This window comes from Oncorhynchus masou, chromosome 5, assembly GCF_036934945.1.
Source record: "Oncorhynchus masou masou isolate Uvic2021 chromosome 5, UVic_Omas_1.1, whole genome shotgun sequence".
Classification (NCBI taxonomy): Eukaryota; Metazoa; Chordata; class Actinopteri; order Salmoniformes; family Salmonidae; genus Oncorhynchus; species Oncorhynchus masou.
The window spans coordinates 11,912,551-12,036,507 of record NC_088216.1 but is presented as its reverse complement, the minus strand read 5'-3'; the positions used below and the strand labels follow the sequence as shown (position 1 = coordinate 12,036,507).

At 42.4% G+C, this 123,957-nt stretch overlaps 6 protein-coding genes across 7 annotated transcripts in view; 1 reads left to right on the top strand and 5 right to left on the bottom strand.

Moving 5' to 3' along the window:
* Positions 1-18,179: 18,179 nt before the first annotated feature.
* LOC135533199 (myosin heavy chain, fast skeletal muscle-like) lies at positions 18,180-37,005 on the bottom strand. The gene is made up of 39 exons (XM_064960627.1): positions 36,790-37,005; positions 36,244-36,390; positions 35,838-35,994; positions 35,088-35,115; positions 34,715-34,823; positions 34,477-34,569; positions 34,051-34,111; positions 33,789-33,887; positions 33,347-33,450; positions 32,820-32,958; positions 32,439-32,557; positions 32,136-32,285; positions 31,871-32,041; positions 30,102-30,417; positions 29,699-29,763; positions 29,518-29,605; positions 29,284-29,401; positions 29,051-29,174; positions 28,473-28,609; positions 27,742-27,997; positions 27,305-27,547; positions 26,782-26,958; positions 26,541-26,686; positions 26,271-26,361; positions 24,959-25,348; positions 24,711-24,837; positions 24,405-24,523; positions 23,423-23,619; positions 23,104-23,287; positions 22,802-22,967; positions 22,510-22,634; positions 22,021-22,329; positions 21,594-21,797; positions 21,312-21,437; positions 21,013-21,183; positions 19,410-19,514; positions 19,212-19,307; positions 18,690-18,821; positions 18,180-18,306 (listed from the first exon to the last, which is right to left on the bottom strand). Exons 1-39 carry the CDS (start codon positions 37,003-37,005, stop codon positions 18,286-18,288), a joined length of 5,826 nt encoding a protein of 1,941 aa, XP_064816699.1. The 3' UTR covers positions 18,180-18,285.
* Positions 37,006-39,597: 2,592 nt separating this feature from the next.
* Positions 39,598-39,927, top strand: LOC135525991 (sericin-1-like). The gene has a single exon (XM_064953993.1). It carries the CDS (start codon positions 39,598-39,600, stop codon positions 39,925-39,927), a length of 330 nt encoding a protein of 109 aa, XP_064810065.1.
* A 14,820-nt stretch (positions 39,928-54,747) lies between these two features.
* On the bottom strand, positions 54,748-63,805 carry LOC135533133 (zinc finger protein 664-like). Of its 2 annotated transcripts, none has more exons than XM_064960545.1 (3): positions 63,723-63,805; positions 57,827-58,264; positions 54,748-55,909 (listed from the first exon to the last, which is right to left on the bottom strand). In XM_064960545.1, the coding sequence occupies exons 2-3, from the start codon at positions 58,239-58,241 to the stop codon at positions 55,095-55,097; spliced, it is 1,230 nt and encodes a 409-aa protein (XP_064816617.1). In that variant the 5' UTR covers positions 58,242-58,264; positions 63,723-63,805; the 3' UTR covers positions 54,748-55,094. The 2 variants fall into 2 exon arrangements, with proteins under 2 accessions (XP_064816617.1, XP_064816625.1); XM_064960553.1 differs by lacking the exon at positions 63,723-63,805 and adding an exon at positions 60,790-61,494.
* A 17,215-nt stretch (positions 63,806-81,020) lies between these two features.
* Positions 81,021-83,513, bottom strand: LOC135533106 (zinc finger protein 436-like). The gene is made up of 2 exons (XM_064960518.1): positions 82,874-83,513; positions 81,021-82,714 (listed from the first exon to the last, which is right to left on the bottom strand). Exons 1-2 carry the CDS (start codon positions 83,511-83,513, stop codon positions 81,564-81,566), a joined length of 1,791 nt encoding a protein of 596 aa, XP_064816590.1. The 3' UTR covers positions 81,021-81,563.
* A 3,465-nt stretch (positions 83,514-86,978) lies between these two features.
* On the bottom strand, positions 86,979-105,942 carry LOC135533174 (myosin heavy chain, fast skeletal muscle-like). The gene is made up of 39 exons (XM_064960580.1): positions 105,719-105,942; positions 104,168-104,314; positions 103,030-103,186; positions 102,704-102,731; positions 102,329-102,443; positions 102,130-102,222; positions 101,714-101,774; positions 101,471-101,569; positions 100,337-100,440; positions 100,023-100,161; positions 99,106-99,224; positions 98,794-98,943; positions 98,529-98,699; positions 98,006-98,309; positions 97,622-97,686; positions 97,441-97,528; positions 97,207-97,324; positions 96,968-97,091; positions 96,415-96,551; positions 95,640-95,895; positions 95,217-95,459; positions 94,513-94,689; positions 94,271-94,416; positions 94,001-94,091; positions 93,206-93,595; positions 92,958-93,084; positions 92,638-92,756; positions 92,150-92,346; positions 91,831-92,014; positions 91,529-91,694; positions 91,244-91,368; positions 90,775-91,083; positions 90,212-90,415; positions 89,930-90,055; positions 89,631-89,801; positions 88,156-88,260; positions 87,958-88,053; positions 87,413-87,544; positions 86,979-87,111 (listed from the first exon to the last, which is right to left on the bottom strand). Exons 1-39 carry the CDS (start codon positions 105,932-105,934, stop codon positions 87,091-87,093), a joined length of 5,820 nt encoding a protein of 1,939 aa, XP_064816652.1. The 5' UTR covers positions 105,935-105,942; the 3' UTR covers positions 86,979-87,090.
* Positions 105,943-112,729: 6,787 nt separating this feature from the next.
* Positions 112,730-123,957, bottom strand: part of LOC135525986 (zinc finger protein 883-like) — a 20,550-nt gene continuing 9,322 nt past the window's right edge. The window contains exon 4 of the mRNA XM_064953982.1: positions 112,730-112,795. Coding sequence (XP_064810054.1) covers positions 112,730-112,795 — 66 coding nt within the window. The remainder of the gene's footprint in view (positions 112,796-123,957) is intronic.

Sequence of the window (123,957 nt, the reverse complement as noted above, 5' to 3'; positions counted from 1 at the left end):
CTCGTTCCTGTGTAGAATCATTGTGTGTGTGTTACAGGTCTCGTTCCTGTGTAGAATCATTGTGTGTGTGTTACGGGTCTCGTTCCTGTGTAGAATCATTGTGTGTGTGTTACAGGTCTCGTTCCTGTGTAGAATCATTGTGTGTGTGTTACAGGTCTCGTTCCTGTGTAGAATCATTGTGTGTGTGTTACGGGTCTCGTCCCGTGTGGTATTATTGTGTGTGTTACGGGTCTCATCTCGTGTAGAATCGTTGTGTGTGTGTACGGGTCTCGTCCCATGTAGAATCATTGTGTGTGTGTTAGCCAAGTCTTTCTTTGAATGAACAATATTTCTAACATTTTAATCTTGGCATTTAATGTATACTGGCAGTATACTCTATACAATACTGTATACCCCCCATGGCTTGACCTAGGAAGTAAGAAAATAGTTTTGAAATATAGCTCTCCCTTTCTTCTTTTCAACAAACATAATTCATGGATTCTCTCATAGTTCGAACATTTACCAAAAAAACATAAATTCCCCTCACATCAATGTTTTGTCATGCTCGCATGAATTGACCAGGGCCTCGTTTCCCAGTTGTGATGTAACTTAAGCATTTCGATGATCGCACCAAATGCATCGTTATTTTACGAGCCAAACACAAGCCAAGTGTTTCCCAAACAAGCACGTAGAGAAAACGTTGCATCGTTTGACCATTTGAGTTTTTAAGAGACGCGTTACTAACAAAGGCTCTGGGAAACACCTCGGCTACGAAAGAGACATCGTAAGAAGGTTCTAAAGATTATCTTAATGCTACGAAAGAGACATCGTAAGAAGGTTCTAAAGATTATCTTAATGCTACGAAAGAGACATCGTAAGAAGGTTCTAAAGATTATCTTAATGCTACGAAAGAGACATCGTAAGAAGGTTCTAAAGATTATCTTAATGCTACGAAAGCTCAGAGAATTCACACATTCAAACCTTAAATATATTCCAGCCCCATTTAGATTGGGAATAATTAGCACTCTGACAAACAACCAACCCCAGTCTCCCCGGGACGAGACACAAGAAGCCCCAAAGGGGGAGAGCTACTGGATACACTAGCTGAGCAGGGAGCTGACTATCTGGAAGGATCCCATCTAGGGCTTTTCATTTCTTGGACTGTGCTCTCATCTTCATTGCAGCCAAGATGTATTGTTTGATATATCTGCCAAAGCAGCCTTATTCTGGCACTGATGCCACTGTTATTAGACAAGATATTTACTTGACGTGTTTGTGGTATAGAGAACATTAGCACCATGCAAACTAAATGTTTATGAGATTAAGTTATTTTAATATGCAAAGATCTTGCATGATATATGACCTGTAGTGTACACCCGGCATGAGCTCCAAACTTGCTCTGACCAGAAGTTACCCTCAGGGAAATAAAACCCATTTGAACTTTGATTGAAAGTGCAGTGATAGACATTTGGGTGACATTAAACCATAAACCAGATATCATTTTTTAATTGGAATTTGGTTATGCTTTAAGCATAATGATCACACATTGGAAATTCAACTATCTTTTGGATGACTTTTTGAGTAGGTGAATATAGGTTGTAATCTCATTGATTAACATCTCAACCAAATGTTACCCAATTATGCATGTTTTAAATGATGTGGTGTGCCAAGTGGGATGACCCTTCACAACAAGTTGATTTAGCTGAACCCGCTGAGTTAGTGCTTTGGGTGGATCAAGACCCTGCAAACCATGTGGATGGGCTGTCCAGAACAAGAGCCTGCAAACCATGTGGATGGGCTGTCCAGGACAAGAATTGCTGGCCTCTGGTATTAACTGCCAGATATCATTAAGCAGTTGAGTAAACTGTCATTATAAAACTGTTTGTACATATTGGCCCATGGGGGAATCAAATAGTTACTGTTGATCCAATACATTTTAAGGGTGCTTTAAACGATCAGTCTATGCTTGCAAGGTTGTTTTATCACCACAGACAGGAGCTTGGCTGAGACACCGCAGAGCCTTGGCTCAAGTCAGCATGTCTTTCTACATGAATCAATCCATTAAAATGTCACAGACAGTAAAAATCTAAATCTGGACATGAAAGGTCAGATGCTTGTGGCATGTATCCACAAAACCACCAGTCTTGGCTCGGTTAATTGAGATCTTATCTTCCAGGTCACATATCTCACTATAAATCTATGACGGTGTCAGCAATGTGAGAACCTTCTGGTCGACTAATAAGGTCAACATAATGTGCTGGCCGGTATCAGATCTCTCTGTGGTCCACAGTAAAGGTATGAGGTCTTCACCTTTCAGCATGCAGTGTAAAGTCAATGGAGGGATAAATGTAATATGAACCTAAAACATTTACAAGGAGAAACACTTGGATCAAATGGGGAGCTGTTGTGTTTTCAGCAAGTTGTACAGATCTTTACATAGATCTTTAGTCCAAATTCTTCAAATTATTGCCCCCTCTCAGTGACCTCCAACCATGGCCATGATATGAAACTGTGTGTCAGAAATACATGCAGCCTGAAGTCAATTGGGATTGCTTTATGACCCTCTGGCATTGCTTCATGATACCTGCTGAGCTGTTCTTGAAACTCCCATACAGGTCGATGGCAAAGTTACAAAAAAAATGTACCAAAGCAACAGATCATTTACAATCCCAATATGGCCATGTTCAGAAATACATCCAGCTTCCACAGCAATATATCTAAGGTCATATATATCTGCCATTTGAGCTGTGCACCAGAGGATATGACCATATATGAAACAGACATATAACTGATATGGCCATTAAACAGACCAGTCAAATACCTGCTTCTTTTTGGACAGCTATATTTTAGAGTTTAAAATGTAAACACAACAGAGATCGTAGGAATAACCAGTCAAGGACAATATAAGTAAAGTCCATAACAGAGAACATCAATAAACTGGGAATCCCACACCCTCCCTTCAGCTGCAGCTGCTGGAACACAAGTGTCTCTGGGAGAGCAGGGGACTCGTCCTTGCCAAGCCTTTTGGAAGAGTCAGGACAAGTGACAGTCTAATCCACTAGGTGACCCCACCAAGGATCACTGTTTAGAAGTTAAACCCTTCACATCCAGTCGCACAATTGGAAGACTGATTTAAATCATGGGGGAAATGGGTAGTGTTCTTGTCTGCCTGTGAATGAGTTGAATAGAAGGTGTTGAATGGGAAGTTGTCTAGTTTAACTGCTGACTTGGTAATATCTTTGACCTCTATGGCAGCTGTTATATCTGGGATGACTGAAGACCTGATGATAGGAGCCTCTGCTTCATAGTCCTGCAATTTATGAACCAAAAAGTCATAACATGTCAAACAGTCATAATAACAGTCAACTATAGTATCGCAATTATATAAATAATGTTGTACTCAACTTGTTGGATCAGAATCAGGGTTGTGTTCATTAGGTACAGTGTAACAAAACATTAAGAAGCTAGTGGCCACCGGTTCAATTGATCAATGTTAAATAAAACATCTTCATACCATCACATCTAAGCCAATATGTCAACAATTTCAATGAAACTCAGCAAATTAACTTGTATGGCGGTGCACAACACACTCACCTCCTCTCGTCATGTTCTGTTCAGCCGTTAACGAGAACCACACCTGATTTATAAACAGGGTCGTTAAAGGTCACAAATGTTCCAACTTAAATGGTTTATATCTCAATTGTGCTTTAAGATATAAATGTCAAATATATGTCAACAATCCTTCCTCCAAAGGACCCGTCTATGGATTAAATGTGAAAATTGTTCTAGTTTACACTAATGTGGCAAACAGACTGTGATTTTCTAGCTAACCTTCCTTTCTCCAGTAGTTAATGTTTCCTCTTTCAGAACCTATTCATAATCCACTTCATTTTTACATGTTGAACACTAAATATGTTCAAAATCACATTGAGGTGACATTAGTGTGGGACCAATGGGTCTGATCAACTTCCCCTCACACTCCATGGTCCTGGACCTTTCTCTTTGGTTTTGTCTAGATGGTATCCGGCTCTATGTCAGAATTGAATTTTTAGACTTTACACAGCAGGTTAGGAGAATTAGGTTAAGGTTAGGAAAAGGGTTAGGGTTAGCTATTAGGGTTAGCTAAAATGCAAAATGTTTAAACTTAAAGCTGTATCCCATCTAGCCTGCAACTAATGTAATCTGACAGAGTGGGTAACTGCTCACTGCTCCAAAACCTGCCTTCTGACCCCATGTATCTAGTCTGTGTTGGCTGACTGTTGGGCCTTCATTCCAACCTCTCCCGCCACTGCGGATTCTATTTATAGCCTTCTCATAAAACTGTGAAGCCTATGTGTTTGGTAGACCTATGCTGACAAAGATATCTGGCATCTAACTCATTGCAATTTGAACCCTCTGGTAAATGTGGATAAGTGTAACATTACCGAATACATGAAATGCTTTTTTCCTAAATGGGTATGGACTTGCTACTGCTTGTCTAATAATATATTATTGAATTATTGCAAGCACCACGACCCAACAACCAACCCACCCTCTGTGAGAAATTCCTGCTGCTGCCACTGCGTCACATGCTCTCTGCTCCTTTTAATACACCAATGGTTCGCATAATGGGTTGTTTACATAGCTAGCTAGTCTGGTGGTGCCTGCAGAGTGTTAGCAAAGATACTTACGTTGCCCTGTTCATATGGGGGAAATGGTGTAGTCGACACAGATTTATTAATTTAAACACTGAATAATGTTATGCATAGAATGAAATATACATTTTCTTTTTGAATTGCATGCTGGTGCAAGTTCCTGAAATATGTGGGATGAGTTGGACTGCAGAGTGAAGGAAAAGCAGTCATTTTTTCTGGACTGTTGGAAAAGCATACATTGGGTATTTTGTTATTTTCAAGTGTTTTTTGTTGCGGGTGTGTACGGGAGGCGTGCAGGGGAGCAGAGTGTGGTAACAGGCACACTTTTTATTCCGGTCCAAATCTAAAGCACATACAGTGCCTTGCGAAAGTATTCGGCCCCCTTGAACTTTGCGACCTTTTGCCACATTTCAGGCTTCAAACATAAAGATATAAAACTGTATTTTTTTTTGAAGAATCAACAACAAGTGGGACACAATCATGAAGTGGAACGACATTTATTGAATATTTCAAACTTTTTTAACAAATCAAAAACTGAAAAATTGGGCGTGCAAAATTATTCAGCCCCCTTAAGTTAATACTTTGTAGCGCTTTTGCTGCGATTACAGCTTGGGGTCCAACACATCGAGAGACTGAAATTTCTTAAGTACATAAACGTGCCCAAAACATGGAACATGAACAAAAGTCTGATGGGCAAGGCGCAGGGTGATCCGGCCCGCGACGCTGAAACTCCCACAGCAGTTTGGGGTCCACCACATCCGCAACCGGGACCCAGCACCTCTCCTCCGGACCATACCCCTCCCACTCCACAAGGTACTACTGAAGGTCCCCTGACCGATGCCTCGAATCTAGGATGGAACGAACGGAGTACGCCGGGGCCCCCTCGATGCCCAGAGGGGGAAGAGGAACCTCCCGCACCTCAGTTTCCTGGAGCGGACCAGCCATCACCGGCCTGAGGAGAGACACATGGAACGAGGGGTTAATAGGGTAATCAGAGGAAGCTGTAATCTGTAACACACCTCGTTCACCCTCCTCAGGACTTTGAATGACCCCACAAATCACAGACCCAGCTTCAGGCAGGGCAGGCGGAGTTGCCGGTTTCGGGTCGAGAGCCAGACCCAGTCCCCCGGTGCGATCACCGGGGTCTCACTGCGGTGACGGTCCGCGCTGGTCTTTTGGCGAAGCGCGGCTTGCTGACGGTGAACATGGGCGGCCTCCCATGTCTTCTCCACGCGCCTGAACCAGTCGTCCATCGCAGGAGCCTCGGTCTGACCCTGATGCCACGTCGCCAGAACCGGCTGGTACCCCAATACGCACTGAAAGGGAGAGAGGTTAGTGGAGGAGTGGCAAAGCGAGTTTTGCGCCATCTCGGCCCAGGGCACGAACGCCGCCCACTCTCTCGGGCGGTCCTGGCAATAGAACTGCAGAAACCTGCCCACATCCTGGTTGACTCTCTCTACCTGCCCGGTACTCTCTGGGGTGAAAATCTGAGGTGAGGCTGACCGAAACCCCCAGACGTTCCATGAACGCCTTCCAGACTCACGACGTGAACTGGGGACCCCGATCAGACACTATATCCTCAGGCACCCCGTAGTGCCGGAAGACGTGAGTAAACAGGGCTTCCGCAGTCTGTAGGGCCGTAGGAAGACCGGGCAGAGGGAGGAGATGACAGGACTTAGAGAAACTATCCACAACGACCAGGATCGTGCGTCTGCCTTCATATTCTGGGAACCTGGTCTGTAGGACACAAAATAGCTAAAGAACATGGCCCACCTTGCCGAGACGAGGATTCAGTCTCCTCGCTGCCCGGATGTACTCCAGGTTGCGGTGGTCAGGCCAGATGAGGAAAGGGTGTTTAGCTCCCTCAAGGCAATGTCTCCACGCCTTCAACGCATTAACCACAGCCAACAGCTCCCGGTCCCCCACATCATAGTTAAGCTCCGCCGGGCTAAGCCCTCTTGAGAAGAAAGCACAGGTCGGAGTTTCGGTGGCGTACCAGAGCGCCCTGAGAGCACGGCTCCTATCCCAGCCTCGGATGCGTCCACCTCCACTATGAACGCTAATGGTTGACTATCCAGAGCGGGAACCGGGAAGGTCTAACTACAGGAATAACGGGGATCCCTAAACTAAGGGCTAACGCTCTGTCGATAAAATTCCCAGCTGCACCTGAATCGACGAGCGCCTAATGCTGGGAATGCGGGGGAAAACTCAGGGAAACAAACAGATACAAACAGGTGGTCAACAGAGGACTCTGGATGAGTGTGGTGCAGACTCACCTGGGGTGACGCCAGAGTGCCCTGCCTGTTGCCTCGACTCCCAGAGGAACCGACATGGCACCGACTGGCAATGTGCCCTCTGCGGCCACAGATGGTGTACATGATGGCCTCTCCTACAGCCTCCCTATGTGCAGCACCTCCCAACTCCATGGGCACCGGAGCGGGGGTGCTGGAAGATGGCACGTAGGGAGGGGAGGACATAATTTGAAGCTTGAGAGGAATGGGAGATGCAGTACAGGGATGCAGTGCTGAGGCAGAGGGATCATACTGAGGATGACTGGCTATTACACTGAATCTGAACTGTGTGTGGAGAACTTTCTGGCGCCCAGAGCTGCTGAAGAATCACCCAAGTGGGTGCTACACATTGTGAAGGAGGAGAAGTCCAGGGGCTGCATGACTCAGGGTGGTTCCCAGACTAGCCCTCTACAAAATCGTCACTACACTTTTCATCAACCACCTCTCTGATCACATTCCTCTAATCAAGCCATTATCTGTCTTTGGAGGATGCATACACTCAATGACTTGGCCTCTATTTGTTGACCTAGCTCGATATAGCTAGTCTACTCACTGCTCATGGTAAATAAGATATAAACTGTGTCCTGTGTGATCTTAGGTATGCCCCCTCTAATTCTCCTCTCACTCTCTCCCCTCCTGGAGGACCTGAGCCCTGGGACCATGCCTCAGGACTACGGCAGTCACTGTTCCCAGTCCACCTGGTCGTGCTGCTGATCCAGTTTCTACTGTTCTGCCTGCTATGGAACGCTGACCGGTTCACTGTAAGTGTTACCTTGTCCGGGGCCTGCTGTTTCCTCCCTCTCTCTCTCACCCCCTTCTCCCTCTCTACCTACTGCACCTGCTGTTTTGACCTCTGAAAACCCAGCTACATATTCGTCGCCAAACCCACTGGCTCCAGGTCATCTATAAGTCTTTGCTAGGTAAAGCTCCGCCTTATCACAGCTCACTGGTCACCATAGCACACGCTCCAGCAGGTATATTTCACTGGTCATCCGCAAAGCCAAAACCACTTGTGGCCGCCTTTCCTTCCAGTTCTCTGCTGCCAATGACTGGAACGAATTGCAAAAAGCACTGAAGTTGGAGACTTATATCTCCCTCACTAACTTTAAGCATCAGCTGTCAGAGCAGCTTACTGATCGCTGCAGCTGTACACAGCCCATCTGTAAATAGCCCATCCAACCATTTACCTACCTCATCCCCATATTTGTTTTTGTTGTTTTTTCTGCTCTTTTGCACACCAGTATTTCTACTATCCTCATCTGCACATATATCACTCCAGTGTAAATTGATAAATTGTAATTAGTTAGCCACTATTGGCCTATTTATTGCCTTACCTCCTTACTTCATTTGCACACACTGTATACAGATTTTTCTATTGTGTTATTGACTGTACGTTTGTTCATCCAATTCCTGACATTTAATCCTAGAAAAATTCCTCGTAAAAAAACTCCCGTACGGGCTCGTGAGAGACGAAGGTTGAAAGTCATGCGTCCTCTGATACATAACCCAACCAAGCCAAGCCACACTGCTTCTTAACACAGTGCGCATCCAACCCGAAGCCAGCTGCACCAATGTGTCGAAGGAAACACCGTGCACCTGGCAACCCTGGCTAGCGCGCACTGTGCGGCCCGCCACAGGAGTCGCTGGTGCGCGATGAGACAATGACATCCCTACCGACCAATCCCTCCCTAACCCGGACGACGCTAGGCCAATTGTGTGTCGCTCCACGGACCTCCCGGTCGCTGCCTGTTACAACAGAGCCTGAGCGCGAACCCAGAGACTCTGATGACACAGCTGGCGCTGCAGTACAGCGCCCTTAACCACTGCGCCATCCGGGAGGCCCCTGACTGATGTCTTGAGATGTTGCTTCAATATATCCACATCATTTTCCATCCTCAGGATTTAATCTATTTTGTGAAGTGCACCAGTCCCTCCTTCAGCAAAACACCCCCAACATGATGCTGCCACCTGAGACGGACGGAGATTTGTCTTCCAACGGTTGGGGTGGGTTTTTATCCAGGTGTTAGAATGCAAGCTCCCAATCCTTTTAACTCCAAACAGCTGTTTAACGAGGGCCATTATTTATTTATTTTTATTTTTTGTTTTACCTTTATTTTACTAGGCAATAAAAGTCAGTTAAGAACAAATTCTTATTTTCAAAGACGGCCTAGGAACAGTGGGTTAACTGCCTGTTCAGGGGCAGAACACCCCCCAACATGATTTGCACCTTGTCAGCTCGGGGATTCGAACTTGCAACCTTTCGGTTACTAGTCCAACGCTCTAACCACTAGGCTACCCTGCCAAACAGTTCTATTTTTGTTTCATCAGACCAGAGGACATTTCTCGAAAAAGTATAATCTTTGTCCCCATGTGCAGTTGCAAACCGTAGACTGGCTTTTTGAAGGCGGTTTTGGAGCAGTGGCTTCTTCCTTGCTGAGCGGCCTTTCAGGTTATGTTTATGTAGGACTAGTTTTACTGTGGAGATACTTTTGTACCTGTTTCCTCCAGCATCTTCACAAGGTCCTTTGCTGTTGTTCTGGGATTGATTTGCACTTTCCAAAGTAAATTCATCACTAGGAGACAGAACACGTCTCCTTCCTGAGCAGTATGACGGCTGCGTGGTCTCATGGTGTTCATTCTTGCTTACTATTGTTTGTACAGATGGATGTGGTACCTTCAGGTGTTTGGAAATTGCTCCCAAGTATGAACCAGACTTGTGGAGGTCTACAATTGTTTTTATGAGATTTCTTTTGATTTTCCCATGATGTCAAGCAAAGAGGCACTGAGTTTGAAGGTAGGCCTTGAAATACATCCACAGGGACATCTCCAATGGACTCAAATGATGTCAATTAGCCTGTCAGAAGCTTCAAAGGCCATGACATAATTGTGGCATTGGATACAAAACAAACACTGGCATATTATAAAGGAGAATGTCCAATTTAATTATATGCATGCATATCAAACAGATAATGCAGTGCATTCAGAAAGTATTCAGACCCCTTCACTTTTTCACATTTTGTAACATTACAGCCTTATTACAAATGTATTAAATCATATTTTTCTTCATCAATCTACACACAATACCCCATAATGACAAAGCAAAAACAGGATTTTAGATAAGTTTTTCACATTTAAAAAAACAACAACTGAAATATAACATTTACATAAGTATTCAGACCCTATACTCAGTACTTTGTTGAAGCACCTTTGGCAGCGATTACAGCCTTGAGTCTTCTTGGGTATGATGCTACAAGCTTGGTACACCTGTATTTGTGGAGTTTCTCACATTCTTCTCTGCAGACCCTCTCAAGCTCTGTCAGGTTTTTGGGGAACGTTGCTGCACAGATATTTTCACGTCTCTCCAGAGATGTTTGATCGCGTTCAAGTCCGGGCTCTGGCTGGGCTACTCAAAGACGTTCAGAGACTTGTCCCGAAGCCACTCCTGCATTGTCTTGGCTGTGTGCTTAGGGTCATTGTCCTGTTGGAAGGTGAACCTTCACCCCAGTCTGAGGTCCTGAGTGCTCTGGAGCAGGTTTTCATCGAGAATCTGTACTTTGCTACGTTCATTTTCCCTCAATCCTGACTAGTCTCCCAGTCTCTGCCACTGAGAAACATCCCCACAGCATGATGCTACCACCACCATGCTTCACCATAGAAATGGTATTGGCCAGGTGATGAGCGCTGCCTGGTTTTCTCCAGAAGTGATGGTTGGCATTCAGGCCAGAGAATCTTGTTTCTCATGACCTGAGAGTCCTTTAGGTGCCTTTTGGCAAACTCCAAGCGGATTGTCATGTGCCTTTTACTGAGGAGTGGCTTCTGACTGGCCACTCTACCATAAAGGTCTGATTGGTGGAGTGCTGCAAAGATGGTTGTCCTTCTAGAAGGTTCTCCCATCAGAGGAACGCAGAGGAACTCTGGAGGGTGGAGAAATGATCCTCACTGCACATTTCAGTGTTGGTTCAAGTTGCTGAGAACCACACCTACCTTTGGTAATTTACAATGCTTCAGGAAACAGTTTTGCATATTCATAGGCTTGATCAAGTTGTCACTGATTTACTTTAAATTGAGAATTTCATTATTTATATGTAATGTTGAAACCGAGGGGAGGGGAAAGTGACAAGAAGAAACATTAGGTAAACATACACTGCATGCATGTGTTGACTGATCATGTAAGAATGCACAAATAACTTGGCTGGCTAGTAAGGCGAGATTAAACACAACACAACTAGCTGCATTTCCTATGTTTTTAAATCAGATGTTAAAATGTCTTACCTCCAAACCAATCGGGCACGACTATTTTGTCCTGCTACGCCAATGTCATTGAGTTTGTGGGTGTCAGTTGTTGATGTGTGCAGAGGGTCCCTGGTTCAAACCCAGGTTGGGGAGAATAGAGGGACGGAAGCTATACTGTTACACTGCCATGCGTGCTTTGTTTTCCAGCTCTCCCATGTACGCTTAAAGAACTTCCGGTAAGCTTAGTACATACTTGCCTTTTCGCGTTCCTATGTTTGGAATAGCACTTGAAAAGTGACAGTTGACTTCCGTACCCCCTTTGTATGCATTTTAGAACACAACCCTCCCACAGGTGGTGAGGGTAGGCAACAACACATTCACCACACTGACCCTCAACACGTGGGCCCCTCAGAGGTACGTCCTTAGTCCCATCCTGTACTCCCTGTTCACCCACAACTGCTTGGCGGTGCACGACTCCAACACCCTCACGCTTGCCCACAACACGACAGTGTTAGGCCTGATCACCGATGACAGTCAGATAGCCTACAAAGAGAAGGTCAGAGACCTGGCAGTGTGGTGCCAGGACAACAACCTCCCCCTTAAAGTCAGTGACACCAAGGAGCTGATCGCGGACTACAGGAAACGGGGGCCAAGCACGCCCCCATTCAAAACGGCGTGGCTGTAATGGAGTGGGTCGAGAGCGTCACGTTCCTCTGTGTCCATCTGACTAAGGACCTATCATGGTTTGAACACACCAACACAGGTGGCTGAAAAGATTTGGCATGGGCCCTCAGATTCTCTCAAAGTTCAACAGCTGCACCATTGAGAGCATCTTGACTGGCTTCATCACCGCTTGCCATCCAAAATCTCAATCACAGGCGGTGTCAAAGACTTTTCACACATACTGCTGCTACTGTGTTTATTATCTATCCTGATTGCCTAGTCACTTTTACCCCTACCTACATGTACATAGCACCTCAATTACCTCAACTGCCTCAATGACTCTGTACCGTTACTCCTTGTATATAGCCTTTTTACTATTTTATTGTGTTACTATTTCTTTTTTAAAATGAGTATTTATTTATTTTCTCATCTTTTCTTACTTTTTAACTGCATTGTTGGGAAAGGGCTCGTGAGTAAGCATTTCATGGTAAAGTCGACACCTGTTGTATTCGGTGCATGTGACATTTTTATTTTATTGATTTGAGTTTTTCCTCGCCACTGTGCTTCTACATCTGCATGGCTTGGTCTTTGGGGCTTTAGGCTGGTAAAGTGTTGCACTTTGAGACAACAGCTGATGTAAAAAAAAATGGATTTAGAATATACACTTCATTGAAATGTCATGTAAACATATTTAAAGATTTTTCATTTTGTGTCCTTTTACACACACACACACACTGGTGATCCACTGTCTGTTTCCTCAAGAGCACACACACCACAGTAGTCCATAAATACTGCCAGCCAACCCAGGGGAAGCCCTTCTTGAGTACTGCCTTGATCCTCTGTTTTCTGAAGAGCACACACACCACAGTAGTCCATAAATACTGCCAGCCAACCCAGGGGAAGCCCTTCTTGAGTACTGCCTTGATCCCCTGTTTCCTAAAACACTTGCACATGTTGTCTATAAATAGGCCAACCAACTGTCAGGGGAAGCCCTACATGCTGAATCAAAGACAGACAGACAGGGTGGAAAGGATAATTGTGGTTATTTAACCTTTTGTTTTGGCAATGTTTTAGGCTCCTCCAATTTCCCTATGCTTTCTGCTCCTTCGATTCCCATCTAGGATCTCTTTCAGGCACCTCCAATAAACTTTGTTGTGGCAGGCAAAAAAAAGCCCTTTGCATTGCCTCTTCTAGCCTTGGCGTTTAGTGCCCTCTATTGAAGAATAGTTAAACTACATCAATCAAATCAAACAATGTATTTATAAAGCCCTTTTTACATCATCAGATGTCACAAAGTGCTTATACAGAAACCCAGCCTGAAACCCCAAACAGCAAGCAATGCAAAAGTAGAAGCAAGGTGTCTAGGAAAACTCCCTTGACAGGCAGGAACCTAGAAAGAAACCTAGAGAGGAACCAGGCTCTGAGGGAGACCATTCCTCTTCTGGCTGTGCCGGCTGGAGATAGCACATGGCCATTAATGTCACATTATTCTTCAAGATGTTCAAATGTCCGTAGATGACCAGCAGGGTCAAATAATAATCACAGTTGTTGTAGAGGGTGCAACAGGTCAGAACCTCAGGAGTAAATACCAGTTGGCTTTTCATAGCCAAGCATTCAGAGGTCGAGACAGCAGCTAAAGTAGAGAGAGAGAGACAGGGAGTGTTGAAAAGAGCAGGTCCGGGACATTCTGGTTGGAGCCAGTTTGCTCTGTTCTGTGAAGGGAGTAGTACACAGCGATGTACGAGATCTTTATTTTCTTGGCAATTTCTTGCATGGAATAGCCTTTCTTCTTCAAAGCAGCCACCCTTTGCCTTGATGACAGTTATGCACGCTCCCAGAATGATGCAGAAAAGCTCATCCATGCTTTTGTCACTTCTAGATTAGACTACTGCAGTGCTCTACTCTCTGGCTACCCTGATAAAGCACTAAATTAGACCGTTAGTCTTAAATACGGCTGCAAGAATCTTAGAACCCAAAAGATGTATCATATTACTCCAGCGCTGGCCTCTCTACACTGGTTTCTTGTTAAGGCTAGGGGTGATTAAGGTTTTACTGCTAACCTACAAAGCAGTACATGGACTTGCTAACTATCTCTCAGATTTGGTCCTGCCGTGCATACCTACACGTACGCTACGGTCACAAGACGCAGGCCTCTCGATTGTCCCTAGATCTTCTAAGCAAACAGCTGGAGGCAGTGCTTTCTCCTATAGAGCTCAATTATTATGGAATGGTCTGCTTATCCATGTGAGAGACTTAGACTCGGTCTTGACCTTTTAAGGCTTTACTGAAAACTCATCTCATCTCTTCAGATGAGTCCTAAGATTTGAGTGTAGGCTGGCCCAGGGCTGCGAAGGTGAACGGCAAGGCACTCGAATGACAAACCGCCCTTGCTGTCTTGCCTGGCTGGCTCCCCTTTCTCCACTGTGATTCTCTGCCTCTGACCCTATTACTGGGGCTGAGTCACTAGCTTACTAGTGCTCTTCCTGCTGTCCCTAGAAGGGGTGCGTCACGTTGTGCCAGTCTATTTTCCTCTATACTCGACTTGACTGGGTTAAGTCACTGACGTGATCTTCCTGTCTGGTCTTGCGCCTCCTCGTGCTCGTGCAGTGGAGATCTTTGTGGACTATACTCAGCCTTGTCTCAGGGTAGTAAGTTGGTGGTATGTTGAAATCTCTCTAGTGGTGTGGAGGTGGTGTTTTGGCAAAGTTGGTGGGGTTATATCCTGCCTGGTATGCCCTGTCCCTCGTCTCAGCCTCCAGTATCTATGCTGTAATAGTCTATGTGCCGGGGGGCTGGGGTCAGTCTGTTATAACTGGTATCATTCTCCTGTCTTACCTGGTGTCCTGCGTGAATTCTAATTCTCTCTTTCTCTCCCTCCTGGAGGACCTGAGCCTGAGGAAGTTTACATACACTTAGGTTGGTGTCATTAAACCTTGTTTTTCAATCACTCCACAAATGTCTTGTTAACAAACTATAGTTTTGGCAAGTTGGGTAGGACATCTACTTTGTGCATGACACAAGTCATTTTTCCAACAATTGTTTACAGACAGATTATTTCAGTTATAATTCACTGTATCACAATTCCAGTGGGTCAGAAGTTTACATACACAAAGTTGACTGTGCCTTTAAACAGCTTGGAAAATTCCAGAGAATTATGTCTTGGTTTTAGAAGCTTCTGATAGGCTAATTGACATCATTTGAGTCAATTGGAGTGTACCTGTGGATGTATTTCAAGGCCTACCTTCAAACTCAGTGCCTCTTTGCTTGACATCATGGGGAAATCAAAAAGAAATCATCCAAGACCTCATAAAAACAATTGTAGACCTCCACAAGTCTGGTTCATTCTTGGGAGCAATTTCCAAATGCCTGAAGGCACCATGTTCATCTGCACAAACAATAGTATGCAAGTATGAACACCATGGGACCACGCAGCCATCATACCGCTCAGGGAGGAGACGTGTTCTGTCTCCTAGAGACAAATGTACTTTGGTGCTAAAAGTGCAAATCAATCCCAGAACAACAGCAAAGGACCTTGTGAAGATGCTGGATGAAACAGGTGCAAAAGTATCTATATACACAGTAAAGCTAGTCCTATATCGATATAACCTGAAAGGCACCTCAGCAAGGAAGAAGTCACTGCTCCAAAACCACCATAAAAAAGCCAGACTACGGTTTGCAACTACAGTCGTGGCCAAAAGTTTTGAGAATGACACAAATATTAATTTCCACAAAGTTTGCTGCTTCAGTGACTTTAGATATTTTTGTCAGATGTTACTATGGAATACTGAAGTATAATTACAAGCATTTCATAAGTGTCAAAGGCTTTTTTGACAATGACATGAAGTTAATATTTGCAGTGTTGACCCTTCTTTATCAAGACCTCTGCAATCTGCCCTGGCATGCTGTCAATTAAATTCTGGGCCACATCCTGACGGATGGCAGCCCATTCTTGCATAATCAATGATTAGAGTTTGTCAGAATTTGTGGGTTTTTGTTTGTCCACATGCCTCTTGAGGATTGATGGGATTAAAGTCTGGGGAGTTCCCTGGCCATGGACCCAAAATGTCGATGTTTTGTTCCCCGAGCCACTGAGTTATCACTTTTGTCTTATGGCAGGGTGCTCCATCATGCTGGAAAAGGCATTGTTCATCACCAAACTGTTCCTGGATGGTTGAGAGAAGTTGCTCTCAGAGGATGTGTTGGTACCATTCTTTATTCATGGCTGTGTTCGTAGGCAAAATTGTTAGTGAGCCCACTCCCTTGGCTGAGAAGCAACCCCACACATGAATGGTCTCAGGATACTTTACTGTTGGCATGACACAGGACTGATGGTAGCTCTCACCTTGTCTTCTCCGGACAAGTTTTTTTCCGGATGCCCCAAACAATCGCAAAGGGGATTCATCAGAGCAAATTATTTTACCCCAGTTCTCAGCAGTCCAATCCCTGTACCTTTTGCAGAATATCAGTCTGTCCCTAATTTTTTTCCTGGAGAGAAGTGGCTTCTTTGCTGCCCTTCTTGACACCATGCCAGCCTCCAAAAGTCTTCACCTCACTGTGCGTGCAGATGCTCTCACACCTGCCTGCTACTATTCCTGAGCAAGCTCTGTACTGGTGGTGCCCCAATCCCGCAGCTGAATCAACTTTAGGAGACGGTCCTGGCGCTTGCTGGACTTTCTTGGGAGCCCTGAAGCCTTCTTCACAACAATTGAACCGCTCTCCTTGAAGTTCTTGATGATCTGATAAATGGTTGATTTAGGTGCAATCTTACTGGCAGCAATATCCTTGCCTGTGAAGCCCTTTTTTGTGCAAAGCAATGATGACGGCACGTGTTTCCTTGCAAGAAACCATGGTTGACAGAGGAAGAACAACGATTCCAAGCACCACCCTCCTTTTGAAGCTTCCAGTCTGTTATTTAAACTCAATCAGCATGACAGAGTGATCTCCAGCCTTGTCCTTGTCAACACTCACACCTGTGTTAATGAGAGAATCACTGACATGATGTCAGATGGTCCTTTTGTGGCAGGGCTGAAATGCAGTGGAAATGTTTTTTGGGGATTCAGTTCATTTGCTTGACAAAGAGGGACTTTGCAATTAATTGCAATTCATCTGAACACTCTTCATAACATTATGGAGTATATGCAAATTGCGATCATACAAACTGAGGCAGCAGACTTTGTGAAAATTAATATTTGTGTCATTCTCAAAACCTTTGGCCACGACTGTACACAAGGGGACAAAGATCATACTTTTTGGAGAAATGTCCTCTGGTCTGATGAAACAAAAATGGAACTGTTTGGCCATAATGACCATCGTTATGTTTGGAGGGGAAAGGGGAGGCTTGCAAGCCGAAGAATGTGAGAAACTCCATAAAGACAGGTGTGTCAAGCCAGTAGCATCATCCCCAAGAAGACTCAAGGCTGTAATCGCTGCCAAAGGTGCTTCAACAAAGTACTGAGTAAAGGGTCTGAATACTTATGTAAATGTGATATTTCTGTTCTTTTTTTATGACATGAAAAAAAATATGTAAAAATATTTTTGCTTTGCCATTATGGGGTATTGCGTGTAGATTGATGAGGGGGAAAAACAATATAATACATATTGGAATAAGGCTGTAACGTAACAAAATGTGGGAAAAGTCAAGGGGTCTGAATACTTTCCTACGGCACGGTATGTGTGTTGTGGTGCCCTATGACAGTGTTATGACCATAGAAATAGAATGACTAGAATGGTCCTGGAACCTCTGACCTTAGCAGTTTGACTGGTGATCTCATGGCTGCACGTTCAATGGCAAAGCTGTAATTGTGATGTAAAATGTCCATGTGGTCATTTAGAAAGTTTATACTAGGACTATTTGCTTCCTGTCTTATTTGGATGAACAAATACTGATTACATAAATGATCTTCTCACTGACTTTTCTGTCAAGATATCAGTTAACTCTGTCTCTGTCAGCCATTGAATAGCCTTGTGTTGTCAGACATCGCACCGTAAACGGCTGGGGGGAAAGGCTAGAAATTGACATGCATATTTAGTCAGTGTCTGATTTTTACACACTAGTCATTCTCTCCAATGGCAATCTACTGACATTACCTTGAAAAAAAGCAGCAGCTTAAATGCAGAGGATGGCAGAACTACATTGAATTCAATAAAAGTAAGGCTAAGCAACAACAACCTTGCAACCAAACCCCAGTCTGAGAATTTGGGTGGCTTCATTTCTTCAGCCTCATCTCTCAGCTGTTTACAAAAAAAACTAACTGCTTTGTCGGGGTGACCACTATGGTCGTTCAAATCCCAGATTGCTCCATTAATTAAAGTACAATATATTATGGTATTAAAAAGCTGTTGCTGAGTAATAAGTCCACAGTCACAAAGGAAGTGTATGTAGATCCACATGTTTTTAATCAATGCTCAACATTTCACCATGAAAATCATATTTTATGCATCACAGGAAAATGGTAAGACTTTGATCTTCAATACTTTGGTCTTGTTTATTCAGCAACTTCTTTTCCCTGTAAGAAGAAATAAATAATATAATGCATCAGTAATAATAATGAACATGATAAATATATGGATAGAATATAATGGATCAGTAATAATAATGAACATGATAAATATATGGATAGAATTTAATGGATCAGTAATAATAATGAACATGATAAATATACGGATAGAATATAATGGATCAAGCGTTTAATGCTCAGTGCTCAGGTTGGAATTTCAATTTTGAACTACCAACTTGAATTTTTTGTGTGTTTTTTTTTTGCCCTGAAATGTGCTTATTGAGTGAGTGTAAAAGGTCTGTATTGACCTCTGAGGAGACTGAATCATAGGTGGTGATGATGTGGTCATATCTGAACATGAGTCAGGTACAGGTTTAGCTGCAGTTCTGTACCTTTCCAGAGTCACGGGTCTTGGCTCTGAGCTTGTTGACCTGAGTCTCAGCGATGTCAGCACGCTCCTCAGCCTCCTCCAGCTCATGCTGAACCTTCCTGAACTTAGACATGTGCTGGTTTGCTGCTTCCTCCTGGGTGAGGAAAAGAGAGGGAGAGCAGAACATCAGCATTTAAAGTTTGAAGCTTCAGGTAGCAAATAAAAATATTGGCAGATTTAGGATAGCAATGTATACAGGAAGATAGATGGTAAGGCAGCAGAAGGGAGAGGGAACAAACCGATGCCTCCAGCACTACAACTCGACCAGCAAATTAATATTTAACCCCCTCTCCTTTAAGTTGGTAACACATTGGCATAGGGGACACTCACAAATGAGTATAATTTCTTCAGCATGTACTTGCGCTATTAATTGTCATTGTTGACAGGTCTGCTGTAGCAACACTTCAACTAAACAATATGCACATTACGTTTTGTAGAGAAAAACTACATTTTCGAATGTATGCTCTCAGAGTCTGTGACTCACCGATTCCTCAGAATGCCTCTTGTAGGCCTTCACTTTCATCTGCAGCTTATCTACCAGGTCCTGAAGTCTGTTAACGTTCTTCTTATCCTCCTCAGTCTGTGAGAGAAGAGCAAAGAATCAATGTCACAAGAGTTTTATACACATACTTGTCTGTGTTAGTGTCAAGTGTGTGAAGAAGGCACTTTCTCTATCTCTTACCTGGTAAGTGAGCTCCTTGACTCTGCGCTCATACTTGCGGACTCCCTTGACTGCATCTACACCTCTTCTCTGCTCGGCCTCCACCTCAGTCTCCAGCTCACGCACCTTTGTGGAAGAAATAAACGTAGGAGTTTGTTGGAGGTCGTGAAATCAGACTTAATTACCAAATATTTTTTTAAAGTGAGGTATAGTCTTCTACCCAGTCAAGGGGCACAATTGTAATCTGTTCCTATATACTCTTTTAAAACATTTATTGAAGGGGTCTGTAATAATAACAACAACTTTTGATTATCTAGGTCAGTGGTTCTCAAAGGGGAATTTACATTTCAATTTGTTTATGAATATTTATTGCAAGAACAGATTAAACAGCCAGGGATCTTTGGAAAACGTTTAGAGGGTGCAATACAGTACAATGTAATATTATTCATCCACAATTTATGTTATTAACTCTTAGATTAAATAACGGGTCTGGGAGGCTCACAACTCAATTATTCTTGTATTTGAAATATGACTTTCAACCATTTTGTCATGAGTTTTGTGGTGTATGGTGCAGTACAAGTATGGCGACGAGGGGCCACCACTCGCATGTTTTAATGTTGTGACATTGCTTCTATTATGGAGCTCGCGCTCTGGCAGTTGAGAGTAGTTCGCCACTTGAGTCAACAGCAAGACAGAAGCACCGACATAAATACATTTTAAAATCTGTATTTTGAAAGTAAGCGAGTGTAAAATCACCATATTCAAGACGGTAATGTTTCTGGAGCATGTACATATATTTGTTAAGATGTTATGTTGTGTTTTTAGGTTTTATGAACTTATTCATGTCCGCTAGCCTACAAGCTAATTCAGCCATTAGCCTGCTAGCTGGTAGCCCCGCATAGCAACGCTAGCTTCCCTAGCAACGGCCAGTGAATGAGAGGTAACGATAGAGATAGAAATTATTACTATGACAATAATTCGATGAATGTATATTATATTGTGTGTTGATATTTATTGTGAATTATTATTATGAATGAAATGGCAGATTAGAAGAAGTCTGCTGTGACAACAGTTTAAACCTGAACGAAGCAACGAGATTAATACATTTGAATTTATTTAAAGGTCTTGGATCCACTCCACTAAATAAGTGTAAAATTAATATAATTTGTTTTGTTATGATCATAAATTCACTGTAATTGAAGCTTTAAAACTGCAACATTTTTTCTTTGTCCAAAAGCAAAATGTGTAGAATGACAGTAAATGACCTTCAAAACTGCAACATTTTCTCTCTGATGCAAAGAGTGGGGAAAAATGTTATTTCCCAGGGCCCAAGTCTTGGTTAGTCCAGTCATGCACTGAAGAAGTCATACGAAATCTGCATGGATGTTATTTTTATCACACTTTAAAGTAGGAGTTGTGTTCTGTTATTATTAGGGAGGTCCCTGATGAATTCACTACCACAAAAGGGGTGGTCCCCGATGCAAAGAAATTTGGGAATCCCTGATCGAGGTGAGTTTTTGCGACAACAAGTCATTAAACAATGTCCTGTGTATTTTATATGATCAAATACATTTCCAGCAATCAGTCTTTCAATCCACCCTAATCCACCCTGCTGGTAACTCACCCTGGACTCCAGTTTCTGGAGCTGCTTCTTGCCTCCCTTCATGGCCAGATTCTCAGCCTCATCCAGGCGGTGCTGCAGGTCCTTGACTGTGACCTCCAGGTTCTTCTTCATCCTCTCCAGGTGAGAACTGGTGTCCTGCTCCTTCTTCAGCTCCTCAGCCATCATGGCCGCCTGGAATAATAGTTTGTTTAATTTATGCACCAATGATAATGTCCCTCTCAGATCTTTGTTGTTCTTAACCAGCCCAGCTACCATTGTCACATGGGGACAAATCAAGTTGATGTAATTCAAGGACTCACATCAGTGATTGCCTTCTTGGCCTTCTCCTCTGCATTCCTGGCCTCCTGGACGATGTCGTCTACCTCTCCCTGCACCTGCACGAGGTCAGTCTCCAACTTCTTCTTGGTGTTCAGAAGGCTGGTGTTCTGAAGGAGTAAGCAAGATGATTTGTTTGACTCTCAAGGGAACTTGCAAGTCTCAAGACTGAAATTATGAAAATCTAAGGCAAGCACTGTCAAATTCCAGGTGTGTTTAAATTGTATGCTTGTTTGAGTTTCATTAGAAATGGCTTTGACCCATACCTGGGAGTGCAGTAGTCCAACACGCTCGCTGGCGTCTACCAGCTCAGTCTCAGCCACTTTGCGGCCTCTCTCTGTCTGCTCCAGAGCAACTCTCAGCTCCTCGATTTCAGCCACCATCAGACCGTTTCTGCGCTCCACCATGGCTGCCTGCTCCTTCATGTCTTCTGCGACACGGACGGCGTCATCAAGGTGCAATTGGGCATCCTGGGGTTCACAATGACATACGTTCATTAGACTTGTGGAAGTAGAGGTGATAGGATCGATGAGGATCGATAGGATCGATCAGTGGTAAGAATTTCCCCAGAATCGCTACCTTTAGTACATAAACCACTCTATTCAAATCCTCTATTCTATTATTTTCTACAGATTCACAAACAAATCCCTCTCCATGTTCAGGTGTTTGAACCTGATGTCCCAGTCCCTTTACCTTGAGCTGTCCCTGGACATTCCTCAGCTGTTTCTGGGCCTCAGCGGCCTGCCTGTTGGAGTGGCTCAGCTGAATCTCCATCTCGTTCAGGTCTCCCTCCATCTTCTTCTTCACCCTCAGGGCATCATTCCTGCTCCTGACCTCAGAGTCCAGGGTGCTCTGCATGGAGTCAACCACCCTCTGGCTGTTCCTCTTGATCTGCTCCATCTCCTCGTCCTTCTCTGCGATCTTCCTGTCCACCTCACCCTTGATCTGGTTCAGCTCCAGCTGCACACGCAGAATCTTGGATTCCTCGTGCTCCAGTGTTCCCTGGACAAACAGAAGCAGTCATGTGAATTGTGTTAAATACATTTGTATGTATATAACACAAGGATGTAAATATATATATATATATAGACTACAATAAACTCCAATACAGGGATCATTGGACTGAAGCTGGTGTTGGCAAGTGTAACACTGCTTTCCCCATCAAACAGCTGTAGTTTGTACCTCAGCCTCCTCCAAAGCGGTCTGGATCTCAGACTTCTCTGTCTCCACGGTCTTCTTGGCCTTCTCCAGCTCATGGATGCTCTTGCCAGTCTCTCCAATCTGCTCAGTCAGGTCAGAGATCTCCTCTGCACACACACACGCACACAAGAGCAGTTTAGACTTGGGAGATTTTCAGTGGATATCGCCAATGCACTGAAGTTGACATTGAATCATATTAACAGTGAATTTATTAACAGCAATTAAATATTGCTAATGAAACATGAGCCAAATAGATTTGCTGTCAAATGCTCACGTTGCAGGTTCTTGTTCTCTCTCTTCAGAGTCTCCAGATGATCCAGAGCCTCCTCATAGGAGTTCTTCATCTTGAAGAGTTCAGTGCTCATAGAGCGAGCCTCCTTCTGAGCTCCTTCCAGCTCAGCCTGGCCCTCCTCGTACTTCTGCTTCCACTCTGCCAGAACCTAGGGGAATCAATGGGATTTTCATTAGAAGTCATAGATGAAGAGTTTTGAATTATAAATATGCTACAATTATACTACAATTGATCATATAGCAGACAGTAAATATCAGCCTATGGTGAGGTTTATTCATTTTCACCTTGTCAAAGTTCCTCTGCTTCTTGTCGAGGTTGGCGGCCAATGCGTTGGCTCTCTCAACATCAATCATGAGGTCCTCCACCTCTCCCTGCAGCCTCTGCTTGGTCTTCTCCAGGGAGGCGCACTTGGAGTTTGTCGCTTCAATGGTCTCCTCAGCATCCTGCAGACGCTGGGCCAGCTTCTTCCTGTTGGACAACAGAGGTCGGTTTTATGGTGTGAAAGATATGTTACAATACATATTGATGTAACATTTTCTCAGAGCCCCCTACCACCCTCACCATCCACACCATATTTGAGTTTTTCTGTTGCATGCGACTCACTTGGCCTCCTCCAGCTCCTCTGTGCGCTGGATAGCATCAGTTTCATACTTAGTCCTCCACTGAGCCACCTCACTGTTCGCCTTGGACATGCCACGTTGCAGCTCTGCCTTGGCCTCCTGCTCCTCCTCAAACTGCTCCCTCAGGAGGTCACAGTCATGGCGGGCAGACTGGACACCGTGGGCCAGTGCATTTTTAGCCTGTGAAAGAGAAATACAAGGAGAGATGTTATTGTTATCCACGTCAGCACCAACGATGTTAGGATGAAACAATCAGAGGTCACCAAGCGCAACATAGCTAAAATCAGTAAATCAGCTAGAAAGATGTATCGGCATCGAGTAATTGTCTCTGGCCCCCTCCCTGTTAGGGGGTGTGATGAGCTCTACAGCAGAGTCTCACAACTCAATCGCTGGTTGAAAACTGTTTTCTGCCCCTCCCAAAAGATAGAATTTGTAGATAATTGGCCCTCTTTCTGGGACTCACCCACAAGCAGGATCATCCTAGCTGGAGGGGTGCTCTCATCTTATCTATGTAAGTAGACAGGGCTCTAGCTCCACAATCAGATAGGGTGCAGGCCAGGCAGCAGGCTGTTAGCCAGCCTGTCAGCTTAGTAGAGTCTGCCACGAGCACAGTCAGTGTAGTCAGATCAGCTATCCCCATTGAGACCATGTCTGTGCCTCAATCTAGTTTGGGCAAAACTAAACATGGCGGTGGAGAGACAGTAGAAGTCTCTGAGGGTGGAGAGACAGTAGGAGTCTCTGAGGGTGGAGAGACAGTAGGAGTCTCTGAGGGTGGAGAGACAGTAGGAGTCTCTGAGGGTGGAGAGACAGTAGGAGTCTCTGAGGGTGGAGAGACAGTAGGAGTCTCTGAGGGTGGAGAGACAGTAGAAGTCTCTGAAGGTGGAGAGACACTAGGTGTCTGAGGGTGGTGTAGTCACCGTCTATGTAAAGATATGGCTCTAAACTCTCCATCTTGGGTCCCTTACCTTGACCTCCTCTTCAATCGCCCTCTTCAGCTCCTCCACCTGCTGGGTGAAGGCCTGTTTTCCTCTGGTCAGCTGAGACACCAGGGCTTCCTTCTCCTCCAGCTGGCGGCCAAACTCACCTGCAGGGACAGAGGGACATCTTGTTAATAGGGTCTCTGTTCTCTAAGATTGAAAATGGATTCTGAGGTATCATAGGGCAATGTTAGGTGGTGAATAGTACAGTAGAAACTCTGTGGATATAGCCAATAATACATGTTGTGTTCTACTGAAGGAAAGCATTGGCTTGTTGTTCATTGTTGAAGGTACCATTTTCTGTCAGGAGTCTGGCTCTCTGTCCGCTGATGTCGTTGACCTGGCGAACATTCTCATCATTCTTAGTCTTGAGCTCACTCAGCTGGTCCTCAAGAGTACGGCACATCTTCTCCAGATTGCCCTGTTAGTGAAACATGTTCCATCATTACTTTATATATGTGACTCCTGTCAACTTCATGTCACTTGAATGGTGATGTAGTTAACCCTCCTCAACACTGCTTGACCAAAACATCACTGCTCACCTTAGCCTTGGCGACGGCCTCCATGTTGCTGGAGAGGTCATCAATCTCCATCTTGTACTCGCTCTTCTCCTTCTCCAGCTTCTGCTTGACGCGCTGCAGGTTGTCGATCTGCTCCCCGAGCTCAGCCACACTGTCGGCCTGCTTCTTGCGCAGAGCGGCGGCTGTGGCCTCATGCTGCAGAGTGGACTCTTCGAGATCACGACGCAGCTTCTGGAACTCAGCCTCACGCTTCTTGTTCATCTCAATCTGAGCAGCAGTGGCGCCTCCGGCCTCCTCCAGCCTCTCGCTGATCTCCTCAAGTTCCCTGGAGAGATCAGCCCTCTGCTTCTCAACCTTAGCCCTGGCAGCACGCTCAGCCTCAATTTCCTCCTCCAGCTCCTCAATACGGGCCTAGAACAGGGGTAGGAGCAGGGGGATGAACACTACAATACAGTTGAAACAATTGAAACTCACAAACTAAAAATAGTATGTATATTTTGCAAAAATATGTTTAATAAAAAGCCAGTTACAATAATATATTCAGTAGACAGTGTCCCATGCAGGAGCCAAACCCTCAAAGGTAAGAAGTTAGACAGAGGACTCTAGATGGATATAAGCCATTTTATAAATGTATTTATTATTATTTATTAAATTTTACCCCGTTTTCTCCCCAATTGCGTAGTATCCAATTGTTTAGTATCTTATCTCACAGCTACAACTCCCGTACGGGCTTGGGAGAGACGAAGGTTGAAAGTCATGCGTCCTACGATACACAACCCAACCAAGACGCACTGCTTCCTAACACATCCAACCCGGAAGCCAGCCGCACCAATGTGTCGGAGGAAACACTGTGCACCTGGCAACCTTGGTTAGCGCGCACTGCGCCCTTAACACATCCACAGGAGCCAGCATCAATGTGTCGGAGGAAACATGCACCTGGCAAAAAGGATATCCCACAGGACCGGATATCACTACCGGCCAACCCCTCCCTAACCCGGGCAACGCTAGGCCAATTGTGCATCGCCCCACGGACTTCCCGGTCAGTTACGACAGAGCCTGGGCACGAACCCAGAGTCTCTGATGGCACAGCTGGCGCCCTTAACCACTGCGCCACCTGGGAGGCCCAGATATAAGCCATTTTAACATGTATGTTGTCATTGAGGGCTGAGTGGGCATGGTAAGAAGCACCAACAAGAAACACCATCTTCCAACCTACTGAGCCATCAGAAGCCACCTGGAAAACTGTCTGCTGCCAGAAAAGGTATAATTATTTTTAAAGGAAATGATTCAAGTCTGTGCTCTTCTGTACTGGAGCTTATGTTCTGTACTATACCTGAAGTTCCTTGATCTTCTTCTGCAGCTGAGCTCCCAGAGACTGCTCATCCTCAACCTTGCTGAGGAGCTGGGTGGTCTCAAACTCCTTCCTAAGAAACACAAACACGTTGATTGCAGAGTTAGTTTTTGTTTGATAGTGTAAAGGGAGAGTATCATACCATTCACTTTGCTTTTAAGAATCACATATAAATGCTAATTCATAATTACAATTATTAGTCAAGAACAACCATAATAGCAACTAATACTGTAGTCATTTGTTTGTGTTTACTTCTTGATTTTCTCATCAGCTTGCTGCTTGTCATTCTCCAGGTCCATTATGGACTCCTGGGCCAGTTTCAGATCTCCCTCCAGCTTTCTCTTGGATCTCTCAAGGTCCATACGGAGCTTCTTCTCTTGCTCCAGAGAACCCTCAAGCTATAAGATAAAAACACATATATTGTTAAAATCTAAACAACTGAAGATAATATAATCTTACATTTATCATGGCCAAAATGTCAAACTCCACTCACGTCGTCCACTTGCTGTTCCAGCTTGGTCTTGGCCTTGGTCAGAGTGTTGACTTTGTCCTCCTCTGCCTGCAGGTCATCCAGTGTCTGCTGGTGTGCCTCTTGGAGGGCTTTCTTCTCCTTGGTCAGCTTGGCAACACTCTCATCCATAGACGCCATCTCCTCTGTCAGGTTTTTAACCTGAAAACAGCCACATCAAAATTAGTCTTTTGTCACTTCACCATAAAGGGGAGTTTTAGTTTGTTAAATATTGCATTCATTTCATTTAGATTAGAACTGCATTAACAATTACTGTACTATATATTCAACACTAGATGTCAGTGTTCACCATGCCAGTGTCCTGAATGGATGTCATAAATGCAGGGGATCAGAACATGCAATGAATGTTGGAAGTACCCCATAACTGAAATTCCTCCGTTGTCTTCATTTTTCCTGCACCCACAATACAACTTGAATTCCAATTCTGTAAAGCTATGTTTTAAGTTGATTATTGTTTGGTTAGACTGTCTATGGTAAGACCCAAGACCTTGTTTTCAGTTGCGTGCTTCTCCTTCTCCACTTTGGCCAGGGTGAGCTCCAGGTCATCAATGTCCTTCTTCAGCTCAGAGCACTCATCCTCCAGCTTCCTCTTCTTGGCAGTCAACTCAGCATTGATCTCCTCCTCATCCTCCAGCCTCTCGGTCGTCTCTTTGAGTTTGGCCTCCAGCTGGATCTTGCTCTTGATGAGCCCCTCACACCTTTCCTCAGCATCGTTCAGACTCTCTCCTTCCTGGTTTCAGAACAGGAGTAAACAAATCAGAGGCCTAACTTTGTGTATTAAAATATACATTTTACTCAGAGGTCAGAGCAAATCAATAGAAATTCATGAGATATATAACATTGGCAATACAAATGTGTGTTCATATGGATTTGTATTCATGTGTATGTAAATTTGCCTGTGGTGATTGTTGTTTTTTCACTCACAGATGCGACTTGGAGCGCCAGGTCGTTCTTCTCCTGTGTCAGGGCCACCAGCTTCTCCTCCATTTGCTTCTTCGTGGACAGAGCCTTGGCCAGGTCTGTCGTCATCTTCTCATAGTTCTCCTTCATGTTGGCCAGCTCCTTCTCAGTCTCAGCGCTCTGCAGCAGGGGCTTGATCTTGAAGTACAACTTCATCCATGGCCAGGTTTTCACATTCATGAATGAGCGGATGTTGTACTGGATGGCGTAAACTGATTCTCTGGTCGACAGAAAGGATGGAGTGGCATGGTGAGTGACATACTTAAAGCTACATTCTGGGATTAGATGAACAACAAAACAGAATCAACTGCCACTGTTTGTTTACAGCTGAGGAATGGGGCTAGGGAAATGTAACCCCTCTTAAATTCATAGACAGTTCTCTAGATGCAAGATCTGACAGGTCGCGCATGCTAAGCTCATGAGACATTTTATATTCTTCCAAGTATGAATGGGTAAATACCATACATTTAAATGCCAATTGAACAGACAAGTCTCAAACTGCATCTATAAAGCTAGAATCCTTAGTTGCTACATCCATTTCTGGACTAAATGAATTAACTCAAAAGCTTTAGTAGAGAATTATAAGATATACTTTCTCATTCTGAACAACTCACAGCATATACAGTATGTAATCATAATGCATTAGATACAGGTTGTTGACAGAAAGCTTTGCCAAGATGTCTACTATTCCTCACCTCCTCTCCATCATCTTGGTGAACTCTCTCCTCATGAGGAATCCACGGCTGAGAGCCTGGACCATGCCGACCAGAGTGGCCAGCTTCTCATCTCTCATCTCCTCCAGGACACCCAGCAGACCGGCTTTGAAGAACACCTGAGACACAGGTTAACATTGTCAATAGAACCACAGATGGTGACAGATAGAAATGGTTGAATCAAAAGGGGGGAACAACACCACTAGATTAATTTAAACAACATTAACTTTGCTATGGTTACAAACAAACCATGGGATAGGTTGTTTCTAAGTTGTTAGTTATTGTACCTTTGTAGATTAATAATGTACACAGATACAGATAACTGCAGCCATACCACTCTAACACAATGCACATGATAATGACTTTAGTCTCTCTTCTATACCTGTGATGAAGGACTGAAGAAAAAAAAACAATGTTTTTCCACCTTTTCCATTAGTTAAATTAAGAAGAAAGAACAAAAGGATGGATAGATCACCTGGAGAGATTCTATATGGTACGGGTTTAAATTAATTTTCCAGTTGTGTTTTGTTGTCAGCTTTTACTGGGGGTTTTTGACTGACCTTGGTGTGTCCAAACTTGTAATCCTCGTGATTCACATCAATGGACCCAAGCAGCTTCTCAGAAGCCTTCTTGTTGTCCATGAACTGGCCCTCAGGGATGACACTGGCATTCAGTACTTTGTACCTGAATGAGAGGACACATTTTAAAAGGTAAGCCTATTCTGATGCTGGGAAAACCCTTGGGAGCAGATATTTTATGTGGTGTGTGTGCGTGTGTGTTTGTGTACGTGTACCTCTGTTTGAAGTCAGCATAGATGATTCTGCTGGGGAATCCCTTTCTGCAGATCCTGATACCCTCCAGTACACCATTACACCTGAGCTGGTGGATAACCAGGAAGTTCTCCATCAGACCTGGTAAAACAAACCAAGTCTCTTTTAATACTAATAAACAGGTTCTAGATTGGGATCGTTAAGGTTACTGATAGTGTACTGATAAGATGACATATTTAACTCAATATTTCTTGTACCTGGAGTCTTTGACTCGTTGGGGATCAGGCAGCGCACAAAGTGAGGATGAGTGCTCCTCAAGTTGGTCATCAGCTTATGTAAGTTCTCCTGTAAGAGGGTTACAAACCATTTTCTCAGACACCATTTATGATAATCAATGCACCTTTTAAAGGACTGAATCTACACATTTCAAAAGCTCACCCTGAACTGGGAGGACACAGTCTGCATGGAACCACCCTTCTTCTTGCCTCCTTTCTTGGCTTTATCTGTTAAAATGGAGGAAAGTTAAAGATTACCAGAAAAGTACATTTCCTAGAGCGGGTGGAATAAATAGAATAATAAAAAAAGTATGTAAGAAATCTAGAGTGGTCTTGTCTTCAGCAAGCACACTAATTATAAACCAGAGAATCTCTTCACACTTATCTAGAGGCAAATGCTGCCAATGAGATTGTTTAAAATAACACCTATTGTTTTATTAAATTAACCAAGTGTATTAGTAAATCAACCAGGTGATAAACCCTAAGAAATTGTCATACATTGAAAGACTTTAAAGAACATTTGGTTCTGAGTTATAACTAGTATTTAGTTAAATATTGTGACGTGATGCCAGTCTTACCCTCAGGAGGGGGAGGGGGATACAGGGCAGCCAGAATTTTGACAGAGGACTTCTGGTACAGTTGACAAACTGAGTCGTTCAGGGGATCCTTGTTCTTCTCCAGCCACCCAGTGATGTTGTAGTCCACAGTACCGGCGTAGTGCACCAGGGAGAAGTGGGCCTCTGCCTTGCCTTTGGCAGGCTTGGGCTTCTCAAATGCATTTGTTTTGCCAAGATGCTGGGCGTACAGCTTGTCCTTGAAGGTGGTGTCTGAAGACTTGGGGAACATGCACTCCTCTTCAAGGATGGAGAAGATGCCCAATGGCTTTACGAAAAGAGATTTCAAATTAGTGATATTTACATTTAGTAAATATGCTATTATAGGATTATATTCATTTAGGGACACATAATAGGAAACAAATTGAGTTCTCAACAGTTAGTGGCATATATTAATGGGTGCCAAGGGAAGTGAGGCTTCCCCCAAAAAATGGACATAATATAATGTATCTTTTGTCTCGCTTAGCAAGAGGCTGAATGTATCACTCCAGGTAAAGCATCCGAGTGAGCAAAACTGCGCCCCTCTGTCTCTGTATGTGTAGCCCTTCTATCTGATGCTGTCTGGACAAAAAGAGTATGATATTGTATCATTGAATGCAAGAGAAACCAGCGATCATTTTGCCTCCCTTGATATTTTTTTGTGTACAGTTACAGCGAATCAGAGTTGAGCTAAACTGAGTGAGCTAATCTCTGATTGGTCCTGGTGCACCGAAAACCGTGTCAAGTGAAGTCAGTTTGGATTTGGCTTCACACCAAATCCAGCCCAACGTCATTGGCAGAAAGAAAAACTTCAATTGTTGCATCTCTGTTTTCCTCTGGAGGATATCTAGCTAGCTAAAATGGTCCCTTTTCTAAATTCGCCATGGATGGAGATAGGGACTTGTACTCATAATTGTATTGATGTATTGATGTATTTTCACCATGTATTTTCTACTTACTCACACAAACACATAAATTAGTACCATGGACAGCCATATGATATTTAGTTTAGGTTGATTGGACTAAAATAGTTTTTGGAATCTTTTAGTTTTCACTGTATTAGACTCAGCATAGGTGATTTGATGATGTTGAAATGGCGCTGGAATATTGGAGGGAGGCAACCCTCTCAACAAAACATGTTTTCTTCGCAATTTGCGGTAACTCTCCGTGTTTCTAAATCAATAGATGTTTAGTGGTCCGAAAATGGCAGAAAAATGTACTTGATTGACCATGTTGAAGGTCATGTAACTGTTTGTTACTTGCATTATGGACAGATGTTGCTCTCCGGTTTTGTGATGAAACAAAAGTGTTGTTGAATTTATTCTGCGACTGTGTCTTATTGTCTTGGCCTTAGGCCTGTATATTTTTTTCTTCTACCCTTTTTTTATCTAGGCAATCAGTTAAGAACAAATTCTTATTTTCAATGACGGCCTAGGAACAGTGGGTTAACTGCCTTGTTCAGGGGCAGAACGACAGTTTTTAACCTAGTCAGCTCGGGGATTTGATCTTACAACCTTTCGGTTACTAGTCCAACGCTCTAACCACTAGGCTACCTGCTGCCTGGTTATAGAGCAAACAACGTAATTATCACAACACAGTTTGTATTATGGATTTTTTTGACTCGATTGGCAGCCCCAGTGATTTAAATACTGTATATGTTCTACCACTGTGATAATATATCACACAGCGCTCCATATGAGCTTTGCTGTTACGGTCCATTATAATCCTCACAGACATCTTACCTTCTCAATAAGCTCAATGCAGGCAGCCAAGTCCATGCCGAAGTCAATGAAGGCCCAGATGATTCCCTCCTTCTTGTACTCCTCTTGCTCCAGGACGAACATGGTGTGGTTGAAAAACTGTTGCAGTTTCTCATTGGTGAAGTTGATGCACAGCTGCTCCATGCTGTTGTACTATTGAAGGAATTTTAAAAGGGATCATTTCATCATACAAGACTGTAATCCATCTCAATCACAACTAATTGTCTTGTTCTGGTCTCATACTCACATCAAAGATCTCAAACCCGGCAATGTCAAGCACACCGATATAGAACTGCCTTGGATTCTTGGTGTCCAACATCTCATTGATACGGATGACCATCCACAAGAACATCCTCTCATAGATGGACTTAGCCAGAGCACTGACTGAGTTATTAACCTGCAATGATAATACCTCAAATTAATACATGAGATATTGACCATGTCTGGTGATAAGGTGAAACATGCTTTGGAAAAACAAAAGCAATGCACTCGTCCCCAAAAATAATTCCAGTGCTCAGAAAATGGTAGGTTCTGTGTTTGGCCACCTTACCTGAGGCACAGTCTGTCCCTTGGTCACATACTCGTTGCCGACCTTCACTCTGGGGTAGCACAGAGCCTTCAACATCTCAGCTGAGTTCAGGCCCAACAGGTAGGCGATTTTATCAGCCACTGGAGAGAGAATCAACAACAACAGACTAAGGGACACAAGATCACTTGTTTCTGATTTCACACTGACAAAATAGTTTGGTTAACTTCTTTGTGGGTTAGGTTTTGATTCACCCACATTTTGGAGGTTGTAATTTGTTCTCCAAAAATGATCTCCTGCCTGACGTTCATGTGGCACTGTCTGTCTTAGGTGTTCTATTTCTATGTTGGGGACTGGGAATAGGACTAATGCTCTACATATTGTATATCTATGAGTGGGACTCACCCTCTGTGCCGTCTGGCTCGGCCTGCTCCTCACGCTGCTTCTGCTTGAATTTCAAGTTTCCATGGTGCAATACAGCTCCTGTCAGCTTGTAGATGCCAACCTTCTCATCATTAGTGAAGCCCAGGATTGTAATGGCATCCTGGCATTAAAGATGAAGTACAACAGAGATGAACTGAACGGTTGTTTGGTCAATTACACTACAGTTCTGTGCTGCTCACTGCAGAACAAATGGGATGGATAGATTTGACTGGCTTCTCTGTTCCACATGATTACGCTTGGAAAACACATTAGTAGATGGCAGCACAAAATTAGTTTTACACAGTTCCACAGAGCACTTAGTGGTGCTCTATAGTGGAAGGCATGAAGAGTTCCTTGAGGCACATGCCTAACTAACACAAGGCATTTAGAATCAAACAAAAACTAAATTCCCAGCTGCCACCAAGTTGGAATTTCACAGTACATTCAGTGTGTATGGTGGTCCTATCCATTCCATATCTAGAGTTTGGTTAACCCTTTCTTTGACTCACATCTGTGGCATCCAACTCTTCATTGTCATTAATGCTGGCCACAGTAATCTGACCCTGGCTGCACATGGGGAAGTCGTAGGGGTTGGTGGTGATGAGCGCCATTTCTGTGGACAATGGAGAACAGCTTGTCAGGTAAATCTCTTAGAATTCTCCTCTCCTACCTTTACAGTATCTCCCCCTCCTTTACTCAATAGATGGACTCAATAATACATGTAGTATATAATAAATAGCATCAAAAGAGGAGACGGAGACTTGTGGACTAGTGCATCACAGTGTACTTCCTTGATAGATATTTCCCAAAGACCTGTCCCATGTCTAGATGCCTTGTTACCTTGGATGTAATCATTGTAATAGTATTATTAGTGTGTACTATGAATATTTTTTATATATTCCATAGATGGGGGGTGGGAATAATTTCCCATGAACCTCTACTTTCTCGTACCAACTAGCTCAGGTTTGTGGCCTGTCATCATCTGGAAGAAGATGTGGTAGCCTCTCTCATCGGGCAGCTGGAAGGAGACTCTGGACTTCTCCAGCAGGTCTGAGAGCGAGAGAGAGTGAACGACACAAAGAGAGAGAGAAAAAGGAGAGTGAGATCGAGAGAACAAGAGAGAGAGCATGAGATACATTTAAATTGAATGATCTCCCCAAAAAATGATGTGTGCATTTAGGAAAGTATTGAGAAACAATCAAAATTAACTCACAGGTTTCAATGTCAGCTTTAGCCAGTTTACCAGCTTGGAAGTGAATCCTGATGAATTTACCCTGTAGTAGAGCATGGGGGTTAGAAATAGGCCAACAAATTAATCTAACATATTACTTTGATAGACCCCTTTAAACGTTACAGTTTGTTGGACAGATGTTGGATCTTTTGATACAGATATAGGATCTTGATATAGGATCCAGTTTGCTACGGCAGGAAAATAATCCTGCAGCAACAGGAAATGTGAATTATGATGACATTTTAAAGATGGAAATTACAATTTTAGAACCTCGAATACATTACAAGTTTGAATTTTCAGCAACAAATCAGTAATCAAAATAAAATTGTAAATCTGAATAACGAATGGGGACTACTGAATTACATTTTTCAATATAAGGTAACTTCCACAGTCGCCCTTCATACTTACAAAGCGAGACGAGTTGTCGTTCCTCACTGTCTTGGCATTACCGTAAGACTCCAGCAGAGGGTTAGCTGCAATGATCTGATCCTCAAGAGACCCCTGATTGAGACAAACACAAGTTGCTCAAAAGCTGGTAATGTTCGTTTTTCTCAATTGCTTGAAACAGGATTCACCACAGAAAAAACTGTTTACACAGCCAACCAAACTGAAATGTGTTAAAAAGGCAAACATAAGAATAACCTACCTGCATTTTGCCTGGTTCTGCTTCCTTCTTGGCCCCAGACACTGCAATGGTGGCAAAGTACTGGATGACACGCTTGGTGTTGACAGTCTTTCCTGCACCGGATTCTCCGCTGGTTTATATGACAGAGAAAGAGGGGTTTTAGTTACATGTTTGAGTGTCAGATTGGCTTTCACTAAGAAATAGCATAGAAAAATACACTGTTAACCTGTGTTCTGACATAAATCTTTAACAAATAATCCTTCTCATCGACTCGTTATTACACATAACCTTATGCTCTAATCCATTCATAATGTCATGTATTTCATCACACCAACTGACCCAACTTATTACAATAGAAACACTTTCTCAAGTGACATTTTAGTAAACAACTTACGTAATCAGGACGGACTGGTTCTCCTTATCTGGAACCAAAAAACACATTACTTATCATACTCAAAACACATTACTTATCATACTCAAGCAACATTCAGGGGACATTATTTAATTCATAGCATCACCACAAATTTCTATTTGGAACATTTTCCATTCAAGGGTAGTGAAATCAGATATTCCCAGCAAACTGTTATTACCTAGACTAGAAAATAGTAGATACCTCTATTCCATTGATGCATCCATCCATCTATCCATCATCACTTAATGGACTTTGAGAGACATACGCACTTAATGGACAGCCATCCAACCACCCAACCATCTCTCTCTCTGTCTCTCTCTCTCTGTCTCTCTACCGCACCTGCTGTCTCGACCTCTGAATGCTCGGCTATGAAAAGCCAACTGACATTTACTCCTGAGGTGCTGACCTGTTGCACCCTCTACAGCCACTGTGATAATTATTTGACCCTGCTGGTCATCTACGAATGTTTGAACATCTTGTAGAACGATCTGGCCTTAATGGCCATATACTCTTATAATCTCCACTAGGCACAGCCAGAAGAGGACTGGCCACCCCTCAGAGCCTGGTTCCCCTCTAGCTTTTCCTTCTACATCTGCATTGCTTGCTGTTTGGGGTTTTAGGCTGCGTTTCTGTATAAGCACTTTCTGATATCTGCTTATGTAGAAAGGGATTTATAAATAAATGTGATTGATTGATCCAATCATCCATCCATCCATCCATGAGATTTCGTACCAATCATCATGAACTGAAAGGCGTTGTCAGAGACGGAGAAGATATGGGGTGGAGCCTCCATCCTCTTCTTCCCTCTGTAGGCGTTGACAACCTCTGCGTCGTACACAGGGAGCCACTTGTAGGGGTTCACCGTGGCACAGAAGAGCCCAGAGTAGGTCTGGATGAAAGAATAAATAAATGAGGGGATTAGTAAAGTCAGATTGACATTTACCTGGATTTATGTGAGGATGTGGGTGTACTTTGGTTTACTGATGTGGGTCTACTGTATTGATATGTTTTGGTTTCTACCGTTCACTTATGTGTAGTACTGTATGTGTGTATTTATTATCTTCATGTGTGTGTAGTACTGTATGTGTGTATGTATTATGTTCATGTATGTGTGTGTTTGTATGTGCAGGTTTCTTACATAGATCATCCATGCTGCATAACGCTCTTTGAGGTTATACAACACAGAGGCTTCATTCAGGTAGGTCATCATGGCCATGTCCTCAATCTTGTCATACTTAGGGGGGTTCATCTCATAGATGTCTGCCTCTTTGAACTCTTTTCCTTCCTGAAACAGTCAGAAATCTAGGTTACACACAGATCAAACTGGACATGACTGAATGCTTTTAAAAGTTTAGTCTTTAAAAAATTGTACATACACATTTAATCCAACTACTTTGTTATCACCCAATGACACATATCTGGTGATTCTTGACTTGTAAATATCAAACATTCCATGCCAATTTTAAATAGCAGCTTTAAACATGATGTGTTTGAAGGTTATATTCTGTTTACAAAAACAAATACATGTTTAATCTATCTGTTATTGCTGTTTTTTTTAAATGCTTCATAATATACATTTTGTTAAATATTTTATATTGAAATGTTTTTGATCATTTTGATGATTTTTCATGAAACAGAGTAATTACACAAACTTCAACTTGACTACTTTTCAGATCAGACTTACCTCCTTAGTGCCGTCAGGTTTAGTGACTGTTACAGTACACTTCCCGTCGGCCCTGGCAGTGACCAGACCCTTAAGGTACAGCTCCACCTTGTCTGTCACATAGCAGGAGTTCTTTGAATCAAAGGGTGCGGTTTGTGCCTCAATCCTTTCCCTCTCAGGCTTACGGAGGTATATGGCAGCCTTGCCGTAGATTTGCATCTCCGCGTCCGTACTCATGGTGACGGATAACTAGGAAAGAGATGAAACATGAAACGTGATTGACTCTGTGGTGCTTCCTCCCCAGTCAACAGAGTTAGGTGAGTGGTATCTCTCTCAGAATATTTTCATCACTTTTTATGTGAAGAGTCAAACCGTGTCTCACCTTATTTTCCCCCTCCTACAGATGAATGTGTACTTCTTAGACGACCCTGTGAAACATAAGGTGTTGTAAAAATGCACAAGTCTAAAGCAGTGGAGGCTGCTGAGGGGAGGAGGGCTCACAATAATGACTGGAGTGTAGCAAATTGAATGTTGTGAAAAAGCACAAGTCTAAATCCTTATCATTTTAACCCTTGAATGTATAAAACACATTTAACTAAATAATTAAAGCCATGTAAATTTAAACTACAGGTGCAACTGCTAACTTTCATTTCCCTAATGGCATCTCACTTTACTACTGAATTAATTACCCCTGATAACCCAGTTGCATTCTAGATTCCTCCCTTAATTTACAAACAGGTAGAGGAGCACCACTTTAGTCCATAAAAGGAAGTTACAGATTTTAAGTAATGCACATTTAAAGAAAACCAATGGCACTTGATTGCATATTGTCAAATCTTACAAGAGACATGCATAAGTCAATTCAAACAGTGCAGTTAGCTACTGCCTCAGTTGCTGAGTGCAAAGATGAGACAAATGTACAAATCTAAGGAGGTGGAGAGGTCTTACCACAGAGGAAGAAGTTATCTGACTTATGGATGCTGGGGCCTCAGCCTCCTTATATCTGGTTGGAAGTGCCAACCAAGCAAAAGTTAATTATGGACCACTCTGGGAAAGGACATGAATTGGATGAGAGACCTCTGTGTGTCTGTGTCTCACTAGCACCTCCCACTTCCAGGAGCACCACACTCCCATGACATGACTTTTTAATGTCATATTTGTCTCTGAATTGAATTTCACTGATTTTACGTAAATGAGAGATGCCATTATTAATAATTATGACAATATCAAAAGTTTGATTCATCCCAATGTTACTTCCACTGAACTTCATATACTGTAATGGACTGAGTCCATGTTACTTCTACTGAACCTCATATACTGTAATGGACTGAGTCCATGTTGCCCCACTACAACTAAAATAGTTTTCATTAAGGCTAATCTGACCTGATTTAGTTCCATTTTAGTGGCATTAATCGTCATCAACAACTTTATATATATGTTCACCTATTATTTATATTGTTTAGCTTGTAAACACATCTGAACTGTCTCCTCACCTCATGCTTGTGACGGAGTTGGCCTTTACCTCGTGCTTTGCTTAATTTAACAGCTTATAAAACTGTTAAATCTAATGTGTTATTTATCTACAGTATGATCTATTAAAAAGATTCTCAAGGCGCTTTTATTTGTCTCACATGTCAGTTGGCTAAAACGGTCCAGTAGGATTCTTATGACACATAACACCATACCAGTATTTCAATCATCTTATCCACTCATATTGCTGACAGCGTTGTAACTGCCTCAAACTGTTATTACTCTCTGAAGTTAACCGCTTAGCAGCTGGACTGGCTTCAGTAAAACTGTCAGAAAATGAAGAGGGAATAGTTACAATAAAGTAACAGATTCCTTTACATTTACATTACATTTTCACCACCTGAATACACCCTGTGTGTTTGGGGTGCTGTGTCCACCCAGCACATTAGTAGGGGGACTGGGGTTGGTTGTCACTTTTTACTCTGGTGTGTATTTCTCATCACCAGTATATCTGTCACGGACCCCTCCGGAACTGTCATTACGCACACCTGGTTCCTATTCCCAGTGATTAGTAATTGTATAAGTGTGCCTTTAGTTTACCAGTGTCCTGTCGATTATTGTCACATTGTCCGTTGGTGCGTGTGAGTACCTGTGCTATGTTGTGTTTGCTTTCGTGCCATTGTGGATTGTGCAGATGATTATGGTTTTCGTGCCGTGTGTAATCATTGTGTGCGTGTGTGTTATGGGTCTCATCCCGGTGTATTTATTCGATGTACTCCTCGCTCTTTTGTTAGGGTCTGTCACGGTCGTCCTCCTCTTCATCTGAAGAGGCGAGGCGAGAAGGATCGGAAGACCAATATGCGGCGTGATATGTGTTCATGTTGAATGTTTAATAAAAGAAAGAACTGAACACAGAAACACTATACAAAACAGTAAACAAAATAACAACCGTGAAGCTAATGCGAGCTGCGCTGAAACAAGCCATCAACATAGACAATCACCCACAAACAAACAGTGCAACCCAGGCTACCTAAGTATGATTCTCAATCAGAGACAACTAATGACACCTGCCTCTGATTGAGAACCATACTAGGCCGAAACATAGAAATCCCAAATCATAGAAAATCAAACATAGACTGCCCACCCAACTCACGCCCTGACCATACTAAATAAATACAAAACAAAGGAAATAAAGGTCAGAACGTGACAGTACCCCCCCCCAAAGGTGCGGACTCCGGCCGCAAAACCTTAACCTATAGGGGAGGGTCTGGGTGGGCGTCTGTCCATGGTGGCGGCTCTGGCGCGGGACGCGGACCCCACTCCACCATTATCTTAGTCCGCCTCCGTGGCTTCCTAACCATGGCAACTCTTCTCAATGGACAGAGGGGCGGGAGCTCGGGACAGAGGGGCGGGAGCTCGGGACAGAGGGGCGGGAGCTCGGGACAGAGAGGGGCTCTGGGCTGGGGAGGGGTTCTGGTGCCTCTGGGGACAGAGCGGGCAGGGGAGACTCCGGCAGCAGTGCCGGACAGGCGGGAGCTCCGGCAGCAGCGCCGGACAGGGGAGACTCCGGCAGCAGCGCGGACCGGAGACTCCGGCAGCAGCGCCGGACAGGGGAGACTCCCAGCAGCGCCGGACAGCGGGGACTCCGGCAGCAGCGGGAGGAGGAAGGCTCTGCCAGATTCTGGCTGACTGGCGGATCTGGAAGACTCTGGCTGACTGGCAGATCTGGAAGAGTCTGGCTGACTGGCAGATCCTGGCAGACTGACGGCTCTGGCTGCTCCATGGTGACTGGCAGCTCTGGCTGCTTCATGCTGACTGGCAGCTCTGGCTGCTCCATGCTGACTGGCAGCTCTGGCTGCTCCATGCAGATTGGCAGCTCTGGCGGCTTCTTGCAGACTGGCAGCTCTGGCTGCTCCATGCAGACTGGCAGCTCCTTGCAGACTGGCAGCTCCTTGCAGACTGGCAGCTCCATGCAGACTGGCAGCTCTGGCTGTTCCATGAAGACTGACAGCTCTGGCTGCTCCATGAAGACTGACAGCTCTGGCTGCTCCAAACGGGCAGGAGACTCCGGTAACGCTGTAGAGGCGGTAGGCTCTGGCAGCGCTAAACAGGCGGGAGACTCCAACAGCGCAGGAGAGGAGGAAGGCTCTAGCTGCGCTGAACAGGCGGGAGACTCCGGCAGCGCAGGAGAGGAGGAAGGCTCCAGCAGCGCTGGAGAGGCGAGGCGCACTGTAGGCCTGATGCGTGGTGCTGGCACTGGTGGTACTGGGTCGAGGACACGCACAGGAAGCCTGGTGTGGGGAGCTGCCACCGGAGGGCTGGGGTGTGGAGGTGGTACTGGGTAGACCGGACCGTGCAGGCGCACTGGAGCTCTTGAGCACCGAACCTGCCCAACCTTACCCGGTTGAATACTCCCGGTTGCTCTGCCAGTGCGGCAAGGTGGAATAGCCCGCACTGGGCTATGCAGGCGAACCGGGGACACCGTGCTCAAGGCTGGTGCCATGTAAGCCGGCCCAAGGAGACGCACTGGGGACCAGATGCGTAGAGCCGGCTTCATGGCATTTGGCTCGACGCTCAATCTAGCCCGGCCGATACGCGGAGCTGGAATATACCGCACCGGCCTATGCACCCGCACTGGAGACACCGTGCGCACCACAGCATAACACGGTGCCTGCCCGGTCTCTCCAGCCCTCCGGTAACCACAGGAAGTTGGCGTAGGTCTCCTACCTAGCGTCGCCATACTCCCTGTGAGCCCCCCCCAAGACATTTTTGGGGCTGACTCACAGGCTTCCATCCGCGTCGCCGTGCTTGCTTCTCCAACTCCATTCTTCTATAACCTTCCGCACACTGCTCCATCGAATCCCAGGCGGGCTCCGGCACTCTCCCTGGGTCGACCGCCCACCTGTCTATCTCCTCCCAAGTTGTGTAGTCCAGACCTCGCTGTTGCCTCTGTTCCTTCTCCTGCTGCTGCTTTTGCTGTTGCCCGTTACCACGCCGCTTGGTCCTGTTGTGGTGGGTGATTCTGTCACGGTCGTCCTCCTCTTCATCTGAAGAGGCGAGGCGAGAAGGATCGGAAGACCAATATGCGGCGTGATATGTGTTCATGTTGAATGTTTAATAAAAGAAAGAACTGAACACAGAAACACTATACAAAACAGTAAACAAAATAACAACCGTGAAGCTAAAGCGAGCTGCGCTGAAACAAGCCATCAACATAGACAATCACCCACAAACAAACAGTGCAACCCAGGCTACCTAAGTATGATTCTCAATCAGAGACAACTAATGACACCTGCCTCTGATTGAGAACCATACTAGGCCGAAACATAGAAATCCCAAATCATAGAAAATCAAACATAGACTGCCCACCCAACTCACGCCCTGACCATACTAAATAAATACAAAACAAAGGAAATAAAGGTCAGAACGTGACAGGGTCTCACCCCTGTGTTTTGTATACGTGTTTGTTTGGTCTTTGTCCCTGTGCCTTAAATATGGCACGCTGTCATTTGGGAAATTTTAAAAAACTATTACGCATTCCTGTGCCTGTCTCCCGATCCTTCATACCAACGTGACAATATCTTATGAGGAAACCAATGTCTTAGGTTGAAATGGGGACCCTTTTTATCCTCATATCTCATTCCAACATGGAGTTATGAGTCATCAAACACACTCTGTCCACTTGTGACAAACAGCCCCATCACAGGGGCAGTATTATTACACGATACTGATGATGTCATACAATATGGGGTTATTCTTTTGATAAGAGGAAGTGATGCAATAGAGCAAACAGAATCTTTGCAATAGCCAAGTATTTCTTTGATTGAACAATATTCCTAACAAAATGCTAAATTTTATGCTTTAAGAAAAGCTTATGACATTTTAATCTTGGCACTTAATGTATACTGGCAGTATACTCTATACAATACTGTATACCCCCCATGGCTTGACCTAGGAAGTCAGAAAATAGGTTTGAAATACAGCTCTCCCTTTCTTCTTTTCAACAAAATAATTCATGGATTCTCTCATAGTTCGAACATTTACCAAAAAAACATAAATTCCCCTCACATCAATGTTTTGACATGCTGACATGAATTGGCCAGGGCCTCGTTTCCCAGTTGCGATGTAACTTAAGCACTGCGATGATCGTTATTATACGAGCACATTTTTTAAGTGTTTCCCAAACAAGCACGTAGAGAAAGTGGTTGCTAAATGCATCGTTTGCCCATGTGTCGATACTGATAGGATGGAAAGAAAAGCATCTCTTCTCTGGGATCAGCTTTCTCCATTCAAATCTTACCTTAACATTAGAATTATTCCACAATAGAGAGATATTATGACCTAAGGCTGCAAATAGGCAAATGAGGCAGCTTATTATGCTTTACCAATACTAATGCACCAAATTACAGATTGGGAACATAATTTGCCCACATGCTGTTGCACATCATGAAACACCAAGGCAAAAATTACAGATAGTAGCCTGGACGCAAAATAGGCTTCAGTTGATTGAACATTACATTTATTTCAATATGATTGAAAAGCCTATTATTGTTTATAACAATTGAAAATTCCTTGGCAACTTTGTATTTGTAGTCAACTTTGTTCTGAAGTTATCGGCAGTAACAGTCAGACAGATAACCAAAACTTCTTGATTCCATGTTTAGCGGAGATCTGTGAATAACGATGCACTTTGGCTGCTCTACGAGTGGATGTGAAAAGGTTTTTAAGAGACACATTACTAACAAAGGCTCTGGGAAATGCCTTGACTACGAAAGAGACATTGTAAGAAGGTTCTAAAGATTATCTTAATGCTACGAAAGAGACATCGTAAGAAGGTTCTAAAGATTATCTTAATGCTACGAAAGCTCAGAGAATTCACACATTCGAACCGTAAAAATATTACACAGCGCCATTTAGATTGGGAATAATTTGCACTCTGACAACCAACCCGTGAGACAACCAGCCCCAGTCTCCCCTACAAGAAGCCCCAAAGGGGGGGAGCAACTGGATACACTAGTTGAGCAGGGAGCGGACCAGCAAGGCCTTTTCATTTCTTGGACTGTGCTCTCGTCTTCACTGCAGCCAAGGTTTATTGTTTGATATATCTGCCAACGCAGCCTAATTCTGGCACTGATGCCACTGTTATTAGACAAGATATTTACTTGACGTGTTTGTGGGTGGAGAGAACATTAGCACCATGCAAACTAAATGTTTATGAGATAAAGTTATTTTAATGTGCAAAGATCTTGCATGATATATGACCTGTCGTGTACACCCGGCATGAGCTCCAAACTTGCTCTGGGCAGAATTTCCTCCGGGAAATAAACAAAATGTGGACTTTGATTGAAAGTGCAGTGATAGACATTTGGGTGACATTAAACCTGACATTAGACATTTAACCTTCTTTGGAATTTGGTTATGTTTTAAGATGTTTGAAAGCATAATGATCACACATTGGAAATTCAACTATCTTTTGGCAGTCTTTTTGAGTGGGTGAATATAGGTTGTAATCTCATTGATTAACATCTCAACCAAATATTACCCAATTATCCACGTTTAAATGATGTGGTTTGCCCAGTGGGATGAGACTTCACAACTTATTGATTTAGCTGAACCCGCTGAGTTTGTGCTTTGGGTGGAACAAGAGCCTGCAAACCATGTGGATGGGCTGTCCAGAACAAGAGTTGCTGGCCTCTGGTATTAACTGCCAGATATCATTAAGCAGTTGAGTAAACTGTCATTATAAAACTGTTTGTACATATTGGCCCATGGGGGAATCAAATAGTTACCGTTGATCCAATACATTTTAAGGGTGCTTTAAATGATCAGTCTGTGCTTGCAAAGTAGTTTTATCACGACATACAGGAGCTTGGCTGAGACACCCCAGAGCCTTGGCTCAAGTCAGCATTTCTTTCTACATGAATCAATCCATTAAAATGTCACAGACAGTAAAAATCTAAATCTGGACATGAAAGGTCAGATGCTTGTGGCATGTATCCACAAAACCACCAGTCTTGGCTCGGTTAATTGAGATCTTATTTTCCAGGTCACATATCTCGCTGTAAATCTATTACGGTGTCAGCAATGTGAGGACCTCGTGGTTGACTAATAAGGTCAAAATAATGTGCTGGCCTGTATCGGATCTCTCTGTGGTCCACAGTAAAGGTATGAGGTCTTCACCTTTCAGCATGCAGTGTGAAGTCAATGGAGAGATAAATGTAATATGAATCTAATACATTTACAAGGAGAAACACTTGGATCAAATGGGGAGCTGTTGGGTTTTTCAGCAAGTTGTACAAATCTTTAGTCCAAATTATTCAAATTATTACCCCCTCTCAGTGACCTCCAACCATGGCCATGATATGAAACTGTGTGTCAGAAATACATGCAGCCTGAAGTCAATTGGGATTGCTTTATGACCCTCTGGCATTGCTTCATGATATCTGCTGAGCTGTTCTTGAAACTAACATTTGATCCAATATAGTACATGGCAAAGTTACAAGAAGTGTACCAAAGCAACAGATCATTTACAATCCCAACATGGCCATGTTCAGAAATGGGTGTATCAGAAATACATCCAGCTTCCACAGCAATATATCTCAGGTAATTTGGCATTGGTTTATTGGTAGATCTGATGCCATGTGAGCTGTGCACCAGAGGATTCGACCCTATATGAAACAGACTTATACCTGATATGGCCATTAAACGGACCAAGCAAATACCTGCTTCTTTTGGACAGCTTTATTTTTAGACTTTCAAATGTAAAAACAGAGATTTCAGGAAGACACAGTCAAGGACAAGAAAAGTAAAGTCCATAACAGAGAACATCAATAAAACTGGAATCCCACAGCCTCCCTTCAGCTGCTGGAACACAAGTGTCTCTGGGAGAGCAGGGGACTTGTCCTTGCCAAGCCTTTTGGAAGAGTCAGGACAAGTGACAGCCAAATCCACTAGGTGACCTCACCAAGGATCAACGTGTGTCACATCCAGTCTAAATTGCAAGACTGATTTAAATCATCCAGTCTGTCACGGTGATGGAGTTGCAAGACTGATTTAAATGAATAGAAGGGGAAAAATGGGAAGAATAGAAGGAGTTCCTGTTCTGGTGTTGAATAGAAGGAGTTGGAAGTTGAATGAAAGTTGAATAGAAGGAGTTGAATAGAAGGAGTTGAATAGAAGGAGTTGAATAGAAGGTGTTGAATAGAAGGTGTTGAATAGAAGGAGCTGAATAGGTGTTGAATAGAAGGAGTTGAACAGAAGGTGTTGAATAGAAGGTGTTGAATAGAAGGAGCTGAATAGGTGTTGAATAGAAGGTGTTGAATGGAAAGTTGTCCAGTTTAACTGCTGCTTTCGTAATATCCTTGACCTCTATGGCAGCTGTTATATCTGGGATGACTGAAGACCTGATGATAGGAGCCTCTGCTTCATAGTCCTGCAATTTATGAACCAAAAAGTCATAACATGTCAAACAGTCATAATAACAGTCAACTATAGTATTGCAATTATATAAATAATGTATATAAATTAACTTGTATACATTGATAATGATGAAAGGTGCCATAGCAAACAAACCAAATCATGCCACAACCAAAACATCCTATTAAGGAAAACAAGAGACATCCTATTAAGGAAAACAAGAGCAAAGAGAAAGAATTCGGCAGACAGAGTGGGAGGAAAGTCACAATTACAAATGAACTTGTAAATCTTTATTCCATCACATCTTAGCCAATATAACAACAATTTAAATGAAACTCAGCAAATTAACTTGCATGGCGGTGCACAACACACTCACCTCCTCTCGTCATGTTCTGTTCAGCCATTAACGAGAACCACATACCTGATTTATAAACAGGGTCATTAAAGGTCACAAATGTTCCAACATAAATGGTTTATTTCTCAGTTATGCTTTTAAGATACAAATGTCAACAATCCTTCCTCCAAAGGACCCTTCTATGGATTAAATGTGAAAATCCCAAAATCTTTTTTCTTCTTCTAGTTTTGTGAGGAATCATCCCAATAGCTTTCTAATAGCTACACTAATGTGGCATACAGACTGTGATTCTCTAGATAACCTTCCGTTCTCAAGTAGTTAATGTTTCCTCTTTCAGAACCTATTCATAATCCACTTCATTTTTACATGTTGAACACTAAATATGTTCCAAATCACATTGAAGTGACATTAGTGTGGGACCAATGTGTCTAATCAACTTCCCCTCGCACTCCATGGTCCTGGGCCTTTCTCTTTGGTTTGGACTAGATGGTATACAGCTCTATGTCAGAATTGAGTTTTTTGAATATACACAGCAGGTTAGGAGAATTAGGTTAAGGTTAGGAAAAGGGTTAGGGTTAGCTAAAATGCAAAATGTTAAAACTTAAAGCTGTTTCCCATCTAGCCTGCAACTAATGTTAGCTTACAGAGTGGGTAACTGCTCACTGCTCCAAAACCTGCCTTCTGACACCATGTATCTAGTCTGTGTTGGCTGACTGTTGGGCCTTCATTCCAACCTCTCCCGTCACTGTGGATTCTATTTATAGCCTTCTCATAAAACTGTGAAGCCCCAGTTATGTGTTTGATAGGCCTATGCTGACAAAGATATCTAGCATCTAACTCATTGCAATTTGAACCCTCTGGTAAATGTGGATAAGTGTAACATTACCAAATACATTAAATGCTTTTTTCCTAAACGGGTATGGACTTACTGCTTGTCTAATAATATATTATTGAATTATTGCAAGCACCACGACCCAACAACCAAGCCACCCTCTGTGAGAAATTCCTGCTGCTGCCACTGCGTCACATGCTCTCTGCTCCTTTTAATACACCAATGGTTCGCATAATGGGTTGTTTACATAGCTAGCTAGTCTGGTGGTGCCTGCAGAGTGTTAGCAAAGATACTTACGTTGCCCTGTTCATATGGGGGAAATGGTGTAGTCGACAGATTTATTAATTTAAACACTGAATAATGTTATGCATAGAATGAAATATAGATTTTATCTTTGAATTGTATGCTGCTACAAGATGTATGCTCAGCACATGTGGGAACTTCTTCAAGACTCTTGGAAAAGCATTCCAGTTGAAGCTGGTTGAGAGAATGCCAAGAGTGTTCAAAGCTGTCATCAAGACAAAGGGTGGCTACTTTGAAGAATCTCAAATATAAAATATACTTTTTTTGGGTACTACATGATTTCATGTGTTATTTCATAGTTTGGATGTCTTCACTATTATTCTACAATGTAGAAAATAGTAAGAATAAAGAAAAACCCTTGAATGAATAGGTGTGCCCAAACTTTTGACTGGTACTGTATATACAGTCATTGGTCCAGATACATCATTCGGGGGGAAAAAACAATTAGCCATCTTGCTTGCTAGCCAGCCACACCACAAAGAGTGAACCTAAAAGACATCTGGTGTCATCGAAACAATTATTGGTACCATGATTGTCTTTAAAAAAAATGTACACAAAGATTGACCATGAAGATCGATCTCCCCTGATCTGGACCCTGCGCCATCTTTTTCTGTTTCCCCTGGTTGATGGTTCCTGATATTTTGAAAACATAATTTAAAGCTTGAGAGGAATGGAAGATGCAGTACAGTGATGCAGTGCTGAGGCAGAGGGCTCATAGTGAGGATGACTGCTATTTTGAATCTGAACTGTGTGTGGAGAGCTTTCTGGCACCCAGAGCTGCTGAGGAATCACCCACGTGGGTGCTACACATTGTGAAGGAGGAGAAGTCCAGTGGCTACATGACTCAGGCTGGTTCCCAGACAAGCCCTCTTCAAGATCGTCACACTTTTCATCAACCACCTCTTTGATCACATTCCTCTAATGAAGGTTCTGACGGTTGTAGGATGGGGCAGTGCTTGCAAACTATCACAGATTACCAAAGGAAACCCAGTCGCGAGCTTTCCAGTGGCGCAAGCTTACCAGACGAGCTGTTAAGTACCTTCTATGCTCACTTCGAGGCAAGCAACACTGAACCATGCAAGAGACCACCAGCAGTTCCGGATGACTGGTGCCGTAGCTGATGTGATAAGCACACTGACTTCGGTCACCACTATTTTGTCCTACCACATGCGCAATGCTGGAAAGTCAACTAGATTTGAAGGCCTAGACTACTTCAAATTAATGCATCAGTTGCCATCTGTTCCTGAAAACAAATTGAAATTAGCTAGCTAGCAGGTTCACCAATTCAGGATAAAAAAAAATTAAAAAATGTCGACACTGCTGATTTTATGATTAGTTAATTTAGTTGTTCATCCCTAAACAGCTGATAACTAGGATGAGATTGCCTGTCCATAGATGTTTGATCGGGTTCATGTCCGGCTATGGCTAGCCATCAAGGACATCTGACAAGATATCTTCTTGGCTGTGTGCTTAGGGTCATTGTCCGGGGCTGGTAAACAGCAATGACTTAACATTTGAATACAAAATTCATATGAAAATGTAATTTGGTGAATAAATAAACGTAATACTTATAAAGTTATTCCTTATTCCTCAGGAATATTTTTTCCCCAAAACGGTCTTCAGTCTGCCATTGATATAAAAGTTTTTCCCCCATTTTCGCTGTGTCGCAAGGTGTTGTGGGATAGCTTCCCCATCAAAGGGAACGGAAAAGTATGCTCCCGTGCGTGCTTTGTTTTCCAGCTCTCCCAAGCACGCTGACTTCGGTCACCACTATTTTGTCCTACCACTGCAATGCCAAGGAGTGAAATGAATGCATCAGTTGCCATCTGTTCCTGAAAACAAATTGAAATTAGCTAGCTAGCAAGTTCACCAATTCAGGATAAAAAAATAGAACTTCTGATTTTATGATTAAACTTAGTACAGCTGATAACTTGCCTTTTCACGTTCCTTTGTTTGGAATCCCACTTGAAAAGTGACAGAGGACTTCCGAATATTTTTTCCCCAAAACGGTCTTCAGTCTGCCATTGATATAAAAGTTTTCCCCCATTTACGCTCTAAATAGAACACAAGTATACATTTTGGAACACCGCCGTGGACTTCCTGACGAGCCTCCCCCAGGTGGTGTGGGTAGGAAACTACACATTCGCCACACTGACCCTCAACACGTGGGCCCATCAGGGGTGCGTGCTTAGTCCCATTCTGTACTCACCGTTCACCCACAACTGCGTGACTGGGCACGACTCCCAACTCCCTCATTAGGTTTGCCGACAACACGACAGTGTTAGGCCTGATCACCGATGACAATGAGACAGCCTACAAGGAGAAGGTCAGAGACCTGGCAGTGTGGTGCCAGGACAACAACCTCCCCCTTAAAGTCAGTGACACCAAGGAGCTGATCGCGGACTACAGGAAACGGGGGGCCAAGCACGTCCCCATTCAAATCAACATGGCTGTAATGGAGTGGGTCGAGAGCTTCAAGATCCTCGGTGTCCACATGACTAATGACCTTTCATGGTTCGAACACACCAACACAGGAGGCTGGGCCCTCAGATCCTCTCAAAGTTCTACAGCTACACCATTGAGAGCATCTTGAGTGGCTGCATCACCGCTTGGTATGGCAACTACTTGGCATTCGCCCGCAAGGCGCTACAGAGTGTAGTGCATACGGTCCAGTACATCACTGGGGCTGAGCTCCTTGCCATCCAAGACCTCTGTAACAGGCTGTGTCAAAGACTCCAGCCCCAAGTCTGGGACCAAAAGGCTCCTGAACAGCTTCTACCCTGAAGCCATAAGACTGCTGAACAGTTAATCAAATGGCGATTCGAACTATTTGCATTGAACCCCTTTTTGAAAAGTATATATTTATTTATTTTTTCACACACACTTTCACACATACTGCTGCTACTGTGTTTATTATCTATCCTGATTGCCTAGTCACTTTTACCCCTACCTACATGTACATAGTACCTCAATTACCTCAACTATCTCGTACCCCTGCACATTGACTCGGTACCAGTACTGCTTGTATATAGCCTCTTTACTATTTTATTGTGTTACTATTTTATTTATTTATTAGTATTTATTTATTTGCTCATCGTTTCTTACTTTTTAAATCTGCATTGTTGAGAAAGTAAGCATTTCATGGTAAACGTCTGTTGTATTCAGCGTATGTGACGTTTTTATTTTATTGATTTGAGTTTTACCTCGCCACTGTGCTTCTACATCTGCATGGCTTGGTCTTTGGGGCTTTAGGCTGGTAAAGTGTTGCACTTTGAGACAACAGCTGATGTAAAAAGGGCTTTATAAAATACATTTGATTGATATGTCATGTAAACATATTTAAAGATGTTTCATTTAGTTTCCTTTTACACACACACACGTGATCCACTGTCTGTTTCCTAAAGACCACACACACACACACACACGATCCAGGGGAAGCCCTTCTTGAGTACTGTTGTCTATAAATAGGCCAACCAACTGTCAGTGGAAGCACTACATGCTGACTCAATTTCCCTACAGGATCTCTTTCAGGCACCTCCAATAAACGTTGATGTGGCAAGCAAAAACTTTTTTTTTTGCTAGTGCTGTGATAAGATAGTGTAAAATAATGAGTTTGAAATATTTATATGCACTGCATGTTTGTTTGGTAACTAGCCAGTCACGCTTACAAAAATGTATTTGTTGCGGCAATCTTCGTGCAAACTAAATAGTGTGCCAGAAGTTTGCAAATGTTTGACACTGGTGGATAATCTGCAGCAAACCTTTGGCAACAATAATATTTATTGCAACTAGTGGCAAATAGTTTACCAGAAGCCATTTCTGGTGAACACATGAGGTCCAAGACCAGTAACCGTTGACGACCAGTCAGGGGGAGAAGAAGAATCCGTTGGAAAATGGAAACCAAACTATCTAGCTGGCTTCCTACCGAAGTTGTCCGGTGAGTGTCTAACTTCCTAATAAACTTTAAAATAGTGTTCGCTAATTGATGCCTAGATGGGATAGAGAAAAAACACATTTTATTGATATCAGTTTCAATCTGTCAGCGCTAGTGACTGACTATCTAGATAGCTAACTGGCTAGCGCGAAGCTAATTAATGTTAGCTATACTTTTGCACAATTAATGTGATATTTAGTTAAGTTAGCTAACTAATGATTTGCCTATAAACATTTTTTTTGTGAATACGTTGCTGTCTTTTAATAACATATGCATGTCAAAATGCTAGCGTCATGGTTCAGTAGCATGTTAGCTAGCTATAAAGTAGCAACAATATGAGCACACCTGGCGCCAAAGCATTACTTTCGCAGATACCCTTCTCCTACCCGTGATGTTGCAAGAGGCGGCACTGAGAAGAGGATGCATATACACCCTGGAAATAGGTTTTTGGTGCACTCACTTATAACACTTTGTTTGAGTGATAAATGTAGCCCGTTCATTCTTTATATCAATTAGATGGGTGACATGGCTGGTGAGTATGCAGGCTATGGACGAACTGGGGCATTTTCAGCTTCCAGGAAATGTTGTACAGATCCTTGTGACATGGGCTCGTGCATTATCATGATTAAACATGAGGTGATGGCGACGAATGAATGGCATGACAATGGGCCACGGGATCTCTGTGCATTCAAATACACAATTGCATTTTAGCGATGGCTATGTTGTCTGTAGCTTATGCCTGCCAATACCATAACGCCACCATGGGGCACTCTGTTCACAACATTGACATCAGCAAACCACTCACCCACATGACGCCATACATGTTGTCTGCCATCTATCTGCCCGGTACAGCTGAAACGGGACTGGGGATTGGGACCATCCATATGTAAAAAAAAGATCACACTTGTTCTTTGGACAGCTAAATGGGATATATATATCCATGCCAGTGTGCCAGTCGAAGGTGACCATTTTCCCACTGAAGTCTGTATGACACCGAATTGCAGTTCAGGTCAAGACCCTGGTGAAGACGACAAGCCTATGAGCTTCCCTAAGACCATTTCTAACCCAAAGTTTCATCAGCTGTCAGGGTGGCTGTTCTCAGACCATGCCACAGGTGAAGATGCCGGATGTGGAGGTCCTGGACTGGTGTGATTACACATGGTCTGCGGTTTTGAGGGCGGATGGACGTACTGTCAAATTCACTAAAACGAGTTGGAAGTGGCTTCTCTGGCAACAGCTCTGATGGACATTCCTGCAGTCAGCATGTCAATTGCACGCTATCCTAAAAACTTGAGACATCTGTGCCGTTGTGTGATGTAACTGCACATTTTAGTGGCCTTTTATTGTCATCAGCACAAGGTGCACCTGTGTAATGCTCATGCTGGAAAAGACTACGGAGAACCCCCGATTGTTAGATTTTTTTCCCCCATCACTCACACCCGAAGATGTCAAACATCTAAAATGATCCAATGTCCGTTGTGTGATGTAACTGGATCATTTTAGTGGCCAGTTTATTGTCATCAGCACAAGGTGCACCTGTGTAATGATCAGGAAGAAAGTCTCCACGGAGAAGAGGATGTGATTTTTTGATCACTAAATTTAAGATATTAAAACTAATAATCATCCAATTTCTGCCGTCTCCAGTTATTTTGCTCAGCTGATATCACACTTAATCATGCATCACAATCATCAATGGTCGTCCAGGAAGATGTCTGTCTCCACAAAACCACCTGATTGGTTTGATTATTTAAGTTGAAAAAACGCTCGGCAATTTTTAGACGCCGTCTCCAAGTTATTTTTTTGATCAACGAATCACAGTAATCATACATCACATCATCAATGGCCAAAGCCTCAATTTTCATTGCCACAGAATTAGCCTGTTTTGGTGTTGAGTTTGAAAGTGGCAAAATGTTAAGCTAACAAGTAAAGCCTGTTTTGATGCCTCCAGTAATGAATACCCTTTGATAATCTGGAAATAAAAAGTTATGAAAAAAAAAACCTTTTTTAAAGTCCTGAATGGCAAAATGTTCACAACAATAAACTATTGATGCCCAGTAAATTGGACGTAATCGTGAAGACTATAATCTGAAATAACATAAAATTAGGAAGTAAGAAAAACCTGTTTTAAATCCAAATATATTTTAGATTCTGTGAAGGCCAACCCTTTGCCTTGATGACAGAAGACTTATAATATATGAAATAACATTATCTCATTCAGGAAGTAACCCAAACATGTTAACTAAATCCAAATATATTTTAGATTCTGTGAAGTAGCCACCCTTTGCCTTGATGACAGCTTGCACACTCTTAGCATTATCTCAATCAGCTACAAGAGTAATGCTTTTCCAACAATCTTGGAGTTCCCACATTTGCTGAGCACTTGTTGCCTGCTTTTCCTTCACTCTGCGGTCCAACTCACCCCAAACCATCTCAATTGGGTTGAGGTCGGGTGATTGTGGAGGCCAGGTCATCTGATGCAGCACTCCATAACGCTCCTTCTTGGTCAAATAGCCCTTACACAGCCTGGAGGTGCGTTGGGTCATGAGAGCCAGTTTGATGGTTTTTGCGACTGCACTTTAAGAAACTTTCAAAGTTTTTGAAATTTTACAGAATGACTGACCTTTGACTAGCTCATGAAGCTGGTTGAAAGAAAACCAAGAGTGTGCAAAGTTGTCATCAAGGCAAAGAGTGGCTATTTTGAAGAATCTCAAATATAAAATATATTTTGATTTGTTAATTTATTTAACTAGGCAAGTCAGTTATTAAGAACAAATTCTTTAAAAAAAATCAAATTACCCGACCCGGAGAAAAATGAATGACGCTGGGCCAAAATGTGCTCCGCTCTATGGTACTCCCAATCACGGCCGGATGTGATTCAGCCTGGATTTGAACCAGGGACTGTAGTGACGCCTGCGATGCAGTGCCTTAGACCGCTGCGCCACTCAGGAGCCCCTCAGTTTAACACTTTTTTTTGTTACTACATGATTCCATGTGTTATTTCATTGTGTTGATGTCTTTGCTATTATTCTGCAATGTAGAAAATAGTTTAAAAAAAATCAAAACCCCAGGAATGACTAGGCGTTCTAAAAATTTTGACTGAGAGATGATTAGATAGGATACACACACAGATTTTCAATTATTTTTTGTTTTCTAATGTTTTATCCCAACGATTTTGGGAGGTTACATGCAAAAAATAAAAATAAAAAATGTGCTAAAACTGCATCAAAACCTCAGGAGAGGCGCCAGGGTATGAGTTGCCGACCGCCATATGCAGCAGCTCCATTCCCATTCATTGAAATGCATTCAAATTGCACGCACGTGCACACGTTCCTGACTCCAGTCACTGGGCAAGATCAAGCGGATCACTTTTGTAAAGTCATCCTTGGGTCACCGCCTTTCAAAGTGTGTTGCATTATGCTCGACTGCATAACTTTTATAAAAATCGTGTGATTAAAAATCAAATCTTGAAAAATGAAGCCCAAATACCACCTTACAGTGCATTCAGAAAGTATTCATATCCCTGGACTTTTTCCACATTTTGTTACAGCCTGATTCTAAAATGAATTTAACTATTTATTTTCCTCATCAATCTACACACAATACCCCATAATGTCAACGTGACCCACAAGCATTATTTCATTATACAATACTCAAACTCCAACACATGACTTTGAATCCTCTACTTTTGCCACTATCATTTTTATTTCATAATATAGCTACAGTGTTTATAACATGACACCCAAGTTAAAAGGTTGTCACCTATTCTTCCTTCACCTCCACAAATATCTACCTATTATACCCATGATTACCATCATTTATTAACATTCAGTGTTTATTACACGATACTCAAGGTTTATAAGATGTTACCCAGGGTTGAAGTGGTAAAACAATAGGTTAGGTAACCGCTGAGCAGTGATCCAGATGACCAGAGACAAGTTGTGTGGATGTTAATGTCAGAACCCCTGTCCTATTTTGGGGGGGGGGGGGTCCTATTCCCATTACAAAAGCAGCCGAACTCACTTTAACAGATATGTCGTTAGATTTGATGAGTGTCCGAAACCTTTCTCATACTCAGAGCAGTGATTAGGCTTCTCTCTTGTGTGTGTAAGCTGGTGTCTATTTAGGGTCTGTAAAAGGGAAAAGCTCATCCCGCAAACAGAGCAGTGGTAAGGCTTCTCTCCGGTGTGAGTTTGCTGGTGTACCTTCAGGGCTGCTACTCGACTGAAACCATTCCCACATTGAGAGCAGTGGAAAAGTTTATTTCCTGTGTGAGTGAACTGGTGTCTCGTTAGGTCTCCTGCCCGACTGAAACCCTTCCCACACTGAGAGCAGTGATGATGCTTCTCTCCTGTGTGAATTAGCTGGTGTGTCTTCAGAGTTGATGAATGACTGAAACTCTTCCCACACTGAGAGCAGAGGAAAGGCTTCTTTCCTGTGTGAGTTATTTGGTGTCTATTTAAGTTCTGTGAAAGAGAGAAACTCTTCCCACAAACAGAGCAATGGAAAGGTTTCTCCCCTGTGTGAGTTCGCTGGTGTATGTTTAGTTTGCTTGGGGTCTGAAAACTCTTTCCACATTGACCACATGGGTGTGTCTTTCTTTTTTTTGTCGGTTTTGATTTGAGGTGAGTTGGACAAATAAAACTGCCTCTGCAATCTGAGCAGGGGTGGGGCCTACAAGTGTGCCTTCTCAACTCCTCTGGATCATAGAAACTAGTGAAGCAGTCCATGCAGTGGTGATGTTTCTGTCCTGAGTTCCTCCGTCTGTGTTGTTTATGGTTTCCTGATGCTGTGGAACTGGGCTCACTGTCTGAACCTGGGTTGGAGCTCTCTCCTGTGGGAATATGAACAGATATGGGGTTAAGGCTTTTTTTTCTCACCAAGTCCATTTTTTTGTCCTAATAACTCGGACCAAAAAGAAAAATACGAGCATGTCATGTTTATGATGCCTTTCACACCAATTGCGAAATATCGTCCTTCTGCAATCCGTCAATATTTTATTCAGACCCATGAGCACCAGGTCATTTCTATGTAAAAGGACCCATGAGCACCAGGTCATTTCTATGTAAAAGGACCCATGAGCACCAACATGTGAAGTTCATAGGAGCATGTCAAATTAGATGTCAAATGAAAAGTGGTCTATATTTGAGAAATTAAGGCATATATACACATTTTAAACATTTGCCATCCTAAAAATGTGAAATAAGCAAAGATTTCTGGTCAAACAGATGGTAAAGGGGTCTTCGGTAAAAACAAGTCTTACGGTACCAGAAATACATCAGAACACAATAAGGAAGTAAAGACGCCAACTAATATTAGCACTTCTATTTAGATTAGGATCAACTTCTCGCCCTTCCGTAAGCTTAAGAAACATTGCCTTGTGTCTTGTAATTCTGTTACCAGAAACCCACATATCTTGAAGATATTGTCTCATTTCTCTCCCTCATGAGGAGGATAATGGAAGTTCACAGAAATAACAAGTAAAAGGTAGAACTATTTATTACATTTTTTTGTTTTAATGATTCAAAGAAAATTGATATCAGAAAAGTGTTTAAAACTCGAAATTACCAAAATCAGTAACATCATTTCTGAAAAATCGGTAACGTAAATTGGCTACAATGGATAATCATAGTAGTCACAAAACACAAATTGGGTTCACAGGTTTGGACAGCACAGTAGAGTATAGTTCAGTACAATAGAGTTAAGTACAGTAGACGTTTATGATTCGTTCAGATTTGGTCCAGACCGGAACGACCTAATTTGGTCGTTTGGAGGCAGAGCTCAATAAAAGAGCTAGCCAGTGTAGAATCATGCCCAAAGTAGGATATTGCATAGTTATACCTTTTATATACCTATTTAGGGTACAGCACCATGAAGAGAATGACATTCATATCCAAATGATCTCCATTTCTGTGTAGTACAGATCAGGAATCCATGATAAATCCGTTACCACAATTCCGTTACCGGGTGTAAATCCACTTCAATAACCAAAAGAGATTTTTATCCAAAGACAACGTGTCATGTCATAGCTGAGATCCCATGATTTCTACAGATATTGTTGAATCTAAATTCAGAGCAGATATTTAAGCGTTTTGGGAAAACATGGACACAAACTGTTTCCAAACTTTGCATCTGCACAGTTCTTCCAGTAAATTAATTTTTTGTAAAAAATATTCAGAGGAAATTGTTAAAAGTAGTCATTGTGCATAGAATTGTATGGTTTGTTAACGCTTGAAAATCAATGGTTTTTGTTAGGCATATATTAAGTACAAAGTCTCAGGACAATTCTGTTATGGTGGAATTGCCCCACTACAATATTATTTATCTCATTACACAGTCCTTCCTCTCTGCAGCAGCGTTTGATGTTGAACAAATATTTAAAGTGTGGGGGAAAAAAGCATTAGACTTGTGAATGGTTTTCAGGGTTGGGGCCAATTCTGTTTCAATTCAGAAAGTAAACCAAATTCTAATTCCAATTCCAACATTTCCTCATTGAAGAGAACTGGAATTTCAGTGTGATTCCTGAATTGACCCCAACTCTGATGTTTTTGTGTGTCCAAAAATCAGAATCCATATTTTTCCAGAATATGTAACGCAGTTGGTGTGAAAAGACCTTTAAAATCAGAAACAAAGCATTGAAGGGGGCTTTAAAATACTTGTTGATACAAGTAGAAGCACTATAATAGGGTTTTGGAATCCCCAGTGGGCGCCAAGGCACCAACTTCTCTCCGTACTCCACACCTGAACATACCTGAGTCAGTGATACTATCTACTTCCTCCTCTTCCTCTAGATCTGGAGCAGACACTTCCCTGTTCTCCTCTTCTTTGACTGCTCTTTCCTCCTCCTCTTCTTCTTCTTTGACTGCTCTTTCCTCCTCCTCTTCTTTGACTGCTCTTTCCTCCTCTTCTTCTTCTTTGACTGCTCTTTCCTCCACTTCTTCTTCTTTGACTGCTCTTTCCTCCACTTCTTCTTTGACAGCTCTCTCCTCCACCTCTTCTTGGATTTCTGTCTCCTCTTCTTCCTCTTTGACAATCACATTGAGTTCCAGTGTTTGACTGCAGTCTTCCAGCTTCACTGACACCATCTCTGGACCCTGCTGTGAGCTTCTCTGTGATGGAACACAACAGCCAGAACCTGGGGACTCTGTGGACTTGGGCTCAGCCATGGCAGGCTAGAAGGTAGGTGGATCTGCAGGTGGCATAGTCATAAGAGGCAGATACAGTGGAGGGTGAGTTGCACATAGCTAGCTGAAACTATACTGAACAAAAATATAAAAACACAACATTCAACAATTTCCAAGTCAGGCCTAGCCAATCAGAATGAGTTTTCCCCACAAAAGGGCTTTATTACAGACAGAAATACACATCAGCACCCCCCTTCTCAAGATGATCCCGCAGGTGAAGGTGTCAGTGATGTGGAGGTCTGGGTTGGCGTGGTTACACCTGGTCTGCTGGTTGGATGTACTACCAAATTCTCCAAAACAACTTGAGGTGGCTTATGGTAGAGAAATTAACATGAATTATCTGGCAACAGCTCTGTTGGACATTTCTGCAGTCAGTATGCCATTTGTACCCTCCCTCAAAACCTGAGACATCTGTGGCATAGTGGTGTATGACAAAACTGCACATTTTAGAGTGGCCTTTTATTGTTTCCAGCACAAGGTGCACCTGTGTAATTAATCAGCTTCTTGATATGCCACACCTGTCAGGTGGATGGGTTATTCTGGTAAATTACAGATGCTCACTATAAGGGATGTAAACTACTTTGTGCACAACATTTCAGAGAAATAAGCTGTGTATGCATATGGAACATTTCTGGGATCTTCTTTCAGCTCATGAAAAATGGGACCAACACATTACATGTTGCATTTTTATTTTTGTTCACTCAAAAGTGTTGTAAATGATCATGGCACTCCTACCGGACTGCCAGTTGTAGAGCTCTATTAAAAATAAATTGGGTGCTTATCATCACCCTGTCTCTCTCTCTCCTCCCTGCTGCAGCGACCACCACAGAACATCAGTGTTTATCGCCTCATCCGTATTGCTGAAGCTGCAACATAATTACAGCCATTTCTGACTGAAAAGTTGTTAACAAAATCCTTCATTTGTTTAGCAAAAACCTTCCTTATTCCCTCAACCTGTAAGCATCTCACGCATGTAAGCAATAGGGGCTGACCTAAAGCATATCAAAATCACAATAATACATTGATTATAACAAATACCGTGACAGCAACATTTGACAGCAAAATGGATGCAGAGGATGTGACAACTTTTTAACTCGAAACGGGGGAATTGTTTACAGGTTACTCAGGGGGTAAAGGGGAAGTCAGATTATGTGGAATAAATGTGACTAGTTGTGGAAAATACTGGAGATCTATAAAAAATAAGGTAAGTAGCCAGCACTGAGTGCATATTATATTGTGCCAAACAGGTGCTGATAGATTACAATATACTTTTTTCTGACCGTTTGGAACAACATAAACAACACCAAACAAATGATAAGCATACCAGAGTGTCTGTTGTCACGTTTTTTTGTTGTTGTTGTAAAGCCTTTATTACAGCACAGACTAAAAAAACGTTGCATTAATTTGTGAAAGCAATTTCCGAAATGGAACGGTTTACATGCTTTAAGGCTAATTATTCAATGGTCGCTTTGTTATTTTAAAACAGAAATGCTTGATTGCATTTCTAAATCAGGAATGACTCGTGTGATGACATGAATGAATAAATGATTGACACAGTAGCCTACATAGAAGTATTGAAATATAGGCCTTAGTAAATGACGGTATTAAGACTAAGGATGCGCTCTTAGGTCTACAGATCGATGGTGCTATACTAAGCCTACTAATGATAATTATACTTATAAGTCATAATTTATTATAATGATCATAAGAATAACAATAAGAAGGATATGGGGGGGGTTTATTATATAATTTCCCAGACAATTTGGACCAGTGTAAAAACAATCGATCTGGTCTAACGAAAGAAAGTGTAAAGCCTTTAGCACAGCAAAGATTAAAAACAGCCAAATTTGTGAAATAGCTTATCCGACGTGTGGTTGTGTGAGGCTTGGTGCTCACGGAATCAGTAGGCTTTTAAACAAACACTCAGACAGGCAACAGAAGCAGGATCTGTCTTATTTCTGGAGATATATGGATGATTTATTTTACTTTTATTTAACTAGGCAAGTCGGTTAAGAACAAATTCTTATTTACAATGATGGCCTAGGAACAGTGGGTTAACGGCCTTGTTCAGAATGACAGATGTTTACCTTGTCAGCTCGGGGATTTGATCTCGCAACCTTTCGGTTACTGGCACAATGCTCTAACCACTAGGCTACCTGTCTCCGAACTCCACCTCATCGTTCTCAACACCTATATGCTGGATAACTTTGCTATTATGCACATAGCAACATGGTCTAGGAAAAGGGACCAATTCAACATCGCACTGATGTGTTTCAGACCCGTGGACAGTGACCACTATCCAATGTGAGAGAACGTGCATGTTATTAAACCAATGTTTTATTGGTGTTGGTTCTGACAATATAACACAATTACAGTAGCACGTCTTAGACTGATGGACTGGACCATCCCCACGGCCTTCACAATGGATCAGTCCACTCAGACAGGAGCCAATCAGAAAGGTGGGGTGCTTGCCTGTTTTACACGTTATTTTGGCATTAATACGTGTCACATATCAATTTGCATTTGGTACCTTGGGTCGAGTGTTAACACCACTGATGAAACCCCCGTTTCTCGACGTGTAAATTGGGGCCATGTCTTTACAGATGTAAGTTGTAACTGCAGCTGTTATCTCCTTCCATCTTCGTGGTTCTTTGCCATATGGAGTGCTGCGGGCAAAAGCCTCTTGCAACGTCTGAGTCGGGGGTTTGTTTTGAGCACTCGACGGTACTTTTTGGGGTCTCATCCGTAGACTCCGTACTGTTTCACATGATTCTTGAGTAGGTGGTAGAGGTTAGTGGTGCTTGAGCCTGTTGTTGGGACCAGCCTGCGGCATATTTCGCAGAGGGCGGGCTCCGTGTCACGTTCACTCTCCTCCAGGTTTGTTTGTGTTGCCAATTTCCTTCCACACCGCACACAAAGCGTGGTGCGATTGACGAAAAATATTGCCGTCAAGTGTAATTTGCGACAAGGAAATAAAGACGTGTTTCTATCGTCACACGCTATATATCGTCATATCGCCCAGCCCTATATTACGGTGTAGAAGTATTAAGAATCGGTATTGCTGCCCTGTCGCTATAGTAACTATTAAGCATGTACAGAGCCTTCAGAAAGTATTCACATCCAATGATGTTTCCCCACATTTTGTTGTTACAGCCTGGATTCAATTGAGATTTTGTGTCACTGGCCTACACACAATAGCACATAATGTCAAAGTGGAATTATGTTGACATTTTTAAATCATAAAAAAATAAAATCTGAAATGTCTTGAGCCAATAAGTATTCAACCCCTTTACAGCAAGTCTTTAAAAAAAAGTAAAGTAAAAATGTGCTTAACAAGTCACATTGATTTGCATGGACTCTCTCTGTGTGCAATAATGGTGTTTAACATGATTATTGAATGACTACCTCATCTCTGTATACATACAATAATCTGTGAGGTTGAGCAGTGAATTTCAAACACAGATTCAACCACAAATATGGGAGATTTTCTAGTGCCTCGCAAAGAAGGGCACCTATTGGTAGATGTGTCAAAAATAAATATATAACAGACATTGAATATCCCTTTGAGCAGGGAGAAGTTATTGATTACACTTTGGATAGCGTACACTCAGTCACTACAAAGATACAGGCGTCCTTCCTAACTCAGTTGCCGGAGAGAAAAGAAACCACTCAGCGATTTCTCCATGGCCAATGATGACTAAAACAATTAAAGGAGTTTAATACATTGTAGTTACTCTACAATACTAACCTAATGAAAGAGTGAAAAGAAAGCTTGTACAGATTAAAAAATATTCAAAAACATGCATCCTGTTTGCAATAAAATACTGAAGTAAAACTGAAAAAAATGTAACAAAGAAATTAACTTTATGTCCTGAATACAAAGCGTTATGTTTGGGGCAAATCCAACATTACAACACTGAGTACCACTCCTCATATTTCCAAGCATGGTGGTGGCGGCTTCATCATGTTGTGGCTCTGCGTGTCATCGGCAAGGACTAGGGAGTTTTTAGAATGAAAATAGTTGGAAGAGAGCTAAGCACAGGCAAAATCCTGGACAAAAACCTGGTTCAGTCTGTTCCAACAGACATTCACCTTTCATCAGGACAATAACCTACAACACAAGGTCAAATATACACTGGAATTGCATACTAAGATGACATTGAATGTTCCTAGTTAGTTTTGACTTAAATCAGTTTGACAAATATGGCAATACTTGAAAATGGCTGTCTAGCAATGATCAACAACTAACTTGTCAGAGCTTGAAGTTTGCAACTATTGTACAATCCAGGTGTGCAACGCTCTTACCCAGAAAAACTCACAGCTCTAATCACTGCCAAAGATGACTATAATATGTATTGAATCAGGGGTGTTAATTCTTATGTAAATGATACATTTCTGTATTTAATTTTCAATAAATTCGCTAACTTCTTCTAAAAACATGTTTAAACTTGTATCGGATATTGTGTGTAGATGAGTGAGAGACATCTGTAATCCATTTTGAATTCAGGCTGTAACAACAAAATCTGGAATAAGTCAAGGGGTATGCATACTTTCTGAAGGCCCTGTATCAGAGGCCTGCAACACCTGTTCTGGACAGCCAATCCACATGGTGTGCAGGCTCTTGTTCCATACCAGCACTAACACAGTGGGTTCAGCTAAATCAAATAACCATAATCCTCAATTTAGCCCTTATTACTTGACATTCGTATGGGTAGGAATACTTTCTAAAGGCACTGTAGCTATTGCTTATGGTATGTCCCTTTGCATAACCATGACCTGCTTGATATGCTAATGCCCTCCTTTGTCATGTTTAGTCCTGGCAGTCTCATACATGTGTAACTATATGTTAAGCCAGTCATATGGCATTACTTCATGATTTATGCACCTTTGTTGATGTGTTCCTAATGCGTTTCTCTAGGTCTCTCTTCTAGACCGCCACTTCCTACTTTACCGTGCTATCGGCCTTACAAGCCCCAAACCCTCCCGCCATATGCAACTGTGTTTATTATAAATATCCTCAACGTGGATTATTAACCTCCATCTCCTAAATGTGTTCTGACCGATGCTGCAACACCCCGGAACTAGCCTATACAGTCCACATAGTCCTTTTATTTTTGAAATCGTAGCTACTGTAAGTAGTATAGGTAGTACTAACTAATTTGGGTGGGTCTACATTGGGGCTATTGAAGTGATGAGAAAAAAATGTAATGTCGACTTCTAGCTAATCTCGGTTACCCAGAAGTAAATTATCGCTAAACCTTACGTGGTGGAAAATAGTTCAGGACTGTTGCTCCTCTTCATCACTGCTAGTAAACAAAACAAGCTAACGTTGGCTAGCTAACAGTAGATAGGTTGTTGTCCTTCAGTAGCGGTTAATCTTCCAATGAGGTTTTAACTGACGATTGATAATGGAAGCCAGACTATATTCACGCTCATGAATAATTCAACAGATCATAAACTCACCTTTAAAAATATCCCTTGTTGTCAGTTGCTTGGCTGAGTAAGGACACGCGACGAAAAGAAGCAGAAACGTAAACTTCCGCCCGCGTTTCTAAAAACGGAAGTGGCGTTATATTTGTGCTGCCGTCAGTTAGATACTGTAGATATGTAGCCAGCAACTCAACGGCTTTCCAATACATCAAAAACATATAAGGCAGCTGAAAATTATATAGTATTGATACTTATTCCCTTCTGCCACTACCAAAACGCTACAGAATTAAATAGTTAAACTCTATAAAAGGGGCAGCACAGATAGAGCAAGCTAACAAAGTTAGCTAGCATCGTTAGCATTGGTGTGTGGATGTTTTGTTTGCAGCAGTGGTACTAACATATGAAGTACCATGTACCATCATTTGTTAGACATCGAGTTTTTACCTGATACTAAAGGAATTATTACATGTTACCCAGAGTTGAAGTGATAATGCAGGGTAAGTATATCATTTACATTTAAGTCATTTAGCAGACGCTCTTATCCAGAGCGACTTACAAATTGGTGAATTCACCTTCTGACATCATAGTTCTTGACAACATTATAGTTCTTGACAACATTATCGTTCTTGACAACATTATCGTTCTTGACAACATTATCGTTCTTGACAACATTATCGTTCTTGACAACATTATCGTTCTTGACAACATTATAGTTCTTGACAACATTATCGTTCTTGACAACATTATAGTTCTTGACAACATTATAGTTCTTGACAAAATTATCGTTCTTGACAAAATTATCGTTCTTGACAACATTATAGTTCTTGACAACATTATAGTTCTTGACAACATTATAGTTCTTGACAATATTATAGTTCTTGACAACATTATAGTGCTTGACAACATTATAGTTCTTGACAACGTTATAGTGCTTGACAACATTATGGTGCTTGTCTGCATTACGGTGCTTGACTACATTACAGTAATTAACTGCATTACCGTGCTTAACTACATTATGGTGCTTGACTACATTACGGTGCTTGACTGCATTAGGTTCTTGACTACATTATGGTGCTTGACTGCATTACGGTGCTTGACTACATTAGGGTGCTTGACTACATTAGGGTGCTTGACTACATTAGGGTGCTTGACTACATTAGGGTGCTTGACTACATTATGGTGCTTAACTACATTATGGTGCTTGACTACATATTTTTTGTCTCTAGCAAATCATATAATTCGAAATTAATTTTGGACATTTATTTTGAAGTCAAAACAAGTGCATCAAAACATAATTTACTATCATATTCTAATTTAACTACTTAATCCTAGTGTGCACTAATAGTGGAATGTCACTGAACACCCATCTATAAACATTGCTTGACCACTTCAACTTGTCAACCTGTAATCGAACATGCTACGTTGTCAGACGTTCTACCTTGTCAGACGTTCTACCTTGTCAGACGTTCTACCTTGTCAGATGTTCTACCTTGTCCCGGACCTGCTGTTTTCAACCCTCTCTCTCTCCCCCTCTTTCGCTCTCTCTCCCCTTTCTTTCTCTCTCTCTCTCCCCCTCTTTCTCTCTCTCTCTCTCTACCGCACTGGCTGTCTCGACCTTTGAATGCTCGGCTATGAAAATCCAACTGACATTTACTCCTGAGGTGTTGACCTGCTGCACCCTCTACAACCACTGTGATTATTATTTGACCTTGCTGGTTATCTATGAACGTTTGAACACCTTGAAGAACGATCTGGCCATGTACTCTTATAATCTCCACCCGGCACAGCCAGAAGAGGACTGGCCGGAGTTTTTCCTAGCCACCGTGCTTTTACATCTACATTACTTGATGTTTGGGGTTTTAGGCTGGGTTTCTGCAAAAGCACTTTGTGACATCTGCTGGTGTAAAGGGCTTTATAAATATATTTGATTTGATTTAATAATTTGCCTATTGTCCTCCCTCCATCTGGCTACAGGCATGAGGTGGCCCGGGATTGATGCCTTGGTTCCCTGCCCCAACAGAATTCATAATTTCACTTCAGGGCGGTTGATTGATTTTTACCAATGACGATGTGTGTGGTGTGTCCCAGCAGTGACCAGGATGGGCATGTGATGAATGGGGTTTTGACTGGGTGGGTCTGGAGATGGACCAGTCAGTCAACAGATGGTGGTTAGTTAGACCCTTTGCCTCGCCCCCTCCCTCCCCAGTGCGTAGGGGCTTTGCTGCTGGCTTGTGACAGCAGTCAAACACCATCCATCAAAAATGTGGGAGATTATGCAGTCAGTCAGAAACAAAACAACCACATCTCTGAATGAGCAATAATGTGGTGGATACTGTATTTACAACCCTATCTGTAACGTGCCCAATCTGTCTATTGTAAGAATTACAGTATATTCTTGTATTGACAAGTGCAATCGATCAGGTTTTTGGAAGGGTAACTGCTTGAGAAAGTTGATGAGACGGCAAATTAACTGTCAACTCTCCATTGAATTTGGTCAAATGAGTAGACATTAAAAAGTATATCTAGTGCTGAGATCCATTTGTGTCTCTGGGCATGATATGCAAGAGAAATGAAAGAACACTTGCATTCACAATGGAGAGCTCTAGAACTCACGTCCTGATTTGCCTATTTCCAGTGTATTTGGCCTGATAGGGAGGAAAATAGATCTGACTATGGCTGCCTGTCTGGAGCCAAAAGGGCTGAGAATTAGCTCTGCTTTCAAATGGGGAAACGTGGTGTGTGATAGCGGTGTGTAGTTTAGTAGCAGAGCAGAAGTTAAGACACACCTGGTAAATTGATCCGACAGACGATATATACTGAGTACTGATGACAAGTAGTGTTCATGTTAACGCAAGAACCCCTGCTCTATTATCACATAACAGTTGCGTTTGGTAAATGATATTTACATAATAACATGTGTTTGCATGTTTTACTTCTGTGGTTTGAAGTAGACTTTCTTCTAAAGCAACAGTCCAGTGTCAGACCTGTGATACTTTAACCAGTGTGTCTTCATATTTTATGACCAACAGAAACCCTTCCCACACTGAGCAGTGGAAAGGCTTCTTTCCTGTGATGCTCAGCTGGTATCTATTTAAGGTCTGTAAAAGAGGGACAACTCTTCCCACAAAAAGAGCAGTAGTTCAACTCGTTCCATTTGAGTTACTTGGTGCATCTTTAGTTTGCTATTCCCCCATTGACCACAGGGGTATGTTTTCTTTCTTTTGAGAGTCTGTTGGGTGATTTAAGGTAAATTGGACAAATAAAACTGTCTCTACAGTCTGAGCAGGGTTGGGGCCTACAAGTGTGCCTTCTCAACTCCTCTGGCTCATAGAAACTAGTGAAGCAGGCCATGCAGTGGTGATATTTCTGTCTTGAGTTCCTCTGTGTTGTTTATGGTTTCCTGATGCTGTGAAACTGTGCTCACTGTCTGAACCTGGGTTGGAAATCTCTTCTGTGGGAACATGAACAGATATGGGGTTAGAATAAGGAACAGAGCATTGGATGGGCTTTAAAGAGCAACTTCCCCTAAAAAAAAATTCCTTTGAAAACAGCCTGTGGCGTCGATATAAGTCAGACACATTTAGTCTAGTGTCACAATTGACTACAAATTGTAAATAGGATAATTATGGTCTTTTTTTATTTTACCTTTATTTAACTAGGCAAGTCAGTTAAGAACAAAATCTTATTTTCAATGACGGCCTAGGAACAGTGGGTTAACTGCCTTGTTCAGGGGCAGAACGACAGATTTTTACCTGGTCAGCTCTTGCAACCTTTCGGTTACTAGTCCAACACTCTCACCACTAGGCTACCCTGCCGCCTCAGTCTCGTTTTAAAATGGAATTTGAACTTCAGTGCGTCACAAGTAAATGAAGGTTGGGTTTGGATTACAATTATGTCAACAAATCATGCCTACTTTTGCCATTCTCCAAGTGCAAATCGCCCCTCTGCCCACTTCGATTCCCTTCATTGAATGGGGATCATGGCCATTTGAGACTGAAAAGCCCAATACGAACTGACCATGTAATGCTTCCAGCAGATGCACAGCTGATGCTTTGCATGCCCAGCCAAAGGACCCCATCATGAGGAATAGGTGGTTGGAGTTTGTTGGTCCCCAGTGGTGGTGAGTATACCGCTAGCTAGACCATAGACTGCTGGTTATGAATACAGTCCATTCGGAAAGTATTCAGACCCCTTGATGTTTCCCCACATTATGTTGTTACAGCCTGGATTCAATTGGGATTTTGTGTCACTGGCCTACACACAATAGCCCATCATGTCATGGACATTTAAAAAAAAAAAAAAAATTAAAAGCTGAAATGTTTTGAGTCAAGTATTCAACCCCTTTATAGCAAGCCTAAAAAAAAGTAAAGGAGTAAAAATGTGCTTAACAAGTCACATAATAATTTGCATGGACTCTCTATGTGCAATAATGGTGTTTAACATGATTTTTGAATGACTACCTCATCTCTGTACCCCACACCTACAATTATCTGTAAGGTTCCGCATTCGAGGTAGTGAATTTCAAACACAGATTCAACCACAAATACCAGGGAGGTTTTCCAGTGCCTCGCAAAGAAGGGCACCTACTGGTAGATGTGTAAAAAATATATAAGACATTGAATATCCCTTTGAGCAGGGGGAAGTTATTGATTACACTTTGGATGGTGTAGCAATACACCCGGTCACTACAAAGATATAGGCGTCCTTCCTAACTCAGTTGCCCAAGAAAATAGAAACCACTCAGCGATTTCACCGTAGCCAATTGTGACTTTAAAACAGTTGAGTTTAATGGCTGTGATTGGAGAAATGAGGATGGAAAACTGAAAACAGAAAAAAAGTAAAAGAAATTAACTTTATGTCCTGAATACAAAGTGTTATGTTTGGGGCAAATCCAACAACACAACACGAAGCACCACTTCTCATATTTCCAAGCATGGTGGTGGCTTCATCATATTGTGGGTATGCGTGTCATTGGCAAGGACTAGGAAGTTGTTTTTTAGAATGAAAATAAATAGAATAGAGCTAAGCACAGGCAAAATCCTAGACGAAAACCTGGTTCAGTCTGTTCCAACAGACATTCACCTTTCATCAGAACAATAACCTACAACACTTATGTGCCTTTTACTGAGGAGTGGCTTCCATCTGGCCACTCTACCATAAAGCCCTGAGAGCTGCAGAGATGGTTGTCCTTCTGGAAGGTTCTCCCATCTCCACAGAGGATCTCTGGAGCTCTGTCAGAGTGACCATCGGGTTCTTGGTCACCTTCCTGACCAAGGCCCTTCTCCCTCGAATGCTCAGTTTGGCCGGGCAGCCAGCTCTAGAAAGAGTCTTGGTGGTTCCAATCTTCTTCAAATTAAGAATGATGGAGGCCACTGTGTTCTTGGGGACCTTCAATGCTGCAGACATCTTTTGGATCTGTGCCTCGACACAATCCTGTCTCAGAGCTCATTTAAAAAAAACAGTTTTTGCCTTGTCATTACAAGATATTGTGTGTAGAATGAGGACTTAAAACAAATCTATTTTAGAATAAGGCTGTAATGGAACAAAATGTGTATAAATGGTAAGGGGTCTGAATATTTTCCAAATGTACATTTATAATATTAGAAAGGAACTCAGGGATGGCAGGTAGCCTAGTGGTTAAGAACATTGGGCCAGTAGGTTGCTGGTTCGAATAGGGAGAAATAACATGGGTGTTTTCATTAGTCGAATTCAGTTGCAATACATTTTGCAACTGAAACCGTTTACTCCAAACGGAAAACGATTTGCATCAACAATAATTTATATTGGACAAATGAAAAGGGATACTTCGGGATTTGAGCAATGATGCTCTTTATCTACTTCCCCAGTCAGATTAACTCATGGATACCATTTTTATGTCTCTGTGTCCAGTATGAAGGAAGTTAGAGGTCGTTTTGTAAGCCGATGCTAACTAGCATTAGCGCAGCTACACAATAGACTTCAAGTCATTGCGCTAATGCTAGTTAGCAACTTCCTTCAAACTGCATGCAGACATAAAAATAAAAAATGGTATCCACGAGATCATTTAACTCTGGAGAAGTAGATAAAGGTCTTCATTTCCAAAATCCCTAAGTATTACTTTCAGGTAGGTCCCCTCCCGGTTGACAAAACGTTTAGCAAAATAATACAACTAATCAATACCCCTGGTGTGGAGGGAAGGGCCTTCAGGGGTATCCAAATAGATTCAGCTGCAAACTGACCACAACATGATCACATCTTTTTTTTCGTGTAATAATTTGAAATTCCTAAATTAAACACATTTTTAGCTGAATTTGAGTGATTCATTTTTTTCTTTACCAAAAAAATTGACCCCCCCCCCAAATAATAATATAGATACTTTTACAACTCTGAAAGGCCCCCGTAAAAATCACTTGCTGGATGTTTTTTGAAAAGGTAATCATTCATTTTGGAAGCTGCCTTGCAAGATATCACTCTGGTCGACGGTGCAGTCGGCTCAAATCAAAGGCCACGCAGGTTAATTACGTGGGGTAATGAGTAGGATGTGTTGACACATGCAAAAGTGATTTTTTTTTTTTTTAATAAAAAGGCTGTCTTCCCAATACAAACTAGTTTGAAAATTCAAACATGTACTTTATGGAAAATATCCGTATGTTTCTGAACGATGTATCATGCTGCTTTATTGACAATATGACCAAGTAGCACAGATCGCTTTTCAATATGAGCATCCCTCACCGGCTTCACTCGGGTCACGTGACGGACCACAGCCCAGTGTAACCCAGGCCAGTTTAATCAAATCCCCTCCTAAGTGTCACGACCCTTCACAACAAGTTGATTTAGCTGAACCTGCTGTGTTTGTGCTGGGATGGAATTAAAGCCTGCACCACATGTGGATGGGCTGTCCAGAACAGGAGTTACAGGCCTCTGATATACTGTTATTAACTGACAGATGTCATTAAGCAGTTGAGTAAACTGTCCTTATAAAATTGTTATTGTACATATGTCGTATTTTAGCAGGGCCTTGGGAGTATCGGATAGTAACTCTTGATCCAATACATGTTAAGGGTGCTTTAAACAACTCAAGTCTGTGCTCGCAAATTAGTCTTATCACCACAGACAGGCGTTTGGCCCGAGACACCCCAGCGGCTTGGCTTAGGTCAGCATTTCTTTTTACACAAATCAATCCATTAAAATGTCACAGCCAGTAAAAATCTAAATCTGGACATGAGAGGTCAGATGCTTGTGGCTTGGATCCACAAAACCACCAGTCTTGGCTCGGTTAATTCAGATCTTATTTCCCAGGTCACATCTCTTTCTGTAAATCTATTACCGTGTCAGCAATGTGAGGACCTCATGGTTCGACTAATAAGGTCAACATAATGTACTGGCCTGTATCAGATCTCTCTGTGGTCCACAGTAAAGGTATGAGGTCTTCACCTTTCAGCATGCAGAGTGAAGTCAATGGAGGGATAAATGTAATATGAACCTAATACATTTACAAGGAGAAACACTTGGATCAAATGGAGAGCTGTTGTGTTTTACACATCTTTAGACAAACAAGTAGCCAAAGGTATTACCCCCTGCCAGCGACCTTCTAACATGGCCGTGATCCAAAACTGGGTGTCAGAAATACATGCAGCCTGAAGTCGTTTATAGAGTAGTGGCCCGAGGGCACACACTTAATGTGTTGTGAAATGCAATGTTTTTATCTCATATAACTGCATTGTTTTGCTGGAGCCCAGGAAGAGTAGCTGCTGCCTTGGCAGGAACTAAATGGGATCCATAATAAACCCCAGGAAGAGTAGCTGCTGCTTTGGCAGGAACTAATGGTGATCCATAATAAATACAAATACAAGCCCAGTTATGTCAAGATGGCTGGATGTCCTTTCGGTGGTGGACCATTCCTGATACACATGGGAAACCTGAGTAGGAAATACCCAGCATCGTTGCAGTTATTGACTCAAACCGGTGCGCCTGGCACCTACTACCATACCCCATTCAAAAGTACTTTAATATTGTCTTACCCGTGGCACACATACACAATCCATGTCTCAATTGTATCAAGGCTTAAAATTCCTTCTTTAACCTGTCTCCCCCCTTCATCTATACTGATTGAAGTGGATTTAACAGGTGACATCAACAAGGGATCATAGCTTTCACCTGGTCAGTCTATGTCATGGAATGAGCACGTGTCCTTAATGTTTTTAATTTGAAGGCAGCTTAATGTGAATACTGGGCAAGAGGTGTGTAGACTTTCACTAGCGACTGTATATACAGGTTTAATATGTGAATTCTGACCAAATAGGTTCAATATTGTAAAATAATTTTATTTGTGGTAATATAATGATAATGTATCTCACCTGCATCTGGATGGAGTAGTCCTGCTTGTAATTGCAGTAGTCCTTTGCTGTTGTTCAGGGATTGATTTGCACTTTTTGCACCAAAGTACGTTCATCTCTAGGAGACAGAACATATCTCCTTCCTGAGAAGTATGACGGCTGCGTGGTCCCATGGTGTTTATACTTGCGTACTATTGTTTGTACAGATCAACGCGGTACCTTCAGGTATTTGGAAATTGTTCCCAAGGATGAACCAGACTTGTTGAGGTCTACAGTTTTTTTTCCTGACATTGTGGCCGATTTTCTTTTGATTTCCCCAAGATGTCAAGCAAAGAGGCACTGACTTTGAAGGAAGGCCTTGAAATACATCTACAGTAGAGGTCAACCGATTAATCGGAATAGGCAATTTAATTAGGGCCGATTTCAAGTTTTCATAAAAAAAACAGTAATCAGCGTTTTTAGAGACCGATTATGGCTGATTACATTGCACTCCACACGGAGACTGCGTGGCAGACTGACAACCTATTACGCGAGTGCAGCAAAGAGCCAAAGTAAGTTGCTAGCTAGCATTAAACTTATCTTATAAAAAACAATCTTAACAATCACTAGTTAACTACACATGTTTGATGATATTACTAGTTTATCTAGCTTGTCCTGCGTTTGCATATAATCGATGTGGTGCGTTTTAATTTATCATCGAATCACAGCCTACTTCGCCAAACAGGTGATGATTTAACAAGCACATTTGCGGAAAAAAGCACTGTCGTTGCACCAGTGTGGACCTAACCATAAACATCAATGTCTTCCTTAAAATCAATACACAAGTATATATTTTTAAACCTGCATATTTAGTTAATATTGTCTGGTAAAATTAATTTCTTTTAACTTGGGAAATTGTGTCACTTCTCCGTACAAGCAGAGTCTGGGTATATGCAGCAGTTTGGGCTGCTTGGCTCGTTGCGTACTGTGCAAGCAGAGTCTGGGTATATGCAGCAGTTTGGGCTGCTTGGCTGGGTATATGCAGCAGTTTGGGCTGCTTGGCTCGTTGCGTTCTGTGCAAGCAGAGTCTGGGTATTATGCAGCAGTTTGGGCTGCTTACAAGCAGGTCAGGGTATATGCAGCAGTTTGGGCCGTTCTGTGCAAGCAGAGTCTGGGTATTATGCAGCAGTTTGGGCTGCTTGGCTCGTTGCGTTCTGTGCAAGCAGAGTCTGGGTATATGCAGCAGTTTGGGCTGCTTGGCTCGTTGCGTACTGTGTGAAGACCATTTCTTCCTTACAAAGACCATAATTAATTTGCCAGAATTGTACATAATTATGACATAACATTAAAGGTTGCGCAACGTAACAGCAATATTTAGACTTAGGGATGTTAGATAAAATACGGAATGGTTCCGTATTTCACTGAATGAATAAAATGTTTTGTTTTCAAAATGATAGTTTCCGGATTTGACCATATTAATGACCTAAAGCTCGTATTTCTGTGTGTTATTATAATTAAGTCTATGATTTGATATTTGATAGGGCAGCAGCAGGCTCGTAAGCATTCATTCAAACAGCACTTTCCTGGGTTTGCCAGCAGCTCTTTGCTGTGCTTCAAGTATTGTGCCGTTTATGACTTCAAGCCTATCAACTCCCAAGATTAGGCTGGCAATACTATAGTGCCTATAAGAACATCCAATAGTCAAAGGTATATGAAATACAAATGGTTTCGGGAGAAATAGTCCTATAACTACAACCTAAAACTTCTCGCCTGGGAATTTTGAAGACTCATGTTAAAAGGAACCACCAGCTTTCATATGTTCTCAGGAAGGAACTTAAACGTTAGCTTTCTTACATGACAAATATTGCACTTTTACTTTCTTCAACACTTTGTTTTTGCATTATTTAAACCAAATTGAACAGGTTTCGTTATTTATGAGACTAAATAGATTTTGATGTATTATATTAGTTAAAATAAGTGTAGCCTAGTGGTTAGAGCGTTGGACTGGTAACCGAAAGGCTGCAAGTTCAAATCCCCGAGCTGACAAGGTACAAATCTGTCGTTCTGCCCCTGAACAGGCAGTTAACCCACTGTTCCTAGGCCATCATTGAAAATAAGAATTTGTTGTTAACTGACTTGCCTAGTAAAATAAAGGTAAAAAATAAAAAATTCAGTATTGTTATAACTGTCATTATTACAAATATATATATTAAAAATCGGCCGATTTTAATCGGTATCGGCCCTTTTTTGTTCTCCAATCGGTATCGGCGTTAAAATCATAATCGATCGACCTCTAATCCACAGGTGCACCTCCAATTGACTCAAATGATGTCATTTAGCCTAACAGAAGCTTCTAAAGCAATGACATCACTTTCTGGAATTTTCCAAGCTGTTTAAAGGCGCAGCCAACTTAGTGTATGTAAACTTCTGACCCACTGGAATTGTGATACAGTGAAATAATCTGTCTGTAAACGATAATGTTGGAAAAATTACTTGTCATGCACAAAGCAGATGTCCCAACTGACTTGCCAAAACTAGTTTAACAAGAAATTTGTGGAGTGGTTGAAAAAGGTTAATGACTCCAACCTAAGCGTATGTAAAATATATATATTGTCTTCCGGCGTTCTCTGCATTGTCTTCCGGCGTTCTCTGCATTGCACCTCACATAAATAGTGAACAAATATTTTAAAAAACAATACATAACAGTAAATAAGATTATCCCAAAAATAATTACATCCCTAGAGCAGTAAAGTAAGTAAAGTAAAGTAAAGTAAATATATATATATATATATATTATTTACTTTACTTTACTTTACTTTACTGCTCTAGGGATGTAATTATTTTTGGGATAATCTTATTTACTGTTATGTATTGTTTTTTAAAATATTTGTTCACTATTTATGTGAGGTGCAATGCAGAGAACGCCGGAAGAATTATAATTTAATTACCATAGTGAATTATTGTAATGATTGTTTGTGTGTCAATAAGGGATGGGTTGCCAATTGGCGATTTCACATAAAAATACAATGTCATTCATTCGGTAGAAAAAGTCAAATTGATTATCTAATTGATTAATGCATTAATAGGTGTTTGAAAATATCTGAGGTAAAACATTTAAATTGTAATGATATTTGACTCAAAAACGCCCAACGATTGAACAGAGCATTCTGTCTGGATTAATTGCCATTCTGTAACTATGGAAACAGCAACAAAATTGCTGTGGTATCGTTTTGGTATTGAGTATCGTGATACTAAACCTGGTATCGAAGTCAAAATTCTGGTATCCTGACAACACTTTCAGGAACAGTAAGAGCATTAAAAGGGGGGTTTAAAATACTTGTTGATTCAAGCACAATAATTGTTTTGGAATACCCAGTGGGTGCCAAGGCACCAACTTCTCTCTGTTCTCCACACCTGAACTTACCTGGGTCAGTGATACTATCTACTTCCTCCTCTTCCTCTAGATCTGGAGCAGACACTTCCCTGTTCCCCTCTTCTTCTTTCACTTCTCAGCTTCCTCTTTCACTCCTCTCTTTCTTCTCCTCTTTGACTCCACCACCTTTTCTTCTTTAACTTCTACTTTAAGTTCTCTCTCTTCCCCTATCACAATCACATTGACTTCCAGTGTTTGACTGCAGTCCTCCAGCTTCACTAAGACCATCTCTGGACCCCACTGTGAGCTTCTCTGTGATGGAACACCACAGCCAGAACCTGGGGAATCCATGGGCTTGGGTTCAGCCATAGTAGGCCCATGTAGTAGGCAGATCTGTAGGTGGTTTAGTCATAAGAGGCAGTGAAGGGTGAGTTACACATAGCTAGCTGAAGCTACATTCCAAATACATTTCCTAAGTCGTAGCTTACTAGCTAGCTAGCTATAGCAAGTTGTTATAATTACAACTTTTCTCATCACAGGTTGAGTTAACTTTAATGACTTACTATGCAATGAGACATTTAGCCAATTGTTACCCAAACGGATATCTATTATTTACTCTGAGGTGGAATCAGACTGCATGGGTTCTACTAGGTAGCCTCAGGCTAGCCCTTGATCATGACTCTCAGTTCCATTCAATTACTCATAAGAGTCATTGGCCGAAGGTATCTTCTGTACGGGGTAGTTTGATACACACCTTGTTAGGGTTCCCACACAGCCATATCTCCATGTTACGGCACGCGTTTGCAGAAAACAGAGGGACCACCTGTGCTAATTAGCATGCTCATAGCAGCTGTGTGTAACGGAAGAAGGCCGCAATTATGCCACAATAAAAGGCAATAGATCTATAAAGTCAAATGACAAAATCTTTATGACTCACAGAGATGCTTTTGAATTCAATGGGATTCTCAATGCAATTATATGACTAAGCCCCACGGCAGGCAGGCCCCCATTAGGCAACCGCCTAGAGCGGTAGTTTTACGCGGGCAGCATTTTCCATGCTAAACTGACCAAGACGCACCTCCAACAACTCACATTATTCTGCCCAAAAAACAATGATAACTTCTCTCACACAGTGGCATGAGGGCTATTTCGGTGAGCGTTGATGCCGCCCCATAATAACCAGTGCCCACTTTGACAAAGGCATTGGCGCAAAATATTTAGGTTGTCCATGCCTAGCATGCCCTCTCTAGGGTGCTGTTGGAGAGTGATGCAGCCCTTCAGCGCTCCACCAACGCTCCATCAAATTAATTCAGTATGAATTCTGTAGTCTACGGTCGAAAGAGTAGTAGCCTAGGTGGTTTTACGGTAGTCTGTAAACTGGAGACCAAATGTAGGGTGAGTATTGGTGAAGAGGGACAGCTGGCAAAGTGGGACACTTAAGCTTTATAATGGATATATTTAAATGTATACAATATCATAACCACCAATCAATGCCTATGTGTTAGTGTGGAAGTATGTGATGATTAAAAAAATGGGTTCAATTGGTATGTCATCGTTGTGGGCGTGGCCTCCCGTCCAATGACACGTCTCTGGAGTCGTACTGGAAAGTAAAATGACATAGTGTTCTGAGGTAAATAATGTAAAGGTTATAAAAAAACTAAGAAAAGATATTCAGTGTCTCATTACAACGTATTTTGTAATGAGATGTAATTGTAAACAAAATGACTGTAAATTGATTTCTTACTGATCTCACCTTTTGAGAAAATGTACATGTTGATATGTGTCCCAGTATGCCAATCAACTACTGTTAAACCGGGACACCCTGTTAGTGTCGAACCGGGACACCCTGTTAGTGTCGAACCGGGACACCCTGTTAGTGTCGAACCGGGACACCCTGTTAGTGTCGAACTGGGACACTCCTCTAGGCCATTTTAATGCAGAACAAATATTTTGGGGTTTAATGAAATACATGTTTTCTTAACAGAAATACATTTTTTTAAAGGATAAAATGTTCAACTATATTTTCCTCAAATCTGCTGTCAGCTAGCTTGTAGAAAAAGCTAGAATAACTACATTTTACTTCCTAGCTAGCGATATTCATAACCATACAGGTATATGATGACCGCTGTTAACATTCTACAAGGAAAGAGACACTTAATTAATGATTTGATCAGTAACCAGATCACCCCGGATACCAGACTTAGAAGAGTCATAACTCAGTTCTAGAATGTTGTCATTGATGAGAATTGATCTAAAAATCTATTGACATTCAGAATTCTTGACATTGTTTAAACATCCAGCCTCTATTGTAGTTTCATGACCAGAGACACATCTCCAAAGGCACAGTATTTATTTATTCAGAGTGGTATTGTCACGACTTCCACCGAAGTCGGCTCCTCTCCTTGTTCGGGCGGCGTTCAGTGGTCAACATCACCAGCTTTCTAGCCATCGCCACTCCATTTTTCATTTATCCATTTGTTTTGTCTTGTTCCCTGCACACATGGTTTTCATTCCCCAATCACACTACATGTATTTATTCTTCTGTTCCTTATGTCTTTGTGTGAGATTGTTTTGTGTTACGTGTGTATTTTGACGTGCCAGACTGGTGTTGGTGTTTCTGTGTTTTATCACGAGGTATGTTTTATTAGTTTGTACATTATTATTGTGATTTTTTGCGCGTTTTGCACTTTTGCCAATTGGCTGGAGGTTTCGAGCGGTGGCGTCCGTCTGTTGGTTTCTCCTGCTTAAATAAAGTGTGCGCCTGTCCACCACTCTGTTCTCCTGCACCTGACTCTGCTCCCAGTACGCACACCATTGACAGGTACATGCATTCACACAGTCTTGATTTATAGGATCCTTCCCATTGTATGATTGATATCCCAAGTTATCAATTTAAAGTTTATGGAGGAAATGCACTTGTCCTCATGTGAAAATGTTTTTATTAAATATTATACTGCCGTAATGTCATCAATCAAATCAAACTCTATGCAGTGGTGTAAAGTACTTCAGTAAAATTACTTTAAAGTAATACTTAATTAAAAGTAGTTTTTTGGGGTATCTGTACTTTACTTTACTATTTATATTTTTGACAACTTTTACTTTTACTTCACTACATTCCTAAAGAAAATATTGTAATTTTTACTCCATACATTTCCCCTGACACCTAAAAGTAGTAGTTACATGTTGAATGCTTAGCAGAACAGGAACATGGTGAAATTCACCCACTGATCAAGAGAACATCCCTGGTTATTCCTACTGCCTCTGTTCTGGCGGACTCACTAAACACACATGCATCTTTTGTAAATAGTGTCTGAGTGTTGGAGTGTGTCCCTGGCTCGCTCTAGCTCTGTATAAAACAAGAAAATGGTGGTGTCTGCTTTGCTTAATATAAGACTTTTGAAATGATTTTTACTTTTGATACTAAAGTATATTTAAAAAAACAAATAGTTTTAGACTTTTACTCAAGTAGTATTTTACTCGGTGGCTTTCCATTTTGCTGGAGTAACTTTCTATTAAGGGTATCTATACTTTTACTCAAGTATGACAATTTGGTACTTTTTCCACCACTGACTTTGAGAATTTAGTACAACCAATGCATTTCAAGGTGTTCAGTCATGCATTTAAAAGGCATGTAACACTTAACCTCCTTCCTCTTGGCAGGTCTCTATAGGCGACTCTATTTGTGCTGCCATAAGTGAGCTAGCAATGTATTTAGCAATTCAATGTTTTTCCAGTAAATAAAATGCACACTGAGTGTTCCAAACATTAGGAACACCTACCTAATATTGAGTTGCACCCCCATTTTGCCCTCAGAACAGCCTCGATTCGTTGAATGCGTTCCACAATGATTCTGGCCCATGTAATGCTTCCCACAGTTGTGTCAAGTTGGCTGGATATCCTTTGGTTGGTTGGCCATTCTTGATACACACAGGAAACTGTTGAGCATGAACACCCCAGCAGCTTTGCAATTCTTGACACAAACCGGTGCTCCTGGCACCTACTACCATACCCTGTTGAAAGGCATTCACCCTCTGAATGGCACACACACAATCAATCCATGTCTCAATTGTACCAAGGCTTAAAAATCCTACTTTAACCTGTCTCTTACCCTTCATCTACACTGATCGAAGTGGATTTAACAGGTGACATCAACAAGGGATCATAGCTTTCACCTGGATTCACCTGGTCAGTCTATGTCACAGAAAGAGCAGATGCTCCTAATGCTTTGTACACTGTGTATAAAGCATGAAATAATTCATTATACATTGTTCCCCTAAGGACTACTGCCACTACCAGAACACTAGAGAATGAAAGCTAAATTGTATGAAAAGGCCAGGCCAGTCACTGATAAAGCAAGCTTGCAGAGTGAGTTAGACTCGTTTAGTGTAGGTGTGTGGCTGTTTTGTTTGCTGCAGTGCTGCTAACATCAGAAGCTGTTGTTTTTTTGTTCAGTCCTGAAATAGCGACAACCATGTTTACAATACACCGTTATCATCATGCCAGCTTTATAATCAACATACAATACTAAAACACAACTCCAACGCAATACTTTCAATCCTCTACTTTGATCACCATTATTTTTAGTACAAAATATAGCTACGTCTATAACATGATACCCAGGTTCAAATGTCACCCTATACAATAACCTAAAGGAAATTGTTCCTTCACCTCCACCACAATAACCATTATGTATTACCAGACATCCAGGCTTTATTACAGGACACTGAAGGTTTATAACATGTTACCAGGGTTGAAGTGGTAAAACAATCGATTGTGTAAATGCTGAGCAGAGATCGAGACGACCAGAGACAAGACTCCCTGCTCTACTGTAGAATAACAGGTGAGATGGTGGATAATACAAGACTCCCTGCTCTACTGTAGAATAACAGGTGAGGTGATGGATAATACAAGACTCCCTGCTCTACTGTAGAATAACAGGTGAGGTGATGGCTAATACAAGACTCCCTGCTCTACTGTAGAATAACAGGTGAGATGGTGGATAATACAAGACTCCCTGCTCTACTGTAGAATAACAGGTGAGGTGATGGCTAATACAAGACCCCTGCTCTACTGTAGAATGACAGGTGAGGTGGTGGATAATATAAGACTCCCTGCTCTACTGTAGAATAACAGGTGAGGTGGTGGATAATAACAAGACTACAAGACCCTGCTCTACTGTAGAATAACAGGTGAGGTGGTGGATAATACAAGACTACAAGACCCTGCTCTACTGTAGAATAACAGGTGAGGTGATGGCTAATAACTGTAGAAAAACAAGCTAAAACAATAACCCCTGCTCAGGTGAGGTGATGGATACTGTAGAAGAATAACAGGTGAGGTGATGGATAATACAAGACTCCCTGCTCTACTGTAGAATAACAGGTGAGGTGATGGATAATACAAGACTCCCTGCTCTACTGTAGAATAACAGGTGAGGTGGTCCTTTGCGGCTCAGTTGGTAGAGCATTGTGCTTATAACGCCAGGGTAGTGGGTTGGAGTCCCTGGACCACCCATACACATGGCTCTAAGTCGCTTTGGATAAAAGCAGCTGCTAAATGGAATATATTACCTATATTATAAATGTTGATGTAGACTTTTTATTTGTAAATCATCACTATGTCTAATAAATCACTGTGTTTATTTCATGAAAATAACTCCAACTATATTGTTTATAATTTATTTCCGATATTCAGATATTTTTTTCTCGCGAGGATGGTCATGGGGCCAGAACAAATTGAATACAGGAAGCCCAAACCGATAACATTTTATTAAAACATAATTTCAAACCTTGCTTACATTTATATATGATCACATATATATGTATCTTATGCGTGGGAACAGATTTTCAAAATTCAAATCACTTGGAGCTGATTGGCTGGTGTTTTTACAGTCTTTAATCTCCTACAATAAAAAATGATACATTATTATATTTTTTGGACCAGAAAACTTGGGGGGCCAATCAAAACCACCCGCAGGCAGCCAGTTGGGGAACTCTGCACTAGAGCCTACCCCACAAACCTCTTCAATATAAGAGGATATATATGCAAATTCAAGATGATTGGTCAGATCAGATTATGTTGTCATGCTCTGGGGCAAAAACTCTATCCCACCTGAATAGGCTGAAAATCCAGGCAAATATATATATTTTTAAGTGTTATTTCAACTTTATTAAAACTGCTCTGCTCCTTTAACATCATAAGATGTGTTTACATGTGTTTTACTTCTGTGGTTTGAAGTTGACTTTCTTCTAAAGCAAGAGAACTCTGTCCGGTGTCAGGGCTGTGATACTTTAACTGGTGTGTCTTCAGATTTGATGACTGACTGAAACTTTTCCTACATTGAGAGCATTGGTGAGTCTTTTCTCCTTTGTGAGTTTGCTGGTGTCTATTTAGGTGGTGCAACAGACTGAAAACCTTTCCACAATGGGAGCAGTGGTATGACCTATTTTCTGTGTGAGTTAGCTGGTGTGTCTTCAGACTTGAAAACTGACTGAAACTCTTTTCACACTGGGGGCAGTGATAAGGCTTCTCTCCTGTATGAGTTCGCTGGTGTGTCTTCAGATCTGAAGACTGATTGAAACTCTTCCCACACTGAAGGCAGTGGTAAGGCTTCTCTCCTGTGTGAGTTCGCTGGTGTGTCTTTAAGTAGCTTGAATGACTAAAACTCTTTCCACACTGAAAACATTTGTGAGGCTTCTCTCCTGTGTGAGTTCGCTGGTGTATCTTCAGATCTGAAGACTGATTGAATCTTTTCCCACACTGGGAGCAGTGGTAAGGCTTCTCTCCTGTGTGAGTTCGCTGGTGCGTCTTTAAGTAGTTTGAATGACTGAAACTTTTCCCACATTGAGAGCAGTAGAAAGGCTTTTCTCCTGTGTGTATTCTAAGATGATTTTTCAGGGAATCAGGTCGCTTAAAGCCCTTCCCACATTGGGAGCAGTGGATAGGCTTCTCTCCTGTGTGGATCAGCTGGTGTCTATTTAAGGTCTGTGAAAGAGGAAAACTCTTCCCACATACAGAGCAGTGGAAAGGCTTCTCTCCTGTGTGAGTTATCTGGTGTTTCTTTAGTTTGCTTGGTGCCTGAAAACTCTTCCCACATTGACCACAGGGGTAAGTCTTCTTTCTTTTGATAGTCTTTTTGCGTGGTATGAGGTGAGTTGGACACACGGAACTGCCTCTGCAATCTGAGCAGGGGTGGGGCCTACAAGTGTGCCTTCTCAACTCCTCTGGCTCATAGAAACTAGTGAAGCAGTCCATGCAGTGGTGATGTTTCTGTCTTGAGTTCCTCTTTTCGTGTTGTTGATGCTTTCCTGATGCTGTGGAACTGGGCTCACCGTCTAAACCTGGGTTGGAGCGCTCTCCTGTGGGAATATGGACAGATAAAGGGTTAGAATCATGAACAGAGCATTTGAGGGGATTTAATAGTCTTGTTGATGCAAGCAGACACACAATAAGAGTTTTAGAATCCCCTGTGGCCGCCAAGGCACAAACCTCTCTCCGTACTCCACACCTGAACTTACCTGGGTCAGTGATACTATCTAATGCTGCCTCCTCTTCCTCTAGGTCTGGATCAAACACTTCCCTGTTCTCCTCTTCATCTTTGACTTCTCTCTCCTCCTCCTCTTCTTTTTCTAGTCCTCTCTCCTTTTTGACTTCTGTCTCCTCATCCTCTTTCACACCTCTCTCCTCCATCTCCTTGATGACTGTGTTCTCCTCCAGCTCTTCTTTGACTTCTGTATCCTTGTGTTCCTTTTCAATCTCCATCTCTTCCTCTTTGACCGCTCTCTTCTCCTCCACCTCCTGTTTAATCTCTATCTCCTTATGGTCCTCTTTAACATCCATCTCTTCCCCTTTGACCGCTCTCTTCTCCTCCACCTCCTGTTTAATCTCTATCTCCTTATGGTCCTCTTTAACATCCATCTCCTCCTCTTTGACTGCTCTCTTCTCCTCCACCACCCTTTCTTCTTCTTCTTTAACTTCTACCTTCTGATCTTCTACTTTAAGTTCTCTCTCTTCCCCTATCACAATCACATTGACTTCCAGTGGTTGACTGCAGTCCTCCAGCTTCACTGACACCATCTCTGGACCCTGCTGTGCGCTTCTCTGGGCTGGAACACCACAGCCAGAACCCGGGGACTCCATAGACTTGGGTTCAGCCATGGTAGGCTAGTAGGTAGGTGGATCTGAAGGTGGTATAGTCATAAGAGGCAGATAGCAGAGTGAAAATCACCCTCCACTCTAAGTCAAGTTACATTCCAAACACTGATTTTCTAATGTCACAGATAGCGAGCTAGCCAGGTAACTAGCTTCCATGTTTCTCATCACAGGTAGAGTTGGCTTGCTAACTAACCAGAGACACCTAGCCAATTGTTTTCAATTGTTTTCGTTCCGTATATTTGGTAACTTCTCTGAGGTGAAATCAGACTGCAATGGGCTCTACCAGGTAGCCTCAACTTGAGTTAGCTAAATAGCTACTAAAAAAGATGGTTGTACTGTATATGTTTCGCCTCTCAGCGAGTAATAGGCTGGACAATAGAATGAGTCAAAATTCACCCAAGGCTGAAAAACAGCAAAAGAGCGTTGGCTAAGCTGGAACACTAGTGCGAGCCCATAGCAAATTAATGGAATTGAATGTTCGCAGAGCCTGTTTTGACTGGAGTGATGCTTAGAATTCAATTTCGCCTAAATGGCAACAAAAAAACGGTATCCTTTTTATTTTACCACAACAATCTGTTCCTCAGATGAAACTGGGGGAAAAAACAACTTGTGTAGAAAGTAAATATCCGCACCTCGATGGTGTCAACTGAGTCAACTTATGTCTGCGTAATGAGAAAGTAGGGGAAAATGTATAAATATTTCTGGTCTAGTGATGGATGACAAACAAGCTCGCTGCCCAGACTTACATAATTATATTTATTTTATTTAACTAGGCAAGTCAGTTAAGAACAAATTCTTATTTACAATGATGGCCTACCGAGGAATAGTGGGTTAACTGCCTTGTTCAGGGGCAGAACGACAGATTTTTACCTTGTCAGCTCGGGGATTCGATCCTTTTGGTTACTAGTCCAACCTTCCGACCTCAGATTTCTATGAGTATTTTTGTTGTTGTTTACATTTGAACTATAAACAACGTGAGCATGTATCATAGAACGTTCGGAAGGCAAGTTGGTGCCACGGTGCTCAATATAACTAATAGGAGCTGGCAGGGTGAAAATGTCCCTACAATAAGGCCTGATTTTTTTTCGTGATTACTTCAAATTGACAGCAAGTAGTTAGGAAATATGGTCATATTATTAAACTGGGCTCCACGGCGGATGCAATGAACTATTTTTTATCAGAAAAAAAGCGTTGTTAAAAATGTCATGTGTCCAGCCTGCTAGTAAGAAAACAAGCTCCGTAGCTAACGCTAACAGTAGATAGCTACGTTATTGGCCCTCGGTACCCGTTACTACACCATTTGTTCTATCACCGACGATTGTCAATGGAAGTCATGCTTTAGGCGCGCTCATAATTAGTTCAACATAACACAAACTCACCTTCAAACGTTGTGGCTAAAAGTCTTTATCGACAATTGTTTGACTGAGTAAGAACACGCAAGGTTAAAAACCAAGAATGTAAACTTCCGGATGCGCTCTTCTTCTTCTTCTTCTTCTTCTTCTTAAGAGGCGGAATATATAAAACAATGGTGTATTACCGCCACCTGCTGGATGGAATGAGATCAGTGTTTCAGGATCTCTCAACAGGTGGCTACGGTGTAATCCACTGCCAATTCCTCCTCATTTCCACTTTCTCCTTCAACAACGTGCATTGACTCTGCATAGGAGACCTACTGGACAGTATCCAGTATGTATCCAGTATATCCCCGCAAGGTTGGAGTTAGCCCCCCCCCCTCATTAAAACCTAAAAAAGAGATGCAGCGTCCATCTCGCAAAAGAGCCTTCAACCTAAAGGGGGAGGAGTCCACATTCAAATGAATGACATCTGGAGCAATGTAACAAGAGTGCTTATGTTTAATGTGAATAAGGCCAGATAGCTATATATAATAACGAGATGCTCATGTCTCCGTCATAAAAAAAGTTTAGGTCCAAAATGAACCCATAGAAACACATTTTGGAGAGAGTAAAACCTCTCGCTTTGCCTCTTCCTCTCTTTACAGTGTATTACTGTGTTTAAAAGGTGTATTACTGTGTTTAGAAGGTCTATTACTGTGTTTAGAAGGTCTATTACTGTGTTTAGAAGGTCTATTACTGTGTTTAAAATGTGTATTACTGTGTTTAGAAGGTGTATTACTGTGTTTAGAAGGTGTATTACTGTGTTTAGAAGGTGTATTACTGTGTTTAGAAGGTCTATTACTGTGTTTAGAAGGTCTATTACTGTGTTTAGAAGGTCTATTACTGTGTTTAGAAGGTGTATTACTGTGTTTAGAAGGTGTATTACTGTGTTTAGAAGGTCTATTACTGTGTTTAGAAGGTCTATTACTGTGTTTGGAAGGTCTATTACTGTGTTTAAAGGTCTATTACTGTGTTTAGAAGGTCTATTACTGTGTTTAAAGGTCTATTACTGTGTTTAAAGGTCTATTACTGTGTTTAAAGGTCTATTACTGTGTTTAAAAGGTCTATTACTGTGTTTAAAAGGTGTATTACTGTGTTTAGAAGGTGTATTACTGTGTTTAGAAGGTGTATTACTGTGTTTAGAAGGTGTATTACTGTGTTTAAAAGGTCTATTACTGTGTTTAAAAGGTGTATTACTGTGTTTAGAAGGTGTATTACTGTGTTTAGAAGGTCTATTACTGTGTTTAGAAGGTGTATTACTGTGTTTAGAAGGTGTATTACTGTGTTTAGAAGGTGTATTACTGTGTTTAGAAGGTCTATTACTGTGTTTAAAGGTGTATTACTGTGTTTAGAAGGTGTATTACTGTGTTTAGAAGGTGTATTACTGTTTTTAGAAGGTGTATTACCAAAATGTTCACACTTGAGGACAGTAGGGGCACGCTAATTGTTATGGAAGTCTATATCTGCCGAAAATCTATTGGATAATGCAAATTGTCTAATGATAAATCAATATCACATTCCTCATTTCTTTCCCCATTTATGTGTGCATAATATCAATTGAACCCAGAACTAAAGTCTCACATAATTTGGTCAGATGCTCGATTACCATGTATGTTTAAGTAATCTTTTTTTACAATTGATTAATATTTGCATAATATGTGATAACATTCATATACAAAAATACGGTTTGTTGTTTCCTTAGAACTTTGTTCTGAGAATTTCCCAACAATCTCCAAATTGTTCCCTTTCAATTGCTACCATGGTTATGCATACATATGCTGCTCATGTCTTTTTCTTTCTGAAACATTTACATTTGGGCCTGTCCATAGTTTAAATTATCATGCTGATGTTTGGAAGGTCCGTCCCTGTGATCCATAGCTCAGTCTATGAATTTTGAGAGTGGGTTACATTTCTCCAACCTCATCCCTCAGCTGTTTACCAAAAAGTGACTGCTTTTTGGGGGGAAAACACTTTGTTGATGTTGGAATCCCAGATTGCTCCTTTAATTAAAGTACAATATATTATGGTATTAAAAAGCTGTTGCTGAGTAATAAGTCCACAGTCACAAAGGAAGTGTATGTAGATCCACATGTTTTTAATCAATGCTCAACATTTCACCATGAAAATCATATTTTATGCAACACAGGAAAATGGTAAGACTTTGATCTTCAATACTTTGGTCTTGTTTATTCAGCAACTTCTTTTCCCTGTAAGAAGAAAGAAATAATATAATGGATCAATAATAATAATGAACATGATAAATATGTGTATCAAGCATTTAATGCTCAGTGCTCAGCTTGGATTTTCAATTTTGAAGTACTGTATATACTATAAGTACTATATAATATTTTTTGTTGTTGTTGCCCTTCCTGAAATGTTCTTAGAGATCTTCAATACATTTGAGTGTAAAAGGTCTGTATTGACCTCTGAGGAGACTGAATCATAGGTGGTGTTGATGTGGTCATATCTGAACATGAGTCAGGTACAGGTTTAGAAGCAGTTCTGTACCTTTCCAGAGTCACGGGTCTTGGCTCTGAGCTTGTTGACCTGAGTCTCAGCGATGTCAGCACGCTCCTCAGCCTCCTCCAGCTCATGCTGAACCTTCCTGAACTTAGACATGTGCTGGTTTGCTGCTTCCTCCTGGGTGAGGAAAGGGAGGGAGAGCAGAACATTAGCGTTTGAAGCTTCAGGTAGCAAATAAAAATATTATTTTCAGAAAAACACATATTGGCAGATTTAGAATAGCAATGTATACAGGGAGATATATGATACTGCAGAGAAAGTGAGTGGCAGAACCGGAACAAACCGCTGCCTCCAGCACTACCACTAGACCAGCAAATTCATATTCAATCTCCTTTAAGATGGTAACACATAAGAGGCACTCACAAATGCGCATAATTTCTTCAGCATTTACTTGCACTATCAATTATCATTGTTGACTGGTGTGCTGTAGCAACACTTCAACTAAACCGTATGGACATTACGTTTTGTAGGGGGAAAAAAACATTTTCCATTGTATGCTTTCAGAGTATTTAACCTAGTCTGTGACTCACCGCTTCCTCAGCCTGCCTCTTGTAGGCCTTCACTTTCAACTGCAGCTTATCTACCAGGTCCTGAAGTCTGTTAACGTTCTTCTTATCCTCCTCAGTCTGTGGGAGAAGATCAAATGATCAATGCCCCAATAGTTTCATACACAAACCTCTCTGTGTTAGTGTCAAGTGTGTGAAGAAGGCACTTTCTCTATCTCTTACCTGGTAAGTGAGCTCCTTGACTCTGCGCTCATACTTGCGGACTCCCTTGACTGCATCTACACCTCTTCTCTGCTCGGCCTCCACCTCAGTCTCGAGCTCACGCACCTTTGTGGAACAAATACATGTAGGCATTTGTTTGAGGTGGTGAAATCAAATCAGACTTAACAACTATTTGTAAAACGGTAGAATCTTCTACCCAGTCAAGGAGGCACAATTGTTATCTGTCCCTATGTACTCTGTAATTATAACAACTTTTCATTATCTAGGTCAGTGGTTCCCAAAGTGGAATTTCAATTTGTTTATGAATATTTATAGCAAGAACAGATTAAACAGCCCGGGATCTTTGGAAAACGTTTAGAGGGTGCAATACTGTACAATATAATATTATTAATCCACAATTTATGTTATTAACTCTTAGATTAAACAACGGGTCTGGGAGGCTCACAACCCAATTATTCTTGTATTTGAAATAGGACTTTTAACCATTTTGTCATGAGTTTTGTGGTGTATTGGAGCAGTACCAGTACGGCTACTAGAGGTGACCACTCGCATGTTTTAATGTTGTGACATTGCTTCTATTATGGAGCTCGCGCTCTGGCAGTTGAGAGTAGTTTGCCAAGTGAGCCAACAGCAAGACAGAAGCACCGACATAAATACATTTTAATGTCTTTATTTTGAAAGTAAGCGAGTGGAAAAACACCATATTCAAGACGGCAATGTTTCTGGAGTATGTACATATGTTTGTTGAGATGTTATGTTGTGTTTTTAGGTTTTACGAACTTATTAAAGTCCGCTAGCCAACAAGCTAATTCATCCATTAGCCTGCTAGCTGGTAGCCCCACATAGCAACGCTAGCTTGCCTAGCAACGGTTGTTGAATGAGACGTTACAATAGAGAGATAAATTATAACTATGACATTAATCGGATGAATGTATATTATATTCTGTGTTGATATTTATTGTGAATTATTATTATTATGATCGAAATGGCAGATTAGAAGAAGTCTTTATAAATACCTTTTTATTTAACGGTCTTGGATCAACTCCACTAAAAAAGTGTACAATTATTATAATTTGTTTTGTTGTGATCATAAATCCACAGTAATTTAAGCTTTAAAACTGAAACATTTTCTCTCAGATGCAAAGAAGTGGGACTTAAACATGTTATTTCCCAGGGCCCGAGACTTGGTTAGTCCAGTCATGCACTGAAGAAGTCATAGGAAATCTGCGTGGATGCTATTTTTGATACACTTTAAAGTAGGGGTTGTGTTCTGATATTATGAAGGGGGTCCCTGATGAATTCGCTATCACAAAAGGGGTGGTCCCCGATGCAAAGAAATTTGGGAACCCCTGATCTAGGTGGGTTATTGTGAGAACAAGTCATTAAACAATGTTCCTGTGTATTTTTATATGATCAAATGCATTTCCAGCAATCATTCTTTCAATCCACCCTAATCCACCCTGCAGGTAACTCACCCTGGACTCCAGTTTCTGGAGCTGCTTCTTGCCTCCCTTCATGGCCAGATTCTCAGCCTCATCCAGGCGGTGCTGCAGGTCCTTAACTGTGACCTCCAGGTTCTTCTTCATCCTCTCCAGGTGAGAGCTGGTGTCCTGCTCCTTCTTCAGCTCCTCAGACATCATGGCCGCCTAGAATAGTAGTTTGTTTAATTTATGCACCAATGATAATGTCCCTCTCAGATCTTTGTTGTTCTTAACCAGCCCAGCTACCATTGTCACATGGGGACAAATCAAGTTGATGTAATTCAAGGACTCACGTCAGTGATTGCCTTCTTGGCCTTCTCCTCTGCATTCCTGGCCTCCTGGACGATGTCGTCCACCTCTCCCTGCACCTGCACCAGGTCAGTCTCCAGCTTCTTCTTGGTGTTCAGAAGGCTGGTGTTCTTAAGAAGGAAACAAGATGATTTGTTTGACTCTCAAGATAACTTGCAAGTCACAAGACTGAAATTCTAAAATCTAAGGCAAGCACTGTCAAATGCCAGGTGTGTTTAAACTGTATGCTTGGTTGAGTTTCATTAGAAATGGCTTTTGACCCATACCTGGGAGTGCAGTAGTCCAACACGCTCGCTGGCGTCTACCAGCTCAGTCTCAGCCACTTTGCGGCCTCTCTCTGTCTGCTCCAGAGCAACTCTCAGCTCCTCGATTTCAGCCACCATCAGACCGTTTCTGCGCTCCACCATGGCTGCCTGTTCCTTCATGTCTTCTGCAGCGCGGACGGCGTCATCAAGGTGCAATTGGGCATCCTGGGGTTCACAATGACATACGTTCATTAGGACTTGTGGAAGTAGAGGTGATAGGATGGGTGATAGAAATGTTCACTGGGAAGAATTTACCCAGTATCCCTACATTTCTACAGCACATAGTTCACTCTATTCAATTCCTCTGTTCTATTCTTTTCTACAGATTTCAAAACAAATCCGTCTCCATGTTCAGGTTCTGGAGCTTGGTGTCCCTATACCTTGAGCTGTCCCTGGATATCCCTACCTTTCTACAGTATATAGTTCAGTCTATTCAATTCCTCTGTTCTATTATTTTCTACAGATTCACAAACAAATCCCTCTCCATGTTCAGGTGTTTGAACCTGATGTCCCAGTCCCTTTACCTTGAGCTGTCCCTGGACGTTCCTCAACTGTTTCTGGGCCTCAGCGGCCTGCCTGTTGGAGTGGCTCAGCTGGATCTCCATCTCGTTCAGGTCCCCCTCCATCTTCTTCTTCACCCTCAGGGCATCATTCCTGCTCCTGACCTCAGAGTCCAGGGTGCTCTGCATGGAGTCAACCACCCTCTGGCTGTTCCTCTTGATCTGCTCCATCTCCTCATCCTTCTCAGCGATCTTCCTGTCCACCTCACCCTTGATCTGGTTCAGCTCCAGCTGCACACGCAGAATCTTGGATTCCTCGTGCTCCAGTGTGCCCTGGACAAACAGAGGCAGTCAGGCCAATTGTGTTCAATACATTTGGATTTAGGAATTAAATATATATGACTACAATATACTCCAATACAGGGATTATTGGACTGCAGCTGGCTTTGGCTGTGTAACGCTGCTTTTCCCATCAAACAGCTGCAGTTTGTACCTCAGCCTCCTCCAGAGCGGTCTGGATCTCAGACTTCTCTGTCTCCACGGTCTTCTTGGCCTTCTCCAGCTCATGGATGCTCTTGCCAGTCTCTCCGATCTGCTCAGTCAGGTCAGAGATCTCCTCTGCACACACACACAGAAGCAATTTAGACTTGGGAAATTTTCAGTGGATATCGCCAATGCACTGAAGTTGACATTGAATCATAATAACAGTGAATTTATTAACAGCAATTAATATTGCAAATGAAACATGAGCCAAATAGATTTGCTGTCAAATGCTCACGTTGCAGGTTCTTGTTCTCTCTCTTCAGAGTCTCCAGATGATCCAGAGCCTCCTCGTAGGAGTTCTTCATCTTGAAGAGTTCAGTGCTCATAGAGCGAGCCTCCTTCTGAGCTCCTTCCAGCTCAGCCTGGCCCTCCTCATACTTCTGCTTCCACTCTGCCAGAACCTAGGAGAATCCATGGGATTTTCATCAGAAGTCATTGATGAAGAGTTTTGAATCAGAAATATGCTACAATTATACTACAATTCATCATATTTCAAACAGTAAATATCAGCCTAAGGTGAGGTTTATTCATTTTCACCTTGTCAAAGTTCCTCTGCTTCTTGTCGAGGTTGGCGGCCAATGCATTGGCTCTCTCAACATCAATCATGAGGTCCTCCACCTCTCCCTGCAGCCTCTGCTTGGTCTTCTCCAGGGAGGCGCACTTGGAGTTGGTTGCCTCAATGGTCTCCTCCGCCTCCTGCAGACGCTGAGCCAGCTTCTTCCTGTTGGACAACAGAGAGTGTTTTAATGGAGTGAGAGATATGTTACAATACATATTGATGTATCATTTTGTCAGAGCCCTCTACCACCCTCACCATCCACACCATATCTGAGTTTTTCTTTTGTGTGCGACTCACTTGGCCTCCTCCAGCTCCTCTGTGCGCTGGATAGCATCAGTTTCATACTTAGTCCTCCACTGAGCCACCTCACTGTTGGCCTTGGACATGCCGCGTTGCAGCTCTGCCTTGGCCTCCTGCTCCTCCTCAAACTGCTCCCTCAGGAGGTCACAGTCATGGCGTGCAGACTGGACACCGTGGGCCAGTGCATTTTTAGCCTGTGAGAATGAAAGACAAGGAGAGATGAGTGAGATAGTCAAACACATTATGGTCAAAGTCTCTGAGGGTGGAGAGACAGTAGGAGTCTCAGAGGATGGAGAGACAGTAGGAGTCTCAGAGGATGGAGAGACAGTAGGAGTCTCAGAGGATGGAGAGACAGTAGGAGTCTCTGAGGTTGGTGAGACAGTAGAAGTCTCTGAGGGTGGAGAGACAGGGTGGTGTAGTCACCATCTATATGAAGATATAGCTCTAAACTCTGTGGACGGTGGAGTCCATCTTGGGTCCCTTACCTTGACCTCCTCCTCAGTCGCCCTCTTCAGCTCCTCCACCTGCTGGGTGAAGGCCTGTTTGCCTCTGGTCAGTTGAGACACCAGGGCTTCCTTCTCCTCCAGCTGACGGCCAAACTCACCTGCAGGGACAGAGGGACATTTTGTAAATAGGGTCTCTGTTCTCTAAGATTGAAAATGGATTCTGAGGTATTGTAGGGCAATGTTAGTTTCTACTGTACTGTTCACCACGTATGTGGAGTGGACTATGTGCATATAGCCCCCAATACATGTTGTGTTCTACTGAAGGAAAGCATTGTCTTGTTGTTCATTGTTGATGGTACCATTTTCTGTCAGGAGTCTGGCTCTCTGTCCGCTGATGTCGTTGACCTGGCGAACATTCTCATCATTCTTAGTCTTGAGCTCACTCAGCTGGTCCTCAAGAGTACGGCACATCTTCTCCAGATTGCCCTGTTAGTGAAACATGTTCCATCATTACTTTATATATGTGACTCCTGTCAACTTCAGTTCACTTGAATGGTAATGTAGTTGACCCTCCTCAACACTGCTTGATCAAAACATCACTACTCACCTTAGTCTTGGCGACGGCCTCCATGTTGCTAGAGAGGTCATCAATCTCCATCTTGTATTCGCTCTTCTCCTTCTCCAGCTTCTGCTTGACACGCTGCAGATTGTCGATCTGCTCCCCGAGCTCAGCCACACTGTCGGCCTGCTTCTTGCGCAGAGCGGCGGCTGTGGCCTCATGCTGCAGGGTGGACTCTTCAAGATCACGACGCAGCTTCTGGAACTCAGCCTCACGCTTCTTGTTCATCTCAATCTGAGCAGCAGTGGCGCCTCCGGCCTCCTCCAGCCTCTCGCTGATCTCCTCAAGTTCCCTGGAGAGATCGGCCCTCTGCTTCTCAACCTTAGCCCTGGCAGCACGCTCAGCCTCAATTTCCTCCTCCAGCTCCTCAATACGGGCCTAGAACAGGGGCAGGAGCAGGGGGATGAACACTACAATACAGTTGAAACAATTGAACCTCACAAAATAATAATAGTATGTATATTTTGCATAAATGTGTTTAATAAAAAGCCAGTTACACTAATATATTCAGTAGACAGTGTCCCATGCAGGAACCAAACCCTCAAAGGTAAGAAGTTAGACAAAGGACTCTAGATGGATATAAGCCATTTTAACATGGATATTGTCATTGAGGGCTGAGTGGGGATGGTAAGAAGCACCAACAAGAAACACCATCTTCCAACCTACTGAGCCATCAGAAGCCACCTGGAAAACTGTCTGCTGCCAGAAAAAGTGTCCATTTTTTTAAAGGAAATTATTCAAGTCTGTACTTTTCTGTACTGAAGCTTATATCCTGTACTGTACCTGGAGTTCCTTGATCTTCTTCTGCAGCTGAGCTCCCAGAGACTGCTCATCCTCAATCTTGCTGAGGAGCTGGGTGGTCTCAAACTCCTTCCTAAGAAACACAAACATGTCAAATGCAGAGTTGGTTTTGGTTCGATAGTGTAAAGGGAGAGGATCACACCATTCACTTTGCTTTTAAGAATCACATGTAAATGCTAATTCATAATTACAAGAATTAGCCAAAAACTACCATTATAGCAGGTAATACTATTCTCATTTGTTTGTGTTTACTTCTTGATTTTCTCATCAGCTTGCTGCTTGTCATTCTCCAGGTCCATTATGGACTCCTGGGCCAGTTTCAGATCTCCCTCCAGCTTTCTCTTGGCTCTCTCAAGGTCCATACGGAGCTTCTTCTCTTGCTCCAGAGAACCCTCAAGCTATAAGATAAAAACACAGATATTGTTAAAATCTAAACAACTGAAGATAATATCATCTTACATGCTATCATGGCCAAAATGTCAAACTCCACTCACGTCGTCCACTTGCTGTTCCAGCTTGGTCTTGGCCTTGGTCAGAGTGTTGACTTTGTCCTCCTCTGCCTGCAGGTCATCCAGTGTCTGCTGGTGGGCCTCTTGGAGGGCTTTCTTCTCCTTGGTCAGCTTGGCAACACTCTCATCCATAGACGCCATCTCCTCTGTCAGGTTTTTAACCTGAAAATTGCCACAACATAATTATACTACACCATAATGGGGAGATTTAGTTTGTTATATATTGCCTTCAATTAATTTAGATTAGAAATGCCTCAACAATTACTGTACTATAGATTCAACACTAGGTGGCAGTGTTCACCATGCCAGTGTAGTCAAACATTACTTTTTTTTAAACCTTTATTTAAATAGGCAAGTCAGTTAAGAACAAATTCTTATTTTCAATGACGGCCAAAGAACAATGCCTTGTTCAGGGGCAGAATGACAGATATATATTTTTTCATAAATGTTTTACCTTGTCATCTCGGGTAACCTTTCTGTTATTAGTCCAACACTCTAACCACTAGACTCCCTGCCGCCCCATGAGGGGGGAGAAGAACATGTAATACATTTGGGTACCCCACAATTGAAATTTTACTATTGTGTCCTAATTGTTCCTGCACCCACACTACAACGTGAATTCCATTTCTGTTAAACTATGTATTGATTGGATTATTGTTGGTTAGACTGTCTATAGTAAGACACAATACCTTGTTTTCAGTGGCGTGCTTCTCCTTCTCCACTTTGGCCAGGGTGAGCTCCAGGTCATCAATGTCCTTCTTCAGCTCAGAACACTCATCCTCCAGCTTCCTCTTCTTGGCAGTCAACTCAGCATTGATCTCCTCCTCATCCTCCAGCCTCTCGGTCGTCTCTTTGAGTTTGGCCTCCAGCTGGATCTTGCTTTTGATGAGCCCCTCGCACCTTTCCTCAGCATCGTTCAGACTCTCTCCTTCCTGGTTTCAGAACAGAGGGGAAAAAATCAGAGGCCTCACTTTGTATCCAAGTATACATGTTACTCAAAGAGGTCAGAGCAAATCAATAGAAAATCAAGAGATATATAACATGGGAAATACAAATGTGTGTGTATTCATGTGTATGTAAATGTGCCCATACGAGGGTAGTTGTTCACTCACAGATGCGACTTGGAGCGCCAGGTCGTTCTTCTCCTGTGTCAGGGCCACCAACTTCTCCTCCATTTGCTTCTTTGTAGCCAGAGCCTTGGCCAGGTCTGTCGTCATCTTCTCATAGTTCTCCTTCATGTTGGCCAGCTCCTTCTCAGTCTCAGCGCTCTGCAGCAGGGGCTTGATCTTGAAGTACAACTTCATCCATGGCCAGGTTTTGACATTCATGAATGAGCGGATGTTGTACTGGATGGAGTAAATTGATTCTCTGGTCGACAGAAAGGACGAAGTGACATGGTGAGTGACATGGTGAATGACATGCTTAAAGCTACATTCTGGGATTAGATGAACAACAAAACAGAACCACCTGCCACTGTTTGTTTACAGCTGAGGAATGGGGCTAGGGACATGTAACCCCTCTTAAATACATAGACAGCTCTCTAGATGCAAGATCTGACAGGTCGTGCATTCTAAGCTCATGAGACATTTTATATTCTTCAAGGATGAATGGGTAAATTCCACAAATGTAAATGACAATTGAACAGCCAAGTCTCAAACTCCAACTATTAAGCTAGAATCCTTAGTTGCTACATCCATTTCTGGACTAAATGAATGAACCCAAAATCTTTGGTAGACCATTATAAGATGTACTTTCTCATTCTGAAAAACTCACAGCATATACAGTATATAATCATAATGCATTAGATACAGGTGGTTGACAGAAAGCTTTGCCAAGATGTCTATCTGCTAAATGACTTAAATGTAATGTAAATGTATTATTCCTCACCTCCTCTCCATCATCTTGGTGAACTCTCTCCTCATGAGGAATCCACGGCTGAGAGCCTGGACCATGCCGACCAGAGTGGCCAGCTTCTCATCTCTCATCTCCTCCAGGACACCCAGCAGACCGGCTTTGAAGAACACCTGAGCAACAGGTTAACATGGTCAATGGAACCACAGATGGTGACAGATAGAAAGGGTCAAACCACTAGATTGATTTAAACATCATTAATTCTGCAATGGTTGCAACCAAACCATGGGATAGGTTGTTTCTGAGATGTTAGTTATTGTACAGTTGTAGGTTAATAATGTACACAGATACAGATAACTGCAGTCTAACACAATGCACATGATAATGACTTTAGTTTCTCTTCTATACTTGTCATGTATGACTTTGAAGAAAAACAGTACAATGTTTTTCCACCTTTTCCATTAGTTAAATGAAGAAGAAAGAACAAAAGGATGGAGAGATCAACTGGAGAGATTTTATATGGTAAAGGTTTAAATTATTATTCAAGTTGTGTTTTGTTGTCAGCTTTTGCTGGGGGTTTTTGACTGACCTTGGTGTGTCCAAACTTGTAATCCTCGTGATTCACATCAATGGACCCAAGCAGCTTCTCAGAAGCCTTCTTGTTGTCCATGAACTGGCCCTCAGGGATGACGCTGGCATTCAGTACTTTGTACCTGAATAAAGATATATTATTTACATATGTGCAGTTGTAGGTTGGTTATATTACGTAAAATGTAAGCTTATCCTTGGAGCAGATGTGTGAGTATGTGTGCATTTATGTTTGTATACCTCTGCTTGAAGTCAGCGTAGATGATTCTGCTGGGGAATCCCTTTCTGCAGATCCTGATACCCTCCAGTACACCATTACACCTGAGCTGGTGGATAACCAGGAAGTTCTCCATCAGACCTGGTAAAACAAAACAAGTCTATTTTAATACTCATAAACTTGTTAAAGATTGGGATCGTTAAGGTTACTGATATTATACTGATAAGATGACATATTTAACTCAATATTTCCTGTACCTGGAGTCTTTGACTCGTTGGGGATCAGGCAGCGCACAAAGTGAGGATGAGTGCTCCTCAAATTGGTCATCAGCTTATGTAAGTTCTCCTGTAAGGGGGTTACAAACCATTTTCACAGACACCATTTATGATAAACAATGCACCTTTTGAAGGACTGAATCTACACATTTCAAAAGCTCACCCTGAACTGGGAGGACACAGTCTGCATGGAACCACCCTTCTTCTTGCCTCCTTTCTTGGTTGTATCTGTTAAAATGTGGAAAAGTTAAAGATAACTAGACAAGTACATTTCCTAGAGCGGGTGGAATGAATATAATAATTAGAAGAGTATGTAAGAAATCTAGAGTGGTCTTGTCTTCAGCAAGCACACTAATTATAAACCAGAGAATTTACACTTATCTGGAGGCAAAATGCTGCCAATGAGATTGTGTAGAATAACACCTATTGTATGATTAAATTAACCCAGTAATAAACCCTGAGAAATTCTGATACATTCAACGACTTTAAAGAACATTTGGGTGTAACAAGTGCTTAATTAAATATTTTGACATGAGGCTAGTCTTACCCTCAGGTGGGGCAGCAGGATACAGGGCAGCCAAAAGTTTGACTGAGGACTTCCCGTACAGCTGACATACTGAGTCGTTCAGGGGGTCCTTGTTCTTCTCCAGCCACCCAGTGATGTTGTAGTCCACAGTTCCGGCGTAGTGCACCAGGGAGAAGTGGGCCTCTGCCTTGCCTTTGGCAGGCTTGGGCTTCTCAAACGCCTTTGTTTTGCCAAGATGCTGGGAGTACAGCTTGTCCTTGAAGGTGGTGTCTGAAGACTTGGGGAACATGCACTCCTCTTCAAGGATGGAGAAGATGCCCAATGGCTTCACGAAAATAGATGTATATCAAATTAGTGATATTTCCATTTAGGATCACATTCATTCCTTTAGTAAACATTCTATTTGCAGATTACAGATCACATAATAGGAAACATATTGAATTCTCAACAGTCAGATACGTTGTACCACTGTGATCATGTCTCACACAGGCCTCACTATGATCTTTGCTTTTGCGGTCCATTACAATCTTCACAGACATCTTACCTTCTCAATAAGCTCAATGCAGGCAGCCAAGTCCATGCCGAAGTCAATGAAGGCCCAGACGATTCCCTCCTTCTTGTACTCCTCTTGCTCCAGGACGAACATGGTGTGGTTGAAAAACTGTTGCAGTTTCTCATTGGTGAAGTTGATGCACAGCTGCTCCATGCTGTTGTACTGTTGATGGAATTTTAAAAGGGGTAATTTCATCATACAAGACTGTAATCCATCTCAATCACAACTAATTGTCTTGTTCTGGTCTCATACTCACGTCAAAGATCTCAAACCCGGCAATGTCGAGCACACCGATATAGAACTGTCTTGGCTGCTTTGTGTCCAACATCTCATTGATACGGATGACCATCCACAAGAACATCCTCTCATAGATGGACTTGGCCAGAGCACTGACTGAGTTATTAACCTGCAATGATAATACCTCAAATTAATACGTGAGATATTGACCATGTCTTGTGATAAGAGCGTAAGAGAAAAACAAGATACATTTTTTTTTTAGCTATGCACTCATTCCCCAAAATAATTATGGTGCTCAGAAAATGGTAGATGCTGTGTTTGGCTGACTTACCTGAGGCACAGTCTGTCCCTTGGTCACATACTCGTTGCCGACCTTCACTCTGGGGTAGCACAGAGCCTTCAACATCTCAGCTGAGTTCAGGCCCAGCAGGTAGCCGATTTTATCAGCCACTGGAGAGAGAACCAACAACAACAGACTCAGGGACACAATATCACTTGTTTCTGATTTCACACTGACAAAATAGTTTGGCTATCTTTTTGTTGTGGGTTAGGTTTAGGTTTTCTCACATATCCATCATTTCAAATCATTTCTGGAGGTTGGAATTGTGTCTTAATAAAAGAAACTCCTGCCTGACTTTCATATGAAACGTACGTGTTCTACACTGGGTGGACAAAACATAAGGAACACCTGCTCTTTCCATGACATAGACTGACCAGGTGAATCCAGGTGAAAGCTATGATCCCTTGTTAATTCCACTTCAATCAGTGTAGATGAAGGGGGGAGACCGGTTAAAGAAGGATTTTTAAGCCTTGATACTGTTGAGACATGGATTGTGTATGTGTGCCATTCAGAGGCTGAATGGGCCTGACAATTTACATTCCTTTGAACAGGGTATGGTAGTAGGTGCCCGCACCGATTTGAGTGTGTCAAGAACTGCAACGCTGCTGGGTTTTTCACACTCAGCAATTTCCTGTGTGTATAAAGAATGATCCACCACCAAAAGGACATCCAGCCAACTTGACACAATTGTGGGAAGCATTAGAGCCAGCATGGGCCGGCACCCCTGTGGAACATTTTCGACACGTTTTCGAGTCCAGGCCCTGACACATTTATGCTGTTCTGAGGGCAAAAGGGGGTGCAACTCAATGTTAGGAAGGTGTTCCTAATGTTTTGTACACTCAGTATATTTCTATCTTTGGGAATGGGACTAATGCTTTATATTTTGTATATCTATGAGTGGGACTCACCCTCTGTGCCGTCTGGCTCGGCCTGCTCCTCACGTTGTTTCTGCTTGAATTTCAAGTTGCCATGGTGCAATACAGCTCCTGTCAGCTTGTAGATGGCCTGCTTCTCTTCATTAGTGAAGCCCAGGATGGTAATGGCATCCTGGCATTAAAGAGGAAGTACAACAGTGATGAACTGAATGGTAGTTTGGTATGTGAAAAAAAATACATGAAGATTCTCAGCTACCACCAAGTTGGAATTGCACAGAGCATTCAGTGTGTATGGTGGTCCTACCCATTCCCTATCTAGAGTTTGGTTCACCCTTTGTTTTACTCACATCTGTGGCATCCAGCTCTTCATTGTCATTGATGCTGGCCACAGTGATTTGTCCCTGACTACACATGGGGAAGTCGTAGGGGTTGGTGGTGATGAGCGCCATTTCTGTGGACAAAGAGAACAGCTTGTCAGTTAAATCTCTTAGAATTCTGCTGTCCTACTTTACAGTATCTCTCCCTCCTTTACTCAATAGATGGACTCAATGATACATGTAGTATATAATGAATAGCATCAAAAGAGGAGACTGAGATGTGGACTAGTGCATCACAGTGCATTACTTGATAGATATTTCCCAGAGACCTTCCAAATGTCTAGATGCCTTGTTATCTTGGATGTACTCATTGTAATAGTATTATTAGTGTGGATTATAGTGTGGAGGGGTTGTGGGTAGATGAAGCATGGGACAAATAACAAACAAAAGACAACTATTGTAAAATACATTGTGTATGTAAAATGTATATAGTATGTATAAACTGGAAGTAGAAGCCTAAGTATTGTTGTCCCTTTGTTAACTCCAATTAGAGGAGGGATGGTAGGGTTAGGGGAGGAGTGGTAGGGTTAGGGGAGGAGTGGTAGGGCTATGGGAGGAGTGGTAAGGATGATAGGGTTAGGGGAGGAGTGGTAGGGTTAGGGGAGGAGTGGTAGGGTTAGGGGAGGAGTGGTAGGGTTAGGGGAGGAGTGGTAGGGTTAGGGGAGGAGTGGTAGGGTTAGGGGAGGAGTGGTAGGGATTAGGGGAGGAGTGGTAGGGCTATGGGAGGAGTGGTAGGGATTAGGGGAGGGGAGGGATGGTAGGGTTATGGGAGGAGTGGTAGGGTTAGGGGAGGAGTGGTAGGGTTAGGGGAGGAGTGGTAGGGATGATAGGGTTAGGGGAGGAGTGGTAGGGTTAGGGGAGGAGTGGTAGGGTTAGGGGAGGAGTGGTAGGGATGATAGGGTTAGGGAAGGAGTGGTAGGGATGATAGGGTTAGGGGAGGAGTGGTAGGGTTAGGGGAGGAGTGGTAGGGCTATGGGAGGAGTGGTAGGGTTAGGGGAGGAGTGGTAGGGTTAGGGGAGGAGTGGTAGGGTTAGGGGAGGAGTGGTAGGGTTAGGGGAAAATCGGGGTGGGAATCATTTTCTCTGGACCTCTACTTTGTCGTACCAACTATGTCAGGTTTGTGGCCTGTCATCATCTGGAAGAAGATGTGGTAGCCTCTCTCATCGGGCAGCTGGAAGGACACTCTGGACTTCTCCAGCAGGTCTGAGAGAGAAAGAGAATGAGTGAATGACACACAGAGAAAGAGAGAAGAGAACATGGGATAAAATTACATTTGATGATATGATCTCCAAAAAATTATCTGTATGAATTTAGCAAAGCATTGAGAAACAATCAAATCCAACTCACAGGTCTCAATATCAGCTTTAGCCAGTTTACCACCTTGGAAGTGAATCCTGATGAATTTACCCTGTTGAAGATTATGGGGGTTATAAATAGGCCAACAAATTAATCTAACATTTGACTTTGATAGACCCCTGTAAATGTTAGTTTGTTGGACAGATGTTGGATCTATTGATACAGATATAGGATCTTGATGTATGATCCAGTTTGCTACAGAAGGGGGGAAATCCTGCAGCAACAGGAAATGTGAATTTTTAAGTGGATTGCAAATCTTTTTTTTTTTTTAAATTGGTAGTGGTTGGTATTTGTTTTTATTACTACAGCAAATCAAGAGTAACATTTTAAAGTGTATACTATAGGGAACTAATGAAATACATGTTTCCAATATAAGTTAACTTCCACAGCATGCCCTTCATACTTACAAAGCGAGACGAGTTGTCGTTCCTCACTGTCTTGGCATTACCGTAAGCCTCCAGCAGAGGGTTAGCTGCAATGATCTGATCCTCAAGAGACCCCTGATTGAGACAAACAAAAGTTGATCAAAAACTGGTAAAGTGCTAAAGTAATTTTTTTCTTCATTGCTTGAAATGTGTTAAAAAGGCAAACATAAGAACAACCTACCTGCATTTTGCTGGGGTCTACTTCCTTCTTCTTCTCTCCACCAGACACTGCAATGGTGGCGAAGTACTGGATGACACGCTTGGTGTTGACAGTCTTTCCTGCACCGGATTCTCCGCTGGTTTATATGACAGAGAAAGAGGGGTTTTAGTTACATGTTTGAGTGTCAGATTGGCTTTCACTAAGAAATAGCATAGAAAAATACACTGTTAACCTGTGTTCTGACATAAGTCTTTAACAAATAGTTCCACTCATCGACTCGTTATTACACATAACCTGATGCTCTAATCCCTATTGTCATGTATTTCATCACACCAAGTGACCCAACTTATTACAATAGAAACACTTTCTCAAGTGACATTTTAGTAAACAACTTACGTAATCAGGACGGACTGGTTCTCCTTATCTGGAACCAAAAAACACATTACTTATCATACTCAAACACATGGGGACATTATTTAATTCATAGCATCATCATGAATTTAACTTTGGAACATTTTCCATTCAAGGGTAGTGAAATCAGACATTCCCAGCAAACTGTTATTACCTAGACTAGAAAACGGTAGATACCTCTATTCCATTGATGCATCCATCCATCTTTCCATAAGCACTTAATTGACTTTGAGATCCATATGTCCTTATGGACATTCATTCATCCATCCATCCATCCATCCATCCATCCATCCATCCATGAAAGCTCGTACCAATCAGCATGAACTGAAAGGCGTTGTCAGAGACCGAGAAAATATGGGGTGGAGCCTCCATCCTCTTCTTCCCTCTGTAGGCGTTGACAACCTCCATGTCGTACACAGGGAGCCACTTGTAGGGGTTCACCGTGGCACAGAAGAGCCCAGAGTAGGTCTGGATGAAAGAATAAATAAATGAGGGGATTAGTAAAGTCAGATTGACATTTACCTGAAATTATGTGAGGATCTGGGTGTACTTTGGCTTACTGATGTGGGTCTACTGTATTGATATGTTCTGGTTTCTACCATTCATTACAGTGGTGTCACTTTACTGAGATATATTGTCGGCTGCAAAAGTATATATTTTTATACTAATACAATTGCTTGATAAAAAGTATTTTGTTTTTAACAAGTAATATATTTCTCTCTCAAAGAGATCGGGGTTAAATTTTTAGAGGTCTATTTTCATGTCATCCGACCAAAGCACTGGTTCAAATCCAAGTGTAAGTTCCATTTTAGTAAACTCCGGCCGTTTACATTTGTTGGATGACACGGAAATAGAGCTCTTTGGGTAAGCCAACCAGTGATGGGTTTGGTGCTGAAATTAGAATGCAGAAGCAGAAAAGAATCCCAATTCCTACTGTAAAATACAGTGGTGGATCTTTGATGTTTTGGAGCTATTTTGCTTCCACTGGTCCTGAGGCCATTGTTAAGGTCAATGGTATCATGTACATTATCAAGTACCAGGATATTTTAGCCGAAAACCTCGTTGCCTCTGCCAGGAGGCTGAAACTTGACCGCAAGTTAATCTACCAGCAGGACAATAAACCCACGTTCACATGAAAATCTGCAATGAAATGGTTAATTGGCCACAAAGTCAACATTTTGCAAAGGCCATCTCAGTCTCGGGACTTGAAACCCATTGAAAACCTGTGGTTTGAATTCAAGTGGGCAGTCCATAAGAATGTCAAGGATCAGGAAGGGTTCTGTATGGATGGTCTAAGATCCCTACCAACTCATAAAAGATTTTAGAATACATTTTTGCTCATATTTATCAAGAGTGTCAATATTTTTAGACTCCTCTGTATGGGTAGTACTGTATTTATGTATTTCTTATGTTCATGTATGTGGTTGTATGTATGTGCAGGTTACTTACATAGATCATCCATGCTGCATAACGCTCTTTGAGGTTATACAACACAGAGGCTTCATTCAGGTAGGTCATCATGGCCATGTCCTCAATCTTGTCATACTTAGGGGGGTTCATCTCATAGATGTCTGCCTCTTTGAACTCTTTTCCTTCCTGAAACAGTCAGAAATCTAGGTTTACACACAGATCAAAGTGGACATGACTGAATGCTTTTTGCTCATTAAATACAAGTTTAATCATTTAAAAAAATGCATATCCATATTTAATCCAGCTACTTAGTTATCACCCACTGACACATACATGGTGATTCTTGACTAGTCAATGTGTTAGTTATATAGTGCCTTCAAAAACGCAAGTAAATGCTTCAAAGTGTTCATACCCCTTAATTTATTCCAGATTTTGTTGTATTACAGCCTGGATTCAACATTTATTAAATAGATATTTTTAAAATAAAATGTTGCACATTTATTGATAATGAAATACAGAAATATCTCATTTACATAAGTATTCACACACCTGAGTCAATACATGTTAGAATAACCTTTGGCAGAGATTACAGCTGTGAGTGTTTCTGGGTAAGTCTCCAAGAGCTTTACCCTCGCTGTGAGTGTTTCTGGGTAAGTCTCCAAGAGCTTTACACACCTGGTTAGTACAATAATTGCCCATTATTCTTTTTTATATTCTTCAAGCTGGTTGTTGATCATTGATAGACAGCAGCCATTTTCAAGTTGTGTCATAGAGTTTCAAGCAAATTTAAGTAAACTGTAGGCAATTCAATGTCGTCTTGGTAAACAACTCCACCGTATATTTGGCCTTGTGTTTTAGGTTATTGTCCTGCTGAAAATATTAAGTGTGGTATTCAATCGTGTTGGATTTGCTCCAAACATAACACTTGGTCTTCAGGACATGACGTTAATTTCTTTGCCACATTCTTTAGAGTTTTACTTTTAATGCAAAAATAGGAAGCATGTTTTGGAATATTTTTTATTCTGTATAAGATTTCTCCTTTTCGCTCTTTCATTTAGGTTAGCATTGTTATAATGTTGTTGCTCCATCCTCAGTTTTCTCCTATCACAGCCATTAAACTCTGTAACTGTTTTAAAGTCACCATTGGCTTCATGGTGAAATCCCTGAGTGATTTCCTTCCTCTTAGGCAACTTAATTAGGAAGGGCGCCTGTATATTTGTGGTGACTGAGTGTATTGACATACCATCCAAAGTGTAATTAAAATGTTTTAGTTGTTTTTACCCATCTACCAGTAGGTGCCTTTCTTTGCAAGGCACTGGAAACCCTCCCTGGTCTTAGTGGTTGAATCTGTGTTTCAAATTCACTGCTTGACTGAGGGAACTTACAGATTATTGTAGGTGTGGTAATCAGAGATGAGGTAGTCATTCAAAAATGATGTTAAACACTAGTATTGCAAACAGAGTGTGTGCATGCATGTATGTGTATATTTAAAAAAAAAACTTTTTTTTGTTGTTGACATTTTCTTTAAGATGGTTTTTCAAGGAATAGAGTTATTTGCACAAACTTGAAAACTTTTCAGATGAGGCTTACCTCCTTAGTGCCGTCAGGTTTCGTGACTGTTACAGTACACTTCCCGTCGGCCCTGGCAGTGACCAGACCCTTAAGGTACAGCTCCGCCTTGTCTGTCACATAGCAGGAGTTCTTTGAATCAAAGGGTGCGGTTTGTGCCTCAATCCTTTCCCTCTCAGGCTTACGGAGGTATATGGCAGCCTTGCCGTAGATTTGCATCTCAGCGTCCGTACTCATGGTGACGGATCACTAGGAAAGTGATGAAACAAGAAACATGATTGACTCTGTGGTGCTTCCTCCCCAGTCAACAGAGTTAGGTGAGCAGTATCGCTCAGAATATTCTCTCACTTTTTATGTGAAGAGTCAAACCATGTCTCACCTTCTTTTTCCCCTCCTACAGATGAATGTGTACTTCTTTGAGGAACCTGTGACACATTAGAGTGTTGTGAAAACACACAAGTCTAAATGCTCATCATTTAGCCGTCAAAAACATTTTGGCAACTCACTTTACTACACATCCAGACATTCTGTCAGGAATTCAAATAAATTCCCCTGAAACCCAGTTACATTCTAGAACACCAACTCAATTTACTACACATTCTGTCAGGAATTCAAATAAATTCCCCTGAAACCCAGATACATTCTAGAACACCAACTCAATTTACTACACATTCAGATAATTACCCCTGAAAGCCCAGTTACATTCTAGAACACCAACTCAATTTACTACACATTCAGATAATTACCCCTGAAAGCCCAGTTACATTCTAGAACCCCCTCAATTTATGTAAATGAGATGTAAAGTAAAACATTTTAAATCAATGCCACTTTATTGCATACTGTTAAATCTTACAAGAGACATGCATAACTTAATTCAAACACTGCAGTTAGCTACTGCCTCAGAGTGCAAACATGAGACAAATGTAAAAGTTGGAGAGGTCTTACCACAGAGGAAGAAGGTATCTGACTTATGGATGCTGGGGCCTCAGCCTCCTTATATCTGGTTTGAAGTGCCAACCAAGCAACAGTTAATTATGGACCACCCTGGGGAAGGACATGGATTGTAGGAGAGACCTCCCCCCCAGACCTGTGTGTCTGTCTCTCACTAGCACCTCCCACTTCCAGGAACACCACACTCCCAGTACATTAATTTTTAATGTCATGTTTGTCTCTGAATTGAATTTCACTGAATTTACATGAAGTAGATATGTCATTGCTAATAATTATTACAATGTCAAAAAAATTGTTTGATTAATCAAATTGATTCCAATGTTACTCCCACTGACCCTCAAATACTGTAATGGAGTGAGTGCATGTTTCCCCACAACCACTAATACAGTTTTCATCTGACCTGATTTAAGTCTAATCTGACCTGATTTAGTTCCATTTTAGTGGCATTAATCCTCATCAACAACTTAATATATATGTTCACCTGTTATTTATATTGTTTAGCTTGTAAACACATCTGAACTGTCTCCTCACCTCATGCTTGTGATGTAGATGGTCGTTACCTCGTGCTTTGCTCACTTTGATTTATCACCCTGGTGGAACCCTATTAAATTAAGATTTAAATCTAGAACAGAAACATTTAGGCTGTCAATTAAAGCTCATAAAACTGTTAAATCCAATGTGTTATTTATCTACAGTATGACATATTGAAGATTCTGGAGGCACTTCTATTTGTCTCAAATTTCAGTTGGCTAAAACGGTCCAGTAGGATTCTTATGACACATAACACCAGTACAGTATTTCAATAATCTTATCCACTCATATTGCTGACAGCGATATAACTGCCTCAAACTGTTCTCACAGTCTGAAGTAAACAGCTTAGAAGCTGAGCTGGCTGATTAAAAATGCAGATGTAGAAAATAGTAAAAATAAAGAAAAACCCTTGAATGAGTAGGTGTTCTAAAACTTTTGACTGGTATATATACAGTGGGGCAAAAAAGTATTTAGTCAGCCATCAATTGTGCAAGTTCTCCCACTTAAAAAGATGAGAGAGGCCTGTAATTTTCATCATAGGTATACTTCAACTATGACAGACAAAATGAGAGAAAAAAAATCCAGAAAATCACATTGTAGGACTTTTAATGAATTTATTTGCAAATTATGGTGGAAAATAAGTATTGGGTAGGCAACTAGATTCAGTTGTGGGGCGAATTTTGTCAGAGTGTATGGTCAGGGGGCAGGAACATAATTACAATATTTTTGTACTCTGCAAATTGACCACAACTCAGCCCAAAAAGAGATTGTATTTGAAAATAATAATAATTCATACCTTGATTACATTGCTCATATATCTATTTTTTATTTGTGGGAATACTTGGGAATAGATTACATAAATTTAAAAATATTTCCTGAATTCCTGGTGATTTCACTTGTTTTTGTAGTTGTTGTTTAAAATTAAGGAAAAAAAAACATTACAAAAAAATTCACTACCAATTTTGGAAAGCCAAAAAAACAAGGCCCTCTTCCCTCTGCAAAAAAACAAACAAACATTGCCAGAGCAATTGGGAGTCCTGTAGGAGTGTAGGAGTGAGTCGACTCGATTTAAGATGGCCCGACCAAAAGTTTGGGTTTTGGAACCAAGCTGCCTTGCAAGGCCTTGCTCTGGTCAACGGCAAAGTCAGCTCAAAACAGAGTTGTCGTAGGTTATTAAGCAGGTGCAGTAATGAGTATGATTCTGTATTGTCACATGCTAAACTGATTGCTTTTGATACAAACGCTTTATCTGCCTTCCCAATAAAAACTAGTTCCAAAATTTGAACATATGCAACATTTTATGTTAAATAGATATGTTTCTGAACGATGCATCATGCTTCACAACAAGTTGATTCAGCTGAAGCCACTGTGTTAGTGCTGGGGCAGAATAAAAGCCTGCACCCCATGTGGATGGGCTGTCCAGAACAGGAGTTACAGGCCCCTTATATACTGTTATTTACTGTCAGACGTCATTAAGCAGTTGAGTAAACTGTCATTATAAAACTGTTATTGTACATATTTGAAGTATTTTAGCAGGGCCTTGGGAGGATCAGATAGTAACTCCTGATCCAATACATGTTAAGGGTGCTTTAAATGACTGTCTGTGCTCGCAAAATAGTTTTATCACCACAGACAGGAGTTTGGCTGAGACACCCCACAGCCAGTTCAAATCTAAATCTGGACATGATATGTCACAAGTTGTGGCATGGATCCACAAAACAACCAGTCTTGGCTCGGTCAATTCAGATTTTATTTCCCAGATCACATATCTCACTGTAAATCTATTATGGTGTCAGCAATGTGAGGACCTCATGGTCGACTAATAAGGTCAACATAATGTGCTGGCCTGTATCAGATCTCTCTGTGGTCCACAGTAAAGGTATGAGGTCTTCACCTTTCAGCATGCAGAGTGAAGTCAATGGAGGGATAAATGTAATATGAATCTAATACATTTACAAGGATAAACAGTTGGATTAAATGGAGAGCTGTTGTGTTTTACAGATCTTTAGACAAACAAGTAGTCAAAAGTATAACCCCCTGCCAGTGACCTTCTCCTAACATGGCCGTGTTCCAAAACTGGGTGTCAGAAATACATGCAGCCTGAAGTCGTTTAGGATTACTGTATGACCCTGCGTCATAGAGATGGTATCAAACTTGCTGAGCTGTTCTTGAAACTCTTTGATCCCATACAGTTCGATGGCAGAGTTACAGGAAGTGTACCTAAGCAACAGATAATTTCCAAGCCCAATATGGCCATGTTCAGAAACAGGTGTGTCAGAAATCGCTGAACTCCCCTTCAGCTGCAGCTGTTGGAACACAAGCGTCTCTGGGGGAGCAGGGGACTCTTTGCCAAGGCTTCTGGAACAGAAAGGACCAGTGACAGTCTAATCCACTAGATGACCCCACCAACGATCACTGCTTAGAAGTTAAACCCTTCACATTCAGTCTCAAAATTGGAAGACTGATTTAAATCATGGGGAAATTGGGAAGTGTTCATGTCTGCCTATGAATGAGTTGAATAGAAGGTGTTGAATAGAAGTTTGTTCAGTTTAACTGCTGCTTTGGTAATAGCTTTGACCTCTATGGCAGCTGTTATATCTGGGATGACTGAAGACCTGATGATAGGAGCCTCTGCTTAATAGTCCTGCAATTTATCCCACTTAAGATTTGGCTCAACTTTAATATCGCAATCATCTCAATAATGTTGTACTCAATTGGTTGGATCGGAACCAGTGTTGTGTTCATTAGGCACAGTGTAGCAAAACATTCCAAAACACATAACACCATACCAGTATTTCAATCATCTTATCCACTCATATTGCTGACAGCGATGTAACTGCCTCAAACCGTTATTACACTCTGAAGTTAATCGCTGAGCAGATGAGCTGGCTAATAAAATGATATATATATCTCTGGAGGCTGCTGAGGGGAGGACGGCTCATAGGAATGGCTGGAACGGAGCCAATGGAATGTCATCAAACACATGGAAACCATGTGTTTGGTGTCTTTGATACCATTCCACTGATTCCGTCCTAGACATTACCATGAGCGAATCCCCAAACAAGGTGCCAACATCAAGTATTCAGACCCCTTGACTTTTCCCCCATTTTCTTAGGTTACAGCCTTATTCTAAAATTACACACAATACCCCATAATGACAAAGCAAAAATACATTGTTGCTAATTTATATAAAAATGTAAAAATACTGAAATATCTCATTTACATAAGTATTCAGACCCTTTACTCAGTACTTTGTTGAAGCACCTTTGGCAGCGATTACAGCCTTGAGTCTTCTTGGGTATGATGCTACAAGCTTGGCACACCTGTATTTGGGGAGTTTCTCCCATTATTCTCTGCAGATCGTCTCAAGCTCTGTCAGGTTGGATGGGGAGCGTCACTGCATAGCTATTTTCAGGTCTCTCCAGCAATGTTCAATCAGGTTTAAGTCCGGACTCTGGCTGGGCCACTCAAGGACATTCCAAGACTTGACCAGAAGCCATTTCTGTGTTGTCTTGGTAGTGTGCTTAGGGTCATTGTCCTGTTGAACCTTCACCCCAATCTGAGGTCCCGAGCGCTCTGGAGCAGGTTTTCATCAAGGATCTCTCTGTACTTTGCCTCGATCCTGACTAGTCCCTGTCGCTGAAAAACATCCCCACAGCATGATGCTGCTATATACTGTGTATATATATATATATATATATATATCATCTTCAAATAATATTTTTGCAGGAATCTCCTTGCGAATGATTTTGCCGAAGATTGTATCTGGGCAACCTGAGCTTTTGCTATCTGAACAAAAATATAAACACAACAATTTCAAAGATTTTACTGAGTTACAGTTAATAGAAGGATATCAGTCAATTGAAATAGATTCATTAGGCCCTATTCTGTGGATTTCACATGACTGGGCAGAGGCTCAGCCATGGGCAGGCCTGGGAGGGCATAGGCCCACCCACTGGGGAGCCAGGCCAAGCCAATCAGAATGTGGTTTTCACTACAAAAGGTATTTTTTTACAGACAGAAATACTCCTCAGCACCCCCTCACCCTCCTCAGATGATCCCGCAGGTGAAGAAGCTGGATGTGAAGGTCCTGGGCTGGCGTGGTTACACATGGTCTACGGTGGTGAGGCCAACTTTCAAAGTCTCTAAATCAATGTTGGAGGCGGCTTATGGTAGAGAAATTAACATTTAATTATCTGGCAGCAGCTCTGTTGGACATTCCTGTAGTCAGCATGTCAGTTGCATGCTCCCTCAAAACTTGAGACATCTGTGGCATTGTTTGGTGTGACTTAACTGCCTATTTTAGAGTGGCCTTTTATTGTCCCCAGCACAAGGTACACCTGTGTAATGACCATGCCATTTAATCACTTCTTGATATGCCACACCTGTCAGGTGGATGGATTACCTTGGCAAAGGAGAAATGCTCACTAACAGGGATGTAAATACATTTGTGCATAACATTTGAGAGAAACAAGCTTTTTTTGTGTGCATATGGACCATTTCTGGCATCTTTTATTCCAGCATATTTTTGTTCAGTATATCAATATATAAAATATATATCTCAATATAAAACTGAACAATAATAGATACCTTTACATTACAGTTTTTATATATTTCTAAAAGACAACTCTAGCGACTTTTAGAGACACAGAGAAATTGGTTGACATGTAAATGAAGCAAGTTCTTCGTTCCAGTCAGGCATTTCACATTCTTCAATGTCGATCATTATCTCTTCTGTTTTCAAACATCTGCATTCAAATAGTAGTTTAAATGTTCTTTGTGTCTCATATGTTGCAGCTACTGTCTGTCAGGTAGAACAGGAAATCATGTTGTCTCTATTCAATACATTTCTATCAGCAATGTTCAGAACATTCAGATAGAAATGTATTGTGAAGAACTGATATGGCTGTCTGTCAGATAGAACAAGGAATTATGACAGCTCTATTTAATACATTTCTATCAGCAATGTTCAGAACATTTCACCTCACTGAATACACCCTGTTTGTTCAGGGTCAGTCTCCACCCTGCACATCAGTACAAGAAGCCCCATAGGGGGGAGCTGCTGGATGCACTAGTTGAGCAGGGTGACCATCTGGAAGGATCCCATCAAGGCCTTTACATTTCTTGGACTGTGGTCTCGTCTTCACTACAGCCAAGGTTTATTGTTTGATATATCTGCCAACGCAGCCTAATTCTGGCACCGATGCCACTGTTAATAGACAAGATATTTACTTGCGTGTTTGTGGGTGGAGAGAATTTCAGCACCATGCAGACTAAGAGTTTATGACGTTCAAGTTCTTTTAATGTGCAAAGATCTTGCAAGATATATGACCTGTGTGTTAGTTGGCTTTGCCTCAGGCCTAAGGAAGGATTGTATTAGGATGTTTTCTATAGAACTGACTGGTCAAGGATTGCTGCTGCCAACATGGCACATCAGTCAGAATGCAATGAGGGGACGGAGATTAAAGAAGGAATCCAGTTTTAGGGTATTTAATACACAGTGGAACAGGAACACAGAATTCATAGGGGAGTGTTTGGAACGGATGTTGATTAAGGTTTAGGAGTTGGAGGTTGAAAGGCCGGTAGGAAGGTTAGGTTGTGGAAGGATGTGGTGGTCTGGAAGAGAAACAAGAGGGAAACATAGTAGGAAAACAACATAAAAGGTGGCTCAAGGTGACCAGGTAGAGAGAATGGACTGAACAGTAACGTGCCCCGTATACAGCAACACAGGTGACCAGGTAGAGAGAATGGACTGAACAGTAACGTGCCCAGTAAACAGCTACACAGGTGACCAGGTAGAGAGAATGGACTGAACAGTAACGTGCCCAGTAAACAGCTACACAGGTGACCAGGTAGAGAGAATGGACTGAACAGTAAAGTGCCCAGTATACAGCTACACAGGTGACCAGGTAGAGAGAATGGACTGAACAGTAAAGTGCCCAGCATACATACACAGGTGACCAAGAGAGAATGGACTGAACAGTAAAGTGCCCAGTATACAGCTACACAGGTGACCAGGTAGAGAGAATGGACTGAACAGTAAAGTGCCCAGTATACAGCTACACAGGTGACCAGGTAGAGAGAATGGACTGAACAGTAAAGTGCCCAGTATACAGCTACACAGGTGACCAGGTAGAGAGAATGGACAGAATCATCCTTGAGATGCCCAGTATAAGCTACACAGGTGACCATCTGTTTTAAGAATGGACTTAACATTGGACAGTTGCCCAGTAAACAGCTACACAGCCCTTTTCTACTGCCTTAAAATTCAATATAAAAATGTTCTTATCATCCAAATTTCTAAAGTGAAGGAACAAATTATAGACACATTCTGTTATTTTGTTATACTGACCCCAAACACTTCTTATTCTGTTATACTGACCCCAAACACTTCTTATTCTGTTATACTGACCCCAAACACTTCTTATTCTGTTATACTGACCCCAAACACTTCTTATTCTGTTATACTGACCCCAAACACTTCTTATTCTGTTATTCTGACCCCAAACACTTCTTATTCTGTTATACTGACCCCAAACACTTCTTATTCTGTTATACTGACCCCAAACACTTCTTATTCTGTTATTCTGTTATACTGACCCCAAACACTTCTCATTCTGCTATACTGACCCCAAACACTACTTATTCTGTTATACTGACCCCAAACACTTCTTATTCTGTTATACTGACCCCAAACACTTCTTATTCTGTTATTCTGACCCCAAACACTTCTTATTCTGTTATACTGACCCCAAACACTTCTTATTCTGTTATTCTGACCCCAAACACTTCTTATTCTGTTATACTGACCCCAAACACTTCTTATTCTGTTATACTGACCCCAAACACTTCTTATTCTGTTATACTGACCCCAAACACTTCTTATTCTGTTATACTGACCCCAAACACTTCTTATTCTGCTATACTGACCCCAAACACTTCTTATTCTGTTATACTGACCCCAAACACTTCTTATTCTGCTATACTGACCCCAAACACTTCTTATTCTGTTATACTGACCCCAAACACTTCTTATTCTGTTATACTGACCCCAAACACTTCTTATTCTGTTATACTGACCCCAAACACTTCTCATTCTGTTATTCTGTTATACTGACCCCAAACACTTCTTATTCTGCTATACTGACCCCAAACACTTCTTATTCTGCTATACTGACCCCAAACACTTCTTATTCTGTTATACTGACCCCAAACACTTCTTATTCTGTTATTCTGTACTATAGAACCCTCTTCCCTTTGCTACTATAGAACCCTCTTCCCTTTGCTACTACAGAACCCTCTTCCCTTTGCTACTACAGAACCCTCTTCCCTTTGCTACTATAGAACCCTCTTCCCTTTGCTACTATAGAACCCTCTTCCCTTTGCTACTATAGAACCCTCTTCCCTTTGCTACTATAGAAACCTCTTCCCTTTGCTACTATGAACCCTCTTTATTTGCTACTATAGAACCCTCTTCCCTTTGGAGATAGAACCATCTTCCCTTTGCTACGATATTCTGAACCCTCTTCCCTTTGCTACTATAGAACCATCTTCCCTTTGCTACTATAGAACCCTCTTCCCTTTGCTACTATAGAACCCTCTTCCCTTTGCTACTATAGAACCCTCTTCCCTTTGCTACTATAGAACCCTCTTCCCTTTGCTACTACAGAACCCTCTTCCCTTTGCTACTATAGAACCCTCTTCCCTTTGCTACTATAGAACCCTCTTCCCTTTGCTACTATACAACCTCTTACCTTTGCTACTATACAACCTCTTCCCTTTGCTACTATAGAACCCTCTTCCCTTTGCTACTATAGAACCCTCTTCCCTTTGCTACTACAGAACCCTCTTCCCTTTGCTACTACAGAACCCTCTTCCCTTTGCTACTATAGAACCCTCTTCCCTTTGCTACTATAGAACCCTCTTCCCTTTGCTACTATAGAACCCTCTTCCCTTTGCTACTATAGAACCCTCTTCCCTTTGCTACTATAGAACCCTCTTCCCTTTGCTACTACAGAACCCTCTTCCCTTTGCTACTATAGAACCCTCTTCCCTTTGCTACTATAGAACCCTCTTCCCTTTGCTACTATACAACCTCTTACCTTTGCTACTATACAACCTCTTCCCTTTGCTACTATAGAACCCTCTTCCCTTTGCTACGATAGAACCATCTTCCCTTTGCTACGATAGAACCCTCTTCCCTTTGCTACTATAGAACCCTCTTCCCTTTGGAGAACCATCTTCCCTTTGTACAGAACCATCTTCCCTTTGCTCAAGAACCCTCTTCCCTTTGCTACTATAGAACCCTCTTCCCTTTGCTACGATAGAACCCTCTTCCCTTTGCTACTATAGAACCCTCTTCCCTTTGCTACGATAGAACCCTCTTCCCTTTGCTACTATACAACCTCTTCCCTTTGCTACTATAGAACCTTTTTGGAGACAAAAAAAGAGCAGCCAATTTACCAATTAAACTGTTCAAATTACCCATTAAACTGTTTAAATTACCCATTAAACTGTTGAAATTACCCATTAAACTGTTCAAATTACCCATTCAACTGTTTAAATTCCCCATTCAACTGTTTAAATGACCCATTCAACTGTTTAAATGTCCCATTAAACTGTTCAAATGACCCATTAAACTGTTCAAATGACCCATTAAACTGTTTAAATGACCCATTCAACTGTTTAAATGACCCATTAAACTGTTCAAATGACCCATTAAACTGTTTAAATTCCCCATTAAACTGTTTAAATTCCCCATTAAACTGTTTAAATTGCCCATTAAACTGTTTAAATTACTGATTAAACTGTTTAAAATTACCCATTAAACTGTTTAACGTTTTGAAGAAGAGGTCTGTCAACAGAGCCACTGATTAAAATTAAAAGGAAAGACTTTGCACGTCACAAAATCAACTTGAGGTTTTTTTCTCTCCATTTTGACACCTTGATCTTGCAAAGTAATACATTAATCTACGGAGGGTTTCAAGTGCGTGTTCATGTGTGGCTTTTGGAGCTCAAAACATAAACCGCAGACAAGGACGTTAGTTTCTCAGATGTACAGGAAGCTCATTAGAGGAGCGGCCAAATGCTGAATGAAGAGGATTAAAACACTTGAACTCCGTCACAAATGAACTGAAGGGATAGATTATCAGGGGCTTTAGAGGTGACAGTTCCTTATACATTTTCCCATCATATACAGTGCCTTGTAAGTAATCAGACCCCTTGACTTTCTCAACATTTTTGTTAAATTAAAGCCTTATTAAAAAAATATGTAATCCCTCAGCAATCTACACACAATACCCCATAATGACAAAGCAAAAAATAGGTTTTATTTTATTTTTGCAAATGTATATAAAAAAAAAATGTTTTACATAAGTATTCAGACTCTTCGCTATGAGACTCGAAATTGAGCTCAGGTGCATCCTGTTCCCATTGATCATCCTTGAGATGTTTCAACAACTTGATTGGAGTCCATCTGTTTTAAATTCAATTGATTTGACATGATTTGGAAAGGCACACACATGTCTATATAAGGTCCCACAGTTGACAGTGCATGTCAGAGCAAAAACCAAGCCAGGGAGGTGACCGAGAACCCGATGGTCACTCTGACAGAGTTCCTCTGTGGAGATAGGAGAGCCTTCCAGAAGGACAACTATCTCTGCAGCACTCCACCAATCAGGCCTTTATTGTAGAGTGGCCAGACGGAAGCCACTCCTTAGTAAAATGAACATGACAGCCCGCTTGGAGTTTGCCAAAAGGCACCTAAAGACTCTTAGACCATGAGAAACAAGATTCTCGGGTCTGATGAAACCAAGATTAAACTCTTTTGGCCTGAATGCAAAGCATCACGTCTGGAGGAAACCTGGCACCATCCCTACGGTGAAGCATTATGTTAGGGACTGGGAGACTAGTCAGGATCAAGGTGTGACATCTGGAGGAAACCTGGCACCATCCCTACGGTGAAACATTATGTTAGGGACTGGGAGACCAGTCAGGATCAAGGTGTGACGTCTGGAGGAAACCTGGCACCATCCCTACGGTGAAGCATTATGTTAGGGACTGGGAGACTAGTCAGGATCAAGGCAAAGATGAACGGAGCTGGGTTTTCTTTTGAACTCCATCAAATCAATGCTTTAAATTGTTTGTAATCTCAGGTTCCTGCAGCAAATTCGGAATGTGCTCTTCTAATGGCAAATTTATATATACATTTAAATGACCTTTCAGTGTTTCCGATTGCCACAGCTCCTCCAGTACACCTTTAGAATCAACATTTTCCACCACGCTAAGACAATTCTCACACATGTACTGAGTTTCCCTGTACTGGATCATGTCATCAAAAGACTTGTCAAATAAATATTTTGAGGCACTAATGGAATTCAATGCTTAAATTTGAGAGCTAAAAGCCAAACGTTCATCTTGCTCTTTAGTCTCTCAGTCATCTGGGACCAGATCATCTTTTGAGTTGTATTGGAGACCATCTGCCTCAGAACCAAGATCTGAATGGGATACAAAGGCCATCCACACGGGTTGGTCTGGCACAGACGTCCACCCGGGAACACTTTATCCAGCGCTGAGAGGCGCCTGTAATAAAACACGACACCGGCTCAGTTTCCCAGATGCCAGGATGAGGAGACAAGGAGGCATTGTTCTAAACTGGCTACCCAAGTCAGTGCGCGATGGGACAAGGAGGCATTGTTCTAAACTGGCTACCCAAGTCAGTGCACGATGGGACAAGGAGGGATTGTTCTAAACTGGCTACCCAAGTCAGTGCGCTATGGGACAAGGACAAGGAGGCATTGTTCTAAACTGACTACCCAAGTCAGTGCACGATGGGACAAGGACAAGGAGGCATTGTTCTAAACTGGCTACCCAAGTCAGTGCGCGATGGGACAAGGAGGCATTGTTCTAAACTGGCTACCCAAGTCAGTGCACAATGGGACAAGGACAAGGAAGGATTGTTCTAAACTGGCTACCCAAGTCAGTGCGCGATGGGACAAGGAGGCATTGTTCTAAACTGGCTACTCAAGTCAGTGCACGATGGGACAAGGACAAGGAGGGATTGTTCTAAACTGGCTACCCAAGTCAGTGACAAGGAGGCATTGTTCTAAATGGGACAAGGAGGCATTGTTCTAAACTGGCTACCCAAGTCAGTGCGCTATGGGACAAGGAGGCATTGTTCTAAACTGGCTACCCAAGTCAGTGCGCGATGGGACAAGGAGGCATTGTTCTAAACTGACTACCCAAGTCAGTGCGCGATGGGACAAGGAGGCATTGTTCTAAACTGACTACCCAAGTCAGTGCACGATGGGACAAGGACAAGGAGGGATTGTTCTAAACTGGCTACCCAAGTCAGTGCACGATGGGACAAGGAGGATTGTTCTAAACTGGCTACCCAAGTCAGTGCACGATGGGACAAGGGAGGCATTGTTCTAAACTGGCTACCCAAGTCAGATGGGACAAGGAGGGATTGTTCTAAACTGGGACAAGGACAAGGAGGCATTGTTCTAAACTGACTACCCAAGTCAGTGCGCGATGGGACAAGGACAAGGAGGGATTGTTCTAAACTGGCTACCCAAGTCGCGATGGGACAAGGACAAGGAGGCATTGTTCTAAACTGGACAAAGTGCACGATGGGACAAGGACAAGGAGGCATTGTTCTAAACTGGCTACCCAAGTCAGTGCACGATGGGACAAGGACAAGGAGGCATTGTTCTAAACTGGCTACCCAAGTCAGTGCACGATGGGACAAGGACAAGGAGGATTGTTCTAAACTGGCTACCCAAGTCAGTGCACGATGGGACAAGGACAAGGAGGCATTGTTCTAAACTGGCTACCCAAGTCAGTGCACGATGGGACAAGGACAAGGAGGGATTGTTCTAAACTGGCTACCCAAGTCAGTGCGCGATGGGACAAGGAGGCATTGTTCTAAACTGGCTACCCAAGTCAGTGCGCGATGGGACAAGGACAAGGAGGGATTGTTCTAAACTGGCTACCCAAGTCAGTGCGCGATGGGACAAGGAGGATTGTTCTAAACTGGCTACCCAAGTCAGTGCACGATGGGACAAGGACAAGGAGGGATTGTTCTAAACTGGCTACCCTACGATGGGACAAGGAATTGTTCTAAACTGGCTACCCAAGTCACGATGGGACAAGGACAAGGAGGGATTGTTCTAAACTGGCTACCCAAGTCAGTGCACGATGGGACAAGGACAAGGAGGGATTGTTCTAAACTGGCTACCCAAGTCAGTGCACGATGGGACAAGGACAAGGAGGCATTGTTCTAAACTGGCTACCCAAGTCAGTGCACGATGGGACAAGGACAAGGAGGGATTGTTCTAAACTGGCTACCCAAGTCAGTGCACGATGGGACAAGGACAAGGAGGGATTGTTCTAAACTGGCTACCCAAGTCAGTGCGCGATGGGACAAGGACAAGGAGGGATTGTTCTAAACTGGCTACCCAAGTCAGTGCGCTATGGGACAAGGACAAGGAGGATTGTTCTAAACTGGCTACCCAAGTCAGTGCGCGATGGGACAAGGAGGGATTGTTCTAAACTGGCTACCCAAGCGATGGGACAGTGTTCTAAATGGGCGCGATGGGACAAGGAGGAGGCATTGTTCTAAACTGGCTACCCAAGTCAGTGCGATGGATGGGACAAGGAGGCATTGTTCTAAACTGGCTACCCAAGTCAGTGCCGATGGGGGACAAGGAGGGATTGTTCTAAAGCACTACCCAAGTCAGACGATGGGACAAGGAGGATTGTTCTAAACTGGCTACCCAAGTCAGTGCAGCCATGGGACAAGGACAAGGAGGGATTGTTCTAAACTGGCTACCCAAGTCAAGTGGGACAAGGACAGGAGGCATTGTTCTAAACTGACTACCCAAGTCAGTGCGATGGGACAAGGAGGATTGGGACAAGGACAAGGAGGCATTGTTCTAAACTGACTACCCAAGTCAGTGCACGATGGGACAAGGAGGCATTGTTCTAAACTGGCTACCCAAGTCAGTGCGCGATGGGACAAGGAGGGATTGTTCTAAACTGGCTACCCAAAGTGCACGATGGGACAAGGAGGGATTGTTCTAAACTGGCTACCCAAGTCAGTGCACGATGGGACAAGGAGGGATTGTTCTAAACTGGCTACCCAAGTCAGTGCGCTATGGGACAAGGAGGATGTTCTAAGCAGAAACCCAAGTCAGTGCTGCTGTCAAGGACAAGGAGGGATTGTTCTAAACTGGAGTCTACACCAAGTCTCTTCAATTCAAACCACGGGTTTATGGGACAAGGACAAGGAGGCATTGTTCTAAACTGGCTACCCAAGTCAGTGCGCTATGGGACAAGGAGGCATTGTTCTAAACTGGCTACCCAAGTCAGTGGGACAAGTTACAAGGAGGCATTGTTCTAAACTGGCTACCCAAGTCAGTGCACGATGGGACAAGGAGGGATTGTTCTAAACTGGCTACCCAAGTCAGTGCACGATGGGACAAGGACAAGGAGGCATTGTTCTAAACTGCTACCCAAGTCAGGGTGGCCAAGTCAGTGGTTATGGGACAAGGAGGGATTGTTCTAAACTGGCTACCCAAGTCAGTGTTAGAGCTCAGGGTGGGACAAGGACAAGGAGGCATTGTTCTAAACTGGCTACCCAAGTCAGTGCACGATGGGACAACTGGTTACAGTCAGGAGGCATTGTTCTAAACTGCACTATGGGACAAGGAGGGATTGCTACTGATGGACTACCCAAGTCCGAGTGGGACAAGGGATTGTCAGTGGTTGCATTGGCTACCCAAGTGGTTAGAGGACAAGGTGGCCTATTGTTCTAAATGGGTCACAATGGGACAAGGAGGCATTGTTCTAAACTGGCTACCCAAGTCAGTGCACGATGGGACAAGGACAAGGAGGCATTGTTCTAAACTGGCTACCCAAGTCAGGGTGGCCTAGTGGTTAGAGGCTGGCTGGCCAAGTCAGTGCGATGGGACAAGGAGGACACAGGGTGGAGTTGTTCTAAAGGACAAGCCTAGAGGGGTGGCCTAGTGGTTAGAGGAATTGTTCTAAACTGGCTACCCAAGTCAGTGCACTATGGGACAAGGAGGGAACCATTGTTCTAAACTGGTTACAGGGGGCCAAGTCAGGGTGGCCTAGTGGTTAGAGGCAGGGTGGACACAGCCTGAGATCGATCCGGGTCTGTAGTGACGCTCTAGCACTGGGGTACAGTGCCTTAGACCGCAGGCCACTCAGGTGCAGGGTGGCCTTAGGCCCCCAAAGTTAACTTGGTTGAAAACACCTTTGACAGCCATAAAAGTTGTGAATAATTTTGAATAAGATTCCACCAACCTTAACTCAACATTGGTTGATTAATTAATTAATCTTATGCTACACAAAGATAAATAGCATTTTTCTACACTAATCCAATCTATTAGTATTTAGACTTATTACACCCTTTACTGAAATGGTTGCTCCAGTTTAGAGGGTTTCAGTAGACATGAAATGAGAGCTCTTTGCCCACGACACCAGTGGTGTGTTTGGCTTGGAAATAAGGATGCTTAAGCAGAAAACAACAGACCTGCTGTCAAATATGGTGGTAAATCTGGGATGTCTGCACTGATGGACTGCCCTCTTCAATTCAAACCACGGGTTTATAAGGGGCGGCAGGGTGGCCTAGTGGTTAGAGGCAGGGTGGCCTAGTGGTTAGGAGGGTGGCTAGTGGTTAGAGGCAGGGTGGCCTAGTGGTTAGAGGCAGGGTGGCCTAGTGGTTAGAGGCAGGGTGGCCTAGTGGTTAGAGGAAGGGTGGCCTAGTGGTTAGAGGCAGGGTGGCCTAGTGGTTAGAGGAAGGGTGGCCTAGTGGTTAGAGGCAGGGTGGCCTAGTGGTTAGAGGCAGGGTGGCCTAGTGGTTAGAGGCAGGGTGGCCTAGTGGTTAGAGGCAGGGTGGCCTAGTGGTTAGAGGCAGGGTGGCCTAGTGGTTAGAGGCAGGGTGGCCTAGTGGTTAGAGGCAGGGTAGCCTAGTGGTTAGAGGCAGGGTGGCCTAGTGGTTAGAGGAAGGGTGGCCTAGTGGTTAGAGGCAGGGTGGCCTAGTGGTTAGAGGCAGGGTAGCCTAGTGGTTAGAGGCAGGGTGGCCTAGTGGTTAGAGGCAGGGTGGCCTAGTGGTTAGAGGCAGGGTGGCCTAGTGGTTAGAGGAAGGGTGGCCTAGTGGTTAGAGGAAGGGTGGCCTAGTGGTTAGAGGAAGGGTGGCCTAGTGGTTAGAGGCAGGGTGGCCTAGTGGTTAGAGGCAGGGTGGCCTAGTGGTTAGAGGCAGGGTGGCCTAGTGGTTAGAGGCAGGGTGGCCTAGTGGTTAGAGGCAGGGTGGCCTAGTGGTTAGAGGCAGGGTGGCCTAGTGGTTAGAGGCAGGGTGGCCTAGTGGTTAGAGGCAGGGTGGCCTAGTGGTTAGAGGCAGGGTGGCCTAGTGGTTAGAGGCAGGGTGGCCTAGTGGTTAGAGGCAGGGTGGCCTAGTGGTTAGAGGCAGGGTGGCCTAGTGGTTAGAGGCAGGGTGGCCTAGTGGTTAGAGGCAGGGTGGCCTAGTGGTTAGAGGCAGGGTAGCCTAGTGGTTAGAGCGTTGGACTAGTAACCGGAAGGTTGCAAGTTCAAACTCCCGAGCTGACAAGGTACAAATCTGTCGTTCTGCCCCTTAAACAGGCAGTTAACCCATTGTTCCTCGGCCGTCATTGAAAATAAGAATTTGTTCTTAACTGACTTGCCTAATTAAATAAAGGTAAAATGAAATAAAAAAATAATGGGGGTCAAGTCCTGAGGAGTAAGTTTCACAAATCCCCATCTGCTCAACAAGCAATAACAAGTCGAGACCCGTTTAGGGAAAAAAGTATCTTAATGTATTCGGTAATGTTATACTTATCCAGATTTACCAGAGGGTTCAAATTGCATTGAGTTAGAGGCTAGATCACTTTGTCAGCAGAGCGGAGGCTTCATACAGAGCCGAGGCTTCACAGTTTTATGAGAAGGCTATAAATAGAATCCACAGTGGCGGGAGAGGTTGGAATGAAGGTCCAACAGTCAGCCAACACCGACTAGATACATGGTGTCAGAAGGCAGTCATGGAGCAGTGAGCAGTTACCTACTCTGTCAGATTACTTTAGTTGCAGGTTTTGTGAAATCTGAGGTTCTGAAACACAATGGCCACCCTTCATGCTGACTACATTGGAGAAGCATGCCAGATCTCAGAAACGCCTGGGTCTGCATATCAGCTAACCACATCATATGATATAGCAATTTGACGTGGCATGCAACCATTGGTTGACGCATTGCAACCAATAAGATACTCTGGAATCCTAATCCTCTATAAAGGTTTTCCCCCCAGGGAGTGCGAGGGCAAGTTGATCAGACACATTCATCCCACTCTGATGTCATTAGGGGTTCAAGAAGCGAAGCGGCAAGAAACCTTGTTGTTTTTGTTTCCGTTGGTTATTTCAATGTTGTGATTTTCATAGTTTCAGATGTCGTGTTCATCAAGTAAGTAGGAAGAGGGAAGTGGATTATGAACAGGTTCTGAAGGAGGAAACATTAACTACTGGAGAAAGGAAGGCTATCTAGAAAGTCAGTCTGTGTGCCACATTATTGTATTAGAGAAGCTATTAGGGTGATTCCTGAAGAGACTAGAGCAACAAAAAAAACGTAATGCGTTACCATTAGTGTATTGAAAGGAGTAGAGAGCGTGAGACGCAGTGGCAACACCAATACTTTCTCACGGAGGGTGGCTTGGTTGTTGGGTCGTGGTGCTTGCAATAATTCAATAA

Excerpts from the sequence above, each read along its gene's own strand:
- LOC135533106 (XM_064960518.1), bottom strand. The coding sequence starts at position 83,513 with ATGGCTGAACCCAAGTCTATGGAGTCCCCGGGTTCTGGCTGTGGTGTT. Across the intron at positions 82,715-82,873 it reads AGATAGTATCACTGACCCAG|GAGAGCGCTCCAACCCAGGT; the intron begins GTAAGTTCAGGT and ends ATATTCCCACAG.
- LOC135533199 (XM_064960627.1), bottom strand. The coding sequence starts at position 37,005 with ATGAGTACGGACGCGGAGATGCAAATCTACGGCAAGGCTGCCATATAC. Across the intron at positions 34,824-35,087 it reads AACCAGTCCGTCCTGATTAC|CGGAGAATCCGGTGCAGGAA; the intron begins GTAAGTTGTTTA and ends CATATAAACCAG. Across the intron at positions 27,998-28,472 it reads ACCAAGATGATGGAGAGGAG|AGAATCAGTTTACGCCATCC; the intron begins GTGAGGAATAGT and ends TCTGTCGACCAG.
- LOC135525991 (XM_064953993.1), top strand. The coding sequence starts at position 39,598 with ATGGCAACTCTTCTCAATGGACAGAGGGGCGGGAGCTCGGGACAGAGG.
- LOC135533174 (XM_064960580.1), bottom strand. The coding sequence starts at position 105,934 with ATGAGTACGGACGCTGAGATGCAAATCTACGGCAAGGCTGCCATATAC. Across the intron at positions 102,223-102,328 it reads TAGACCCCAGCAAAATGCAG|GGGTCTCTTGAGGATCAGAT; the intron begins GTAGGTTGTTCT and ends TGTCTCAATCAG. Across the intron at positions 93,596-94,000 it reads AGAAGATCAAGGAACTCCAG|GCCCGTATTGAGGAGCTGGA; the intron begins GTACAGTACAGG and ends CCCCTGTTCTAG.
- LOC135533133 (XM_064960545.1), bottom strand. The coding sequence starts at position 58,241 with ATGGCTGAGCCCAAGTCCACAGAGTCCCCAGGTTCTGGCTGTTGTGTT. Across the intron at positions 55,910-57,826 it reads AGATAGTATCACTGACTCAG|GAGAGAGCTCCAACCCAGGT; the intron begins GTATGTTCAGGT and ends ATATTCCCACAG.